General features: G+C 41.4%; 2 protein-coding genes across 2 annotated transcripts; one reads left to right on the forward strand and one right to left on the reverse strand.

Annotated features, from left to right (window-relative positions):
• Positions 1 to 1,292: 1,292 nt before the first annotated feature.
• On the forward strand, positions 1,293 to 18,603 carry nr5a1a (nuclear receptor subfamily 5, group A, member 1a). Its single transcript, XM_070833415.1, has 7 exons — positions 1,293 to 1,314; positions 2,776 to 2,894; positions 3,572 to 3,713; positions 4,458 to 5,113; positions 13,125 to 13,244; positions 15,929 to 16,076; positions 18,350 to 18,603. The coding sequence occupies exons 1-7, from the start codon at positions 1,293 to 1,295 to the stop codon at positions 18,601 to 18,603; spliced, it is 1,461 nt and encodes a 486-aa protein (XP_070689516.1).
• A 5,690-nt stretch (positions 18,604 to 24,293) lies between these two features.
• On the reverse strand, positions 24,294 to 60,806 carry adgrd2 (adhesion G protein-coupled receptor D2). Its single transcript, XM_070833478.1, has 27 exons — positions 60,760 to 60,806; positions 60,173 to 60,351; positions 50,192 to 50,277; positions 49,840 to 49,897; positions 49,438 to 49,677; positions 48,706 to 49,335; positions 45,136 to 45,261; positions 43,821 to 43,915; positions 43,406 to 43,696; positions 42,230 to 42,341; positions 40,366 to 40,494; positions 39,914 to 40,022; positions 39,447 to 39,552; positions 39,275 to 39,330; positions 38,965 to 39,091; positions 38,704 to 38,807; positions 37,970 to 38,072; positions 36,236 to 36,416; positions 34,771 to 34,904; positions 33,451 to 33,566; positions 30,951 to 31,071; positions 27,760 to 27,801; positions 27,567 to 27,620; positions 27,229 to 27,376; positions 25,072 to 25,130; positions 24,949 to 24,979; positions 24,294 to 24,346 (listed from the first exon to the last, which is right to left on the reverse strand). The coding sequence occupies exons 1-27, from the start codon at positions 60,804 to 60,806 to the stop codon at positions 24,294 to 24,296; spliced, it is 3,537 nt and encodes a 1,178-aa protein (XP_070689579.1).
• Positions 60,807 to 144,179: the final 83,373 nt, after the last annotated feature.

Raw genomic sequence — 144,179 nt, forward strand, 5'->3', positions numbered from 1 at the left:
GACCCAGAGCTTTGTTCGTGCTTCCACACGTTGACCCTCGGCAGCTTGACGGATCCTCAGTAGCCACCCACTGCTTCCTGTCTCAGCTAACAATAGACAGTTTGGCTTTCCATAGAGCTTACCAAGCAAAATGCCCTGTCACAGTCAATTAATATTAATGCCAATGTACGTGCAAGTGAAGCAATGCAGATAAGTATAGAAAGCTACAGAATGGAACAGGCAGCCAACATATCTGATTATGTACAGTATTAGTATAATACCAAAAATATAGATGACATCACCTAATTAGCATAAAGGCTACATCTATCCCAGTTAAGGCTAATAGGAATAAATATATTAATAATGGTAAATGGACAGTACTTGTGTTCTTTTTAACCACTTTAACGCTCAATTCTTACACCATTCATACAAATGGAACATTATTGTGGAGGAGACTGTTCATTCACACACATTCTCAGACTCAGTTTCTTGCCCAAGGACACTTCAACAGACGGATTGGAGGAGCCGGGGATCGAACCACGATCTTCTGATTGGTGGAACCCCCCCCCCCTCTATTTATAGTAATAATAATAATAATAATAATAATAATAATAATAATAATGGTAATAATAATAATAATACTATTGATGGCAGTAATAATAAATAATGATGATGATAATAATGATATATGGACAACAATAGTAATAATATATATAAAATAATAATAATAATAATATAGAGATAATAATAATAGAGTAGCTGCATTTCTATCCGGTTGAATTGGCAGTTTCAGAACACTTTGTATCTGGTCGGGTATATTCAGCAGTAGATCATGTCGAATTAAAAATAATTTGTTAGTTTTGTCACTTAGTGCGTAGATGTTTCTTTTTTTTTTTTTTTTTTTTTGAAATAGTCTATAACCACTTGTTCTCGTTCGGGCGGCTGCCGTGGCTTCCTGAGAGTTCACCTCCATCAGCACCGCTCCGCTCTCCTGTCCAGGCATTTCCACGGAGGAGGCAGAGAGCTCTGGTCACATGACTCCGCGTCCACCAATGGCACCGCCGCAGGCTAACTTTTGCGATAAGGGAGTCTCAGTAAAGGGCGAGCGGACTGAAGGAGCCTCACTCTGAGATCTTCAGTGGTCATCACCACACGCGCACTCTGAAAGCCAGCGTGATCCGGATTTTGTCTTTTTTTTTTTTTGTATTTTCTTCTTTCTTTGCAGCCCATGCCAGGCTGCAGCTCCACCTGCATTCAGGTTTGAATTATCAGACAATCCTCCCCCCCTGACTGGCCGCTGTCTGCTGTTAAAGATGTTGGGAGACAAGGCTCACGGTAAGTCGGTGTGCTGCTCCACAGCTGGCACGTCCGTGATAGATGATAGACTGGACTGTGTTTAGTCGGTTAGTCGTTTAAAAACCTAATTGGACGCAGGGCCTAAATGTTGAAACATTTATTCCCCAGCTGTTGGTTAATTGTTAAGATCAGTAGTTGTCTGTTCTGTTACAGTTACAGCAGTTTGTATGGCCACACACAGTTTTACACAGATTGTTGAACTGCGCTAAAATCCCAATTTAGACACTTGGCAGCGGCACACACATTATTTTATTTTTTTTAAAAAACTTGGTCAATTCTACAAAAAAAAATCATTATACCACTATCAAAACCATTATATATTATAGCACAGATTGTGAAATGGTAGTGATAGCATATGGGTAGGCTATATATATATATATATATATATATATATATATATCCAAAATAAAGAATATTTTAGGGTATCAACACGTTTTCCGTTATAATCTCCTGGAACTCTAATAATGTAAATTTTAATGGAGAATATCTCTCTCTATATATGTATATAGATATATATATATATCTATATAGATATATTTATATTTCAATTCAGTTCTGTCTTTTTTTTTTTTTAATATGGCGCGACGTCGGCCGCAAATCTCAGAGCCCGTGTGTAACAGTGCCCCCCCCACCCCCCACAGGTGATGGAGACTGTGTTTGCTAATTCGGCGGATTGAAAGAATCGAAGTGAGGCGTATTTTACAATAATTAATAGAATGGAACAAATCCGTAATTTGCACGCGCTGGTTATTTCTGTATTTGTAAGAATCTATTTCTAGGCCCGTGTGTAATATCATACAAGTGTCTGCATGTTTTCACGGTGTCTTTACAACTTGTGCTCCCGTTCACACTGCAGGCCTCAGCAGGAGACCACATCATGTTCGGTAGATTTAGGACAGGCTGATGTTTCGGGCAACGAATACAAACAGGGTATTTTTTTTATTTTATTTTTTTAAGTTGGCCTCACAATACAAAGCACACACAGTATTTATGGCGCGGCTATGTATTAGGCTTTATAAATATAATAACTAGCATTTCGATCAATTAAATCCACGGATAAATAAACGGCATCTTTTTTTTTTCCACGACGGGTCTGAAAACTTTTAGTAACAATTTATTCTTTTTTTTTTTTAATTCGACATTTTCTTGTCTTCTTGCCTTCTCAGACCAAACCTGCTTTAAATGAAACTATTCCACCTGAGTGAACTGTATTGCAACGAGGCCACATTACTTATAAATGTAAATGAAGTCCAAAGTTAACAGACGGGACGGTATTATTGTGATGTGTTTTTTTAATTTGAAATTATTATTATTATTATTATTTTTTACAAATGACCGACAGAAATGTGTGTGTGGGGTATTTGCATTATTGTACACTTAGCGTTCCTTTTTTTGCCTCTGGTGTGTGTGTGTGTGTGTGCGTGCGTGCGCGCGTACCAGGTGTGACTTTAAAGGTCATGGAATACACGTATGACGATGACCTGGAGGAGCTGTGTCCCGTGTGTGGAGACAAAGTGTCCGGGTACCACTACGGCCTGCTCACCTGCGAGAGCTGCAAGGTATCGAACCTGTGACGCCGATTACAGCGCCGACAGCCGCGGCACTTTCTCTGACCCCAAATGAGCCGCGACTGCATCCAAAACGCTTGTTTTCATTATGACCAGTGTAATAATGCTTCCTGTGATTTGGCACTTGGAGCTTATCTCATTAAATGTCTGCAGTCAGACTGTATAATGCTGCATTATGGTCTGCTGCACCAACCACAACCACGACCACCACCTGTGCACTTTATTAGTTATTATTAATTCACATCCCATTCCACCTCACCCTGCTGTTGTTGTTTTTTTTTGTCTATATAGGTTTTTCCTCTGTAGATATTATATTATGGCTATTTAATTTTCTATTTCTTTTAACTGTGCGCTTTTGTTCTGTCCCCTTTGAGCTGCTGTAACAGCAAACTTTCCCCACTGAGGGATCAATAAACGATATCTAATCTAATCTAAGTCCTTTAATTCATCTACGAAAAGAAAAAAGAACATTTGAATAACCCACGGTAGCGCAGCCACGCTCTTGGTTTTAGGCCCAACATGCCATTAGCCACAATTCACCATGTGATACAAAGACTCCTCGGCCGTGATGCTTCCTTATTCGTGTCAATATGCATCCAGAAATGTTGAACAGCTCCTTCTCTCTCTCTCCCCCTCCCTCCCTCCCTCCCACCACCACCATCCCTCAGGGCTTCTTCAAGAGGACGGTGCAGAACAACAAGAGGTACACGTGTGCGGAGAACCAGGAGTGTAAAATAGACAAAACCCAGAGGAAGAGATGTCCCTTCTGTCGCTTTCAGAAGTGCCTCAGCGTCGGGATGCGACTAGAAGGTACAGTTCACTCCAGCCAGGCCGATGCGGTTCAGCCTCACTGTGATGCCATTCAAATGTAATACACTCACTAATAATACTGATACTAACATTTGGGAGAAAGTGTGAAAAAAAAAAAAAAAATACGACCACACTTTGTGACACATTTGCTTTTGTGTATTTGATTGCATTTTAATTCCAAGAATTTCCAGTAATTTAACTGTAGGAATGAATTGTGTGTGTATTCATTTCTAAAATAATTTTCCCACCGAAAAAACATTTTATTCATCAGACTCTTTAATTCTACCAGATGATTACTTCAGCAAAATCCTTGTAAATATTTTTGGATTTGTGGGCTGGGGGCTCTCCTCGTGTTTGTTTCTTATACACATGAGATGGGATTAATTCCCAGACAGCAATGCAGGAAAGCACCTGCTTCCGTGGCAGAAAAAGGACACATTCTTGACTTGCTGATAAAAACCCGGAGACTCCCCTGTTTTAAATCAAAGCTCTATTTAGGCTACAAGAAGGAGTGGAGCTGCACAGACTCTGGGGATTCTTCTCAGTCCTAAAAAGGGAAGCAAAAATGTCCAACATGTCTGTTATTTACCCTGTGGGAACAGTTGGGGATACAGGGGGGGAGTGTGAGTTAGGATTTCACTCTCTGCTGCTGCAGTGCCGTGCTCATCAAAGGGGATCTTAATTCAGGAGAGTCAGTGTTTCATTTGTAAATCTGTTTTTCACCTCTTGTCTCTTGTGTGACAGCGGTGCGCGCAGACCGCATGCGTGGGGGGAGGAACAAATTTGGCCCGATGTACAAGAGAGACAGGGCCTTGAAGCAGCAGAAGAAGGCTTTAATACGATCCAACGGCTTCAAGCTGGAGAGCGCAGCTCCTCCACCGGCCTCTCCTCTGCAGACTGACTACAGCTTCACTGGCACCCTGCACAGTCTGCCCACTATCTCCAAAAGTTTGCTCCCCTCCACCCCGAGTTCTGTCACCCCAACAGACTACGAGACCAACCTCTATGGACCCCCACCCCTGAGTATGGCCATGCAGTCTCACGTGCCCCTTACCACTCAGTATCAGTACACCGCCTTCCCTGGCAGGGTGATTAAAGCTGAGTGTCCCGACTACACCAGCTCCCCCGAGTCTTTGACAGGATACCCGTACCCAGACATGTACACATCGGCCTCACCGCAGCCGCTCAGCCTGCCGCCGCTGGTGCTGGAGCTGCTGCGCTGCGATCCAGACGAGCTGGTGGTGCAGAATAAGATCGTCGCTCACCTGCAGCAGGAGCAGAGTGGCCGGGGCCGGCTGGACAAGCCCAGCACTTTCAGCCTCATGTGTCGCATGGCAGACCAGACTCTCTTCTCCATAGTGGAGTGGGCTCGGAGCTGCATCTTCTTCAAGGAGCTCAGGGTGAGTCCCAAGCCCCTTATTCTATCTTCATGCCCCACACAGCAACACGTGGGCCTTCACACGTTCTATATTACAAAGTTAAAACACAGCTCTGGACTGTCTCCCTTCTGCTAACCCTGGTTTATCCAGACTCTACACACACACCTCCATGCATTTTTGGATCACATCCTATAAAAAGTGACATCATTGTGACTTTTTTTGTGGCATTACAACAAAATATCATTTTTTGTCAAATAAGAACAAAATTGCTGCCGACCCACAACATAAACACGGGCATCCATCAAAAAAATCGTGTTAGTCAATTAAGCTGCATTTCACAGAGCAGATAGAGGAGGAAATGCTAAAAATGAATGATAGACGTTGCATGGAGAGATGAGTCCCTGCAGGAACTCCACGTTGATTAGAAAATTGTATTAAGATTATTTCATTACATTCATTATTTCCTCTCACTCTCTATTAATCACTATTTCTCCTGCAAGCCTTGTGATATGAATGGTCCCGATTTCAATCATAGAAATCGCACGTTTCAATAAACCAACTGATTCAGGAGGCGAAGTTATAGAGTCCTTGAACGCCACATTCTGTGTCACTCTGAGCCAGTCTGGTCAGACTGGGTGAGACCTTGGTCTGATTAGTTCTTATGTCTGTATCACAGGTGTAATTTGTAATGTGTGCAAGTCTCTGTTTGAGTTTATGAATCATTCAAAGGACCAAACCCCAGACTGTTCTGGTTCCCCAAAAAATGTAATCACATTAATAATTACAAGTTTTATCAAGGGCATGTCATCCTATTCGTCCTCCTCCCCATATTTTCTATGTTCTTTTACAACTTATAACTTAATAGCACAAAAATAACAATAGCACGGTTACAGAAAATTTGCTTTGCGTGTGAAAAAGGTTGTTTTTAACATGAGCTGGCTCATTCTATGTTTGTATTAACACAGTTCCCAGGCTTAAATGCCTTTTCAGAATGAAAAAATACACAAATGCATTGAAAGCTGATGAGGCTGATGAATTGGTAAACCAAAAATGATCCACAATCTATGCAGAATGGACTCACATTCAACTTAAGGAGTGCAAAAGTTGGCAAAAGCGTTGTTCAACTTGTAGAAACTAAACATGCTTGTGTTAATTAATGTCAGTGTTGTTCACTGTGGTCAATGACCCAACTCAAGTCTTTCCACCGGCTTCACACATTATGGCAAGGACAGGAGGCCGGAAGGGGAAAAAAAAAAAAATCTGGCCCACTTGACAATAATCATGCAGAGAACGCATGATTTGAACTACAACATAGCTAAAGCATGCGTAAGCACTAGAGTAGCCTTATTTACTTAATGAAGAGAAGCAAAATAGGAGTTAAGCCTCGTAAAATGACTGTATGAGAAGTCATTAAGTTATGTTGCATCATAACCGCTGAATGTGCTTGATATACTTTATTGGTTCTGGCCATCTTTATTAACACTTAAGGACTCATTGTGTTCAGCAATGTTTAACAGAAATGTGTAGCAGTGGAACAACAAGTCCATTCAAATCCCAGCATCCAAATGTACTTTAAGTAGTAACAGAAGTACTTATTATACAGTTAAGGACCATTTCAGAGTAACATAAACTAAATTAGTGGATTACAATTAGTGATTCTAATCACTAATGTTGCAGCTGGTAAAGGTGGAGCTAATTTCAATGCTATGTAACTTGATCCAGAATAATACTTCATCATTTTTACTTGATTGTATTCTTATTAATAATCTGCATCTGCAGAGTAACTATTAACTAGTGCTGTCAAATAAATGTAGTAGATTACAACATTTGCCTCTGGAATGTAGAGGAGCAGAAGTAGAAAGCAGTTAACTATTATGGCACTGTACTTCATTACATTCCACCACTGGAAATACTCCAAAGTCAGTGTACTGTGTGTCTTCCTTGTTTCTGTTCACGGCAACAGTTGCTTAATGTGCTCTTACTGTTCGGATGATTCAGCATTATCTTTAATGTAATGATGTGGCAGTTCAACAAATACACAAGTTACTGTAACACACACACACACACACACACACTGCACAAGACAAACACACACCTACCCACACACACAGACACAAACACACACACCTCTCAGGATATTGATTGAACATACATCATGTGGTATTGGGAACTGAAGTCTCATGTTGGAAAAATCAGTGGTGTTGTTGTTGTGGTCAACTGTGCTGCTGCTGACAATGTCGCTCGATACACTGAAGGTTCCCCACTGAAAATGGAGGATTCTAATCCTTTTCTGACAAATCAGCCGATGAACAGCGAAGAAAATGTTACATTCCTCCGTGAGCCATGATTTAATCCATCTGTACTGACATACAAACATCTGTTGATGAGCCATGGTCAAACTGATTCAACTAATTAGATAGTATAACCAGCAACAAAAAGGTTGATTCTGGCCTTGGTGAGATTTGGGGAGATTCTTTCCTGTCGTTTGATCAAACACAGTTAATTTACTCTGATACATTCAGAGCAGCTCTGCTCCTTTCCTGCTTTACACTCATTCCCTTGTTGACATTCGTTGTTGCGGTCGTCTGCTGCTTCTTGCTGCAGGTTAATAAACATATTCATGTTCATAATCTGGATTTTAGCTGGACTTTTATTACTCTGGATATCTGTGTGGATGATGTCAAACTGTTTGGATTCAGCAGATGTGTCTTTGCACAAACTGCAGCATGGACCCTTTTTTGCGCCAAATGGCTGAAAGCTACACAGAATCACACATCTTCCATGAGTATCAGTCTTAATTACTTCATACATTCCACTGAATTAGCGTGAATGACCAAAGCATCATAATGTTAACAGAGATGGTGGCTGCTGCCATTCCTGCAACAGTCTGGGCAAATTATCCAGTTAAAGAGTGAGCACAACCAAAGTACAAAAAAAAGGAGAAATGCAATGAGAAAAGAAGAAAAACCCTTGAGATTTTCTCTCACAGCTCTAGCGGTATCTACCCATGTGGTTTGCTCTGGTTATATTTGAGATATCTGCCCCCCAATAGAATGCAGGTGTGCGACAGAGCACCGGTCAAAGCTTTCCTTCTTTAGCGGGAAATCATTAAAACAGTTGACGCTGTGTTAGGTGTATTATCAAAGGTAGAAATTGTATTTTTTTGGGCATCACAGCTGCGGGCAAATGCAAGCAAACTCTGTGCATGCTCAGTGCTTACTTCTACAGGTGTGCGGGAATAAATGTTCTTTGGTTTTGTTTGATTCCACTTAATATCATTGATAATATCATTTTAAAACGACACGGTCATTGACAAGAGCCTGTTGATACAGCCGAGCAATGTGATGCAACAAATTTGCGTTAAACATCAGTGCATCCTGGCGGCATGTGTTCCTGTAAGAAAAACAATCCGTCGTGAACGAATAAATGATTTCACAGCATTTAATCTCAACCTCAGTCTCAGTGCAAATGCTGTACCAAAGCCAAGTATGAAAATGACAAAAAAAAAATGATTGGTTGAATTCTTAGTGTCTGAGAACAGCCAGGGGGGGACTTCTCTTTCTCATTGCTACTTTTGTACCTTCTTCCCCTCAGGAACAAAGAGCTCATTGTGCTGCTGATTAGATGTGTTGCATCTTCTCAGACTAACAACAAGGTATCTTTACATAATGCCTGTGTTGGAGGAATGCTGGGCTGAAATGATCCTCTGCATCATTGATACAGCAGAGAAGCGCACGGGCGGCTCATCGTGGAATTGTTATATACAAATATCTATCTTAATGACACATCCTCCCCAAAATACACAGATTTTTATGTTCCTGAAAGTTCAAGATTTTTTTCATTTGAGAAGTACTCTGATGTGGGGCCTCCAGAATCCTTGATTTTGAGTTCTTGAATCGTTGGGTCTCCTTTAATTAACCCTTTGCCCCCATTGGCATTTTTGCCACATCATTTCTCTGAGTATCTTCAAATGCTTCATATCTCTAAAATCTGCACAGCCTCAGCTTAAAGGTATATAAATCAATAAACCATAATAATTAATACGAGTATTGATATTGTGCCATATATTACAAAATAAACAAAAATCTTTTTTCATCAAATTTGACAAAATAAAGAGTGTAAAGATGATTTTATAGAACAGAAACATTGGTCATTATTGTCACCTATAGATAGACGGACACTATACACTAGCACAACAACTACCTGGTGTACTTACCAACACTATGTTTTTTTTTTCAACAGTATTCAACTGAGTATCTGGAGGTCAGAGGTCAAGGGACCCCTTTGAAAATGGCTATACTGGTTTTTCCCTCGCCAAAATTTAGTTTGTTAGTTATTTAGCCCCCTTGCCAACGAGCTAGGCTGATATGTCAGTACCAATGGATGCCCCCTGGGGTAGTGCCACTGCACTGTGCATTGTCACGGCGTTTTGTACCATTTGTAATGTAATTCAATGTATGCAGTGTATTGCAATAATGTATTGCAAAAATGTAATAAGGGTATTGCAATAATGTTTTTAATTGGCACTATATAAATGATAGGTTGATTTGTTGATGGGCGGTGGTTAGCACAGGTTCCAGGTTCAAATTTGCATGTTGTCCTTGCGTGGGTTTTCTGAAGGGTACTTCCTCCCACAGTCTTAAAACATGCAAGTTAGGTTAATTGGTGATTCTAAAACCCAGTGATTGACTGTGAGGCTGTCAGCTGAGATTGGCTCCAGCCCCCCTTACAGTCCTGTCATCATGTTGTTTGACGTGTTTGCAGTTTCATGACGGTAAACCAAAACCTCATGGTTGTTGAAGTCTGATTGTGTCATGGCCATAAGACTGGCCTTCTTTTTTGAGGCATCTTTTATTTCTGGTAACTACACTGAGAAAATATGCCTGCATTTCAACAACACTACTGCTGTTTAATGTTTGATATACATTCGCCCAAACCTGTCTCCTTGATGTCATTCTCACTGCTAATCTAGGCTTCAAGTTTAAGTAAAGGTCACAAAAGCACATCGGGCGAGGTTAGAGAGGGAACCTCTTTTCAGTCACGTGTCACTGAACACAGTCTGTCTCTCTTTTTTTGTATTAAACCAAGACCACCTTCATTCCCTCGGCATGGCTTAGTGCTGCGAGCACTGTAGGAAAACAACTGAATGTTTCCCTGTTATGCACATGTGATGGATTTCTGTTGACAGTCAGACCATTTTCATGCAGTGGACAGCCAACATAGAGAGTGAGAGTTGCCATGTTTTGCCAAGTAAAGCCTCACACAGACAGAGCTGTTTCCCCGAGCTAGATAATTACATTCCATGCAGAAGATAACGGGGAAATGCGAGCTCTCCGCTGCAGCTCCGCGCTGCACTCATCTACATTGTTACCAAACCGTGAGCCGAACGGAAGCCATTGGTTGCTGCAGTTTCTCACACGTGCCCTTTAATGACCTTCCAATCACCTACTTTCGAAGAGTTTAGATATCTACTCTGAGCAGCAATACTAGAGATGCGTTGTTTGAAATTGGAGAAACAGCTGGAATGCACAAATTGATGAAACAATGTTAACACAATTTGTTTTCTGTATCTAAACCATGTGAAATGATAAAATGCAGCAAGTGATATTTTTAAGTCTTTCTTTTTTTTGTGGGTCCTTCTTACATTGTGTTACTTAGCAGTTGATGAAGATGAGCTGTTCAATAGAAACTGTTCAATAGTGTTGGCAAGCTTCTGATTATGCAACACTGTCGTGTGACCTCCTGTTTTGTATTCTGTCGCTCAGCCTGAACAGGCTGATGAGGTTTGATGAGGTACAGCAAAGGTTAAGGTTATCTTTTGGGTCTGCCTGTGTGTGTTGAGTAGTGGCTAGAGCTTGTCCTTAGGCTTGCAGAGTCTGCTGTGTGTTTATATAGTAGACTATTTAAAGCACTTCACCGTGGCTGTACGCCGATTTTTCATCATCATCATCATCATCTCCAACCATTCTTCTATATCTGTTTCTATCTGACCAAATTCTGAACGTTGCCTCTGGTCCCTTGAGCCCAAAGACTGCTGTGCAGCACTCAGAGCCTTGCTAGAGAATGGAGATGTATAAGCATTGGTTCAACCAGCTGTGTTTGTAATGTATTTAACTTCACACTCATGTAAAATTGGGCTAAAGGTGTTTTGTTGACTGACTGAAGGTTTAAAGGTTTTGATTTCTCAAAAATCCAAAATTGTAGTAAAAAGATTACAGGAGCTTCCCTATTTGCCAAATTGTTTAAAGATACACATATATACTAATTTCTAAAATTCATTGGTCAGTGTGGTAGCAAAGGTTCACTTACAGAGGCCTGTATAATATCCTATATAATGCTATATAATAATACAAAAATAAAAATATATTATAATTAATTACAAAAATAATTAAATTATTTACTAATTTTATTATTTTACTTTATTTTATTGTTATTATGCAGCTTTATTTTTACCTACCTTTATTTTTCTTTTTAATAATGTGCCTTGTTTTTACATGCCTTAAACATGTGCCTTAAATTGCCCCCTGGGGACAAATAATTGAAATGAAATTGAATTAATACATAACTCAATTCATAGATTATGGGGTTTTAAGGGTCAACTCAGGTCTAAACTCATAACTGTTAACATGACAAGCAATTGGAAAGAGCTCAGAAAATGAACCAACAGTCTCAAATGATCCAGGACCAACACTCTTTAAAGCTTTCTTTCACTGCTTCTTTCTTTCTTTCTTTCTATATCTCTGCTTTCATTCATCTCTGCTCTGCTGCCATCATGTTTGTGAGGTCATCCGAACAACTCCGGGAAACTATTTGGCAAACATTACTCCGGCAGTGCTTACTCTACAACTGGCCTGCTGTCAGCAGCCATACATCTCATCTCTGAACCAGGATTAGGATGTTCACTTTTTATCAACTGTGACAATCCTGAAATGCGGCCCTCGTGGGTAAAAGAGGACATTTGACGGATATCTAGCCGGCTGTATTAATCTGTCCAAGTTCCAAACTTTATTGGAATATTGGGAATCCATATTCGAAACAAAATAAAGCCCTTCTCCCCACGTTCAGCACATTTGATGGGGCTTTTTCAGAGTGATTCTTTTGGCTGCTGCTGAAAACTGGACTCCTCCTGGAGAGGAAGCGCATGAGGTCGCCAAGACCTCTTGCTTCCTTAACCCCCTCTTTAATCACTGTACATGCAGACCCCCACCAGTGCACTAGTCCAGATGAGTGCATGGCCAAAAAGGCTGTACCCTCTCCTCTGCGTCTGATATATAGTTTCTTTCACATGGCCAGTAATTCTGTCAGCTCTGTGTCAGATGAATGTGTGTCTGGGCCTATTAGCAGCTGCAGCTACAGAATTACTGACTGCCGTGTCCTTCAGTTTACAGACAATATTGCGGTGAGGAGGGGCTCAATCTGAAAACACACACCCATCCCCCAGAGCAAAGCACAGCAGATGTGACTGGGAGAGGTGGTGGTGGTGTGTGTGTGTGTGTGTGTGTGTGGGGGGGGGATTAGGGAGAGGTGAGCAGGTTTAAGATACACAACATGGGACACGGAAATAGCGCAAACACCCAACACATCATCACACACACACAAATACCATCAAGCACCACCGTTTAATTTCTCTTCTCTCCTTGTCGTCACATATTTCAATGAGACTTGGCTCTATAATAATCACATGACGGGCCGGTAGATTTAGTGGTAGAATTTATTTTATTCATTTTACATCAGCACCAGTGGGTTGAGTGGGTCCGTCCACGGAAGGAATTCAGCCATGTGGAATGTTTCATATCAAACACAACACAACAACACAAAAGATTTTTATTTTTTTTTTTTACATTAACATACAAAATAATGATCAGGACTATTTGCAGGCTTCAAAGAATATTGATCAGGATTTTGAGGAGGAGAAGAGCACAGAGCAGGAAGAGACAGTGTACGCGCGTATACAGAGATACAACTGTTGACTTGCTTTAAGGTAATGTCTTCCTTTGTCTGCCTTCTGCTTCTCTCTCTGTGTTTCCTGGAGGTGGGAGATCAAATGAAGCTGCTCCACAACTGCTGGTCTGAACTTCTGGTCCTGGATCACATTTTCAGACAAGTGCAACACGGACAGGAAGACAGTATCCTGCTGGTGACCGGCCAGGAGGTAACTCCCTCACACAACTTCCCATCAGCCCGGTGCCCAGTCATTCACTTGCACTGCACCTTATTCAAAACACGGTTAACGAGGGGCTCTTTTCCAAATCTGCGTCAAATGGACCAGCTTTAAAAGCAAATGAATGAAAGGCTTTGGAATGAATTCTTTCGCCGATGCACGGTACATTTGTTATCAACCTTCGATAACAAGACTGATGTCTTTAGACTAAAACCACTGCTAGTCCATATTTTTCACCAAAACACTAAAAATCTTCAAATTGGTGGATATTTTCATGCCAAAAAGTATGACTATGTACCGTGTATAATGCTTGCTCTACAACTAAGTGTTTTATCAGTCTCTGAAACAGATGAAATTGAAATTCTTTTAAGGTTAGCTTTTCAAGGCCTGCTGACAAATCACACCTATTCAGCGGAAGGAGCTCTGGAATGCATTAAAACACTTAGAATGAAGAACTGATTTGCATTAAATAAGTGCACAGAATCAAATGTTAAGTTCTCCACACTTTTGTTTTTCACAAGGAGATTCTATTATGCCAGAGGTAGATAGACAGTGACTGACCTATCATCTGCTACAATGATAAACCACCATATCAGCATACCTCAAGTCTCAAGCTGGAGCGACCTTCCAAGAGCTGGTTAAATGGTTTGAATGAGGTTAATTCATGAAAACAATTAATATAATGTGAGTTTTAATGTAATCTTAAATAGGACAACATTATGTGTTCCTTACATGCAAAGCGCCCTTTTGGCCCCCCCTAAAGCTAACTGTGTGGTCACTGGCTGGTGTGACAAGCACATGAAACATTAACAAATCCACCACTTTAAAACTGCTGTTCGTACCTGTCCATGCAGATGGCTGACATCCGAACTCACTTATATGAATTATTCACACGCTATAAAATATTAGTAACCATCATGTAATGTGTTTCACGTCTGAAATATTGAGTGAAGAACACAATACAAAAAAAAAAAAGCAATAATTGATCAATAAAAACAAAATCTATTTGCCTCATTTACCATTGTATTTCTTCCTGCGTGTTTGGAATACAGTACAGGTCTACGCAGGCATAGGTGCCTGAGCGATGGAGCAGGCAGAGCAGCTGCACTCCCACTATCAGACTTGGGGGGGAGCGAGCGTGTGTTTTTTACGGTGGCCGGGAGGTGCAAAACAATTTTACAATACGAGAAACACTTTTACAAAGCTGGAGACAAATTTACATTTTAGAAAACATTTTTACAAATCAGAAAACAAAATTACAGTGCCATAACACATTTACAAGTCCTGAGACAAATTTACATTTGAGAAAACAAATTTACAAGACGTGAAACACTTTTACAAACGCAGAGACAAATTTACAAGTGACGAAACACTTTTACAAGCGGCCGAAACAAATTTACAAGTAACTTTTTCAACCGGAAAGGGAATGTACCAACTGTCAAGTAGAACCGGAAGTGATAAGGAGTTCATGGCGACCCACGATGGACGGCAGTCAAGCGGTCTTTTGCCCATTTTGTGGAGAACATATGAGCCGATTAACGCGGTACATTCCCAATGTAATTTTGTTTTCTGATTTGTAAAAATGTTTTCTAAAATGTAAATTTGTCTCCAGCTTTGTAAAAGTGTTTCTCGTATTGTAAAATTGTTTTGCACCTCCCGGCCACCGTAGTTTTTGCTCCACAGCGGAGCGTTCTGGCCCAGTCAGGACTGACAGCCAAACTATTGTGGCCCAGACAAATTGCTGGAGAACTATATAGATAGACACGCTTGACTAACTACGCTGCTGTGCTCTGAATATCTGTGTGGTTTGTTTTCAGTCACAGCACAGAAGAAGTTTTCCCTCAGGGCTTTCTGACAGAATGACTTCAGGAAATCATCAAATTATTACCCAAGTTTATTGCGGATTAGAAACTGAAATGCACACAAAAAAAATAAAATAACTTTATTGGTCATTGTTGAAGGCTCAATATTGTAGGAAATAGCAGTTATGTTGCAGTAAGTCAGTCACATGGTGGTGCCATGCACATCGCTTAACCCTTTAACCTTCTGCTCAACCATATGGTAGAGCACATTTTGACTCACTGTATCTTATTGAAAACATGTTTTACTTACGACATCTCAACCGTTTGGTAGAGGCCAATATTTCAAAAAATGTGGGGTCTGTTCATAAAAAAACATTGATTTTTGTAATTAGTGCCCCAAGGAAATAAAATATATAAAGAATACATTTTTTCATTGCTTTTTTCTTGGTGAGGACGTTAATTAATGTCCTTTCTTGCTCCCGTCATAATTATCACGGCCACTAGAGGTCACATACAGAAACATTAGTCATTTTAACCCTGCGGAAAAAATGGCCGCCGTTGTCGGTTTCCGTTTGAGGATGGGCCGAAAGGAGAGGGTTTCAAAGTGAAATAGTTTTAATTCAGAAAAAAAAAAGAGAAATATCCCTTTAAAATTATTAGCAGCACATCATATACGTGCCTTAAGTCATCGCACATACACACACACTTTAACACACTGCGTCCTCTACATTCCAGCTGATACTGAGTGACAGCATTAATTTTCCCTGCAGTAAGTATACTGGAAAACGTAGCAAAAGTTTGAATTTTAAAGTGCCTCTTGAGAGTCTCATGAATATGAGAGGCTTTGAAAATAACCAGTAGCTTTATTTTCAGGTTGAGCTGTCATTTATCCTGTCCCAAGCTGAGGCGACTCTGTCCAGTCTGGTCCAGAAAGGTCAGGAATTGGCGGCGAGACTTCGGGCGCTGCAGGTGGACCGCAGAGAAATCGCCTGTCTGAAATTCCTCCTCCTGTTCAACCCCAGTGAGTCCGCCTCGGGTTTGTGTTTCATCACTGCAATAAACGTATAGATAGTGTGCCAAAGATGAACTAGGAAAAAGGCCAATAAAAATAGTATAGATATTTCATATAGAGCGTAGAGTGTCCTCTTTTGAGCAATAATATTTTTAGAAAGGCGTGATTCATCAGCAACCAAATGTATGTAATGGCTGAGCTCATATGCCTTGTAGATTGTATGTTTTCAGAGGAATAACAGGTTTTGATGTAAAAATCAATCAACTTTGTGGGGCTGCAGGGCCATACTGATGCTGTCCTTTGGCGGAATTTGAATAGCGACACTGACATTTTAATGAAAAAAAATTTCACAATTGCAGATTATCTGCAGTACCTATTTATATGTAAGATTACAAGCGTTTTCCAAACTGCCCTTTTCCCTCCAATAAATTCACTTAATTAAATTTCTAGGGTTGACAAAAGCCAATATTAACAAAGACATCCTCCTCCATTGTCCACTAATGGCATTCAAAAGAAGCGTAATGGATGGGTCTATCATTCGATGGCAGGGCCGACATTCATGTAGCGGCTTGTGCAGATGGAGAGAGCATAGATGTGGCTTGCCCAGATTCCCAGAAGTGTTTGCTGTTTAGCGCTGGCAAAGCAGGGAACAAAGAGCTTTTGAATGGTGAGAGCACTTGTCATAGGCAGGGAATATTGCTGTCTTTGCCCGTGGCTTCTTTGCTCGCACTCTCCCTCATCTTCAGAGTCAGGTTTGTCCAGGGTAATTTAATTGCCCTTAAGCAGTTTGAAAAGATGAAGAGAACAGAACATTGATTCAAAACATTTAATTACTATGTGAATGGATTCTCCTAGATGGGCTCAGCTGATGCTGAATGCCTCCCACACTCTATGCACTCACCTTATTTCATACATTAAGTGTAGATAAAGCGCTTATATAAAATCTAGTAGCTAGCGTTTATACCATAAATGAATAGGTTGCCTGAATACTCACTTATGCCATATATCGTTAAAACACAGACATACTAGAACATATTGAAGGTATTTCTGAATGAAAACGGTCAAATTTTGTATTGAATAGTGGCGTTGAGGAGCTTCGAGCTTTGAGCTCAAATATATTATCTGTATTAGCCTCCAAAACACAAACAGATGTGCATTTAGAGCAAATTGTCTGAAAATCTCTTAACTTAGGGCCCACTTACTAGCCTATCTCCTTTCAGCAGCATCTCACAGCGCTCGCCACTGCATGGAGTTTGCTCAGTTGTCATGGAGATGTCTCGTTTATTAAGATGAAGTATGAAGTATAAAACTCCACTCCCTGATAATTCCTGTGAGATGCTGTTGAAAGCTCCACACACAAAAAAAACAAAACCTAGTACAGTAAATCAGTCTCGAGATGAGATCATTTTGTCAAAACTACCATTTCCAAGTCTAGAATCAACTTTCATGCTCACATTTAGGAAGTGTTGTGTGTTAAGTATTATGCAACTTTTTGGAATATGCAAATATTTCAACAATATTACCAAATATATATTATCAAAAGGCCTAACGTTTCTGTGTTTCTTTGTAAATCATACTATTCTATAAAAAGCTCCCAATTTATTGTTCATTTTGTCGGGCTGTCGTGTCAATGACAGATGCATTTACACTGGATTAAATAGTAGAGGATAAAACTAGTTTGATCAATCTTTTCTTTGCTATTATTTTCAAATCTACCTAACTCCATTGATATTTTGTGGAAATTCATAATATGCATTAAACCAGATTGATGAAAAGTACAATATAGAACAATGATAGAATGTCCTGCTCCTTTATTTTCTTTATACCATGTGTATTTTTAACCTCTTAAAATCCAGTTTTCCCCCCATTATCTCTTTCAAATTAGATTTAAGTTTGGAGGAATCATCTCATTTAGCATCTTTCCGACTGTATAATGCATCTGCATCATCTTGTTTCAGCTCTTCACTGTAACTATGTGACATTCAAACCCCAGGTTGACTGCTTCATTACATCAAATAGAAATACTCTGGTTGTGCATTACTCTAGGCACTTTTCTCCATAGTTCAGCTTGACATATTTGGTGTAAAGTTCGAAATTCTGGCATCACAATTCAAATGTGAAGAGTTTAAAGCTCTAAAGTGTGAGTCTTAATGACTGGCCCATGAGCAGGTCGACTTAATACACTAATACACATGCATCTACAGCCTGACTGTCATGTCAGCAGACCCATATTTCCCCTCGCTGAATTATGATCCGTGATCATCCTCCGTGTTTGTGTCCAGATGTGAAACTGCTGGAGGACCAGGCATTCGTGGAGGGTGTCCAGGAGCAGGTGAACGGGGCTCTGCTGGAGTACACCCTGTCCACCTACCCTCAGTTCCAGGAGAAGTTCAGCCAGCTGGTGGTGCGGCTGCCGGAGCTGCGCTCCCTCAGCACACAGGCTGAGGACTACCTGTGCTACATGCATCTGAGCGGAGAGGTGCCCTGCAACAACCTGCTCATTGAGATGCTGCACGCCAAGCGAGCGTGTGTGTGAGGGACGGATGGCGGGATGCTCCACTGTCATGTGTTGTTTCTCTAGGTGAGACTGTGTGCGTCTGGGAGGGAGAGTGTGAGTGAGATGAAAAAAATCAAATGAAAATAGACAGGTTCATATTGGGTCATCTTTGTGAAGGCTTTTGTTTGTTAGAGAGGAGAAAATGTTCTTTAGAGTTTGGAATTATAAAGCTCCATCTGTATTCAAGGTAGTTTTAAGATTTTGAATGTTAGTGCTTTCATATCCTGCAGAGCTACATTAACATGACCTTTGTAAACTGGATTTTATACCCTGTTTTCAAAATTCTAAAATTAGATCTACCTGTAGAGTTATATTATACTGTTTTTCTCTTTGACCAAATATCACATGGATCCAATATCACCAACAAAATTTTGTATATTCCACAGAGCTGCCTGGCAAACATTTAGACTCAGAGGAAGTTGAGATGTCTATCAATAGCTGTTACCTAGCATCTATTTCAAACATGCACACCTAAATATCTTTTGAGTATTAATGCAAAACAGCTTCCAATGCCATGTTGATAGGAATTTTATTGTGGGATCCAGTGCTGGGTAAACTGTTGCATCATGAGATGGGACTATTTGCATGGTAATTATCTGGTGGATGCTTGTTGGGTGAGCTAATGTGAGCACTTTTTATGGCAAATTTTGTAGCCACTTTTCAGAAATCAAAATTACACGAGTCATTTTTGATCCAAATGTCAGATGTAATTTTATGATTCCAAGATTACCAACACTGTTACTTGATTATTATCAATAGTATTTTTTTTTTAGATGAAGACAGGTTTCAGCATAACAAAAAACACTGTGGTCTCGTCAAACTGTCTCGCATCTCTCGCACTTCTTTTCGTCACCAACTTTACAAGAATCGAAATATGAAAGCTCTATGGGGTTCAATATAGTTTTGTTTTAATCTATTTAGATGTTAATATATTGATATATCAAAGTCAGACATGAAGAAAACACATCCTTGTTCAGTAATTTCTCAAACCCTTGGCAAGAAAACGGAAAACAAAGGGAGGGACGGAAGGACAGAGGGATAAGTCAGAGGAACACGGACAAAGAAAGTAGGAGATAAAAAGTGAATGAGACGGAGAGAGAAGTGATGCTTTGTGGGTGAAAAGAATCAAAGCAAGCCTTAGCAGCGAGGGGGCAAAAAGAGAAGGGAAATCAATGATCAAATGATAAAGTAGAGATGACAAAGACAGCATTTTTCTTTCGTTAAGTAACCCCCGTGAAAAGCAAAAGGAAGCATTTGTAAGTGTTTGCTCTTCATTTTTCTGCCGAGGAGCCAGACAGAGGCGACACGAAGATGCATCTGGCAACATTAGATTTCAAGTTTCTTTGTAAATTGAATCTATTCATGGATCAATGCCTCGAGAAACAATTGACCCTGAAGGAACCAAGATGTCACATACAAACTCACATTTGTCTCACTTTTCAACACTGTAGTGTGTGTGGACAGAGGACTGACTGATCTCAGTGTGGTGCTGATGCTGGTGTAAAAATCATTATATGAAAAATGATGGCCCCTCATAAAAAGAAAGCCAATAACCATAAAAGCATAGAAAGAAAGCAAATTTTCTCCCTCATCCAGTGTGTTTTGTGATTTTTTTTTTAACAACTGTGTGTCAGGTGTGTGTGCATTTGGATACAAATGCATGTTTAGTAATGGGCTACATGCACAGCCTCATCTTCCAGATCACCAAGGCGCTAAGAGCAGTAAACTTATGAAGAAATGTGTCAGTTTAACTCTCAGTAAGTGGACTCACAACAGCAACATGTACAATAACCTCAGTCTCAGCCACATCTAATCACCAGTTTTATGGACATTTTTCTGATGCTAATTTTTTTAGGGATGTAGCTAGGTAGCTAGCCAACTCTGATAACTCCATTCTTCCACAAACCCGTGGAATGAGCCATCAGTAAGCACAACACCAGACCGTTCTAAGTCACCTTAAAAATGAGAGATGGGTGCTGTGATTCAGAATTATGAAGGCAGTCTAGGAGAGACAGTATTGCTCTTAGAGATAGAGAGAGATATACACACCCTATTTTTTTTTTCCATTTGACCAATTTATGCCCCATGCCAATAAATACGTGTGTTTTTAATCCAGAATTTTGTTCTTGTAATTGATGAGTATGACTATCATGGATCACTAAAACTGTCCGCTGAAATGAATATTATACAGTAATGAATTGTATGCAACCAGTGGGCAATGCTGCAAATCTCATCAGCCACACACACAGAGTCAGAAACCTGAAAACACTGCACTGTGCATCTGTGGAGTCAGTATTTTATCTGTGCCATTTACTGTGTTGAAAATGAACACTGATGTGCGTTGTCCCAAACTGGACGTGATGACAATGTGACCGATGATCACTGTCACTGACACCAGGGCCGACTGAAAAACAAAGACACAGTCGGAGCAGTGTTTGTAATATTGTGCAGCTCAACTTTCTCACTGTGGATATTTAAAATCATTCCCTCTTTGTCCATTGACATGGCAGTGTTGCGCTATTTCAAGGTATTGTAGACAATCACTCCGCCTGCCTTAACTTAATGTCTGCCTGAAAATGCACACACACACACACACACACACACACACGCACACACACGCACACACACACACCTTGATTTTCCAGTTGAGACAGTTGTGTGTCATCACTCTGTACAGTATATTTATGTTGTGAAGTGAATATCGACTGCAAAATGAAGATACATTTCAAAACCGAAAAAGTTTTCTGCTTTATGTTGAGATCAAATCGCTGCTATTGTGGAACTGAATCTCTTGATATCGCATTTGTTTCTTGCTCTTAGTTCACTTTTTATTTTCCTGTGAGTTGACAGTCCGTCCCGTCTTAAACTAAAGTGTTTTTCTCCCAAAAGTGAAAGTGACCAAAACATTTTGTTTTCTTTAAATATACTTTATTGTAATAGCATCAAGCCAATAAAATTCAGTGAAGCGAAGCTACACTTGTGTGTCGGCTATTATTGCATTACATTCATCAGTGGTGCACAGTATGTACAAGATTCAGCACAGCAGTCACAGCGTTGCTGTTGTTTAATCCTATTTCACTTACAGTTGAACATAACACTGCAAAAAAAATCAGTTATATTCTAAAACGTTAAACATCAATTTTAGAAACATCATCATTCCTGGAAAGTCGTCATTCAGTGTCTCAAAAAATAGACATCAACCCTACTGTGACATGAAGAATAAAATGTTTGTCATATTGTGATCAAATGTCAAGGTGGAACAAAATTCTCAAGAGGGAAAATGTTCCGTAAATGTCTAATGTAGAACATACGTTTTGTTCTTATTTGAAGGTATACATTAACAGCTGCACCATGATTCCCAGCAGGCTGGGCTCTCTATGAACCCAGCAGTCAGAGAGACCACTGGTAAGAGCGATTAGAGTCATTGGCTGCAAAACAGAAGGCAACAGAGCATCTATACAGCAACATACTGCTGGTTTTTACAACTCCATATATGGTGACCTGCAATGGTCCATTTTTAGCTAATGTACAACAATATGTTGCCACACTAGGGTCACAGGCCTCTGTTCTTTCTATTAAGCTTGACTTACTGTTGAATTGTAGAGCTATTTATATGAAACACAAGGACAGAAGAGTGAGAATGACGTTTAGCATAAATATTAGTCGCACGTATGGGTAGACGAGATCATTGTACTGAATGATTGCACTTCATTGTACTCAAAGCCTTAGTGAATACAACTGATTTGGGAGAAATGACCTTTCAGGGTTTGCTCTGATGCAAAATAACGTACTAAAAAAAAAAAAGACGAGCATCCTGAAGAAGCCAGATCACTTGCTGACTACAACATGGGAGAGAAAGGATGTCTTTTAGATAAAATTGTTACTTTCTTACAGATATATTTAAGGTGTGTGTGTGTGTGTGTGTGTGTGTGTGTGTGTGTGAGAGAGATTTGCTGACAGTAGTTAAATGGTGAATCCCATGATCCAAAATTCATCAGTTTGCCTGTTTGTCATTTTGCTGCTAAAAGAAATAATGAGAAGAGAGAGCTGTTGATCGGATCTGAGAACAGAAAGTGACTGTGTGAGAGAAGGTGGAGCTCACTTCATGCTTATACTTGTGTATCTATGTGTGAAAGGGAGAGAGAGAGGGAGTGAGTGTGTGTGTGTGTGTGTGTGGTGGCTGTGCATTTCTTCAGGTGGGACCAGTGCGTTTGTATCCATTCAGCCCGCCTTTCAGTACGGCGCACGTTTATTTGGGTATCAGGATCCACTCCATTTCAGCAACCTGCGGTGAAGAAAGGTAAAAAGGCATTAGCTACGACTGCCGGCTCAATCTGACGTTCAATGTTTTCGCATCATAGGAGCGTGTTTGTGCACAAAAGAGAAAACAAGAAAGGATGGAAATGAAAGGCGGAGTGAGAAAGAGCAGGTGTTGGAGTGGTTAATGGCTCGTGGCGTGAATAAGCAGCCCTGTCCGTTCCTGATTAAGGGAATGAACTTGTCCTTTGTCCCCCCGGTCAACAATGAACACCCAGCAGCACTCAAACACCATCCATCAGGCTGCTGCTTCACAGACGGCCAAACATTTAATGAGTCTATTACAAACTTCCTTCTACCTACTGCCAATCAATTTAGAGCCATTGACGGCGACTTAAGCCTCTGGAAGTCTGGGGGACCATCTGTTGTATCCGCCTGCACATTCAATTCAACAAAAGACACTGGAGGAGTTTTCACACAGGCCTAATTCTGCACACCGTGCAGGTAAATGGAGACAATCTGGGAAAAATAAAACCCCTTTTTGCTCTTTCGCCTTTTGTTTTATATGCGAATCTTCCTTACATCTACTATATTATCAGCGGCTGGGTTCTGGCCCGTGCACTCCTTGCGCACATCTGTCCGCGAGGGTTTTGTGAAGCTCACGTCGTCTAGTCAGGACTCTATAACATGACAGAAAGATCACAGCTATTCTGTATTTTTTCCTGTTTCGTGTACAAGTGAAAAGTAATTACAAACATAAAAATGCTCAGCGTTCACATCTCACCTAACTACATTTATAGAACACTTCTAATGGTCACAATATTACCTTAAAGTGACAGAAATATCTAACTTAGAACAGGAATTATAATGAGAATTAATGCAACTACATATTTTTTTCTTTTTGTCCTCAAGGCTGTTTCAAAATACTCAGTATGTCGTGTTATGTTGAAGCCAGAGAAACCCAAAGCGTGTAGTGCTTGATGAATTCCTATCATGGCAAACCATAACGGAACACAGGCAACAGGTGGATGCTGGGATTTGAAACTTATAGGTGGCAAACAGTAACCAAACATTTCCACAAATGTACAAATGATGGCATTGACCGAACACATTCCAGAGGGTGTGAATAAATGTAATGAGTGGTCAGTAGCATCAGATGTCTACACCATAGTACAGAGAGTAAGACCCAGGCCTAGGGTTCAGGATTCAGCCATGAAATCTAGTACCTATCTTTAGGTACTTGCCTGATTTGCGCAGGTGGACTTGCATGTTTCATGGTTGATGTTCTAACCCCTAAGCGATGGGGGCTAGTTTCTAATGTAAACCGACATTAGGCAAGTTTTTGATGGGAGGGGATGGGGGTGCTTCTCAGATCGGGTCGGGACATGCATGCAGCACCCCAAATGACAGGCTCACAGGAAGGGCAGGTGGAGGTCCGGTAAACGGACAGTCTCGGCCGAACTGACTGTGAACACGTTATGGAGTTTTTCACAGTCCACAGATTGCAGTGAGCCACTGGGATTTGTTCCAGTATGCCAGATTGCAAGTACACTACTGGCTGATTTTAGAAAACTCGTAGACTCTCACAGATTTCAAAGACTCGGCCGAATCCTGAGCCAGGTCCAGTTACCGGGACTTCTCAGGCTAAATCTAGGCCACTGCTGGGCCAGGCAGGAACCAGGCTATGGGCCGATTCTGGCACATCATCCACCTTGAGCGTGGCATTTAGACAGCTGTTTGGCTTGCGCCTTGAGCCCGTAACTGCTTCCTGCACTCCTGACTCATTTCATATGCTGAAAGAGCAAGCTAGATGACAACTGCATGAAAAAAGGCAACTGTACTATTTTCCTGCCAGTATTTTTTAATGAACACCAGTATTTTTACCACTTGACCCACGATCCAGCACCACTCCCATAGTACAGTCGGACAGTTGTATTGGATTACATCTCTCATCATTTGACTTGTTACTTTGTTGTCTCAATACACTTTATAGTTACTAGACTTAAGCTGCTCTTTGTGGGATCAGTGATTCATTTCAACTCTTAAATGATCAGCATTCAGTTGTACCTGATGGCTTGAACCCAGTCAGCTGGACCACCTGTTTTGATTGAAAGGACATACACACTCAGTCACATTTAAAAAGCAGGATTTACGACAACAGTGCAGTGATAGTAGGTAAATGATACTCACTTGATTTCCTGATGCTGGTTTAAAAGAGAAACTCACAAAGCTCTCCTTCCTGAAGCTCTCTAAAAGACAAAAACACATTTATACGCAGGATTTCTATTTGAAGCTTGCATTTCTCTTTCATGTAAGATACACAATACAATACAATACAAGACATTACAATACAATACAAAGAAAGCCTTAAAAAATACACACAGAGAAACAAAAATGCAAACAATGTAAATGACAAGAACATGAGAATCCTCAGTATAAAATCTTGTAGTTGCAGATTTCCTTTATTTGCTCTTCTAATCAGGCCTAATGTCATTCAATCATAGCCTTGTGTCTACAGGACACATCATAGCTGAGAGGAGATAAACACACACACACACACACACACACACACACACATATATACATATATAAAAGTTATGTACACTACTCACAAAAAGTTAGGGATATTCGACTTTCAGGTGAAATATATGGAAAATGTAAAAAGTTAATGCTACAGTGATATTATATCATGAAAGTAGGGCATTTAAGTAGAAGCATGCAATGGTCATTTCTTCATCTTAAACTCTAGCAACAGTGGTGGATATACCACAACAAAACATTTTCAGTGTCTCAATAAATTGGGATGTGGCCAAAGGACGTCCACTCCTCTCCTTTCTGTGACTCTTCCAGTCTCTCTGTATCACTGTTACAACCTCCTGATGACACTCTGTGACCCTCTAAACTCAGTGAACACCTCCGTCTGAGGACTTCCTGTTTGAAGTCTCGCAATGGCGAGGTGCTGCTGATCAGCTGTTAGGTGTCGTCTTGGTCTCATGATGTCAGAATGTGAACAGCACGATGAGGAGGACTGTTTAAATACCAATTCTAACTGAAGCAGGAAATGTATTGGTGGATTCAGGGATCAAACCTGTTGTGAATGTTGCTGTTAAGCTTCTTGTTAGAGAACAGCAACTTGTGCAAAAAGTACTGAAACACTGAACAGTTGGACATGTGCATTCAAAAGTTTAGAGAAGGTCACATTAAGTTCACCTGGAAAGGTTAGAATGCATTTTAGGTTCATCCTGAGATTTCACCTGAAAGCCGAATATCCCTAACTTTTTGTGAGTAGTGTATATAAAATGTCAAGAGACTAGCTGTCTAGTTACATTAATGGGGGATGGGCGAGCATAGAATTTTTAGCTGCACTACTGGCTGAGTGTTGTTCACTTCACAATGACAACTAAATTACAGTTACAGTCGGTGTAAACATAAAGTGACACATAGAGTCAGAGATTGGGCTACACTGATCCCACAGATCCAATCTGACATCTGCGTGGAATATTGAATATTGAAGAAAACAGATACAGCTGCAAAAAAAAAAAAAAAAGCCAACTTGCCATATTCCCCAATCACACACCTGCTTCAAACCCTTACAACACTCCCACACTGACAGAAATGTCAGATTAACGCTTGCAGCGCTGCGTTACACGACAGTGCCACTTTGTATTTGACTGGGTGGTAATAGTCTGGGCTACATTTTATATCATTTGGGCAGATCTCAAAAAGAGTTGAGCGACATTCCAATGATTGACTCCTCCTCATCAATTGAGCATGATTTAGAGGGCTGACAATCTTGAGGATAGTGTGTAAGAGTGAACTTGAACGATAAATGAAAATGATGTGAAAGTGCGTTTTGCCTGTGAACTAGGAGAATGGTTGAAGAGAAAACATTTTTTGGAACCGAACTGTGCATTTATCCTGCGAGGGAAAATGATACTGTATGAAAAGATCAGCACTTGTGTGAGTTATGTGGTGGTAAAACTTGATGTTTTACTGTCTGCTTCAGTCATACCACGCTGTGCTGGATCTGCTGTGAGCAATTAAAAGTCAGGAAAACCAGAAAGATAATAAAAAATAGCATGTTTTTGCGTCGCTGATCTCAAACTGTGATAAAATGGGTTATTTTGCTCTCTGTACAAATGGTGTTGAACGAAAAAGTGTATCTAAACGTTTGCCTTTGTGGTGTTCAAATCCTTTTGAAATTCTTATAGATAACATTGGATTTATTGTCGAATTTTTGACAGATGTGAAAAAAAAAAAACTAAACATGAAAAATGATGTCACACAACGCACACACACACACACACACACACACACACACACACAGTCCCTAGTCATGCAGCCTACCATTCTTGATGACCAGTGATGTGGAAGTGGAACTGGGGGGCCCGGAAGTCTCGCTGGTCTCAGGGCTGGAGGGGGTCAGAGGACTGCGGCCCCAGGAGGTAACTGGGGCTCTCTGGGAGGGTAAGAAGCTGGTTGGTTGGGAACAGTTCTGAAACGACGCCATAAGCCAATCAGGAGCCCGGCAGAAGTCCTGTGTGCTAGTCAATTACACTACCACTCCACTAAAACACAGCCTGCACGAAAGCTCCGGTAAAATAATTAGTATGAATGGAATTGATTTTCTGTACTGTGATTTTCTGACGGACCTGATCATTGCTGTGTTGTTTTTACTCACTCACCGTGAAAGATAAGGCCTTCCTCTTTTCTTTGATTCTCTTTATGGCATTCCTCACCTAAACGAGAAGCAGCTTTTACACCCACTGGTTTATCAAACAAGCTGGCGGACTCACATACCATACAAAGATACATTCTGAGATTCTGCTGCAGTGGCGACAGGCATCAGCACTGACAATGGACTGAATGCCTCCTTACCTCACTGTTGTAAACAGCATACACTAAGAAGATATACAGGCCCTGTGCAGAGGGGAGAGACGCATTAGGAAGCACATGTGAAAGGTGGAGAGCGGAGAAGAATAAACTCCATTCATGCACCTTTATTGACAATATCTTCATCAAGTCCATTTACTGTAGCGTTCCACTCTGTCATCTCTGTCAAGCTCCTCTTTTCTTTTAAACAACAAAGACAGAACCATGTATTGCAAAATCCTTCTCATGCTTTTGATGCTCTCAGTGGTTTCTCTACTCCCTTTTGGCATGGGCTTCAGTTAGATTCGGCAGGGCGTGGCTGCGCTGAATCTAAATTGGGTCTCTTTTGTCTCACTAATTCAGGGAAAAATCTCCACCAAGAAATATGAGAGGAGTTTTCTCTGAAATCGCAGCTTATTGACCTCCTTAGTGTCAAGCGATGTACCGAGGAGGCGGGGGATACAATAAAAATGTGATCCTTTTCACCCAGCCATATATGCTCCACTGCAGAAGTAGCTGCCCCAGCATCTCTTAAGACTGGGCTATACTTTAGCACTCACATATACACATGTAAAGTGGCAGAAATACTTTGGTAACAAGTGAAAGAGGAGAGAGAGAGAGAGAGAGAGAGAGAGAGAGAGAGGCACCCTGCTTATTCTCTCATCGCTAGCTTGTTGCTTTCAGAAAGCTGGACTGTTGGACAACCCTCCCCTCCCTCGCTGCGGTATCACATTCATTCCTCCTTTACCTTTCTGAGACTGCGAATCACATGACCACAAGAGGTGATTGGTCAGGAAAACGCAAACATACATAAAGGCATTTCCAGTGTTTGACCAAGAATGAGGAGATTTTTCTACAGCCTCATCAAACAGACCTAAAGGAACGCACAGATTACAATGTGCACAATGAGGATATGAAAACTAAGGGGAGATGTCTGGATAGAAGAGGAGCTGATTGGTTCTTGCTGTCTTTGTCAAGAGATCACGGGAATTCAGGGCCTTCTGAGTCTGCTATTTTGGAGCAGATACATGGATGAACAGCTATGTTTATGTGGTGTGATTAAGTAGCACGAGTAAGGTGGAGCTCACGAATTCTCCGCTCTGTTGAAGCTGCAGTAGACGGATGCTTAAGTTTATGTTGTAGGGTTTGAACTGTAATTATGCTCTGCTCTGTATTATCAGAACAGAATGAAATACTCTTTTTTATCAACAACTCATGAAAAAACTAGCTCTCTAACATTCATTAACTATCATTAACATTATCATTAACTGACTCTTTTACCTTTCTTGGCTCTCAGACCCTGTCCATCAGACTTTACTTTTATAGACTGTTGAAGTAGCCAAGTAATAATAATGATGATAATAATAATAATAATGATAATAATAATAATAATAATCATAATAATGATGATAATAATAATAATAATAATAGATTTATTAGATTTGGTAAGAAGAAGATGCGCTGGCCCAACGTCATTCCCCTTCCTACATGAGGAAGAACTCCTACAGTAGCGTTATCTGCGCTCAGCTGAACACAGGCAGTAAATCTAAATTAACTAGCACCTCTCTGGGGGTCACCCAGAGGCTAGCTCATTTTGATTAATCAAAGACTGGTGAAGAGCATGGAAGGGTGGATAGGGTGAGAAAAGACAAGAGAGAGAGAGAGAGACAGAGAGATGTACAGAATGGACAGAAGGTATAAGAAAATGGGAGCAGTGTATGGAAAATGTGTGAGAGATGAGAGCGTCCGAGAGAGGAAGTAACTGCTGTTATCAGGGGAGGAGAACTGGAGGTAGACTTGGTCTGACCCGACCTTCAAAGGACTCACTGCTGTCTCCCACACACACACACACACACACACACACACACAGACACACAGAGACACACACACACACACACACACACACACGTTTGGTAGGACCTCAAACTGATTTACATTCATTTCCTGCAGACTCACATTTCTAACCCTAATCATTACCATCTAACCTTACCTAAACCAAGTCTTCATCCAAAAAACATCATGAGGACTTGCCTAAAAAGAAGCCTAAATGGTATCAAGTGTGATAGAAATGCCTTTAGTTTTACACTTTAGCTTGGAGATACCTCGATAACCCAGTGGTGCGCTGCAGTCGGCTCCTGGAGAAGGAAGGCCTAGGAGCTGGGAGGTTTGCTGCTGATTCTATGGAGTGGAGGATGAAGTTGTTGGAGGGTAAAACTACAAATGACACTTCTTGGCTCATTGCCAGGGGCTGGCAAGCTAACGGCTATCAGGACTGTGCACGGTCATCAGCCATTATTGGAGCCGAGGAGGGTTGTCATCACATCATCCAGTGTAAGAAGCAGACCTCTGACTAGAACTGGTTTTAAATATTGAGGTCCTCTCAAATGGGATGTGTATGGCATTTTTGAACCTTCATTGAGCATTCAGTGATGGTGAAGAGGCAGACAGGAAATGGATAATAGAGAGAAGAGTATAACATACAACAACATACATAATGGAGCCGTTCCCTTGAACGCTACTTATGGTCATTTTATTCAATGTGGAATTACTGTACTATGTATATGAACGTCTAGTTTTTTTCTTCATACTCTTCATGCTGTAGATATTCTCTTGTACACAAGTCTCTCTAGAAAAGCAAATCTCGATCTCAATGAAAAAGCCTTTAAAAATCAAGGATTAAATACATTACTTTACAGAGTTGGTTTGGTGTTGATGTAGCAAACGCTTATTCGCTCATCCAGCAGTTACGGATTAACATTAGAATTAATTTGGGGCGGTGTTTGTGTCGTAATCCCGACCATCTAAGCAGGCAGTATACACATTGTTTTTACATTGTCATTTGATGCATGTTGTTAATATAACAATAGCACTTATGGCCACTTTAATCTTGATACCATGACTTTCTTTGTTTGACAGTTATGACACATAATTGTAGAAGATGGCAAAAAGATTTTCATCAAAATGAGCAAATAATGGTGTGATGGTTTTAGTAAATGGGGTGACTTTCACTCATTTACTATGTTGATAACTAGTAAACAGTCATCAACATAGTTGTTGTATGATTGTATTATTGTGACTCAACTGTTAGTCGGTTTCAGAAAAACCCTAATATTATAACATTATCTAGAATGTTAAATGCATATGATTTGGATGCAAAAATGAAAGAAGTTCTGCAGATATTATGTGTCGTTTTCTACCTGAAAGGCATTCAGAGCAATGAAGACATAGGCGACTACTACAGACAGATGGACCAGCACTCCACACAGCCAGGTCAGTCCCAGTACTGGCAGCAGGATGAGAACTGGGCGGGTCACAGCCCTGCAAACATACATAAAACATACATATGCATGAATCACACACATACAGTATGCTGATGAATTTTACACACATACTGTCAAATCCAGATCAATGAGCGCGAGGTGAAACAAAACTTCACATTGTGTTGTGGTGCCATTTGATTCCTCAATACTGTATAAAGCTTCTCTTTGTAAAGCATTTTAGAAAATATGAGAGTAGACTGACAGAGGGAGCGAGCAGAGTGGAGTTTTCAAGGTATTTTGATGACATTTTCTTCTCAAATATTTCCTCCTTGAATCCTCATCAAACATCTCTGCACAGCTATAGATTTTACTGCCTACCACAAACATGCTCCTTTTCCTTTGCAATCATCATTTCAATGATCCTGGTGCTTATATGCCAATAACCATTTCTTGGGGGAAGGCGGAAAAAGGTTGTCTTTGTTCAAACCACTATTGTTGTCACACTGCTGCACCTGGGTAGAAAGATTGAGTTTTCAGACTGCACTGTGTCTGCAAGGACAAAGCTAGCACCCACTTCCCTCTCTTCCCTTTTATTTTTGAAAGTCGTTTCCCTCTAATCTCCTGAATTCATGTAACGCTCTAAGGGCTGGCACAGACATCTACTTTCAGTCTGTTTGTGTGGGAATGGAGAGAGCCAGCGAGAGGAGCAGTGGTGTTGTGGCATTTCCATCAGGCTAAGACAAATGTGTGAAAAGAAAATCTGGATGGAAAAAAAAAACTGCTGCATGTTGGGTTGAAGGACTTTTTACCTGAATATGAAAATAGATCCAAGTCTCTTCACCGTCACTGTCAACAATTCTCATTCGAGCTATTCATTTGGTTGAAAGTTGCTCTCCAAAGAAAGAGAACTAAAAAAACAACTACTACTGACAACAACACCACCTGTGGATTGTCATCGGTAATGTTTAATGATGCTTTAATATTATACTTAAATGCATCACCTGGGTATGCATATGGTTTATCAGAAATAATTCCATAGCACCATTGTCAGCACCTGTGATTATATGGCTAGAAATGTTGCTTTCATACAAAACTGTACAGCAGCAGAATTACTAGAAATGTTTGTACTACCATGCTGTAGCCATGGCAACATAAACAAACAACAAAAGGGAAATTATGCTTGCTACTCCGTCTCTGACTGGCAGTCATACAGTATGTATACAAAGATGGTTGTAATTGTAATGGAACAAAGCAAAAAATGTCTCATGTCACCACAAACTGGCTGATTCTACATTTCCTTTACTGTGAAGAAACGACAAGACCTGAGCCAAAAACACAAGTGATGCTTCACAAGCCTCATACACAACCCCCGGGAGCTCTATTGTTGCCCAAAAGCTCATCAGAGATCCGCACTGTTGCACCGGGAGACATGTTTCTTCATCAGATGAGCACACACACTGTAGTGTATTTTCAGTTAATCCCACACACACACTGTCCTGCTGCCCCAAACCTCACTACAGCATCAAATGTGGTTTCATCCACAGCTGAAAATAGTCCCCAACAAAAGCACTATTTCCCTTTGTTTTTGTAACAGGAGGCAGGCGTGATAAAAAAATACAGTCACCAGCTGTTTTAGGTTTTAAATGTTTGAGCCTTTTCTTAAAATGACACTATTTGTGGTTTTCAAGTCAAGGAAATCAGAAAATCAAACTAATATATTCTACAGTGTACCTAGTGTAAATACAGACATTATAAGGCATTGTTTGTTGGACTCTTTTGTTGATAGATACAGGAATACATAGGCAGATTTATCCATTAACTGGACAAAAGGTGCTACATTTCTGTAAAATGTGAAGAAATAGCAGAAGTAAGAATGGGTTCCGACTTGTGTTTTCAAGGCTCCATAACAAAGATGAAGGATGCACAGGTGAGGCCTCCAAACAACCCTAAGCAATTAGATTTGTGAAGTGAATAACAGAAACGTTAAAATTACCATTCTACCCCACAACTGCTCCCATATGAAAGGTTTTAGCAACTGATCATGTTGTGATCACGCTATAACATGGAATTACAAAATGGTTGAATTCATGGCAAAGTGTGGCTTTTGAGGAAAGACAGATCCCAAGATGAAGCAGACACAGACACACACACACACACACACACACACACACACACACATGCGCACGTGCACATACATACAGTTGTGTTGGACCAGGTGTTGTGCCGATAAGCCCTAACGACTCCCACAGCAGACTCCCAAGCCTAATCTCTCAAACTGTCTCTGTTGACTACGGCTGGCTTGACCAAAAAGGAAATGTGTGAGAGAGAGTGAGAGAGAGTGGGTGCACAGGGAAAAAGACTCATGAAAGAGAGTGCATAAAAAGCAGGAGGAGAGAGAGTGACAAGAGAGAGAGATGGAGAAGCCGTTGCATCTCACCAGGTCAGGTCAAAGGTTTGCATCTTTGATGCAGAGCTTGGACTGAGCATCTTGGCACGACGGCGAGCGCTGGAAACTGTCACCATGACAACCCGACACAGCACAACTGCATTGACCTGCAGGCAGAGGACAACAGCATCAACATGGCCTCCAACAAACACAAGATGTGCACATCCACTTGGCTTCACCCTCACATGTAGGGGAGGGAAGGTTTACCCTCGTCAGGTTGCAGGAAATCACATCACAACAGTACTCAGCTGATACTTATTATATCATTTTTCATTAATTCTGGCCTATCTTAAAGAGAAATATAGAATATAGAGAAAATATTGAAGGGAAATGTTGGAGCTGTATCTTCATCTAGAAGCTTGCTTACCCATGACCTTCTGTGTTGTGTGGGATTTGGGGGGATGGTTGGAATCAGTCAAGGTTTCTGTCACTCATTTTGTGTGTCTAATGCCGGTTTAATGCCAGTTCAGACTACACAATATTCTTGTCTGTTAAGATGCTCATTGTGTCAGATCAGGAAATAAAGTCATAAATTCAGTTGTGACTTGGTCGAGAGGCTGGTCCCGGACCAATCACAGCTTGTCATCTTTCACAACCTGTGTGATGTCATCTGGAAGGAGGCGCTAACAAGAATATAAGCAAGCACTGGTGGCCAAAGTGGACATGGTACTTGTGTTGGGAACAGCCTAAGAAAAGAAAAGAAAAGCTCTGTTTCACAGTGCAGCACCTCGCAGCACCAACAGCATTCCTTTTTCAGTCAGGCACAACAGTCTGTGTGCCCACTGGTCAATGTTTGGCACACAACACATTTCTGACAGGCTTGTCCTTCAGTTGGCACGTTGTGAGACGCAGCATCAGTCATCGTCCAATACGATACACTACATGGGATAAAATGACCAATGGGTGTCCATTGGCTGGCAGTCTTCTTTCTCTTTGCTTTTTGTTTGCGGATAGTGCAAAAAAAGATCCAAAACATTGCAAAATCCTCACCTAGTGCCTTTAAAGTACACTTGAATATTGTATTTAACACTGTATAGGTGTAATATTGATTATTATTCCTCCTTTAAAATTTAGAAGAGGAACTAAACTAAAATGTTTTAACATACAAAACCATTTCAAGATTGTCTACATTTAAACAGTATGGTGTTTTCAAAAGGCAAAAGGTTAACCAAACAAGGCTCACGAATAAACAAGACTGCACAACCCACAAACACAAAGACATGTAAGGAGGTACAAAAGGCAGGTGAGCAAACACACATGCACACACACACACACACACACAGACACACACATGAACCTGAGAAAACCTACCGCCAAGACAAATACAACAGGTCCCACAAAGGCCCAGATCGTGTCTGTCTTCACATTGAGCCAGCAGTGATCATCTGCCTTGTACTTGTCAAGTGATGCTGCCAATGTCACGCCAACTATTAGAACAGGTAGTCCTGGAAATCAGTTTGATAAAAGAAAATTTACGTTGGTAGTGATGTGACAACAAAAGAGACAACATGGTTAAAGACATATTTATGGAACAGTGACTGCTGCAGTGTCTACTTGAACATACTATTTAGTCTGTCCTGTTCTCTTTAGTCTATTTAGTCTATTTAGGGGAACATTCAACACGTCTGCATGGAGAACTGAGAGGAACACCTAAATATTGTGTGTTTGTGTTTCTCATTCACACACTGTTCTCAGCCCGTTATGCGACATAACACACACACTCACAGATGGATTTGTGAACATGAATAGCAGCAGCTGCAGTTGTTGATGTTTTTTTTCTAAAACTGGGTTAAGGTTGCAGCATAGCACAACATCACATCACATAACATTTGCTTAACATTTGCCATATACAATTAAACAAGTAAATGCATGGAGCGTGGAACCAGTAAGCTAAAAGCTTTCGTGAATTCATTTATAGATATTCTGTTCTGTTAGTGTTTTCAACTGCAGTTCATATTTTGAGTTTTTACCTGTTTTTCTCTCACCACAGATTTGTTTTGTTGCCTCTAAGACAAGCTGAGATGTTCTCAATATCTAAAGTGCTATTAATATGTTTTCTTTACATATTTGGTTTTCATATATACTTGGCTGCTTGGAAGACTGTGATTATCAACACTGAATGGGTTTATCTTAACTTATATCTGGCAATATTATAACCAGTAACATAGTAAATATAACACAGTAAATGGCTGCAGCATGTACAGCACAGTTTCTATGTAAAGCGTGGAGTGTGCACACATTTAGCAGGCTGCTATGAATCCCTGAAACGTAGTAAAAGGTTATCATGTGTCCAAATTATAACTGACTACAGAAGACAACTTGTGTTTTGGCATTATCATTGAAAAAAAAGAACTTTTGACATTTTTACATGTCTTGTTGTTCCTTAATTGAATGATTCCTTAATTTTTGTTCACATTTTAAACAGAAGCACTATGCAGCCACTGCAGGCACGTGAAGCTGCCTGCTTTTGCCTTCCTAATCCCATGTGTCCCCACACAAACTCTTCCTATGGCTGCAGCTACTTGTTCCATTCTTCCAGCAGCTGAACCAGGCAAAAGTCAATCCCACGCACAGTCCACAGTACAGTGAGGCCATCAGGGACGGCTTTCTAACTTGTGTAAGTTACCTAACATATTGTAATAATTACAAATATTTTGATATATGATGGGAGAAAAAAGTTAATTTGAGATTATGACATTAAATGAAAAACAGCAAACTCCACAAAATAGCAGTTCATGCAGTTTCAATCTACAGATCTGTCCGATCTACTGGTAACCAAATAAATCCAACTCCAAGGCTTTACCCCAGCCAATGATGTAATACAGCTTCATCCTGCGATCCTCACTGATGTTGACAGACACAACTTTGCTCCAGAGCAGCAGGCCCTCCACCAGCATCCAGGAGAAGGAGGCCATGAAGAAGAGGTGCAGCAGCGCAGTCACCACAAAGCACGCTGTCTGCATGGTTGAAAATACACAAAAACTCTTGGATGAAAACTCCTCATCTTATTCTGAGGATAACCAGAGAGCCACAGTCTGAAGACCTGAGGAGTCTGATGGGGGTGCAGTCAGTGAGCAGATCAGGAATATATTGGCTATATACTAGGAGAACCATGTAGAACTTTACAAAAAACAATAAGAGGGTTTTAAAGTGAAGAATGATGATCTGGTAATATTTGATATGTGATTGTCGAAAATAGGATCGGCATCTGGGATGACACCAAGGTTTCTGACCTGTTCACTGGCTTTTAGGGTGAATGAGAAAAGGTATGACACTAGTTCCTGTCACTGTTTTCAGGGGCCAATCATGAGAATTTCAGTTTTCTTCATGTTTAGCAGTAAAAAGTTTTTTGCCGTCCAATAATCTATATCTGCGCTGCATTTTATCAGATTGTCACTTGGTTTTAGGTCATTGGGAGATAAAGATATGTCATCCCCACATGAATGATAGAATATGTCATATTTCCTAATGATGCTACTCGGAGAGATCATGTATAGATTAAAAATTAGTGGGCCAAGAATTGACCCTAGTGGAACTTGAGGGAGGATTTGGAACTTTTCTGGTTTAAAATCATGAATGGATGATTAGGAAGACAACCAGTTAAAAATGGTGCCTGATAATCCGATAGTGTCATGGAGCTGATAAATTAGGATTTCGTAGTCGATGGTGTCAAAGGCAGCTGTGGGGTTCAGTAATGCAAGAACTGAGATTCTCTTAGCATCTGTGTTTACTACGTAAACTGAGCTGTTTTGGTAATATGATGCACTCGAAAACCTGATTGGTACATATCATAGACTTAAAAAAATGAAAAGCTGTTTGTAAACAGCTTTTTAATGTATTTTTCCTAAAAAATGGAAGTTTTGACACTGGTGTATACTAATTTATATGTATGTTAAAGTTGCCTGTGATAACTATGCTGTCATAATCAATTGAGATCTTGGACAATAGCACACTAAGTTCTTCTAAAAACCCTGCTTCAGCTGTGAGAAGGAGAGTTACAGGAGATATAGAATGAACTGCCAGGACAAGATATTTGAAGGAAAGATGATGACCAAAAGACAGAGGTTTACATTTTAAAGAGTCCTTATATAAAACTGCAAACCCTCCATCTTTGCCAGTGGACCTAGGGCAATGCATGGAGATGTAGTTAGGGGGGGAGACTTCAATAAGTTCCTTACACCCAGTTTAATGAAGCCACATTTCTGTCAGCAAGTCATAATCCATTGTATGACAGGTAACCATATCATTTACAATACATTTTTAACATTTAATAAGGCATTTTTTTTAAAGTGGAAGGAGGAGTCAGAGAGGTGGACAAGATGGATTAGAGCAGGTTTCAAATTTGAAAGAAGTTTTCATTTGTGGTTTTCGACAAATGATTTACACTCAGAAACTGATGCTGTCCAAGATTTCATTAAATACACAAGAATTATGCGGCTATTTGTGAAAGTTGTTATTAATTGTTACATTGCACACTTCAAATGTATGTCAATATGTTACGAAGTCTCACCTCATTGGCAGACACCAAGTCACTGCACATCAACAGCAGCTCAGCGATGCCCAGAGCAACGATCAGGTTCTTGTGGACGGTGGTGCGGTCGGATTTAGGGACACTGCACAGGTACACACACACACACACACACAAATTTACTCAAGTCACTTTTTTGGTTTTTACAAATACGTACGTTAATTTCCTGGAAACATACCCTAACCCTAACCATAACCATAACCACTACTTGCCTAACCCTAACCTCTACCATTGACCGCTTGGAGGGAGATACAGCTTTTGTCCCTGACTGCACAAGCCATTCCAAGTCAGCTGGTCTTCAGTCTGATCTGTGTTCCTGAAAATGACTTAAGTCATAATCACATACACACACACACACACTTACCCTAACATTAACTCTTCATCTTCATGATTTACGTTATGGGGCATTTTGTCCACAAACGGAGGATGAGACCCCACAATGTGACTGTGTAAACGGATTTATGTCTCAACAACATGAGTAATACATGGATGCATGCTAACACACACAGACACACGCATAAAATATCTGAGTGAAGATCCCACAGTAGTTCTCAGGATTTTTCAGAAATGTTTCACTGCGGTCCTGTTGACATATCTACAGAGCACAATGTTCTGGGCTTTTTTTCTATTTATTGATGTGAATCTGGCAGGGTTTTATGAAATGCTTTTCACCCTCTGCGCTTTACAGAGTGCACTCTGTGACGTTTGTGACTCACCCCACAGCGATGAAGAGGATGAAGGTGAAGAGGAGGCCACACAGAGACACTCCACAGCCAATGAACGTCAGCACCTGCAGAGCTTTTTCATTCTCCGGGCTCCTCTGACACAGACACAAAGACATACACACACACGCGCGCGCGCGCACACACACACACACACACACATACATACACATAGCATGAGCTGTAAATAGCAGCACACACTGTGGATGAAAACCTAGAAAAAATCCCAGTGATCATTGGAGGGCGCAACGTTACCTGGGCTTCATAAATTTGGAGCAGCAATGCAAAATTGGTGGTGTGGTTGCAGTAGCACACAGTGTATCCATATTGTTTGGACACCACCTCACAGCCTTTGGTATTCCACCACCCACCAGCCTCCGGACTACTCAGACACAAACAGCACATACTTACTTATCTACATACACGCAAGAATGCCAACAATGAAAATATTTTTATCTATCTTACAATTTTGCAGCATTTATCAGATTATTTTAATGAAACAGGTAGGATTACTGTGGTATTACAGAGATTCAGAGAACTCCAAATTGCCCACATTGGTACTTACGTGAGATCAAAATCCCAGAAAGCGCACACTGGATCATACACAACACCAGTAGGATTCTGTATGACATTTAAAACATATAATGAATATAATGAAGAATATTTAACTATGAGAAAAATGGCAGCAATGTTAATGGAGTTTTTCAAGAGGACAGTTTTAGGAGATTTTCGCTAACCTGTACTCTGTGCTGGAGCTGGAAGCGAACTGCTGTGCTAACCGGCTGGTCGTCTCCCAGCACTGTGGTGGATATGACAGAAGAGCCCAGGATGGTGCCCAAATGCCTAGTTATGTACACAAATTTGTACATTATAACTATGGCCACAAAGAACAAGGTACAAGTCTGCTTGGAAGACAGTTTTACTCTATGAAAGAATGTTTTGCTTGCAAGTAAATTAGCAGGTCATTTGATATGAACGTTTAAAAAATGTAGATGTAGGAGCAGTTTGACTCCTGTGAGTTCAGAATGTCCAGTAACATGTAGTGCCAGATTCTAGACACCAACAAAAAAAAGTGGGCACAAAAGTATCCCAGCAATCAATATTTTGGCAGATAAGACAGCTTTTTAGAAATAAATATTTATTCAGCCATTCTGTTATTAAAAAAAATCATCAATTTCCAGATCCACATGTGCTCGTCTGTTACCTCTGGCTGCCATCAGTGACGGTAGGAACCATGGTGATGTTGTCCTCAGGATTGAAAAGAGGCCGCAGAGAGCCGTACCACGTGTTGACCAACGTGAGCTTATGGAAGCCTGCACATTCAACACAACAGCAAGATGAGGCTGAGTTCAGCGTGTACCAGATAAAACAGCGCTAAGAGAATGGTACTTTATTTAGGATCACTTTTTCTTCAAAATGAATAGTTGTTGCAAAACCCAACAATGTGCCTCCATCTGCACTTCACTGCAAGACCTTGGAAGTGTAAATAGATGAATGCATGCTACACATTCACAAGTCTGTCGTTAGTGCATCGCAAGACTTAGGTTAATAAATGCGTCCTCTCTCTTTGCAAACATTCAGCGTTGTGTTTCTGAATAAGTGAATGCTTTAAGTCCAAGTGGAGGACGATGATTGGTTCTTGCAGCATTGTCCCACCGTTGTTATGGAGATCCTGTATCCTCTGATGAGGGACTGAAATACAATCTAGATTAGTGTGCTTTGCTGGGCCACAGAAGCTTGATCCTCTGGATCCGTCCTGCAGCCACTGCTGCTGCACGTCAAGTTCTAAAAAAGACAGGACAACAAAGAGCAGCTTTACAGAGTCAGTGTTACTGTTACTATTCAGATTCTCTGCATAAAGAACCTTAAGGCAGTGCATACTTCCCTGTGTTACATCATTGAGAAATCTATTTTGATGATGGAAGATTTTTTTTTAAAGCGTACAGTTTGTAGCGTATATACTTATCAATGAAAATATGTATTTGAAAGTGTGTGCAACAACACAAGCGTCTGTTTTTCCAGTCCTGGTTGGCTCATTTTTTCTGTGCTTCTCACTTGGCACTATCAAAACAACAGTAATGCTTTGAATTTCAATCAAGATTGATTAACCCGTGCTAGAATGGTGTTACCATGGCAACTTTATCTTATTTCTGCTGGGTTGTAAGAAGGCAGCACTTTATTTTATCTCAGAAATCTACTTGAGATTTTTCTTGCTACATCCTTAAGTACAATACTGAGGTAAGGAAAACTGGACGTCTTAAATTCTGCCCCCGTCCCGCCCGTATAATGGCTAGAAACTGCTTCAACATGATTATATCGCTAAAGATAGCACAAGCACAAGTAGTCAGACAGTTGGAACACTGTAAACACTTAATGTGGAGGTCAAATTAAAAGCGAACACAACCTAATATGTCGCTCATCGCACAGGAACACTGTCCATGTGCAGCTACACACCTGCAAACAGTAGGGCAAAGGTGAACCCGGCTGTTCACTGCCACGGGTGCTTACAACAGACGCTATCATCACTAATCGCATTCATTTCCTTTTCAAAATAAGTTTGACTAGCCCGCGGTTTGGTTCACAACCTGTCTGATCACCTGACTGCTCGCGTTTCTTAGACACTAATTTGTTCAGAGATTTCAGCGATAGCACAGTGTTTTCATCGCTGATAGACCTGAGGGCCACAGCCACAAAAATGAGAGCCATGCTGTAATAAAATGTCGTAAGCACTGAGATAAACTTTGATATTGATCTCTTCATCACACTCTGGGGTAAACAAGTGTGCTCCCGAGAGTTATACACTATCCCAGCAGCCTAGGGTGTCTTGATAGGTTACGACTGAAGCTTTCTTTGAGGATCTAGAGAGGGTTTTCAAAGTAATTTAATTTGCCCATTAATAATCATACAGTTGGAACATGAGAACATGGAACATAAGTTGTATCCTGAGCTCAGCTGAGATTTTATGGATAGCTATTGTCTTCAGATGAAATTGTCTGGGAGCAGATCAGATCATCTGTGACAGAACACCTGCTTTGATTTGGTGTTAAACAACCTGGTCAGCCATGATTATGATGATGAATGAAGGTGATGGAACACTTTGAAAAATAGCAGAAATGACAGCTGGATTATCATACAGAAACATTTTGAAGTCAAAAACTCCCTTCAGCCTAGTTTTATGTCATTTTGGCAGAAAAGACCATTTGCTAAACCTGGTGCGTTACATCTCTCTTTGTTTTATGTAAGGTTAATGTTTTTTCTCATGGTCCCTCTTCAAATAAACGATGGAATGAGATGAAATGACTGTGATTCTGCTGTTATTTTTTACCCTCTTAAAAGTCAGTTGTTACATCATCTAGCATTTTTTTTTAAGTGCAACCAGTTTTCTAAAGGACCATCATGATAGACCTAACTCCAATAATGTCTTTTGTGTCGACACCTTTACTCTATCTGCTTCATATGTTGTGAGACTGTGTGTGCGTGTGTGTGTGTGTGTGTGTCTGTGCAGTGTTGTAAGACTCACTGATGTTGGGGCTGTGAATGGTCAGGGGATCGGTCCCTGTCATCAAGTGAGGGCTCAGGCTGGTCATCATTCGGTCAATGCTTTTGACCACGTCCATGGGGCCATTCACCACCTAAAACACAGAGCACGGGCATCTCAGCAGCAGCGATACTCATTGTGGAAGCTAAAAAGTTACATTTCAAAATGACCATTCAAATGCCACACAATAAGAAAATGCTTTCAGCGTCTCTGACTGTTTGCCAGAATCTTCGCACAGTTTGTCTGAAGAGGGCGCACACAGTTCAATAGCTCGGCCTATAATGTAGGATACAATTGTGGATTTTGTCATTGTCTGCTCTGAAACCCCTCATTCTAAATTCAATATGCCCATCTAAGAGCTGAGCCTTGGAGACAGAGCTGGGAGCGGAGTGAAGGAGGTTTGTGGATGAGTACAGCCACAGTTTTTCAGAGTGCTGCTCATTCATTGAGTCTGGGCTGAGGTGGCCTTGGAACACTGAGAGGCCTGGGGGGGGGGGGGGAGAAGGGAGGGAAGCGCTAAGTGAAACACAACACTTGTCATAAGGCAACCTCATCAAGTTGCACATATCAATAGTGAAGATGCAGAAGTGACAAAAAACAGTAGAATTTGGAGAGAGTGCAGTTCGCCAACGGTGACCAGAGTTAGAGCATGATTTCTTATCTGACATATATGGAGGCTGCTATAGCATCTGTCAGCTCTGTTCTACTATTGTGCTGGTTACTTAGTATTATGCTGATGATGAGCTCTTATAGTAGCGTATCTATAGAAGCATAGTGCCCTCTAGTGCTTCAGAGCTGAATCTAGCCATCTCTAAAAGAGACCTGATGATGTTATCTTGGCATGACATAGAAAACAGCCTGTGTTACAAAACAAGGCCTTTGAGTTTGAAAGACACGGACAATTAACAGATAATGGGTGCATCGTGGGTAATGTGAGATCCAGTTTTTGGGGTAGTTGTTCAACTTGTTTAAAAAAAAAAACAACAACATTTGGCAGCTGCCGTGATTACTTGTATGATCTCCATAATTGGACTGTTAATGACTCCGATATTGTTCGTCTACCTACATTTGAGCGACGGTACAATGTAACACAATAACTGGGTCAAGCCTGGAAAATACATTCCTCTATATGCATGTAGAGTAGCCTGAACATGCTACCTCTTTGATGGCATGCCACTTGAGGGCATTGTCTTCGCTGATGACACTGTCGGCCACACTGATGAAGTGCTGGCTGAGCTCCCGGATGTCGCCCTGAGTGCGGTTGGTGGCGTCGGTGCGCGGTTGTGTGGGGACATCGGCGGCCAGAGACAGCAGCTGGATAAGGGACACCATGTCTGCTGGCTGCAGTCCCTCCTGCTGGGTGTCCTCCAGGGCCTGGACAGAAACATCCAGCAGGACAGATGCCTGGGCCAGGCTGCTCAGGCCTGATGGCTGCTGCCCCAGCACCGCCTTGGAGTGGAGATAGAGACAACACGTTCAACATTTCAGATAGATAGATAGATAGATAGATTAGCTCTTATCTTAGGTGTGAATGACAGGTGGTTAACAGGATGAGAAGGCACGTGTTGTCCACCTGGGTTTTATTGGAAAGCTTCATCAGATGGTTCATAAAGGCAGTGGGCTGAGAATTCTGAGCGTCACTCATCTTCTTCAGCTTCAGGTAACGCTCTGTGCCAACACAACGTAACATTAGTGTGGATGATGCCACGGATGCTCTCTTGCTCAAGGAACTCTTCACACAGCTGGAAGAGTTCAACCCCCGAGCCTGCTAAAGTGTCTAGCATTCAGACATTATGATTTAGTTACTCATTAACACATGCAAATCCTTTCTCATCAGCCACTCTAGTGCTCTATCGGTAACCACTGAAGGTCACAGGTCAACACTGTACCCCCAAAATGAAATGACCTTAAATGCTTTGCATCATTTCATTCCTCTAAACGGCTCATGACCACCCTGCTCAGCATTCTCAGAAGACCACAGTGTACTTTTTGTCATTACTGCACATCACAGTGTCCTCAGGAAAATGAAACCGTAAAGAAGCAATCGTGTCACTGAATCTGCCATGTTATAGTCAATGTTATTTCTTTTTTTTAAGGCAGAGTAAAAACAGGGCTGTAGCTAATACTGAGCATCAAGTTGCATGTGTATATATCTATATAATGATGATTAAAAACTGTCTGTTAAAAAGTACAGGTCTATGAACAAACTGTCTAATAGATATTTTTGAATTTGTCTTCACTACAAAGGGCATTGTGCTTCACTGTCTTCACTGATGTTCAGTGTCTTAATGGAAGAAGGTTGTCATGAACATGAATATAGATTGATTAAGTTTGGAGAACCTTTTCAGGTCTGAACAGTGTCTGCAAGTATTCCTCTCAGGATACGAGATGCCTTAGCGTTAGCCTATGTGCATCCTGAGAGGTGAAATCCAGGGCAAAAGAAAGGTTCCAGAGCAATTAAAAAGAATCTGAACAATAAAAGTGAGAGGCACAACGGCAGGATTCTGAAAAGTAAGGGGTGACATGCCCCCCCCCCCACAGGTGCGAATGAAGCCCTTGGGGAACAAGATGTTTTTCTGGAAACTTGTGTTTTGGAGACCTTGGAGCATACATTCTATGACTGAAACTTAAACATTGTGTGTATATTACTGACTGTAAAAATATTCAGTAATATATTGTGGACTTGATGGACTAGATGACTCAGTACTTCAGCACCAGAATGACATTTCTAGCTGTGCAGAGAAGGATCTAAAGCTCCATCCAGAGAGAGAATATAGCCAATATATCCATTCATCATTATCACAAATATCATGTCATTATCACTAACAGTGTAAACCCGGATGAAACCCAAACGCTCCCTGCTCTCGTGGACAGTGTCTTAGGCTCACCTCTGCTGCTCCTGCAGATGAACGGCAGTGGATCGGAACAGTCTGCCAGACCAAAGAGCGGCCGCTGGTCTGACCAGCTCTGCAGCACTCTGCAGCCCTGCAGCTCCATCTGCTGGCGTGCTGCTGCTCACACACGTCGTAGCATCACACATTCATACACACAGCGACACACAACATGACAAGAGTCAGCTTGAGTCCGTCTGACTCCACTGGGGAACATTTGAAACAATGAATGAGGTCAATATGAAGTTTTATTGAGAAGAGCAAACCTTGTATAAGAGCATGAAGGGGCCGTTCAGGGTCAACAGCAATTAAAAGAATCAGGAATTTCCTCTAAATATCAAAAACAACTAAACACAATCTAAGCTTAAACTGATAGCGTAACAAATGCCTGACAACATGGATCCCACAAGAGCAAAATAAAACAGTGGGGGAATTACAGTTCACCACTGCATGGAGCCCTGTTCTTCCCCGAGCTGCCCCCGCACTGCTAGAGCTGTGGGAATCCCCTCCATCCATCTCCCCCTCCCTTCCTCACTGTCACTCCCCTTCATTCTGTCTGCTCAGTCATCCTAATGTGTTTCCAGAGGTGTCTGTATGGCAACCACTGTCTGGGTTTTACAGGCCTCTTTAGGCAGAAATGATCTAACTGAAATGGAGGGAGTATCTGTCTGAATGTCTACGGGACATAGTCATTAGTAATGCATTCCCAACGCCAGAAGTACACACCGTGTCGGCTAATACCGTGAGTCGCTCGCTACAGTGCAAGAACAGGTGAAGAGAGACCGTGGATGTTACATACATACAAACATCAGTAAGGCATGAATTGAATTGAATTGAACTGAATGATCCTTATTATCAGGCTGCCCCAATAAGTCCTTAAAGACTCTCCAGCTGGTCCAGAACGCTGCTGCTCGTGTTCTGATGAGAACTAAGAGAAGAGACCATCTTTTATCCTGTACTGGCTTCTCTTCATTGGCTTCCAGTAAAATCTAGAATAGAGTTTAAAATCCTTCTCCTCACCTACAAGGTTCTTAATGGTCAGGCTTCATCATATCTTAAAGATCTCATAGTACCGTACTACCCCACTAGAGCACTGTGCTCCCAGAATACAGGCCTACTGGTGGTTCCTAAAGTCCTCTAAAGTAGTGATGGAGCCAGAGCTTTCAGCTATCAGGCTCCTCTCCTGTGGAACCTCCTTCCAGTTTGGGTTCGGGGGGCAGACACCCTCTCTACATTTAAGAGTAGACTAAAAACCTTCCTTTTTGATAAGGCATATAGTTCAGGGCTGGTTCAGGCCTTAGACCAGCCCCTAGTTATGCTGCTATAGGCTTAGACTGCCGGGGGACTCCCATGATGCACTGGGCTCCTCTCTCCTCCTCTTCCTCTCCATCCTGATGCTTCATGCCTCTTTAATATCTGCTACTAACTTGGTATCGGAGCCTTTCTGTGCTTTTCTTATCTCATTATTATTATTCAGATATTAACTATTGTCATGTTTTTCACTGTTACCATATTGCTCATTATTAGTCATACTCCTATTGTCAGTGCTATAGTCACTGTTAGTATGGTGGTTGCTGTTTGTTTTGTCTCTCTCTTTCTCTCTCTCTCTCTCTCTCTCTGTCCAACCTCCACCCAACACAGACCCCGACAGAAGCAAACACAAAGTTGGAACACAAGAAGTAAGATAGCAGGAAAACAAAAAGTAAAAAGCTGTCCTACAGTGAGTACAACTGAAGCTAACTTATATAGATATACTGTGAGCAAAATGACAGAATGAAAGGAATGAATATGATGAAAGCTAGTAAAGTTGGTATAGAATTCAGTCATGCATTATAAAATTTTCACTTTTTCTGATGAATGACAGGGTGAGCGAGGGCATTTTGTCATTCATTTTGGTATAAAGCATTTTGAAGTAACTTTCATTCAATTCATTCAAACAAAAACTCCCACCCGCTCACAAGTAGTTTGTTTTACAGACAGTTCTGATATAGTTACAGTCCTCCAAGTTAGAGATTCTGGAGGAACTTAGGTTGCTTTCTTGATATGCTAAAAAAGCGTGTTGGAAAGACACTGCGTGAGCATCATTCAAGACTGGAATGAAAGACGTATTCCAGTGATTTACTAAGCCACTTCCATTAAGTTTGGGGACTCCCAGGTTAGAGATTAAAAGAGATCATCAGAGATCTCCTGACTTTTACTCCTTATCCCGTATTGGCCGTTCATCAGGACTATTTTTTCAGACCATACAAAGCTCCCCCAGAGCCACAGAAGACATTATACAAGTATTCGCAAATCCTGAGTTGTACTCCTCTTCACATCCTCTGGCTCATTTGGATTATGTTTGATTATGTTTTATTATGCACTGCAGTTGTTCTTCAGCATAGTTTAGTTTAGTTGGGGAAAGGTGACAAAGGTCCTATGTAGCACCCAGGAACATGATTACTACAGTCCAATGAGGCAAGAAACACAAGAATGTAGGCAATCAGACAGGCTGATTATAAAATCAACAGTTTAGCCAGATTGTCCTGGAGGTAAAATCAAAAGTCAGCCATTTGAAATGTTTAAATAAAGTGTCATTGCACAGGAAAACTGTGTGCATGCACAGCTATGGTAAATACATTAGGTCAAACTTCAAGAACAAATCAAGGAGTCAGTCAGTAAACGTTTTGGATGATCCGATTTGTTGCCTCGTTGAAATAATTTTCCCTAGACCTGTTTCTTTTTCTTTTTCTCTTTCTTGCTCTTTCACACCCAGATCTTAGCATATCATTGATGCAAAAAATAAAACTACAAAAACAGGAATGAAGTTAAATCCAAATGATCCTATATGAAGGAGACCCCATGAAGAACACAACAACAAAACTACAAGCCTGTGTCATGTGAACTCACCATGACTGTACTGACGAGAATGAGACTATAGTAAGACCACTTTCACCACTTTCAAACTCAAATCAAAATAGTGTCAGAGCAACACTACAAGCATTATTATTTATACAAATTTCTCCAACAAATGTCTGACTGTCAGAGGACTTAAGACGAGCTTTTACCTGTGCCTCCTTTCCAAATGAAGCAACATTTGGACCAACCGTAGCCCTACATAAAGAAATAAACAAATAGGAAAAAAAAAACACAAATGCAATGCTTTGGCAATGCAGTGCAGTGCAGACTGACAACCTAGTTGTATCTCAGCCATGTATCTCTACTGTTCATCTGGCAAAAGTTAAACAGATTGTCATTGACATCATTTCCTGACTTCCAGTATGCTACCAGTTTATTTATAGTGATACATGCTGTAAACCCCTTTGCAGTGTTTTAATGACTGATAGGCCTTTAAACTCATGGATCTGTTGCTCAAACTCATTTAGAGGAACCCTTTAGAGGAGGTCCAGCCCCTCGCCTACAGAGACATTACTGTAGTTGTGTTAAGGCATATTTAGGCATAGGAAGATTGAATATAACATAAACATTTGGTGGACCAATTGGAAAGGTCCAAAGGGATCAGACTGATCACCCATTCTGAGATACTGACTTAAAATGGGACTCAGCATATACAAAATGTGATCTTACCTGGGCAAAACAGAAGGACGTTCACCTCTCTTACCACTGGATGGCTGCTTAGGTGATCAAGATTCCAACTGAAAAGCACTTCCTGGGTCACAGGTGAGCATGCGTTGAGGGCAAGTACGTGCCTTAATTCCAGAGACGTATTCCAAACATTCAGGTCAGTGATATTTCCAAAAAAGGGTTCTGTGAAATTCCCTCCAAATGAATCTTGGTCCTGACCCAAAATGAATATCCCCTCCCCGTAGATATCCCTGGAGGTGTCTGTGCCTGAGCCCATGTCTTTCCTGTTTCCATCCACATAGATAACCCAGTGGTCACTGCTTCGGCGCCATGTGACACAGATGTGATGCCAAGCTCCGTCATTGGGGAAGGATGCCTTATATGGCAGATGCTTTCCGTGGATGATAAGTGCCAGGAGGATGCGTGCCTGCATGTCCACTTGGCCTCTTAGCTGGAACTCATTGGTAAATACGGGTGCGGCGTAGGAGAAGATGGTGGACACTTCATTCCACTCTGGGTTCCATTGAACACGAACACACACACTGAGGGAAGACATGGCAGGAAAGGATATATTGACCCGAGCAAAGCCCTCATGGGATTCCTTTGGGAAGTGTAGACCTGAGAATTGTGAATCTAAACAAGAGCAGAAGAAGATGCCATCAGTCATATGAGATGTTTTACTTTTGTTTTTCTTTATTTGCTCTATTAGCTTGTAGCTCCCCTGATCTCACTCACATTGTTTGGAGAGGGCCACGGGCTTGGAGGCTGCTCTGCTAGGATCTCTGACCCAGATAGGTAAACTAAGTCCAGTCTGCTGAAGCAGATCTGAGGTTCCTTCAAGGTCCTCTGAATGTTCTAGGGTGGCAAGGGAGCTGAACTGGCCTCTGCACAAGCTTTCAGCCTTGGAGAAGGCCAGCGAGTCATTGACCAGCTGGAAGGCCCAGTGAGAAGTTAGATGGACCAGTCTGGATTGTCCTGAGGAGATACAGACAGAGCATTTACAAGATCGAAAAATAGCGAGTCATCAATTAAATAGATATTTCATGTTTTTTGATGGATTGTGAATATGGAAACGAGAAGAAGTGACTTTAAACTGCTGGCCACTAAATGACCACTGAAAGTGATTAGACGTCTCACCATGTGAGGCACCCACTCTGTCCGGCTCAGCATGTGTTGGCTCACCCTCACATACCACCTATAGGCGAAACAGTCAAGTTTAGTTCACTTATTTAACAGTTACTGTGGAATATTTCCATGCACATTTAACGTAAGCAACATTGAAAATATGGAGTTAATCTGCCATTTCAAAATAAAATACAGGGAATATTTCAAAGCCTGGAAGGTCAGACATTGAAATCTTCCACCATTGATGCACTGAATAGCATTTTCAAACAACAATGAAATGTTAACACAAGTTAAAATGAAACACACAAAAAAACAGTTTGCATGGCTCTTGTTATATTGTAGTATAGATTGAGAAGGTCATTACCACAAACAAGAAGAGTATGAGTCCAGTATGTAGGGCTCGAGTCATCTCTAAACCAGTGCTGTCTCCAACTGAAATAAACCACTGAGCTTACCCAGGAAATAATATTTCTGCAAGATCCAGATGAACTTCACTTGAGAAAAAGGTCTGTGTTTCTGTCGTCACAAAGTAAATACAAGAACCTATTGATTACAGGTATTTACGCTTATAATATCTCAAATGTAGGTTTGAGTATTGCATTACATAGCAATCCAGAAGCATTCCAGCGTGTCACTCTTCAAGAGGTAGTTTTCAAAAAATCTGGAGTGCATGTCCTGATTCATTGCTGTGCCCTCAGTTGTAGAATCCCCATTTTCCTCCAAAGCTGCAGAAAGTGTCATTTGGTAATCTGGGAAGAAACTCCATGTGTGATATGATCAAACCCAAATCTGGTCCCGACTCCTCACCAAGTACCTTGGCTTCAATATCTAGCATATCCAGCAGAGTTTCTGGTCTCCTGACTGGGAGAGAGCCAGCGATCCCAGTGCCTCTGTCCAAGAGTCCCAGTCTGTCTCTTGTCTCCCTTCAGACCCCCCCCATCCCTCCCTCCCTCCTTAGTACCCTGAAGCCATCTGCCTTTGTCATGCAAATGGAGTCATTTTTTAAAAGGACCCTACTAACGTAAGCAGTGTCGAGCATTTGGCAGAGAGAGTTCATCAAGAGCAGCAGGGGGGGCGGAAATTTTTACACATGGCCCTTCTTTATGCCCTCTATAGGACTCTCTAAATTTAACTAGAGCATCTGTTTTATTGCTGAACTTCATAGTCAATAAAAGATTGGTACTAGTCATGTAATCAGTGTACAGTAAACCGTAAAGTTTGTCTGTTTGGGTGGCTTTCATTTGGGGGTTTTAAGCAACATGCTTGACAAGCTTCTGTATCCACGATACACCTGCCAAATACTTTCCACTGGCATTTGCAGATGAACAGATTAATGCCTATGTAATCCACATCTTTACAGATGTAAAGATTGCATCCCCAAAATCTAGATTTGGGCAAAAAGAAAGAAGATAAGAACAAGAACAAGCCAGATGTTACAACCATGGCTGACTGAAATGAACTGCCTGTAAAGCATCATCCTTATCATCATTTCTTCTTACAAACAGTATAACTAACTTAGTAGACTTGTTCTGTTGAGATGATTTTATTTCACTTTGGATTTTATTACTCCAGTTTATGCTAATTAGGGTTGTATTATCTCTATGGGTTATGATTGCACTGTAGTCATTAAAGCAATCTAAGGCCTGACAATATGGCGACATCACTAATAAGAAGGGATGGGAAACACAAGCAGTCAGACTGTTAATTCCTGCCTGACAGGAGGTAAACAGTAAACAGATAGTAGCTAGTTAGTAGTTCGATTTAAGCGGAGATACACTTAAAGCTGGCTCACTTTGACGAACGCAATGGGCAACACATCCTCATACCGAAACGACAGAAAAGGTTGATTCCCAGTGACTCCCAAAATGACATAAACATACGAGCACTTTCAGTGCCCTCTACAATATGGAGCCGCAAGCAAGCACACAACTTAAGTTACATTACATACGTCACTTCAGTTAACATTGCAAAATGGTTGCAGTTTGGTCATGCTTAAGCACCAAAACTACTTTGTTAGGTTGAGGCACCAAACCTCCATGGTTTGGTTTAGGAAACGTTCATGGCTTGGGTTAAAATGTGTACATTAGTCGTGGAAGTGATGTTATGTTACGTATGAGACGTAATTTAAGTTTAGTTACGAAACATACATACTGTGAGTTACATTAAAGTTACATGTGAGAAACGTGTCCTCTCTTACACTACGTTACCTGACTTCTGACAGGTGGGCACCAGTGCTGGGTGAATTGTTTACAACCTGTCTGATCATTTTTCTTACTTCTTTTTAGCACACAGGAGAAGTTAGCCTTCAGGGCTCTCAGCCAGGAAGCTTTTGCGACCAAAATTCACAGGTAGGGTTAGGATTACCCTAAAGCTTACTGCCTGTTGGCAAACTTATCCCATGTGCCTCTTCTTTAGTGATATTGACTATGTAACTACCAACTAACTAACTTTTTGAGTTATCACAATTGCAAAAATCCTCTAACGTGAACATCTTGCCTAGTGTGGCTTTACACACACCTGCTTAGACACACACAAAGACGGGTGTACTTAAGAGTAAGCCTTCTGGAGTAAAGCCTCAACATCCCTAATGCCCAGAATCCAGTTATACAGACAAGGACTGATTAAAACAAAGCCAACCATTAGTATTCCACCTTGGTATCCACTTGTGAAAACTGGACAAGAGCCCACAGGAACAAAGGCTCTTCCAGACTGAGACTGCTGGACATCTCTCTCCCTCATGGCCTCCTCTCTGAACAACTTTCTCCTTCAGTCACGCAGGGGCTTAGGCGTTGCTGTGAACACCCTAGGGTTTTTCTTGTCAGTGTTTGCACTGAAGAGAAATGGGTAGGGATCGACAAAGCTTGAACGCTTTCTGCAAAGTACAAACAGGGATTTATGTTCTAGAGTTTCAGATCAAAAACAAATGCTTCTAGTTAAGGTTTCTTTGCTCAGTGTAACTCAAATAACAGGTATTTGCTTTCCTGTGTCATCTAAATATATTCTGCCGTAAAGGTCAGATCACTGAAACTGCAAATGTAGCTACTGTATGTTTTCTCTTACCTCTCATGGTAACCAGCAATGTGGACAGCTTCGGTTTTATTTTGTAAAGTTTTGAGATATTCTTGTCGTGAGTCACGAGTCTTGAGATTCCTGCCAATGACTGGAATGGGACTGGTTATTTCTACCTGTCTGTCCATTGTTGTTTCATGTTTGCTCTGATGAAGGTCTGATAGACCAAAAGCTTAGCTGTTACAATGATTTACTGCTAAGAGTGTGTGTGAGTCTGATAATAGGGTGTCTTTCCATATTTCATTTCCCTTGGTTTGCTTTGATGAATTTTATTTATTTTTATTATTATGAAGAGACCCCTACCTGTATATAATCTGCTGAGAGGACTATGAAGTAACTGATATTTATATGCATTTACCTCTGATTTATACTGAGTTTTTAATTAGCTAACTGAGTGGAGAGTTGCACTGAGTTAGTGATTGATGCTGTTAGTACTGTGAATAACTTGCTGAGTGTGGCAGTATTAACGTGTATTATTTTGTTGTATTATCGTAATGATTAATGATTTTGTGTTATTCTTGCTAACTCAGGATTGGTGTCTTGACCCCCTCCCCTGCATACACCCCATTAACAAAGGGACCACACTGGAAATAAGCCTCTGGGATTTGTTTTGTATCCTATCCTGACTTTTCCTTTTATGTAAACCCTCAGAACCGTTGCAGTACCACCTAGTGAAAGCCAGAAGACTGATGAGTGACTCCACCACTACAATGACACAGAAAGATAGAAATAAAGATGGACAATGTTGGAGTATAATCTATTCCCTTTCAGCAACTGATACATTAATGTGACCCTAGATTAAAGTTGAACTTTAATTATTGTTATTTCTCAGGATAGTAAAATCATCCAACTCAGTCTGACAGCTAACAACGGAGCATCAAACCAGATGCCCCACTGCTGCGTCACTGCAGCAAAACCTATTGAAAGGTCATGTATAAAACCTAACCATCACATTAAAAGTTGCCATCTGGTCTTTATGCTCTGACATAATATAATGTAGTTGTACAAGGTCCGTGGGTAGGATGTTAACACAGTGCACACACGATGCCTCACAGGACAGTGTGCCATATCCTCAGTGTATTGCATATTATTGCAGTAAGTGTGCATTGAATATACGCCCACATTGTACTCTTGTGTGACTCTGCTCCAAAGGAACCTCTGCACTAATACACCGGACAAATTCCCGGTGCTATGACTTAACAAATAAAGTTGATCTCAAAAGGTGGAGGGCGGTACACTGCAGCAATAGCAAAAGTGTTCATTTCACTTTGAAAAGTTGGAAAAAGACGTGTCTCGCTTAGAATAAGGTTCATATAACATTCATTTGAAGGCTCTTTTAAGGGAGCTAGTGATGTTGGGATCTAAGTCAAATGCAAATTAAACCTTTGAGTGCCTCAGACCCTCTTCTTTTGTTGAGATATTTTAGCAGTTTTTGTTTAGAAGTTCTGCTGTTGATTGAGTTTTGCCGTGGACATTTCTGGCGCCAAAGGATGCTCATTCTACCACCTAGCTAGCACAACTCATGTGCTTTCTAAATTAGTTTCTCATGAGGTATTTCACAAGAGGGGTTACTTGCCTATATTTTGAAATCAGACATGATCATTTCTTTTTAGCTTTGGTGATTCCCTGGCATCTACTGTCAACATTTCCACTTTGGTGAAATATATATAGTTTGTCTAATGTTTAGTGCTGGTTAGCAAATATTAGCAAGCTAACACAAAATCAGAATGTTAGCAATCACACAGAACGTTTTTCTACAACAATCTTTTCCAAAGTGGTGAAGCTGCAGCTCTTTCATTAGGCATACCTATCAGTGATCAGAGTGGCTTCTGAAAAGGCAGCGAGTTTGGTATTTAAATTCTGGTGTATCTTAGGCCAGGAATTTAAGAGTGCATTTAGATAAGCATGTGACTTAGACTTAGACTTAGACTTTCTTTATTTGATCCCCCATAGGGGGAAATTTTCTTGTTACAGCAGCAACTATATAAACAGGGAGAGTGAAAAAAACAAAGCAATAGAAAAGACAAAAATAGCAAAAATAAATATAAATATAAATATAAATATATGGTTGTGATGAAATGAAATAAATATTTACACCATAGGATATTTACACTTTAGACAGGAATGGAATGACATATTTACACTTTAGACAGGAATGGAATGACAACAGGAATGGAATGACAATAATTAGAGATGGTTAGAATTATGTCTTAGATCAAATACAGTTCCAAAATGTGTCCTATCCTATAAAGTTTGCCCGTGGCTTCCATCTATTTTGGTAAATTAAAATAAAAATTTCCACTTAAAGCTGCTATAACCAATATTCTTATATTATCAATTTGCAACTTGCAGTTAAACCCACATAGAAACACCAACTGTACATTTTACTGTCTTTCAGTTAATTGTTTTGGTTTTAAGGGCAACAACTTTATTGTTTTAGTTCCGTCCCGCTGCTCTCATGAATATTTCCAGTAGCAGGCAGCTGCTTTTTTTCTGCTGAAAACCTACTGCACACTACCTGCTCAGCAGAAAACAACAGACGGTCAAAGTTAGAGAGAGGCTTTTGAACATAGTGGAGCATTTAGCAGCTCAAGAGCCAGAATATTTCCCTCAGAGGTTGGTGGAGATGAAAAGCAGAGTTAAAAGAGGGGAATACTGGAATTACATTCGCTAGGTTGACTGGCAAATCTGACGACTCCAGATGAATACAAATACCAATGAATATGTCGCTCCATAACTGATATCAGCTTGAAAGGTGATGCTGATGTTATGTTTGCAACTTTTTTCAGCTGCTCCCAAGTGGCCAAGAAATCTGACAATGCAGGTTTATGTAAAGGATCTGTTCTGTCTGAATGAATCCATAAGTAATTGTCTGAATGCGAACCATCCCTTACTTTAACTGCTAGATTCAGATTTCTGAAAAGGGCTCAGGTAGGTTGTTGGGAAAGATAAGAAAACTGAATTTTCCTTTTACCTCAGCATTAGTTGTTGAGAAGAAAACTCCTTGTAAACCTGACAGCTGGTGAAAATAAGGAGGTGCTTGAGTGGGACGACTACAACTTAGTGAGCTGGATCATAAAAACAGAGGCAGTCGCAGGAAAATGCAGAGCAAGAAATGCTAAGGCATTTCCCTGTGCATCCCGGAGCAACACGATCACAGTGGTGAAAAGGCCCTGACCTACTTAAAGCTAGAATGAGTAGGATTTATCGGCTGTGGTTAGTAAACACAGCATTCAAACTTGGCCCCTCCTCCCCAACTACGCTGACCACAGTTAGGATCAAGGTACTCGTCAGTGGATGAAGTTTCACTCTGGTTTTGGAACAAACTTTGTTCACTAGGCATTTCGCCTTGTTATATTTGCATTTGTTTCAGCCCTGGGTCCATCATTTTCACAGTTTCATCATGATCTATGATCTGGTCTGCACGTTTTCGTCAGCTGGAGGCTACAGACCCACTGCTATGCCCAGAAACATCGCAAATGCTAAAAAAAAAGAGAGAAACGGCACATAGCAGGGCCTCTGCAGATATAGATAGAGGACTGCAGACTGTCAGAATCTTTACTATTCATCAGGAAAATCTTACTCATTCTACCTTAAAGTACATTCAACATTTGGAAGATTTCTGTTATACAGGGCAAAAGTCTGAATTTACCCAATGAGTCCTAGGTCTGCCTACACTGACATGCTCAGATGCATTAATACCTACTTTTTTTAACGTATGTACAGATATAACAGCAACATATCAGAAGCTTGAGAGCTATTCTTTACATTATTAAGCTTAAGCTCAGTGTGCAAGATTTTTATTGGCTCCAAGTCAACACTACATGCTACACACTTTAGATCAGCAGATGAGCAACTGAGCATTCAGGAGGTGACTGTTCGGCTCAGTACAGCCACACGGATCCAACATATTTAACCGATGTATTTAACAGAAGAATTGCAGTTAAAGAGGCTCCTGTGTAATAAATAGTGGTCTGGTTTTTCCTTGTTATAGGAGTAATCTGTCATGTGTTTTGGCTGAAGTCAACAAAAGTCTTTGGCCAGAGCTCTCTTAATCAACAGACTTGGCCACAGTGAGCAGAAGCTCACAAAAGAGGCCGGGCTAATTGACCCCCTCCTTTTTGCTCGTTCTTCCCTCCACTGTAACTTTGCAGCCACTGCCACCCATTGTATTTCCATGACAACCTGGGGATTGTAAGAGCGGTATGGAAACGTCAAACACTCAGTGGGCTCGCATCGTTGCACACAAAAGGCCAGTGACCTACATGTGGAGCGAGGATGAAGGCTTTTCCCAGAACAACAGGCCCAGCAGGGCATTAGAGGACAGAAAGACAGTGACAAACCCCTTTTTTTGTCTCACCCAGCTGCTCGGTTGCAGAACGGACCTGAAATGAAGTTGACTCCTCTATCATGTAAACCTGTTTCATGGGAAACATCCTGCATCTTGATCGCACAGAGTAGTAATATTATATGAGGGGAAAAAAAACACATTTTTATAAATACTACGGGTTCCTCACGTACATCATGAAGCAGGAATGGTTTAAATATAGTTGGTAAATTCTCAACAAGCTTGAATCCCAAGTTGCACCGCTGTGTGCAGTGAGTGGGTGACACATCGTCTAACTCCGACAGTGTGACTTCAGATATGTAACCCATGAACGAGCTCAAAGGAAACAAGTCTGTAAATCTGCAGGCAGAAAATGGCAGAGTGCTCCCTTGTAAACAAACATTCCTGGCTGGTCAGTATTCAGGGGAAATGTTTGTCTGGCCTAATCTGGCAACAGCAGATAGTCTTTATGGCTGCCTCTCAGCCATCAATCAGGCCCGCCACTGAGGACCTGTTCAACGACAGCAACGGGAGGGTGGGGGGGTCACACCATCACCACGGAAACTGTTTTTGAAAGCAGCCACATAAACAATATAGGGTGTTGGTATGAAACAAAGAGGAAGAAAAGAACAGGGGAGAGGGGGGATGGGCTTTCCAGTGTTAGTCATGTCATCTTTGGACAGAACTGGGCTCAACCTCGAGTTACAGAATACCGAGCGGAGTCAACCTGTCTCTCTGCAGAAAGAGTTCATCCAGTAAGACGCAACAAGGTCCTCACACATATCACTCAGTTATTGTTCTCCTCTGATGAATTTATGGGATCAACAGTAAAGCAATACTTAGTAACACATAGATATGACTGTTATTAAGTCCAATATTGCTCTGGTACTTTGACTTTTTGTTTGTCTTTGTCTTGGGGTTGTCTTGTTTGCTGCCCAGGACTGGTGGTGTTGGCAGGTGCAGCTTGTACAAAAAGAGGAAAAATACACTTTGTAGTAATACCACAGCTTATTTACATGGTGTGTCTTCTCATCTTGCTCTCCCCTTCTAAGCTTGCACTAGAGAATCACCTGAGTTTTTTTTATAAGAGTTGGAATCCACAGATTTACTGAAGATGGGAATTCTGGAGATGCATGCACCTAAGCTAGCTGTAAATGGTCAATACATACCTCTAAACTTTGGGCTGGCTGCTCCCTAGACCACAATCTCTACTGTTTCTCCAAAATATCACTCAAAATATGACATGTGGGGGTGGCAGACTATCTTTGATGGAGCTTTGCAGAGTATGGCAAGTAATGTAATGAATACAGTAACAGTATCCACTATTTGTGGATCAATTTAAAATCAGGTTTCTTTAATAAATAAGGTAGGTTTTCACTGCTCAGTTTCTGACAAAGTCCAACATGTTGGACCTATGAAGATATCTGTAAGTGTGACATGACATCAGGATGACATGATACAATATAGTGGCATACTAAATTACAGACGATCCACTTGGTGTCATGGTGCACTTAGGTGGCATACGACTGGGCAAGGAGACTTGTTACATTTCTACATCATAATTTTCAACATGTCAAATGCAATAAACGGGCAATCAGAATCATTCATACATTTGTAATCCTCGTTCATTGATAAAACGCCAGTGGACATTGGAGTAGGGCTATGTGTGCTTCAGTTGTTCCCTCAGCAGAGATGGCCCCCTAGCAATAGACCAAGTGGTGCCAGAGTAACTAATATTGTCTTTTATGGGTATAGGAGTGGCAAAATGGTGCGCTAATGAGGGAAACATGGCAAAGCTTTGTATGTTGGTCGCGTGAAGGCTCCCTCAATGTAGGCGGCTGATCAAGGTTGCTCATTTTCGTTAAACTTCTGTTGACAGGTATCAACTGATTAAAGCTAACACTTAATGCGACATTAAGTCAATCTGGCAATTAGTCTTCAAGACATATCGTCATGGATCAAGGTATTGGACAGACACACTCGACAGTCTAACAGGAGCAAAAGATCCTTGGATCTTAGATAAACACACTTTTGTTTCTTTCGAGTTTATGCTCTATCAGCTTATTTATACTAATATCTAAGTTCTACTGAGTAGACTGAGGCTCTAAGAGAATTATTCGTTATCTACAGTAAATGGGATTCCATCCACTTCCTCCTCATTAACACTGGGGGTAAAAAAATAAAGATTTCACTTAGTCTTTGGTGTTTATGGGTAAAATGTGGGACAAGAGAAAAACACATGACAGATGACCTCACTGTGAGAAAAATGACTGAGTTTCACTCAGCTGCCTCTGTTTTGTGACCTTCCTGTTTATAGGGAATGAGCTGTATGTCTGTATGTATTATATGAGCTAACGTAAAGCTCTTTTATGGTGAATCCTCAAAGGTAACGGCTGGCAAGAGAAAATCCCATGAAGAGAGAAACCTGGAAATGAAAAAAAAGCAGCTGCAAAGGAAATATGGGAGACCATGAAACTATTGGCCCCGTGAGACAACAGTGAATTAATGTGATGAGGATTTTGCACTCAAAATGATTTAAAATGATGTGTATTGACAAAATTTACAAACTTTCCGCTGTGTTCAATGAACAACTCAGTTTAAATAGCTCAACATAACAGGTGGTTTCTCCAAATTAAACAGAAGCTGCCACTTTTAGTGACTGCTGCAGTCTCAAAATTATTCAACCCGTTCATGACTCTGCGCCCGTCTCTCTCGCCCAACAGTACTGCTATTCTGGTCCACACCCTTGTTACATCCCGCCTTGATTACTGTAACTCTCGTCTTTTTGGTTTACCTGACAAGTCCATCCATAAACTGCAACTGGTTCAAAACTCCGCCAGCTGAAAGTATTTCCAGAACCCCTTCCTTCAGTCATATAACTCCCATCCTACAGCAACTCCACTGGCTTCCTATCAAATTCCATATCACTTATAAAATCCTGCTTCTCACCTTCAAGGCCATCAATAACCTTGCCCCTCTGTACATCACTGAGCTCCTTCACACGAACATACCCAGCCGTGCTCTCAGGTCCTTCTCCTCCATCCATCTCCTCCCTCCCACCTGCTCGCTTGTCCACCATGGGGTCGAGAGCCTCCAGCCGCTCGGCCCCCCGCCACCTCTGGAACTCTCTGCCACACAACATAAAACATTCAGAGGCTCTCATCTCCTTCAAATCCCGCCTTAAAACACACCTTTTCAGACAGGCAAATTCCCTTTAATCTTGGGACTGGAATGACCTCGCTGCTGCGCTTTACTGCTGTTTTTATTATGCTTTGTACTATTTGTTTGTCTAATCTGAGCCCATTCTTCATGGGCAACAGCCTCCAGCTCTTTAATGTTCTTGGGTTTGTGTGCTGCAACCGCCTCCTTCAAATCCAGAGATCCAGAGATCTTCTGTGGAATTCAAGTGAGGCGACTGTGACGGCCACTCTGGTATCTTCCAGGACTTTTTCTGAAGCCAGCCTTGGTGGACTGTGAGGTGTGTTTGGGATCACTGTCCTGTTGGTCCAATAACGGCCAAGCTTCAGCTTCCTCACAGACGGCCTGATGTCTCCAGGATTTCCAGATACTTGATTGAATCCATCTCGCCCTCCAAACGCTGCAGGTTTCCAGTGCCAGAAGAAGCAAAGCAGCTCCAGAGCATCACCGAGCCACCGCCATGCTTCACTGTAGGTAGGCTGTTCTTTTTAGCGTCTGCCTCATCCTTCCTCCTCCAGACACACCTCTGATCCACAGACCTGAAAAGTTCCAGTTTTGTTTCAACGCTCCACAGAACAGAATCCTGAAACCTCTGTGGCTTATTTATATGGTTTCTAGCATATTGAAGCCGACTTGTCTTGTCTTGTGCTTTAGGGTCAGTAGAGGTGTACGTCTTAGTGTTCTGGCATGGAGGCCTTCAGCGGTTAGTACGTGTCTTACTGTAGGAACTGAAACCTCAGTGCCTGCTGCCACCAAGTCTTGCTGCAGATCTTTTGCAGTCACTTGAGGGATTTGGCCCTCCAGAAATCTGGAGGCAGCTGTTGATAGCTTCCTCTTCCTACCACGTCCAGGTTGTGTAGCCAGTGTTCCTTTAGCTTTGAACTGGTGAACTACGTCTCCAACAGCATCTCTAGGAACATTCAGTGCCTTTGCTATCTTTTTGTATCCTTTTCCTTGTTTGTGCAAGGCAACGATCTCCTCTCTTAACTTTTTGGACAATTCTCTTGACTTACTCACATTTCTAACATGCAGCCAAACGTCACTGTGAACAAACCCCCAGCAAGTCCAGGTATTTGATGTGTTCTGTGTCAAGCACACCTGATGCAACTAATGAGGTCCCTTGATTAGTTACATCAGATGTGCTTGAAACACCTGATTTGCAAATGAGTGCTCTTATGAGGGATTCTATTCAGGGGGTTGAATCATTTTGAGACTGCAGTAGTTGTGAGCAGCATTTTGTGTTGAACTTGAAGAAATCCACATAATATTATTGTGTTGAACTATTTAAATTGCTCTTATGTGAGTAAACACAATTTTGCCAATACACCTAATTTGCAATGGGGGTTGAACTGAGTGTAACTGTGTATGATGGATATACATGTTTTACTTCTCTTTACTTGTTTACTTTACTTCTCTATTGAATATTTCCATTTTATGCTCTACTTTCTCCATATATTAATTAAGATGTAAAGCATCACATAAAATATTATAGATTTTTTTTTATTCTATGCGCCAAATTGTATATAACATAGAATAAATTGCACCACTTAGAACAACTAATTAGTGCATCAGTAATAATCATCGAATGATTGTATAATTCAAAAGTGTGTTCCTGCATGATGACGATGAGTTATCTTGATACTTGATCAGCCATTGCTAATGATACTTCTCCTTTTACTAAAACTTAAATACCAGACTAAGTCTATTCCCTTTTTTGAAATTTGTATTATATTTTTATTTGATATTTTCTGATTTATTTATTTATCTTTATTATTATTCTACTTTATGCAATTCAACATAGTTCCAATACAAAGCTCGGCACTGATGGGATGCACAGAGAGTTTATAGCTATTGTTAATGCTCAACTCTTGTCCCTTGTTTCGGCTTTTACATATAAAGTTAAGTCAAATATACAGATGTCGGTAAATATCCTAAAAACAGATTACACTACAAATATAGAAAATTTGTTCCACCACTGAATGTGTGATCTTATGTTTTACTCAAAAGACCCTAAAACCAAATCTGCTAATTATTTTAATGACTGCTCGTGTTGTGGCAGCAACATTTGAAGCAATCACAACCGTCGCTGCATATTTACACCGCCTAGTGTAAGTGTGGTCAGATTCTCTTAGCACCATGGTGGCCTTTTGCTAAGTCCTTGTGTATTCTCTTTTCCATCTTTTCCTGACCTAATGACATTTTCCATCAAGTACAAGGAAAAAGGTTGAGGAAAAGAAAGGACGGAATATATGGCTATAGCACTGCAGCCTCAGTACGGTGTAAAGAGGATCCACAGGCTCAGTCCTCCGGTGATTGTCACTGTAGTAACCCTTCACTTTTGCACACTGACACCATGTGGCTAAAAGCTGCACAGCTTTGCCATATATCTTCCACAGGTCACCTTATATCACAACTCTGCTTCATTCTACTCTTTGCTCTCTCTGCGCTCCGTAAAAGAACACCTCACATTTCAAGACACCCACACCAAAAACTTTATTTAACTTTGTTAACTTTATCAACCTTTATTTTCCCCACTATTTATGCAGTGTGAGATCACTTGAATCAGTGTATACAGTTCCAGTCAAAAGTGTTGGACACACCTTCTCATTCAGTACCTCATGAAGCTAACAGGGAGCAATGCCAAGAGTGTGCAAAGCTGTCATCAAAGCAAAAGGTGTCTACTCTGAAGAATTTAAAATATAAAACATATTCTAGTTCGTTTAACACTTTTTTTGTTTTCTACATAATTCCATTTGTGTTCCTTCGTAGTTTTGATGTCTTAAATATTAATCTACCATGTAGAAAATAATAAAAATAAAGAAAAACAATTGAATTGGAAGGTGTGTCCAAACTTTTGAGTGTATGTCTTTTTGAATGGGATGAGACATACTTTTTCTACCATTCATTTATTTAATTCATTTTTAATTAATTGATTTTAACCTCAAATTCATCAGGGTTCAGCTTTAGTAGGTAAAATTGTATGAACTCTAATCATAGAGTTGGCTCTAATATACTTAAAACTAAACTATAAAAGGTAAGTAATTGTAATATTACAAAAGAATAAAGTAAAAGAAAGAAAAAAAGTGGGTCTTAAATACAGTGAAGCTAACTGCTCACTAAATCAGGAAAGACTGACAGAAATATGTGTGCTTATTTGTACATTCTAATACACATGTCTGTATGAACATGCATATACCTAAACACACATTCATTAATCTACATGTACGTGCACACATTAATGCCCCCCATTGGCTCCATTATTTTACTTTAAATAGCTATTTAGCTCATCTTGTTTCAAAACACACAGCATTACAGATTTTATTATCCATGCTTCTAGTTATGACGTCAAATCTTTCCACTGGTATTAAATTCCAGTTTTGTTACTTTTCTACAACCTCACACATTATATTGTGTGGGGTTGTAGAAAAGCCCATTGTCTGTGTGTGTACACGTGTTTCTGTGCCATGATTGCCTTTATCCTCCTCATACACACATGCGTTAAACTGAGATTTAAGGGGAGTGCAGATAAACTTTCTAGCGTCAAACCCTGTACAGTAAAGGAACAAAGCAAAATGAAAGAGGCTTTAACAAGATTAATTAGACATTTATATGCCAGGGTATATTCTTTTTCTTATTTATATATTTCTATTTATGTCTTGTGGTATGTTATATGGGAGAGGTCAGACGAAATCTCATTGTACTTTGCTGTATGATAACAATAAATCTGATTCTGATTCTGATTCTGTTGTAACCTTTGATCTCATAAACATCTGCCTATGGAGAGCACCTGAAAGCAGACGTATACAACATAGCAACCCATGTGTCCTCAATGGACCACTGATTTGAACTGCATTCAAGTGATTCAGCACGCCAAGCAGATGATTGGAATTCCGAGAGTGCGGAACCACCAGTAGTGTTATTGCCTGGTTGTCCTAAAGGTGTTTATCAAGGTGTGTGAGTGAAGCAACACAGTTAATATCTAGGTAGTATGTATATCACCTCAACCTGTATACACCTGTATTATATGTACATTCCATTCTCAGTCTAATCCGTATATTATATTTATATTTATACCTGTAGTTATTAGCACACATGTTCATAGCACTAATCTGTATATAGCATCTGTAAACACCCTTCTGTATATTCTGTATATTCTGTACATACCATTATTTCTGCACTTGCTACAAATTGCACTTCTGGTTAGATGCCAAACTGCATTTCATTGCCTTGTATTGTACAGGTGTAATGACAATAAAGTTGAATCTAATCTAATATCTGTGTGTGTGTGTGTGTGTGTGTCACAGAGAGAGATCCCACCTTTGTAAAAAGTCTTCTCCTCTCATTTAATCGGTAAAACTTTCCCCTGCAGGTCTCTCCTCCACCACTGGGTGGTACTCTGGTGTAAGACTTGACAGCGTACCCTGAATGTGTGGACGCTGTCATGTGCATGTGTGTGTACGTGTGTGTGCGCGCGCCCAGGAGAAGCTGTCAAAACATCCGTCCCACTTGTCCCTGCATATCTCCGCTGATCAGAGAGCACACAGGTTTCCCGGTCCCGTTTTACCTGCAGTCACCTGCAGCTGGCCCTGGCCTCTGTAGAGATGACTGAGGAGGAGGCAATTACAGGAGCAAGCAACGGGAAACAGATGTGCAATTATGGGAACAGAGGTTTGCACTTAGCCCGCTCATTGCCCCAGCGCCGTCGCTGCAATCCACAATGCAATCCACGGCAACCAAATCCACAAACAGCTAATTAAGTCTTCATCACTCCTAGAAAGCTACAAGCACTGATCATCACAAACACAAGGCAGAGTCAAATCCTCTGCTCGTCACGACGCGATTTAGCAGAGCAAACATCACTTTCATTACACTGATGAATTTTCAGGGACCCATAAACTGAATCCAAAATACGCTTTTACTGGGCTGCCATGTTAGAGATCCAAAGCTGCGGACTGGAGGCCTGTAATGAGATGTTGCACCTTTAGACTTCGGCCGCCAGCAACTAATATTTCTACTGATCAGTAGTACTGGTCGTTTTGTTAAAAAGGCCTCCTAAGTTGAAGTTGCATGATCATGCCACGTTAATACTCTCAACTGTAATGTATTCATCCATCCATAAATCTGGCTTAAAGTATGAAAGGACTATTCCAGCAGACGCTGGACAAAAGGCAGTCCAGTCTGACTGAGCATGTTGCCAGACAGAACACTGATATTCTCACTTGCTTAGTTTTAAATGTTCAGTACCAATGTTTGTAAATGGTAAATGGTCTGTATTTCTATAGCGCCTCTCAAAAAGAAACCATCAAAAGACTAAGATGTTGAACTCAGACTGTAACAACACATCTGGCAATCTCTTCCACATAAGGCAACATTTTAAGACTTCACAACCACCGTATGACCGCCGGTCGTCCCGGCTATTTATACGCTGACACACCTGCACTTTCCCCTCTCCTTTTGACTTATGCATGCCCCCGCTGACTGATAAAAACATGGAGGCCATGTAGAATGAGGTGAGCCTCTGCTGATGAGGGAGAGATTGAAGGACCCACATGCGTTTCCTGTGTCTCTCCGGGCTTCTGAGGAGATCTGCTGCTTACTCAGGAGTGAAAGCCTCAAATTAAAGTGTTTGTGCTGACAAAGGACAAATGGGATTTTTTCCTTCGTGCAAACGATGCAGGATTGTGTTGGCTTGCTCAAAGTGTCAGAGAAAAAAAAAAAAAAACGTCTCTTGGTTGACACCTCTAATGAAACATGTGCATGAAATTAAGACCTGCACATTGCTGCCGATGTTTAGGTTGTACATGTGTAAAGAGGCAGGCAGAGGAAGAGGAGGGAAAAGAGAGAGATAAGGCAAGGTACGAGAAGAGAGTGAACAGAGAAAGTGAGATGCTGCTTCTCTCTCCTGTGTATAGATATGTCTTTTGTACCCTTGAAGTAGGAGGAAATTGAATATTCATGAGTGAGCGTGAATAAGTGCTCTGTCAGCCAGTAGTGTCACTGATAGATGAGGGGTGGACCTGCATGGAGCTCCAATGGCCAGCTACGGTCCTCCATAGAGAGCCATACAGACAGGGGGCATCGGATACAGAGAAGCCTTGCCCTGCAAATAGACAGAATAGAGGGGTTAACTCAATCCATGCATATATTGAACTCTACCTTTAGGAGGCCACAAGGAGGTAAAGCCAAGGTTTACTTGACAGTTTCCAGCTTTACCGACTGACTGAACTGGGAAGAAAGAGCCAAAAAAAAGCTGAAGGAGGAGATTCTTTTCCTTTTACACATGGCTGGACCGATGTCTGGGGGTCTCTCCTCTGATTCCTGTTTTCCAGCCAGTGAGTCCATAGTCCAGACACCTCCTCTAATTTCCTCTGACAAGTTCTCACAGTTGCTTCTCAATCCCCAGTGTCTACCTCCTCCTCTTCCCCCTCCGCAAGAGAAGGAGGCTGACATACCCACAGAGAAGCATATAATTTCACTGCTGATATTTTGAGATGATAATTTTATTCATGATGCCACTCCTCGGCCGCTGTGTAGCTCGCGTGTACAAGTGTAAATGAGGAGTGTTCCAAATGTAAAATGTTCTGCTGAGGGGGATCAGCGAGGATCTGTGGCCAAAACAAGGCAATATACAAAGTGAGTTGTGTTCCAGTACGCAGACTAGCCTGGCCTGCACCAACTCCAGTCAGCATGCCTGGCTCCAGCAACATACACCAGATGGCCTCATCCTCAGGCAGGACAGAGTGAGCGAGAGAGAGAGAAAGAGAGAGAGAGAGTTACAAAGAGCGAGTGACAGAGAGAAAGCACTGGTGCTTGACGTGTCCCAGAGGTGTTTGGCTCAGTCAAAGTTGCACTGGCCTTGGATGCTACGGGCCTCATCTAATGTTACCTTATTTCATTTCTCCCCTCTTCCTTCCATCTAATTACATATGAGGATTTCAACTCATGAAATCAACTAAATAAAACTAACCCTCAAAATGACTTTTGGTGAATTTCACCACTCATCCTTATATACACTGCTCAAAAAATGAAGGGAACACTTTCATCTTTCCTGACTGATTCTTCTCTAGTTTTGTGTTTTGCTAGTGTCCTTGTCACTACTGGTAGCATGAGGCGGTACCTGCAGCCCATTCAGGCTGCACAGGTGGTCCAGCTCCTCCAGGATGACACATCCATACGTGTCGTCACAAGAAGGTTTGCTGTGTCTCCTGGCACAGTCTCAAGAGCATGGAGGAGACAGCAGGAGACGGGCCGTTACACCAGGAGAGCTGGACAGGGCCGTAGAAGGGCATCAACCCAGCAGCAGGACCAGTGTCTGCTCCTTTGTGTGAGGAGGAGCAGGAGGAGCACTGCCAGAGCCCTACAGAATGACCTCCAGCAGGCTACTGGTGTGCATGTTTCTGACCAAACTGTCAGACACAGACTCCACAAGGGTGGCATGAGGGCCCGACTCCCTCTAGTGGGACCTGCACTCACACCGTGCAGCTGGACTGGCATTCACCAGAGAACACCAGGATTGGCAGGTCCACCATTGACACCCAGTTCTCTTCACAGATGAGAGCAGGTTCACACTGAGCACATGTGATGGACGCGAAAGTCTGGAGATGCTGTGGTGAACGTTATGCTGCCTGCAACATCCTCCAGCATGACCGGTTTGGCGGTGGATCAGTAATGTTCCTGGGGGGCATATCCTTGGAGGGTTGCACAGACCTCCATGTGCTAATCAACGGTACCCTGACTGCTGAAGAAATCCTCAGAGCCATTGTCAGACCTTAGGCTGGTGCAGTGGGCTCAGGGTTCTTCCTGGTGTAGGACAATGCCCGTCCTCATGAGGCCAGAGTGTGGAGGCAGCTCCTGGATGACGAAGGCGTTGACGCCGTTGACCAGCCCTCATGTTCCCCAGACCTGGATCCAATTGAAAACCTCTGGGACGTTATGTATTGGTGCATCCGACGTTAACAAGAGGTGCCTCAGACTGTCCAGGAGCTCACTGATGCCCTGATCCAGGTCTGGGAGGAGATCCCCCAGGACACCATCCGCCGTCTCATCAGGAGCCCAGACGGTGTCTGGAGTGCATACAGGCAGGTGGGGGCCATACACACTACTGAGTCACATTATGAGTTGACGGGATGACATTCACGTTGGATCAGCCTGTGATTTCAGTTTTTTACTTTGATTTTCAGTGTGACTTTGAATCCAGCTCTCAGTCGGTTGGTGATTTTGGTTTCCACTGACCGTTGGTACGTCATTTTGTTGTCAACAAATTGCACAATGTACAGAAAAGATTTTGAAATTGAATATTTAGTTCATCCAGATCTGATGTATGATTTAAGTGTTTCCTTAATTTTTTTGAGCAGTGTAGTTTGATTGTGATAATGTAGATAGGTTGAAAGGTTAAGTCTACAAATCTAAAGGGGCGCTCCAAAGATCTGGTATTGCACTTCCTCACTGTTGGGGGACTTCGAAATCAAAGCAGCTGAGATGCCCCTGACCTTTGTATGGCTCAAATGCTGAACCCTAAATTTCCCATAATGCAACTCGACAGTCTTTCATTAGACCCTCCCTCCCGACACCCAAATCTTTCAGACTTCACAAAAAAACAAAAAAAAAACAAAACAAGATGAAATAACTTTTGATGACATCACAGAGGATTATCATATCAGAACTTATTGCACATCTGTTTTCATTGGCTTTGTAATACTCCCCAGGGCAAGTAAATTGTCTTTGACATTTAAAATTGATGGAGTGCCCCTTTAAACACCAATAAATAACACAGGGACTTTAAAACATTTGTATAAGTACCATAAAAATGCTGAACTGTTCCACAGACTGCAAGCTTCTTAAATGCAGGAGTGATAATCTTCTTCAATAAAATCAGCAGCACAAGGGAAGAGGGGGGTGGAGCGGGGTGAGAAGCACCAGGGTTTATGGGAGATGTGATCTTCAATCAAAGAAACACTAGCACTAGTAATACCACAAGAGACTTCCGACCATCTCAACTATTCTTCGTTAAATGTTCACCATAAGACATTCGGAACATTATTACAGCATTAAACATCTATTTTGTAATGGCACAGTGGAGTAACGGCAACCTGAGCAGAGAATGAAGTCACACTGTCTGTGTGTGTGTGTGTTGCAATGGGGGTGTCAATAGTTATAGGGGTGTGAAGATTCACTGGTACAAACCAGAAATCGATTTTAACTTCAAAGATAGTTTTACATCGATTGGTAGACTTCGGAATTGATCAACACGTATCATGAATATCAGTTGCTGGTTCTAAAGCAGGGGTCTCAAACTCAAACTGGCTCTGGGCCACTGACAGCACTGTTATCTTACAGGCCACTACAAAATTCAAGTTCAATATATAATTCGTCATGTAAACTGCAGTTTAGAAACATTTTCCAAACAGTTGTTTTCAACTTCTAGTACAGGTCTTTTGTTCTTGCTTTTTAAAAAAAATAAATAAATAAACTTCATTAAAATAATCTAACAAAGCTTCACTCTCCAGCAACAAAGAGAACACAGCCACAGCCAGTGTTTGCTGAAAGAGGAAGACACTGGACACAAGATATCGGCAACTTGCAGCATGCAATCCTTCAGTAACTGTCCTTCAGTGGAGGGGTTCCCTGCTATCTGCAGAGTCCTCTCTGCAGAGACAGAGTCCTCTCTGCAGCTGTGTCCTCTCCTCCTCCTGTTACTCCTCATGTTGATCTCCGTGTGTAGTCCAGTGATGCAGCTTGAGCTTTTATTCCTTTAAAACTGAGACTGTTTCCTTGCATGTCCACTGATCTCCACACATAAACACTGAAATGTCCATCTTTCTTAAAACTGTCTCTGTTCTTCAGCCACTTTTCTTTTTGCCTTGGAAAGCGACACTTTTACGGCTCACAGCCAAACGACATGAGCGCCACCTTTGCCCTTTGACCTTTGCTACCTCGTCAAAACACGTTATTGTAGAATGATTTATTTTTTAAATGTGATATGAACGGGTAGTGTGCAATGGTTCAAGCACCATTAAAAAAAATTATCAAATTAAAGAATATTTCGCGGGCCAGGCTGCATTGTGTTTTTGACATCTGGGGCGGGCCAGAGGGTGGGGGCCAACGGGCCGCAAGTGGCCCGCGGGCCGCCAGTTTGAGACCTTTGTTCTAAAGTGACAAATCAATTGACTGGATTTTTGGCTAAATATGGCAGTCTGATCTCGCGAGACTTCCACTGTGGCGTTAAACGAGACTAATGTTAACGTGACGTCATTTCAGAGGTGGCAAAAACAACATAAACAAAGTTTACAGTCTAAAATCTAAAGTTTGGAAGACATTTAGAGTTTTGAAGAAGGATGGAAAAGTGTGTAGAACAGCGCTGAACTACAGCAGCAGCAGATTAGTCTGAACACTCACCTGTGAGATGACACAGTGAGGTCGGCAAGTCTGTGGATGCTCGTGCTGGCACAAGAAAAAAAGACACACAGGAAAAAAGACGCGGTTCTTAAAAACATATTCCAGCCACAACTAAGACACAAAGGTCCAAGGTGTAGTTGAAAGCGATGGCTTTTGCAACATGATGAATACACTAGAGCTGAGGTATAAGATATCAAATGCGTGCCTGAGTTTTATACCAAAGTAAAGAACAGAGCTAAACAAGAACTTTCCAGTGCAGCGAGTAGCAGTAATGATTGACACCTGGACTTCTTGCGACGCAGATTCTCATGTTACTATCAGAGCGCACCACATCTCTCCCGGCTACAATGGACATGGAGATCATGAGGCACAGAGAGCAGATTCCTTTACCCCTGAACAACAACCCACTTCAATGGTGGAAGGCACAGGTGGACTTACCCCTGCTGTCGTCACCTGCAAAAAGTACCTCTGTATAGAAAGCCACCAGTGTGGCATCAGATGGACTGTTCAGCACTGCAGGAGATGTTGTCTCCGGACAACGTTCACCGCATTGTGCGGAGACAATATCAATACCACCCGGTTTTGAACTGTTTGATATATAAATAAACACAACAACATGTTATTTTGACATTGTTTTCCCATTTTGGCCATAAGAAATAGATTCAGAATTAAATTGTATCGTATCATTTGTATTAAAAGGTTTTGTCCCTGAATCGTGCCGTACCTCATGTATCTAGATTCGTACCAGATCTAAGGGAGAGATGCACACCCCTAGTTGGTCATTTTTAGACTTTTATAGTTATACTTGTTTGAGCCATGTTTTTGGCCAATACGTTTACATTTTGGCAAATCAATGCCATTAAAAGTATGGCTATATCCGTTGCCACATTGAAAAGTACTAATGGGTGACTGTGACACTGAAGAACACTTAAAAATGTGGTGATTCTTCTTTTCCTCTGATTTCTAGCTGTACAGTTAAGTCATGTTGTTTTAAGAGCATGAAAATATGAAAACAGAAGAAACTCAACACAGAAACCCCACAGCCAACTAGCATTTTCACAGTGTAATTACGGAGCTACAAGTATACAAGTATAACTGCTCACAGAGGCATAGGGCTCTTTTACATAGGCTAAAGGGTAGGCTCCGCATAGAATCAGTGCAGATGTATACATCTGGCTGTAGGTGCACACTTGTCTTGGTCTGAGATGCTGAGATATTGTATAGAGAACCTTTAGTACCAACTACATCAAAGTGAACTCAGAGGAATAGCTGTAACCCAGAGTATCCGGGTTAAGCTTAAGACAATATACTAATACTAAATTCAATTTTGAACAAAACTAGACCTGTAAAGCAAGTATACTACTTCCAAACACCTGCTGCAAGTCTGAGCCGAAGGCAACTAGTTGGCTAATACCAAGGTGAAGAACAGGCCTTTAACGCAAACTTGTTAGACACATTTCAAATTAAAACGTTACACACATACATTGCACATGTATCACTTTTGTTTGTGTGGATGTGGTCTTCACATAGGTAAACTACATGTTTGTGTGTGTGTGTGTGTGGGGGGGGGTGATTATGTTACATAACTTCACTATGGTTGCAACTGTCATATCATAAAGGCATCATAATTTGATCACAGCATGAAGTCCCAGAATCATCCATTGAGCATCTGAGAGAAATGGACATTTGCAGGATATTCTTCAAAGTGTACAAAAGTGCCAAAAAGAATATGAGAGTACTTGAAGATGTGAAAAGCAGGTGTCAGTTTCCATTTCCAAATGTCTGTCCAAAGCCATAATACAGATGGTCTAGTGGCCCCTCCCTGCCTCCCACTGCTCTGTTTTCATTCCTCTCTTTTGGTGATAATGTATTGTCTACAGGGTGTGTAATGATCCTCAAGAGCAGCCGTATACCACTAACAGGCACTTCTGTCAAACACATCACCATTGCTGCACTCATTGATTTGTGTTGCCTTTAAAATGGGCTGTTATCCCCTGTGCTGGGTGCAGCCGTAATTGCACCGTGCTTAAATGATTCAAATAAGGCGGTCTGTCGTTCTTACCTCCGCCTCCCCTCCCTCCGCTGTCGCTGTCACCCTCACTTATTTCATTACGGATTCAGCAGACTTGATAAAACAGCAGGGATGCCCCATTCCACAGTGCTTAGCCAGCCTGGCTGAAACAAAGAAGTGGTCAAGCGGGGCAACAAATCACACCAAATGGAGCGTTTGCTCTTTGTGCAGCCTAGTTATGGAAAACTGATAGCAGCATCCAGAATACTGAATAGGTGTAATAAATGCTGAAGAAGGGGGATTCTTCTCCTAATTGGGTAAGGGTGGGGGGCAATGAAGCACCGGCATTCCCCTTTTTGTATCTGAAAATGAGTTCTGTGAAATAGTCTAATAGCCTGTACACAGTTAAAAGGGACAGTGCGATCCCCTCCTCCCCCTCCCTTTTTCTCCTCAAAGCCTTCCCATCCTGTCTTTGGGCTGACAGATAAACATGTTCTCTGCTGGCTAATTGCACTACCTGTTTCTACCCAGTCTAAAGTGACAGTCCAGCTGTGTCTACGTGACGCCTCAGATCTCCCAGACCCTGCGATGGCGGAGTAAAACACTCAAATATACAACAGCCAAAGTGAGGCTGAGGGAGAAAGTGGAGGATTATGTACCTTTGGGCGCGCTGTGCAACTTTCCAAATGAGCGCTAAAGTTTGCAGCTAAAGACACAGCTGTCGGACAGGCATTGATGGATCATCTGACGTGACATGTGCAGCAGGAAATATGACAGCATCTGTCTAATGCTATCAATGTCAACAAGGGGGGAAAAAAGCAAAATAGACCATTTAAAACATAACCAAAGAAATTCATATCGTAGCATAGCAATTCCCCTCCTTTTCACAATGAAATAAAGATGTTCAAAATCAATATGCAGCCATAGACATCAATATACATGTGCTGTGGGTCTCGAAAGTATTCCATGGAAGTACCTTTGTCTGAATGGACTGCAAGTGGTCATAAAAGATGCAGGCCCTCAGCTGGACACTGACTCCCTCCAGTCAGATGAATAATAGTACAAAGGGCTGCTAAATCATTGAGACAGCTGCTCTACTCTGTCCAGACTGCACCGGTCCAGCACAACACTACTAACAGATCAGTGCAGAGTGAATAAGAGGCACCAAGGCCCACGATCCTCCAGACGAAGGCTCGCCTGCTTTCTGAGGGAGCAGTCAGAACTCAAGAGGACTTTCAACCCCAAGTGTCGCTGGGAAAAAAAAGGCTGATTAGTCAGAAGCATCAAAACCGACTCTGCATAAAAAAAAAACAGCAAGACACTGTTTCAATCAATGTGAGACTGGAATTCTTCGAAGTCAGAGGCGTAGGGGCTGATCTGTCCTTTTAGAGATGAGAGGGTGCACGAGTGGACAAACTGTCCTCTTCTCTCAGACCCATGACAATCATCTTGAAAGGGGAATGGGGAGAGGGGGGGGGGTCTTTTCTCGCACTGGTGAGGAACTGACCCACATATAGGGCAAGGTCACTGAAAGTGGATTACATTTGGATGTTAGCAAAGAGAGCGGGCTGTGGCTTGGAGAGAGAGGGAGAGAAAGCATGTTGTTTAAGTAAAACCCTCAAGAACATTATGATTTATTTAAGTGAGGAGAAAATATGAATAATGTATTGGCTATACGGAGCATGAATCTCTTTTGTACTAATTGTCAGGAAGGCTTGCATCCAGCATGTGAGGGGTGGAGGGGCTGGAGGACCCAGAGATCACAGGGGCGCTGCGGCTCAAAGCCGCCGGTCCTACAGCCACAGCTATTGAATTGCAAATGAGCTCAAGGAGGCTAATTAATGGGGGGGCTAATGAAAGTGGTTGGGCTCGAGTGAAGAAATTATCCGGGACCCCCATTTTCACTTTCCCCCTCTTCTTAGGACTTTCTCTCTCTCTCTCTCTCTTCCATCCCCTGGCTTTATCGTTCTCTCTTCCCACAAGATGGCTTGTGCCATTGAAGTTGATTGCGGAACGCATCAATATGTGAACAAAGTTGTTGGTGGTGGGGTGCAGTGGTGGTGCTGATGGGGGGTGTTAGTAGAATTAGCATTCATTTGATGCAAGCCCCCCCCCCCTCCAGCTCTGTTATTTATTCTGTAGCTTTTGGCACATTTTCTGGTTCCCCAATCCCAGGAGGAGAGATGGAGGGAGATGGAGCAGGGTGTTTAAGATGTGTGACGGGTTATAATGGTAACTTTTGCACTTGGTCTATCTTGTTTGCACTGAGGAGAGTTGGGCAGCGGTGAACAGAGAAGTCCCCCTGTCCTCTTTGTTGTGGTAGTGGGAGGGTGGAGGTGCATACTTGGATCCGATACTGTGCCCTGCAGTTGTCTTTCCTTTGTTTGAAGCAGCGTGACTCCTCTCAGTGGCAGTGGAACGTCCTGTGACTATTAACACTACTACTACTGCTGTGGCTACTTCACACAAACATTAACCCTTCCAAACTGAGTGTAATAGCCATATGCTAAAATATAGCTGCAATGACTCAGTGATGGTAACTGAACAAGAGCAGCATTTCTCCACTGGCTTTCTGTAATAAATTCAGTCATTTGAAACTTTCATCGTTGACATTCCAGACACTGCAAAGTCAGTCTATCAGCGATGCTTCTGATTGCCTGTGTACCTCTGATGAGACCCTGATCCAATATGTCTTTTGATTTCAGAGCCTCAAAAGTCTGAAAGGAAAGAGGTATAGACTGATATGGCAGCCACCACTGGTGATTGTGATACACCAATGCTAGTAAATGGAAGAACGTAAAAATGATTTCTTCAGATATCAATGGTTGATTATCTTGTTTTGAACTATAAAAGTTCGAGGAACACCTACAGCAAAACTTCCACATACCACATACCTTGCTGCACAAGTATAATACCAGCCTTAATCAGCATTGTCTCATGAGCATTCTGACTCATTGTTAAACCTTTGGGAGAGTAAATCTAAAGATAAATACAAGTTTAAAGACCCATACAAGCTTTCTGAGCTTTCAGGACAGGGACATAAGTAGAAATAAGATGAAAGTTGGTCACTTTGGCTTTTTGCCTTGGAATGACTTGATCTGCCCAAAGTTATGGAAAAAAAAATCTGCAAGAAAAAGTAAACAATTTCTGTAAAATCATTTTACTGTTACCCAATTAAAATATTTTGAAGGAGATTGAATTTTACGATGGCTGCATCCTATATAATAATAATATGAACAGAAGATTCAACTGAGGAAGGATGATGATAAACTTAAATACACTTTGGTCAGGTTTAAGGACAGGGACTTTTTCACTCTGGTTTCCATTTGAATGAGGAGCTAGGAGCTGACTTAGGACTTAATAACCAAGACTTGAGACTTAAGCTTGACTTGAGAACACCTCTACCTTAAAGCTAGAGGGGGGGGCTTTCACCTTAGATTATTTTGTCATATATACAGTCAGGTCCATAAATATTTTGACATTGACACAATTTTCAGCATTTCGGCTCTGTACATCACCACAATGGATTTGAAATGAAACAATCAAGATGTGCTTTAAGTGCACACTTTCAGCTTTAATTAGAGGGTATTTACATCCAAATCAGGTGAACGGTGTAGGAATTACAACACATTTCATATGTGCCCTCCACCTTTTTAAGGGACCAAAAGTAATTGGCTGCTCAGCTGTTCCATGGCCAGGTGTGTGTTATTCCCTCATTATGTCATTCACAAGAAGCAGATAAAAAGGTAGAGTTCATTTCGTTCGGAATCTGGTGAGGTCAACTCTCAATATGAAGTCTAAAGAGCTGCCACCATCAGTGAAGCCAGCCATCATTAGGCTGAAAAATCAAAACAGACCCATCAGAGAGATAGCAAAAACATTAGGTGTGGCCAAATCAACTGTTTGGTACATTCTTAAAAACAAAGAACGCACCGGTGAGCTCAGCAACGGCAAAAGACCCGGAAGACCACAGAAAACAAGTGTGGTGGATGACAGAAGAATCCTTTCGCTGGTCAAGAAAACCCCCTTTACAACAGTTGGCCAGATCAAGAACACTCTGCAGGAGGTCGGCAGGTCTGTGTCAAAGTCAGCAATTAAGAGAAGACTTCACCAGAGTGAATCCAGAGGGTTCACCACAAGGTGTAAACCATTGGTGAGCCTCAAAAACAGGAAGGCCAGATTAGAGTTTGCCAAAACAAAAACACCCAACAGAGCCTGTGCAGTTCTGGAACAACATCCTATGGACAGATGAGACAAAGACAAAGACTTGTACCAGAATGATGGGAAGAGAAGAGTGTGGAGAAGGGAAGGAACTGCTCAAGATCCAAAGCACACCACCTCATCAGTGAAGCATGGTGGTGGTGGTGTAATGGCGTGGGCATGTATGGCTGCCAGTGGAACTGGTTCTCTTATATTTATTGATGATGTGACTGCTGACAAAAGCAGCAGCATGAATTCTGAAGTGTTTCGGGCAATATCATCTGCTCATATTCAGCCAAATGCTTCAGAACTCATTGGACGGCGCTTCACGGTGCAGATGGACAATGACCCGAAGCATACCGCGAAGAGTTCTTTAAGGCAAAGTAGTGGAATGTTCTGCAATGGCCAAGTCAGTCACCTGATCTGAATCCAATTGAGCATGCATTTCACTTGCTGAAGACAAAACTGGAGGGAAAATGCCCCAAGAACAAGCAGGAACTGAAGAAAGCTGCAGGAGAGGCCTGGCAGAGCATCACCAGGGACGGAACCCAGCGTCTGGTGATGTCTGTGGGTTCGAGACTTCAGGCTGTCACTGACTGCAAAGGCTTTGCAACTAAATATTAAAAATGACAATTTGATTTATGATTGTGTTGGTTTGTCAGATTACTTTTGGTCCCTTAAAAAGATGGAGGTCACATATAAAATGTGTTGTAATTCCTACACCGTTCACCTGATTTGGTGAAATCAAATCAAATTAAAACTGAAAGTGTGCACTTCAAGCATATCTTGATTGTTTCATTTCAAATCTATTGTGGTGGTGTACAGAGCCGAAATGCTGAAAATTGTGTCAATGTCCAAATATTTATGGACCTGCGTGCCCCATATTCAGCGTGAAGTCTTTACCTGCAAAGTAACCAGTAAAGCAGCTGTTACTTTTCACAACTGATTAGTGCGACATCACTTCCACTGTTAGAAATACTTACATAAGATACATAGATAGTGTTTGTGCACTCCTACTATTGATAGCAAAGCCTAATGCAGCTCTTTCTCCAACTTCCACTACTACAGCTATTACCACTTCTTTTACTTTTATCACCATCACTTTTAATACAACTTTTATTATCAGTCCTCTGATAATTTCACTATTACTGCTATCATTACTATTTCTGGTACTACCACAGTAATTCTTCAAGTTCTTCAATCTCTACAATCTCACACTGTCACAATCTCAGCTAAAACTATTCCAACTAACACTATCACTACTACATTTTCCAATACCACTGCTGCTTCGAAGATTTAAAATTATTAATTCTGTGTGAATACTTTTAAAGAAAGTGTATCATTTTTAGTTTGTACTGTAGCTTTTAGAAGATTTTCTGGTTCTCCATTCCCAGGAGGGGAGATGGAGGGAGATAGAGCAGGGTGTTTAAGCTGCATGACGGGCTGTAATGGTAGCTTCGTCAGTTCTTCTCTCTTGTTTGCACTGGAGAGAGAGTTAGGCAGCGTCGAATAGAGAAGTCACCCCCCACCCCCTCCACCCCCCCCACCCCCTCTCCTCCTTGTTGGTGGAGACGCGTGCTTGTATCAGATGCTTTGCCCTGCAGTTGAGTCTTGTTTCTTTGAAGCAGTGTGACTCCTCTCAGCCACCCTGGCAGCCCCCGGCACTGCCACTGTCTGCAGGGTCCTGCTGCACAGAACCATGCCGCTGTTTGAAGATGTGGAGCGAAAGCCTTCTCAGCTCGACCCCTGCTCCTGCCACAGGCACACACACATACATAGATACATACACATTAATGCCCCCCCCCAACTTACAACACACACACACAGGCACACACACAGACAGACACACACACTAACTTCCACTCAAACAATCAAACTCAGTTTCAGCTTTTTCTTGTTACCCTTTGATATGCACTATATGCTCTGACTCCCACCCCGTCAGACCTCAGTAACAAGCAACATCAGTGGCTACACAATAGTAACACTTAACATTTCAGCTACTTATGCTAGCTAAGTTGTAATGCTGCTCATATTGCTACTGGTAATAGACCTTAAAATGTTTAAAATATCCATCCATCCATCCATCCATCCATCTTCTTCCACTTATCAAGCGTTGGTATTCCAGATGTCCTTCTCCCCAGCAAGACTTTTCAGCTTCTTCTGGAAGCTGGAGGCCAAATGAGCCAAATGAGATATAAAGGGATAAATGGTAAATGGTATGTACTTGTATAGCACCTTTCTAGTCTTTTGGACCACTCAGAGTGCTTTAACACTACATTTTCTGCGACCCTTTATTCATAAACTGATGAGAGGTTGTCAACCCTGACATCAGGAGACTTTGAACTGCCAATCTTCCAATTGGTGGACGATCTGCTCTACCTCTGAGCCATAGCTGCCCCTACATGTGTGTGTATATATATACATATATATATATATATATATATATATATGTATATATATAGCCAATTCTGGGTTTGCTTCAGGGTCTCCTCCCAGTTCAACGTACCCAGAATACCTCCTAGACACTGTTACAGTGTCAGTGTCAGTGTTACAGTTGTAACCTAAGCTGGTGTTACTACCTTTCAAAAACCAACAGAATACTGCATAAATAGTTTCATGGTGGGCTTAAGCATACATTTTCATATAAAATATCCCTGTATTTAGAACAAACTGTACAACTTTCCTTGAAAGGAAGGGTTCCTTGAGTGTGACAAATTCAGTTCCTCCTTTAGATTTCCTCAGTTGTTTGTCTAAGTCGGGTTGTTCAGGTTTGAGTCAATTGAGTAAAATTATGATCCATTCTTAGCTTTGAGATGAGTTATTGTTCTAGGTCAGTTTGACACAGTCATGCCACAATAGAGTCATCAAATTGAGGGAATGGAGGAAGGGTTTGTCAGCCAGGCTAAGCAGCAAGCAGTGTTACCTCCATAGGCACAAGGAAGAAAGTCGGGATAAGTTGGGGTTAACTGTTTTGGGGTAAATTGTTTTGTAGGAATCGGACATGGTGGCAAGTGTTTAGAAGTAAAAAACAGAAACGGCCATCATAGACAGTTCCTGCTGGTGTTGCTACATGTTTGCTTATGTAGATCACAAAGATGCATCAGTATTAAAATGAGGCTCTTTAATGAGCAGTAAAAACTCCTCATTGTAGGTTTAACATAATAATTATTGGAACAGTTATTAACCCGTACAGAATCTTTTTATATAACATGATTTTGAATTATGATTAACCATGATGGTTCACCATGATTTATGGCTTTGAAAACATTCACTTGTATTTTTATCTTTCCTTAATATTACTCTCTGTATCTATGGTTATAGATATGTTCAACTGATTTTGTAAAAACTGGACAAAGAGATTAGTTAATTTTTTCTTCTTAAAGAAAGTTGACTGTAATGTTTTGCATCCATGATACCTATGGTGATATATCGCTCAAATTACAGAATAATTGTTGTATATATGGCAGCCATAAACAGCCTTAACCACCACTCTGTTGAAGGCAAGATAGGCAAAAACATTTATTGAATGGCGTGGAGTACTGGAGAAGTTTTAATTATGATTTATCTTGTACGCATCATAATTGCAATGAAAAGAAGTGAGCTACAATTTACATTTCACTTTTTGATTCAATGTAAATAATGCAGAAATGTTTCTTTAGCTTTAACACCATTTCATATCTCACGGCAGTGGCAGTAAAATTTACAGACGTTAGCCTGAAAAAGTACACACTTAATTAAGTTACTGCTTGATTTACAGCTGATTGTATAGCGTTAAATCAAGCTTACCGCGGATTGTGATTAAGTAGAATTATCATTGAAGCTATTCTCTAGACTGCACAAGGCCTGTTTCAGTCTGGTAAAGTACGGTAGCTGCTCCTGACACTGACTCTTGGTGTGGCCTCTCTGGTGGTTCCTCTCTTCACAGCATCTCCTGGCCCCAAGGTTACTGGATCATTGGGCTGATAGAGACCCCTGCCCTGCCCTGCCTCCCTGCAACTCCTCCTCCCACTCCCCAGGTGTGTGAACTCCTTCTACCCTCTGCCTCCCAACCTCTCTTGCCCCGTCCTCCCCATCGGGGAATGGGGGCTGAGATGGATTGCAAGGCAGAGTATAGCCCCCCAGATGGGTTGATTTATGGCGCTTCCTCTCAATCTAGGCAGAGCGGAGGCCCCTCGGGTCCTCGTCTGGAGCACGCAGGGGACAGCCGCCATCTCAGACCTAACGGCCCCGTCTCCCAGTCCACTGTGATGCCAAGTACCAAACGGCCACTCTAGAATGGCCGCCATCCGTCATATGGGCAGCCGGGGATCTGCCTTAAAGAGCAGATACACAGAGAGCAGGAACAATGAGGCTCGCTCTCTTCCTCCCTTGCCTCTTCCCACAGACATTGATCTCCACTGCAACAATTTATTATATCACCTTTGCTATAGCTATTGTTAGGGGTGGTGGGAGACACCTCCATGCTTTTGTTTAACGGTCGGTGCAATCACTATTAACATCATGTGTAACATCAGATGCAATAGACAACAACATTTTCTGTACTATAGTGATAGCAAATGGATAATTTCTACTTCACTTAAAAAGACATGTGAGCCTGTGTAGCATTGACACAGCCTGCTGGTCTGACTACATAGGCTACATACAATTATAAGATTTAGAGGACAATTTAATTCCTATATTTGAGTTAAAACATTGAAATATATATATCTAGTGTTTACTAAGTTACTTCTTTACATATCAATGTCCAGAGTTATAACTTACTTTTATGTTTTAATATCTACTCAAGCAAAGTGTTCAAATATTGTCCTGGATCTACTTCTGTAATTTTCCTCTTGTTTACCTGAGTCTAAGTTGTTTTGGCCTCTGATTGGTTAGTTCAGCATGCACACTAGCTCCAACCGACAGGGAAACTTCCATTAGCTGCTGTTGAGGGGCAAACATCAGCTACGGAATGATAGCCCACAGTTAAAGCCTGATGACCATGACTCACAACCTGATGGCTTTGTTTCTTCTATCATCTTGGCAACTGTCGAAGGCATTGAAGTGTGCGCTTTAATGGTCCCTGGCTCTTTTTCTCCATCGTGAGCGAAGATTTTCAAAACTCTCATCCAGCTTTAAAGAAACGCTCCAATGACAACCTCCTCTGTGCCAGCTGGTTCGGTCAATGGACTGGAATCAGATTTTGAAAACGGTATGGCAGCAGGAATTTGAAGTTCTCAAAAGTGCTTACAGGCTAATCAGAATAGGCTGGGATTTTCTGGAAAAACACTATGCCCTCCTTGATCTCAAAAACACAATGCAGCAACTATAGGACATGAAAATTCCTCTATTGCCCTAAGGACATGAAGTGACCGCTTATTGTAATGTGTCTGTACTAGCACCAACTAAAATTCCAGCTATGAGTGAAACCTTCATGACAGCCTTTGTGTCAGTAACTACACCTACTGCTCTCATACCAACTGACTACGGTGGTTTTCTCATGCCCAACCCAGCCTGTGACATCATTGTTGCACACTATCTTAGTGACGTTCAAAATGGCACAACTGCTGTTCAAGTCTTAAATCTCTTTAGAAACAATATTGAGTCGCATTCTGGTCAACACTTGAGAGTTTCATTCAGTTGATGTCATACCTTTCAAAGAAAAATGCTACAGTATATATGCCCAGTTAGAGTTTGTTACCAGTCCAAGGGAAGAAGAAGGTCCTTCAGTGTGCTGCTTCTTAGCCTGTTGATGGTCCAGGCTGGAGGAATCTGGTCGCTCCTTTGTTCCAGCTCGGTTAGCAGCTCGGTGCTATCTTGCTGGTGTGCTCTTGTTGCTCTGAAGATCAGCTGGCAGGGCTTCGTGTTGCTGCCATGAAAAAGGTGGCCTGCTCTGGTACAGGCCACACTGGGGCTGGGCTGGAGGAGGACTCTCCTCAGTCCAGATGAGAGATCAGAGAGACCCTCATGGGTCCAGAGCCGGGATCAGAGATTTTGAGAGAGAGCACTGAGCTTAGCTCAGTTGGCCCGCAGAGGTCCAGAGCCGGGGTCAGAGAGAGGTGATCTCTCCTCCGTCCAGGAGAGAGATCAGTGTCTCCTCCGTCCAGGAGAGAGATCAGTGGGAAAGATCTGGTTTTGTGGCCTGAGGTTGTAGGGTAATGTGTCCCACATTGGCCAATGGTGGCTGTAAAGCTGGGTCCAGGGGTAATTTAGCACCTATGTGTGAAAACTTAAGGACTCTGGGAAACTGAGTTCAGAGAGGGAGCCCTTTGTTCAAAAGACAGAAACATGTAGTCCTCACCATTTTCTGGTGAAAGCCAACACGGTCGATGAGACTCATTGGTACAGAAGCCGCTTCTGCGATGAAAGCCGAACAACAAAACTTGATTGTTTATAGAATCGAGGAAGAAATAATTGAAAGTGGTGTCCTTAACTATAGTCTGCCATATTGTTGAGCTGTCAAGGACACTGTTGTATTTTTATGTTGAGAATTGTTCAATAGGAAAGCGGCGATGTGAGGAAAATCTGAGCATTTTCTTCTAGAAATGGTAGAGCAGCTATTATCAAACACATGTTTTTGATCGGCAGTGGACCCTCCAACCACTGTGAACTGATGAGATAAAATAAAGAGAGGAAAACAAGGATAAAATGTTGTGGTTAAATGTTGGTTAATGTTCCAGTTATAGTTAAAAAAAAGAATATAAAATGAGAAATAACCGCACAGCTTCTGTCCTCCCTGTTCCTACAGAAGTCCTACTTACATAAATAAGCAGACACAATGTATGCAGACACAAAAAGATAGAAATACATTAGTTTGAAATTCGAAATTCATGTCCACTGACACAAATTAATAGATTAAATTTCAATGTCATGGATGCCAAATGACAGCCAGCCATGGGTGCTGGAACTTGGGCACAGGGCTGACGTGTCTCTGGAGTCGATGGTTGAAATGCGACTTGATTGATTCCTGTGAGATCCCCCAGTTAAATCTGTCGTTATTTCTATCTGTGGTCCCCCACCCTTGTAAAATCAGTTAAGACTTCATTCGTGTGATTGAGACATAACTACATTCATAATAGCCTGATGTAAGATGGCTGAGAGCGTACATTTGAACATATAAAGACATTGAATAACATTGTTCATTTGTGATAATCCCACAGCGACAGTACCTATAGTTAGCAAGCTAACAGGCAAAAACTTTCCTCTTCCACGTGTGCAGGAAATTTTATGGGCTTGCAGGCAGTGTAAGTGTGTTTTCCTGTTTTCATATTGAAGTGGACAATCCAATGAAATAGATAACAATAGATAACAGTTTTTCAGATTTGTGGATTTCTGGCTCCAATTTCATGAACTGTTTTTTTCATTCAAACTTAACAAACACAACACCTCCGTGTATTTGTACTTCATTTGCACATACAATATATTACATACAATTGTCAAAACTGTTAAATTGATGTTCAAAACTTTACACAGCTAAAACATTTTGTGATTGTATGGGAGGATGTGACAATTGTCACGATTTGGACATGGTGTTAAGGTTACAAGCCAAGGTATGCGGGTGGCATCACTAGGCAAAAATGCAAATTACACTGTGAAGGGATTATATAATCCAATATAATTTTCCCTTTCCAGATTATTTACCCTTTTTAAATGAGGAAGAATATGATGAGAGATTAACAAAAGCTCTTGAAAAACAACAGAACATTGAAAAAATTCAATATCAAAACATGATATGAATTCTCTACAGAGCAGTCAGACAATGTTTCATCTGCACAGTTAAGATGTTTCTCTCTTTATCAGCGCTTTTGGATTCCCCTCACTATTGTAAATTTTCCCTGAATCTCAGCGGACCATTAGTGAGCATTGACAATGGGCAAAAGACAATACGGGAAGGATCAGTGGTGCTGTTCTCTGTGTTATCAGTGCTTTTTTTGAAAGTGTTATTTCAATTAAAAAGTGGATAAACTGCTGATTAATTCAGCACACCTCCCAATTACAGATCAAACAGGCCTCCTGGGGGCTGCAAAGCCCCAAAGATGGCAGATGCCGTGCACACATTCAGGCATATTTCATATGGCTATGAAATATTGAGCTGGTGTGTGGCGTCATGGTACCGCTGGGTGTCTGTGTTATTGGGGCTGTATGTAAATCCTGCTATGACACCCCTGTCTGCAGCAGGAGACTGATATCTGGGACATGTTTGGAGATACTACAGGGAAAATGATGCAATCTGAAGCTAAGACGTTCCAGACAAGTTGCATCTCACATTATGCTCAATACAGCGGAGCAATGCTTGTGCAACTTTAGAGGAAAATGAATGTGAACGCAGGTATTGTGATGAGTTATGCATGGGTGTAGTTAAAAGTCATTTAAAATGTAAAGCAAAATTGTAATTCATCTGTGATTTTACAAAAGTACACCAGATAGGCATATTGAGTTTTCTTGAATCTTATAGGAAAGCCTTCATCTGGGTTACATAGCAAGCAGACAGGGTATCTTAAATATTCTAACACTCAGAAAATAGTTCGATTTTCTTAAATACTTATCATGGACATATGTCAAGGTAGGTGGCAAACATGGAAGCAAAGCCTTTAATTTTGGTACCTAATATATCACAAAGCAAGTGAAAGAGCACTTTAAATCAAATCATGTCCATCAAGAGATCACGCTTTTTTAAATATGGTACCCTGTGTGTTACGGATCAAGAGTGAACAATGAACTGATCTTACAACAAGTACTGTGCATGTATCACAGAGCCATGCCGTTGTGCTGGGTGACACGTTCCTTCATCACCATGACCACACACACTGCATTTTATTTTGAGTCAGTCCCACACACATCGCACTGCTGCCCGAATACTCACCAACAACACCAACTGCTAATTAATCTGCCCCTGAAAATAGTCCACAAACAATGTACTATTTCATCCTGTTTGCATAACATTTGCTAAAAACTACAGTGAACAGCAGGAAATTACTGAAGCTAAAAAAGATAAAAATATATTCATGACCTGTTTAGGTCTTTATTAGGAACCAACCAGACAGAGTAGGGAAGTCAGACTAATATGTTTTCTCTGATCTTTCCTTGTGATTTGTTGTAATTAGCAAAACATAGAATAACACCTGCCTTACACTTCACAGTGACCATCAAGTCTACTTTCTTTTTATTAGTGCATTGCATCAGAGGTATGTCATACATTTTTTTTTGGTAATACGAATGAAACTCCACTTGAAATAGTGAAGCGGTATGGTGTAGATTGTATGTCTGCACAGTCAATATAAATATAATATAAATGCAAGAACAAGTCAAATATTAGTGACCCAACAGTGAAAAAAACCCCCGAAGCATTAGAATATGAAATATGACCCTTTTATCTGCATGCTTCCTGATAAACCAGCGCAGACCGTTTTAGAATGTCCTCACAAATAAATGTTGATATTGTCTTTCCTGTCCCTGTGCGGCGCTTACAAGTTTCAGATGCTGCTACAGAGTTGCCTGATTTTTCTCTTTTCCTAAGATGTGCATTAAGTGGGGGCTTTAACTTCCAGTAGTGTCAACCTATCCTGATGATAGTTTCTTACACTGCAAGATTCATGGTGAGCGTTGCCAGCCATCCCTCCCTTAGTGTGTCTATAACTCATTTGAGTGTAAGAGCAAACAAACTGCTGTAACAGCTCTCTGGACAGGAGTTTGCCTGGTCCAGTTATATGATGCTGCTCTTCTCTCACTGTGCCGCCTCCCAAACGAGCCTGCGGCACTTTGTAACCACCACTTTGTGTCCCAAAAGACTCCAGACCAATAGCTGCTGAAATCCGATGTGACCATAACACATAAATCATCTTTTAAGCACTGAGAGGAGCAGGTGCGGGCATAAACAGTGTCGACGCTGCTTTCTCAATGATGTAAATAATTTATCAAACCTACACACAGACACAGACACAGACACACACACACACACACTAACACAGCACTGTTTATTTCATCCCAGTCAGTGTGTAATCCTTAGACGCCATTTTAGTGGAAGGCCTGTCAAGACATGTGCGCACAAACACACACACACACACGCACGGTCAGTGTTTTAGAGGCGGCCCTGTCTGTCGCTGTAATGAATCCCACTGTGATCACTCTGGCAGTTGTGGTCATCACTCTCTGACCAACACACACACACACACCCACACACACACACAAACGTGCACACACACACACCCACACACACACACAGAGGTCCTGCTGGCTGTCTGCTCATTCATCATGCGACCCCCTCATGGAGTTGCTTGTTGGAGTCTGGGGATGCGATGGAGATGGAAGGACTAAGGAGGAAGAGGAGGAGGTGTGTTGGTGGTGGAGGTGTGTGTGTGTGTGTGGGGGGTGGCAGTGGGGGTGTGGTATGGGTGTTGGAGAACGGGGTGAGTGGGGGTCTGAGAGCCTGGGCGAAAGAGGGGAGGGATGTGAGTAGACAGACAGAGAGGGAGGTGTACAGGCAAGAGATACTGTCTTATAGGAGAGGAAGAATCCTCATAGCTTTGTGCCTGGGGACTGACTTACAGGCAGAATGGGGTGGTAAGAGGGGGGGGGGGGCACCCGTGGGATTTCTCCCTTTCACTGAGAAGAGACTAACCTGGCCACCACCAAATAGGTTTTAATCACGCTTGATTTTGGTCATTCAGAAAAACATCATCCCTTTCTTATCTCCTCTCTCTCCACCCTCCAGCAGCTAGACGTTAGCTTCCCCAGGAGCGTTAAGTGCAAATCTAAATAGTTGATGAGTACTAAGGTGTTGGGGGGGGGGGAAGTGTCGCCGGCGGCGCCTCATTGAACGCCGCCTAAGAGACGCCCAGTGGGACTGCTTTAAACAACCTGACGTCCCGCTGCTCAGCACCCTGGGAAAGGAGATGGTTCCGAGCCCAGCACGTTCTTCACCTCCCCAATCTTATAAGATAATTATCAGAAGACACATCTGTGTTTTATTCCATTCAAATGATGAAGGTGGATTGCAGATGAATGGGATGTATGCAGGGAGATTCTGAGAGGAGCTTTAAAGGAAAAATCTCCCACTGAGTCTGTTACATTGTTATAGATCATAAATGTGTTATACTACATTGTGATGTTTTAATTTGGTTCTTGTGTGATCACACAAATTCTTCACTCTGGCTGCTTCAGTTAGTGACTTTCTACATCTACCAGAATGCCTTTTGGGAGCCATCAGAAAAGGAGTTGAGAGGATTCTGCTGTCAAGGCACAAGCTCATCTTCCATATGCCCCCTGAGAGAAATTGTAATTTGTGATTTTGGGCTCTATAAATGAAATTTGACTTGACTAGACACTTTGCCATAAAAGTATCTTTTTTTTTTGCCAAATCGGAATATAGAAATGGAAAATTACAACATTGTTAAGAAGACTTCACAACAGCATCTGATGTTCGAACACTTGTGATGAGCAATGTCTCGTAGCCATGAGACAACTGTTCTCTATGAAGCAAAGATGGTTTGATGCTGTTTTAGTACACTGTTGCCCATAAAGTTGGAATAATTGTTCAATACCTCCAATTTTACACAGTTTGCAAAGGTTAATTGTGGTTTAAGTTTCACTGTGATATGTTTGGAAGAGTTTGATCAATAAAGTTGAGAAGATATACACTTTATTTATCAAGAATAAATCACATTGTCACAATCATCAGAAGTAAAAAAACATTTTATTCCAACTTTATGGGCAACAGTACTTTGCAAAACCACTCCGGGAATAGGTTGGGTTAATATTTAGGCTTATAAGCAAACTTAGTTGCCTCGCCCCTTTCCTCCCCACTGGAACTTTGCCTTTCAGGAGACTAACGAGTGTATGATGAAACTGCTGCTATCTTACCCAGGGTCCAGGCCACAGGTCCATACATTTTTCCATATATAATCAGTGCAAAATGACAGCTTTAGGGGAAAAAAAAAGGCTTTGCGCTTTGATTCTTTGATTTTCAAGTTTTCTGTTGAGTTTTTATTTATACTTTTTTCCATCATATAAAATATATGCTAGAAATATCACAATGTTATACCAATCCTTTCCATTTGGCCAGTCACTACATCACATTAAAGATCAGGTTAGCAAGTTTTGCAAGTCACTTTATTACCATGTGGTAATGCAGTTCATATCTATAACCGTTTAATAAAGTCCTCCATGTTGGTGCTTTCAGGAGCATTTAGGAGACTTCTTCATCTGAAATGAAAAAGTCTGCTGCCAAAAAGGCGCTGCATTAAGGAACTATTTTGTTGTGTGTTATTCAAAGTAGTACGGCAACTAACAATTCTAATCATTGCTATTTAATCTGTTGATTTTTTTTTTTTTTCAATGAATCGATTGCTATGGTCAAAGATATTGTTTATTATCACACAAAAGCAATGAAATGTAGACAGTTTTGTTTGGCATTTTTTGCTTGGAAAATGTTGCAGATGAACTGATCATTTCAGTCCCAAGGAAGAAACACACAAAAAGCATAAACTTCCTGGAAAGGGCTGAGTGAATTTTATTATTTCTGTATTAAAAAAGCTGCAATTGATTGATTAAAGAGTAGGCGTTGGTGCTTCATAAATACATGAATGCACCATCAAAACTGTCAAAAAGTTACCGCTTGCAAGTTGCTGTATGTCACGCAGTGATGACATAACTGGTAAAATGATGACAACAAATATTAAAGCGGATCAGTTCATTGTGCTGAATTATGCAAGTCAACTAAGTTGATTTTCAGGCCACGCTGAAATGAATGGGGGCCTGAACATGCTTTGCAAAAATAATGAGACATTGAGTTCATTGCTGATAGTTATATGAAGCATCCTCTGTCACTGTGATGTAGTGACACTCCAAGTCTACACTTTCCAGCTGCTGTTACTGGTGTGTGTGTGTGTGTGTGTGTGTGTGTGTCCATAACAGCATGTGTATCAGGGTGTATGTTGCAGTCTGTGCTTCATTCTTCTCCAGAGAGCTGGGAGTTGATGCCCACACTGTGGCAGTGCAGAGATGGAGGAGCTGGCTTGTCCAGAATTGATGTCTCTTGAAGGCGTTTTGTTGTTGCTCACCCCTGCACCCTAGGGACCATTAAGCTGAAAATAATTGGCTCTGAATCTCCTCCCTTCATCGATCCTTTAGAGTCAGTGAACTCTCCGAGACACAAGCGCCAGAGACAGAGAGAGAAATGTACACACACACACTCTCACACACATACACACAAACAGAAAACCAGAGAGGGAAGAATGTGTAAGAGAAAAGGAAAAGAAAAAGAAAGGCAGGCACAGGAGGGTTTAAACACCAGCAGTCAGCAGCTCAATATGAGGAAGCACATGGCCTTAGAATAGCAGTCACTGGTTCTCAGCGGAGGTTAAATCAAGTGAATTTCGTCATTTCTGAAGATGTGTTTTTTTTTTTTTTTTCTTTTTTGGAGCGGAGCAGGAACAGTGGCCCTAACACTTCAGGACCCCCATTTATCTCCTGTGACAGTCACACTAGCATCTCCTCTGTCAGCGGTAGCGCAAGGGCCAGCCAGCAGCCAACAGAGGGAGCCCATGCTATTCCACAGACATGATGGCGTGATGAGGGATGCCGCATACCCATCTGACCATGTCATTTAATGCTACATAGAGTCTTAAAATGTTCTTCATATTGAGCACCTGCTAGAGGACTGATTAATTTATGTGCTGTTAATTCTCTTATTTCCAGTGCAACTTTGCATTTACATGATTTTCTTTGAGCAACTGTAAATGTAATGAAAGATGGCAACACTTATAATGCCAGTTAGGGCAGCATTAATTGATTTTTGACCCCTCTGGGTCAGTGGAACAACCTTAAAACCCATGCATTGATAAATTATAAAGCTGTTTTTTTTTGCTGAAGACAGCTGCCTGCTGCTGCAAATAATGCCTTTTGTTCAATGAAATTTGAAAATAAAAAGTACTGACTAATGCAGTTTAAAAAAGAAAACATGCTGGCAAAAACAGTGTCTACAAAAGTCGCTCCTTGTCTTGCTAGAATAAGATTATCATGATATCATTATTAGTAAGTTTGCTGATTGAGCTGGAACAGTGCAATTATCACTTAATTGAAATTTGCAAAATTGATGACAGGGAAACAAACTGAATACACAAGATTATTAGTTTAAATAGGTGTTAAATCCATAATTCACTCTCTTCATCCTCTCTGTTTGGTCTCCACCAACACCTGAGAAAAATATCTGGCAAACCACATCTGTTGTTTGGTTCTGGGCAGGTAATAGTTTATCCGAGCTACTTTTTGCTGAAAAAAATGGCCTGCTGTGACTAGAAATGACGCTAAAATATATAGTTTAGATTAAAAGAAAAGATAGATTGATGTATTGATCACATGCAGGGGAGTGTTTGCAGGCCAGAAAATCAAAAGAATTTCTTTTTCCATGGTTGTTAAAACTGCTTACACACAGTGTTAACCACATCTCCCTTGTCGTTAGTATGTCATGAATATTAGTCAGTGCATTGATTTGAAGAAGAACCCTGTGCAATTATCACTTAATTTAAGGATGAAATCCATTACATGTATTGCAGCTCCTCTTTCATTTGCTACAAAGGATGTCTGGGAAATTGTTGGAACAAGGATTCAAACAAGAGGTTGGATTAGTAGCCATAACACATTCATCTTCAATTACCTCCCTCAATCTTCATATAGTCAGGTCCGGATTTAATTAAATCTATATCCATCTGTCTTCATCATTTGTGTGGTTGCTTGAAGAATCCACAGGGCCGGCACTCCCATCATCAATATAAGCAGATGAAGGCCGCTCTAGGTGAAGAATTGATGGTCACTGAGAACACAACAGGGGGTGTTCATCTTCAGTATCACTCACTCCCTCTCTGGCCTTTACTATGCAGAGTGGTTCATCACCATGAATATGAGATATTTTTACATACCCTGTCCATCCATAATGTGACACCAAGGTAATTAGTTCTCCTCATATTCATACTTCAGAGATGACATGAATAATAATCCTGTCCCCACCATTGGAAATAGGTCAGGGATAATTGAATTTGTTTATCGTATTTTCTCCCATTAAGAGTAATCAGATAAGTAGTGGGGTACGGCCCCGTGACAGAGTCCTCCACCACTGATGAACCATCACATTAATTGAAGTTAATGGGCAGAGCGGAGAGCGACAGGGTGAGGGAGAGCGAAGGAGGGAGGCTGCATGGATGAATGCGTCAAATGAGTGGCAAAGGGAGGGCTTACTTCGTCCTCCTTGTTCTTGCGGGCCAGGATGAGAGGGCTGTGTAGGCACAGGAGCAGGCTGGGTAATCAAACACAAAAAGCCCTGCATTAAATATTTACTCAGATTAACTCTTCACAAGCTCCCTCCAAAGTATCAAGCCTGTCCAGTGTGCTGTGGGAATATTGCATTCAGTCTGAGATCTAATGATAAGCCCAAAACACTTCACAGAGGCATGATGTTACAATCTACTTAACTGCCACAAAATATCTTGGAGAAAAAGCGGTGGATTGCCATGTACACTACTTTTTGTTCTACTGTGGAAACATTTTAAGAGTACTATATAGTGCATACATGTGAAAATTTGAAATGTATAAATTGAACAACACACACCAAGCACAAACACATTCAAATGAGGATTTTGAGAGCTGAAAAGGGTGATGGACCTGAAACTTGGACAAACCCTGGCTCGAGAGATCATTGCAGTTGATGGATTCTTGGCTTTTGCGGGGATCTTTGGATTAGCTTGATATTACAGACTTTAAAAGCTTAATAATTTCCTTTGCAATATTAAAGACTCAAACTGCATTTTTGGCTTAACACTGGCACAGTCGAATGAGTTAAGCTTGCTTCTATGATAAAAATCATGATTACTCCAAAGCTATATTTCTGTGAATATAAGCAAAGGGCCCTGCATTTCAAACAAGCTGATTGATTGACAAATGGCTAGGCAATATGGCAAACTAATTTGTTATGATAATTGTATTTACATTTTAGATATAACATGATATCTGATCAGCTCTCTGATCTCTCATATCAAGGATTGCATGACCAGCAAACAGGCAATCTATTTAAAGGACAGGTACAATATTTTTCCAGTTTTTGAGGTTTGATATCATTGTTGAACATCAGTGTTCCTTACATATTGAAATCCAAAAATGTAATTCTGGTCTACATTTGTATGTTTTGGCATCAAAATACCATTTACCCAAGCTCTTCTAAAACTCTTTCTGCATGATGATATTGCAAGATATAAACCCCTCAGGTTGCTGCCTTTTCTCTTCGTGACTGAGCCAAGTAAGAGTGTTATTGATCTTCCAAAGTGCTTACTTAGCCATTAGACATTGTGTTATTGTGCTACCTGTCCATCTCCCTACTAGCTACTCATTTTTCCCCCTCCTGTAACTTCAGAAGAGGGAAGATTAGTGTTGTTTGTAAGGATTCCATCTGGGACACTTGGGGGCCAGAAGAAGAGTGAAGTGTTGTGATTGATCCTCTTCACACATACAGGGTTCTCTTGGGCAGGCAGCACAGCGGTGCGGTAGTTAGGACTGTTGCCTCACAGCCTCACCTCAAGAAGTTCAAACCATGTGCTTGGGTGGGTTCGCACTGAGTACTCCAGCTTTCTCCCACAGTGATTGATTGGGGACTCTAAATTGCCTGTGGGTGAATGGTTGTTTGTATCTATGTGTCAGCCATGTGATTGACTGGTGACCAGTCTAGGGTGTACAGGGCCTTGCACACTTGCCAGCTGGGATGGACTCCAGCCCCCTTAAGCATAAGTAGTATGGATAATGGATGGATGGGTATCTTGGGCAGGGGTGGTGGGTAATGTGGGCTAGAGAAGTCTTCCCTAAATTTACTTCTGGCTGTTGTGCACATAAATAAAGCAATGATATTACTATATGATGATATCACCGGAAAGTGTAGGATTGAGCTGTCCAGCTGGGAGAGCATGTGTCTATGCCACAGGAGTTGCCATGGTTTCACCAACAGCAGCTGTTCCTCGTTGGAAACCATGATGTGCTCATGCGCTCTAAAGCCACCAGAATAACTGATAAACCCTGAATGCACCCTGAAAGGCGAGGAATCAGGGGAAGCGTGGGAAAAGACACACTTAGTGAGGAAGGGCCTCCACACTCAGTGGAGTCACTCACGGAGAGCCAGAGTAAGCACTGTACATTTTCTGTGTTAAATGTTGAATGTTGCCACAGTCACTTTTGTCAACCCACTGTCTGATGTAAGTATGCATGTAAACATGTTATGAACATAACAAACCCATTTCAGACTCACACTTCTCAGTCGTGTAGTCGTCACGGCACGTGTAGTCAGTCAGTAGTGAAAAGTCAGGCTACTATACACGTAAGAAGCTTTGTGACGCTCTGGCCTCCTGTGCGTCCACAGCGTGTTCCTACTGCCAGCGAACGGCATGTGTGGTGAAAACCCAGAAAGATACACTAACCCATTGTCATGTATTGATTTTCACCCCCTCTGGTGTCTGATACGTGAACAGACATCCTTTAACCCTCCAGAGTCTTGGGGTAAAATGGCCGTTTTTCATTTTACCTTTGTGTTTCCCATTAAAACTGTTTAGCTTGCTTTCTTTGTGTTTGTGTCTTTGACGCCGGACGGGCGGTCCGAGACTCTGAAGAGTTAAGGCACCCTTTAACATCTGTATGAGATGCCCTCTCTGCTTCTGTATAAGACGCTTAAGGACAATCTAGTGTTTTACAGCAATAAAAGTCAGCATATGGAGGTGGAAGGGTGGTTGGATGGCCGAAAACCAGACTTTGACCCAGGAGCCTGGAGTTTGTATGTGAAACCGAAACTTAGTAACTCTCTTTAGAAACTCTTGTTATAACAAGTAGTGACAGTAAACTGTGACAGATTCAGAAGGTTAACCACATATTTTTCACTGTTACCGTGACAATAAATATCCAATACACCTGTGGCAAGATCAGATGGCCAGAGGCGTCAGTATTTGATTAACTGCAAATGTGAACAGAATGGAGGGCCAGAACAGTTGCTCCGAGTCCCTAATATTGATGCACAAGGGTGCTTTGTGTATTGATGACAAAGCATTTGTATTCGACACAGTGGGAATAAGAACCAGGTGGGAATGCAGGTGAAGTCCTCCATGAAATCAAAAATCTTCAATCATGTTTGTATAAATTGATATATTGGGTCAGTTATATCCGTCAGATGAAAACTGTGTGTATCTTTTGCCATTAATTAAACAATAGCATGTGTAATGTGACAATAAATAACAACCCAGTCTCATTGAAGTTCGTGAAATAGTCATGACATTCAAATCTATGAATTCGTGTCCCTGAGCACAATTTTCAAACCAATGTTATCCAATTACCTTTTCATGTTCGCTACGTTACTCAACATTTAACCACAAGATGTTATCCGTGTTTTCGTCCACATCAGTTCGCGACAGTCCAGAAGGTCTGCTGCCGATCAAAAACACGTTTGATAAGTCAATAATATGAACATTTTATGCTATGACCATCCATTTTAATTTCCAATTAATTTCTTCTTCTATCCTGATGTCATCTTTTTTTGTCACTGTCGCCGCTTCCTGTTAAACATTTCTCAACACAAAAACACAGTGTTCATAGCTCAACAATATGGCAGACTATAGTTAAGGCCATCAGTTTGAATTATTTCCTCTTCGATTTGAAAAAACAATCAAGCTTTTCATCCGATTTTCATAGCAAAAGCAACATCATTATCCACAACCTCATCGACCGTTGCCATGGAGAGAAACACATCTGCTTTGCATTATGTCATTACGTATTACATAATCACTGAATTAAATCATAGATCATCTAAAACCCTACTTGTAAGAACTGCCATCCCAAATCCTCATTTTCTAGAATAGTAGCTTAAATATCTGACATAAACCAACAAATATAATTTTTTGTAACATATAGATGCAGTTCGGGTACACTAGATATGTAATATATTCAGTATACTGTATATACTATATCTTTTTATGACCCCATTTGCAACCTTAAACTGAGAGCTCTCTATAACAGTTGGTCCCATGTGTGTAACCCCTATGATGCTGAATTATAAGCCCTCAAACATGCACTGAGGTCAAGGTTCAAAGGTTAGTATTGCACAGCTGGAGCCATGACTCTTCATACTGATCTATGTTACTCTCCCGGTCGACACTTTTCTAACGATGTATTTAGTTTATCACAAAGTTTTTTCATTTTATTTCATGGACACAAGGCAACCCAGGTCTCGTTTCAAAGAGCATTTTTGAGGCCCACTTTATACTATATAAAATGAACAATTATTGATATGAAATTATTAATCATTAGATATGTTAATCATTAAAATATTAATTAATATAAGAATTATTTATATTAGAAATTAAATTGAAAACTTTGCAGAGTGGAATAGTAGGCTAATAGTTATGAAATGAAATGAAAAACTTGAAATGAAATATTGTCCGTACAAAGGAAATATGAATTGTACTATGGATAAACACATGAGGTGTAGTTCTATGAAATATATGAAGGTGACAAAAGCAAAAATTAAAGGTGACATATAAAGGTGGATAAATAATTAAATTGTGAACAAGAAGATAGTTAAACTCCCCCACTTGGGGCAGCAACTCGCTCCCAACCCAGAGGGGGCAATCCACTTTTTTCCGGCAGAGAGCCATGGCCTCAGACTTAGAAGTGCTGACCCTCCCGGACAGGGGCCTCCCCCAGACGTTCCCAGCAAACCCTCACTACACGTTTGGGCCTACCGGGTCTGTCCGGCAGCCTCTCCCGCCATCTGATCCAACTCACCACCAGGTGGTGATCAGTTGACTGCTCTGCACCTCTCTTCACCCGAGTGTCCAAGACATACGGGCGCAGATCTGATGACACGACCACAAAGTCGATCATAGATCTTTGGCCTAAAGTGGTCTGGTACCATGTACACTTACACTACTCACAAAAAGTTAGGGATGTTCGGCTTTCAGGTGAAATTTCAGGATGAACCTAAAATGCATTCTAACCTTTCCAGGTGAACTTAATGTGACCTTCTCTAAACTTGTCCAACTGTTCAGTGTTTCAGTACTTTTTGCACAAGTTGCTGTTCTCTAACAAGAAGCTTAACAACAACATTCACAACAGGTTTGATCCATGAATCCACCAATACATTTCCTGCTTCAGTTAGAATTGGTATTTAAACAGTCCTCCTCATCCTGCTGTTCACATTCTGACATCATGAGACCAAGACACCACCTAACAACTGATCAGCAGCACCTCAACACTGGAGGCTTCAAACAGGAAGTCCTCAGACGGAGGTGTTCACTGAGCTTAGAGGGTCACAGAGTGTCATCAGGAGGTTGTAACAGTGATACAGAGAGACTGGAAGAGTCACAGAAAGGAGAGGAGTGGACGTCCTTTGGCCACATCCCAATTTATTGAGACACTGAAAATGTTTTGTTGTGGTATACCCACCACTGTTGTTAGCTTTTCTTTCAATAAATTGTTTAAGATGAATAAAATGACCAGTGCATGCTTCTACTTAAATGCCCTACTTTCATGATATAATATCACTGCAGCATTCACTTTTTTACATTTCCCATATATTTCACCTGAAAGTCGAATATCCCTAACTTTTTGTGAGTAGTGTATGAACCACCCTATGCTTGAACATGGTGTTTGTTATGGCCAAACCATGCCTAGCACAGACGCCCAATAACAAAGCATCACTCTGGATATACCAAGTTAGTAGCAGACATTAAAGAGACGAAGCATCAGGATGGAGAGGAAGAGGAGGAGAGAGGAGCCCAGTGCATATCACACACAAACACTGGTATTTATAAAAAAAAAAAAAGAATGTGCACACCTCACGTAGACTAATTGTAATCTTGTTCAGGCTGTTCATTTCACTGATCTTTTCATTTCATCCTCAATTACAAAGAGCTTTTGTCAGTTTCAGTGTGAGCTTGACGAATGAATCATAGATTGTCCTTCTGAAGATTAATGATGTTTGAGACATCACCATGAAACTGGTTTAGAGGTACATGTGACTAATGAATGGTACAGGTATTGTAAACATACACAGCTGTGAGATTGGGTGTGTGTATTGACATCTGTTGCTGTTTGTCATTTCATTGACTAACAAGTGGTGGAGCAGACAGAAGTATTGATTTGCAAATGTGTGATTCAGGGCTTTCATACTTGCATTTAAGTCTAACTGTGGGCAGGTAAGTGGGGCTCATGCACATGTGCCCAGCTCCATAATGACTGCAATCTATTTAAGAGAACTAGGCAAACTTTATAAAGACGCATACTCCTGTCTTTGTATGTACACAGAGTTTAGTGGTGAATCTACGTAGTCTTGCATGTGGCCCATGGTTGTCACGTGTACAAATGACTGTACAACTTTACGATCAGAGATTCTTTCCGTCTTTAGTAGGACCAAACATAATTTTGAGGCTGCAAAATCCAGTGTGCAGTTCCTCGAACTTTAATGGAAAAGGTTACAAATCATATACTTAAGAAATGCTTAACTTATGCATGACTAATGATGATTTAATGCATGTAGTCACTATGACTTTATGTGATTAGTTCACACTTTATCAGCTAAGGAATCTTCATTTACAGTTAGTTCATACACTACTTGATATGTGACCACATCAGCTGAATTCCTCTTTCACAAAATGTTGTCATTCAATGTTGTTGAATGATTGGGTATTGGGTATCAGCTTGGTAGAGAAAGATGCACCAAAACCAAAAGTTAATTTGGTTATCGAATGTTGGTACCTCCTGTATGATTGTGGTCTGGTGCATCTTTCACCACCATGCAACACTTCAGTTCTTTCAACCACAACACAACACACATACAGTACCTAATCTTGTAGAAGTGTGAGGTGCGAGTGTGAGCAAATGTATGGTCCTGAAATAAACTTTTGTGTAAGATATATCAGTCACATATACTGTTGCCCATAAAGTTGGAATAATTGTTCAATACCCCAAATTTTGTTAAAGCATGAATACACAGTTTGCAAAGGTTCATTGTGGTCTAAGTTTCACTGGGATATGTTTGGAAGAGTTTGATCAATAAAGTTGAGAAGATATACACTTTATTTATCAAGAATAAATCACATTGTCACAATCATTTCATGAGAAGAGATAAAAAACATTTTATTCCAACTTTATGGGCAACAGTGTATATCAATTCATGTATGAAGAAAGTTTGAATTAACATTGCTTAATTGATGATCTATTAAGTTTGAGCTCATCACATACGGTCATAATGACTTGATCATTTGTCAGTGGAGACCAACAGTAATTCATGACACACCCTGCATTAATGCATGCATTAAGTCATCATGACTCCAGCATTAGTTGAGCTTAACTTAAGCATATAATATGCACCATTATTATTAAGTGTGAAAGAGCTAAAGTAACTGCATGGGGTGAGTAGACACCATAATGACCATGACCATCAGAAACGCAAACTTTGTTGGGCAAAAATTAGAAAGAAAAAAGTTTCAGAATTAACTGTCAAGTGATCTCTTTACAAATGTATTCCTGTTCCAAAGCAATGATCATTAAGAATGAAGGATGGAATCAACAGGAAAGAAAGAAAAAAGAGAAATGAGCCCAAATGTGTCTGATGAAGGAGCTGTTACAATCTCAGACTGCACCACTTTAGTTACCTGCCAAAGCCAGGCAGAGGAACGCCGCTGCCATAACAAAGCTTGACAGGGATCTCAAGAAGCAGCAACACACACAACAATCAATAGGCCAGCCTCGGAGGAAGAGCATAGGAGGGAGCCAGACTTCACAACCAATCTCCTCTGAATGCATTACAGCGCCTCGCTTCCACCCTCACTCTAACATAGCTTCATCTAAGTGAGAGAGGCGCTAAAGAGGAAGAGTGTGGTGACAAGTCGTATGAAGAGAGGTAAACCACTGACAGAGAGAGCCCTTTGTGGAGATGATCTGTGGATAGAGCTGGAGTTCTACTCCTCTACTCACAGCAGGATCTGCCTCCTTCTTGGTGGCTCTGTCACTTCCCCTCAGGCTTTGTCTGTGTGTGTGTGTGTGTGTGTGTGTGTGTGTGTATTCTTAAGCTTCTATCTTTATGAGAACCACTCTTAGACTTTTGCAGGAGGACATTATGGCCCGTCCTCAATTTTTCAGGATTTTAAACACTAGTTTGACAATAACAGTGAATATGGATGGGTCAGACTGGCTTACATTAGTGATCTGTACACCTGGCACTATGATTAGAATAGCCATCACAGGCAGTATAGTGTAAAAACAGCCCATGAAAAAAAAACAAAAAAGATAATCCAGTAGGTTATAGTTTTTCAAACAAGTTGGTCACCAAGTCAAAGGCTTCCTCCCACTCCCTGGACCCCATGCATACAGCCATGGTCAAAGCATGTCTGCCCATCCTCTGCCCCATCATCAACTCCACATCAGTATACTAAGCCTTTGACACAAACCTCCATACCATCCCTCTCAACCGCCTATCTTACCACCTAGGCATCACCGGCACAGCTCTGTCCTGGTCCAAGTCCTATCTCTGTAGGAAACACCAACTCACACTCCCCCCCAGCCTCGGTCAACCAAGGCATGCTTCAAGGCTCTGTGCTTGGACCCCTCCTCTTCATCATCTACATGATCCCCCTTGGTCAGATTATTTGCAAACATGGTCTGTCTCCAGTCCCATGCCAATGACACACAGCTCTACGAGCACAAAATGGATGGCAGCACACATAACAGTAGATGCTATACATAGTAGGAGTAAGTGATAGAGGTACCAGCAGGCTTTTTGATAGTAATATGACAATATTATATGTAATATTGATATTTTACCCCTTTTCTTTCTATGAAATTAAATAAACTGAGTGATCAAAACAAAATCCATACAATGAATTGCATTGCATGTTTGAAAAAATTAGCTGTGTAGATTTAGATAAACAAGGCCAGGCAAGCCTAGTTTAGCTGGACTGTCAAATAAAGGGGGAGTCAGTCCAAGTGAAAGTGGTAGTAAAAGCCTTCCTGAAATCATTCTTTATAATACTTAAGGGTTTCCTGTTGTTTAATTAATTATGTATTATTTTCTACTTCACTCATTTAAAACGTCACGTCTCTGTCCACAATGTCATCTTCATGTTTTATGAAAATAAACAAATTATTTTCACAAGTTAGCAAAATCTTTTTTGTGATTTCATTATACACTAATAACGGCCAAATTGTAGTGTTTGAAAGTTTCACCAGATATCTTTGTTAGATTTTATTTAGAAAGGAAAATGCAACTATCATATATTTTACAAGGAAACAAATATTTCGGGATAATTTCATTATTGAGTTTTCCCATGAACTAAAATATACAGTGGTGTGAAAAAGTATTTGCCCCCATACAGATTTCTTCTGTTTTTGCTTTATTGTCACACTTACATGTTTCAGATCATCAAACCAATTTTAATATCAGACATAGATGACCTGAGTAAACACAAAAAGCAGTTTTTAAATGATGATTTCATTTATTAAGGGAAAAAAGCTATCCAAACCAACCTGGCCCTATGTGAAAAAGTAATTGCCCCCTCCTTGTTAAATCATGAATTAACTGTGATTAACTACATTTTTGAAAGCTGAGTTCAATTTCACTAACCACACCCAGGCCTGATTACTGCCAGAGCTGTAGAATGAACAAATCACTTAAATAGACAACATGAAGTAGGCTAAAAGATCTCAAAATGCAACATATCATGCCCCGATCTAAAGCAATTCAAGAACAGACAAGAAACAAAGTCATTGACATCTATCAGTCTGGAAAGGGTTACAAAGCCATTTCTAAGGCTTTGGGACTGCAGCGAACAACAGTGAGAGCCATTATCCCCAAATGGAGAAAACATGGAGCAGTGGTGAACCTTCCCAGGACTACTAAATTACTCCAAGAGTGCATCAACGTCTCATCCAGGAGGTCACAAAAGAACCCCAAACAACATCTAAAGCACTGCAGGCCTCACTTGCCTCAGTTAAGGTCAGTATCCATGATTCAACAATAAGAAAGAGACTGGCAAAAATGGCCTCCATGGGAGAGTTCCAAGGAGAAAACCACTGCTGACCAAAAAGAACACAAAGGCACATCTCACACTTGCTAAAAAACATCTTGATGATCCCCCCCACACACACTTGAAAATATTCTGTGGACTGACGAGACAAAAGTGGAACTTTTTGGAAGGTGTGCGTCCCGTTACATCTGGCGTAAAACTAACACAGCATTTGGGAAAAAGAACATCATACCGACAGTCAAACAAATAAAGGTTTTGGAGTGACCTAGTCCAAGTCCGGACTTAAATCCAATTGAGATGCTGTGGCATGACCTTAAACAGGCCATTCATGCTCGAAAACCTTCCAATTTGGCTGAATTAAGACAATTCTGCAAAGAAGAGTGGGCCGAAATTCCCCCACAGCGATGTGAAAGACTCATCGCCAGTTATTGCAAATGCTTGATTGCAGTTGTTGCCGCCAATGGTGGTACAATCAGTTATTAGGTTTAGGGGGCAATTACTTTTTCACATAGGGCCAGGTTGGTTTGGATAGCTTTTTTCCCTTAATAAATGAAATCATCATTTAAAAACTACTTTTTGTGTTTACTCAGGTTATCTTTGTGTGATATTAAAATTGGTTTGATGATCTGAAACATGTAAGTGTGACAAAAAAGCAAAAACAGTATATATGTATACTTTAATTAAAATCACAATGCAATTAAAGTGTATTTACTTTAAATGGTCTGTATTTGTATAGCATCTTTCTAGTCATTTCGACAACTCAAAGCACTTTTACATTATATCCTCATTCACCCATGAATGAATGAATGAATTGAATGTTCACATGCACTGCACAACGTATGACCAGGAACTGATCACTGGCAAAAATGAATGCAGTTTGACACTCACTGTGATTGTGGATAACATAAAATAAACAAATGAAATGAACAGAAAACAATGGATGTTTAATAAATACATTTGAAAATCTGAATCTGCACAGCATACATTCATAGTATTCATGACTTTAGTTAAGGAGATAAAACTCAAAGAATCACACTGAATGTGTGTGTGTGTGTGTGTGTGTGTGTGTGTGTGTGTGTGTGTGTGAGTTTGTGCTTTTGTGTGTCTAACATCGGATTTACATGTGATGTACACCTATGTATGCATCTGTGCTTACTGTTGTGTAGTATAGTGTACTTACAGCAACCTCTCTGTAGTGGGGTAGTGCAGAGTTCAGTAGGTTGCTGTCAGTGACATGGTAGGCCGGCAGGTCTCCAGCAGTGTTGTCTTAACCCCCTGTCACCCCAGGGTGACCTCTCCTAAGTAATTACCCCTGTCACTCTGTCACCCGCTCTGTCCCCACCCAAACAACATCATCACTGTGGCGATGGATAGGTTGATGCTACTAATCACTGGCTGCCCTCTGGACAACATGCCTCCCCAGTTCTCCTTCATATCACCTCCCTGCTTTTACAAGCCTCTGTGCTCTGCATCCTCACAGCAGCTCCACTGGTTTATATTTGCATAATTTTTACCCGCTAATTGTAGCGGAGGATGACTGTGTGTTGGACGGTCACAGCTGTTGGAGGTGATTTTAATGGGGGAGACACCAGATAATGGCGGTGCCCTCTCACCCCAGTTTGTGCCCTAGCCTCATTAAGGTGATCAGGGAGTGCCAGTCAGAGAGGGCTGTGGCTGGGGTGAGAGGGCACAACACAGTGCACTTATTTATCTAAGAATGAATGTCATGGAAATATTTCATTATGGTCTGCTGGCCTTCCAGTTTTTTTTTCAATACTATACCAGTAATGATGTTAAGGAATTGTTGCACAGGGATTTTAATTTTATTTGCACAAACTGAAAAATGGACATTTGGCGATTCAGTACATGTTCTGCTTTTGTCTGCTTATTAACAAGGGTTATTTTAAAATGATTATATACACCTGTAGACTGGATGGGCAAACTCCCATGACCCCTCCAACAGCCCACAAGGGTAAAGAGCTGGTCCACTGTTCCACGACCAGGATGGAATCCGCATTGTTCCTCTTGGATCTGAGGTTCGACAATCGGGTGGAGCCTCCTTTCCAGCTCCTTGGAGCATACTTTCCTGGGGAGGCTGAGTGGTGTGATACCCCGATAATTGGAGCACACCTTCTGGTCCCCTTTTTTAAAAATGGGGACCACCATCCCGGTCTGCCAATCCACAGGTACTGTCCCCGACCTCCATGCGACACTGAAGAGGTGTGTCGACCACGACAGCCCAACAATGTCCAGAGCCTTCAGCATCTCAGGGTGAATCTCATCCACCCCTGGTGCCTTGCCACCGCGGAGCTTCTTAACTACCTCGGAGACCTTTACCAGGGATATCGAGGCTTTCCCGGAGTCCTCAGACTCTGCCTCCTCCACAGAGGACGTGCTGATCAGGTCCCTGTATAACCAAAGTGAGAGCTGAAAACACATTAGAGATAGGGTGAGGAGCTCAGACATCCAGGAGGGGCTCAGAGTAGAGCCGTTGCTCCTTCACATCGAAAGGGGTCAGTTGAGGTGGTCAGGCATCTGGTCAGGATGCCTCCTGGGTGCCTCCCTTTGGAGGTTTTCTGGGCATGTCCCACCGGGAGGAGACAGACCAAGAACCTCGCTGGAAGAGGTTGGAGGAATGGATGGTAGGATGGATGGATATATACATCTGTGTCTCTTATTCACTTTCACTTGTATCAAGTGAGGTATTAACCAGTAACCAACAGAAACGTGGTTTTTCTTTAGACCTGACTGAACAAGAGTACCACTCACTTTTTGGCTTTATGGGACATCTACGATGAGGGGTATTGAGGAATCAATATTCTTCAACAGAAGGGTTTGCCAGATTGTCCAACAATGTCCTCCCACACCTTTCCAATTTGGTATTGTAAGGGGCTGGGTATGGTGACTTTTGTAACTTTATGAAACCAACAACCCACTTTGCACAGCGACTGGCCAGGTTTGTGGACATGAGAAAGAAAGACAGTTTGAACTACATCTTTTTTCTTTTAATTCTCCATATTTAATTACTACCACTACAGGTGGTAGCTTGGTGCAACATCAGCCATGCCTTTGGGGAGAGACTGAGTGAAAATGTATGCCTGATGATGGCACAGTGAGTGTGGACGACATGTACAAAGTAGTGCCTGACAAGCATAACACAAGGGTAAAGGGTTGGTCAATAACCATGTCAGAAGCCTCATTAAACAGAATACAAGGATCCACAATAAGCTAGCTTCAAGCTCCTGGGTAAATGCAGACATCACTACATTAGCAAGATCCTCACAGAGTCACTTTCACTATACACACTGCAGTATACACTACATGCATACTTAACACACAGTGAAAACCAGCTACTATTCAGTGTTTTTGACAAGACGACAAGCAGGGAAGGTGATGCTGCGAGATCAGAAAAAGACCACTTCACTGTCAAAGATCTGGAAGATGCTTGCAAACTCGTTTTGATCTGAAGGTGGACAGAGGTGGAATAGTTAATGTACATATGCGTTTTTATTCTGCTTGGACTGAGCCTCTCACTAGCTCAGAGAAGCCTCAGTGATTTGCTAATTCGAACAATAATCAGGCTCATACAGTGAGGTTTTACAGGCCTTGAAATGAAGTGAGGAGTGTTGGAAAGCATGTTAAGCTGTGTGTGGGCCAGTGAGAGATTCACAGTTGGTGTAAAGCTTGGAGACATATTGTAAAGATGATATGATATACAGTAGCATCACTGTGCAGAAATGCTGTTAACAAATCTGTTAAAAAAAAAACATGGCACTCAAATGGATAATTTTTACAGGCAAACAAGTTTAGTTTGTTCAGTTCAGTTTTATCAAAACTTCCCCTAGATATACATGATGATTGTAAATGCATAAATGAAGCTGTGTGTGAGTGTGAAAAGGTAGGAAAACTCCTTTTAACATGTGTTTACCCTCAGTTACATCCTTGTGTTTGACATAGAGGGAAATGAAAGTATACCGCGCACACACACACACAGAAACGCATGCACTAAACTGATTTATTAAAAGCAGGGGGTGAGGGTTGTGAGGTGGGGGTGGGAGTGGGGTGAAATCGATGGCTGTTCCCCCAGCCTCAGTCAGTGGAGAGTTAAAGCGTTGTTAAACTCCAGCCGAGCGGACGCTCTCCCTAACCAACCAGCCTCACTCTCATTGATTTTTTATTTAGCTTCCAGCAGTGATATGTCTTCCAGTGCACACAGAACACAGAGAGCCTCCACAGCCTGTCAGCACATAAATCAGGCCCCTTTGAGCCCGGCTTGCCCAGTGTGCAGAGAGCAGTCTGTTAACAGAATTAAACTCTTATTTAGTCCTGCTTCCAGAGAGGCAAGTGCAGAGCTGCGAAACGAAGCTCTGACAGCAAATCCAACGCTCCGCATTGCCAGGATGAGGCTATGCCTTGAAATGAGTTTACATTTGTTTATCTATTTGTATAGATCTATCTACTGTTACAATAATACAGTGGCCGAAAGCATACTAACATTAATTCTCTCTCAACATTTTTTCTCAACAAATTTTGACTTTCTCCTTCTGTAGAGAAAGTACAACACAGTAAAAGAAAGTTCCAGTTCCAGAGTACATAAAATACACTATGTGCTTATGTTGACAAGTGTACAAAATTCAAATGAATCCACTTTACCATTGAGTACTGACAGAAATTGACACAGAACAGCTCTGACAGACTTTTAACAGTCAATGAGCCTCTTATGTTGACAGCAGGAACTGCCTGCAGGTCAGTGCAAGCAAAACCAAGGACCAAGTTGCCAGTAGATTTGCAAAGGGAAAACCTCCCCCGACTACACCAGTGGGCATCCAGGCAGACATGGAGGACGAGGAGATTGTCAATCAGACACTGTCAATCAAAGTCCCTTCTGTCATGCAGAGACAGAGCGTAGCACTGCATTTTGCAAGGAGGGTTATTTTTTTGTTATTTTGAAAGTATGAAAAGTGAGAACTTGAGATAGAAGTTCAAACCCTTGTTGCTTTCTCACCGTCACACACCTAACCAAACACTGCATGAAGTGAGTGTGATTGTTGGGTTGTTGGACACTGGCTTTCTGCTACTCACTGTATTGTAGGATAGTACAATAGTGTCCATCAACACCATACATTTAAAAACTGAGGAATTTGACCAAAAGTGGGTAAAAGCACCCATTGTCCACCCAAGAGACCAATTTACTGTTCAGTCCCCGCAGCGGCCCCTCTGGCTTGGCAAGACGCTCCATCCATCATAATGAACAGTGTTTGTGAGTGGGAAGACAGTGAGGGATCATCTTCTTGTGGCCGCGCAAGTGATTCCTATTGGTTGGCTAGGGTGCCTGTAGAAAGGGAGGTTGGAAACCTTCATATGCATTACACCCTCCCAGTGATGCTCTTTACTGGCAGAGAAAAAGGAAGCAGCTGGCGGGCAAGAATAACCTCAAAGTATTTGATCATGGAAGTTCTTGAGCTTCGGGACAACTATGTGCAAAAAAAATGAAGATTAATGCTTGAGATGCAGAAGAAAAGTTTGAAAGCTAGCAACTGGGGTATTGAGCTCATCAGTCTACTCAAGTACATTTTTCAAGAAATGTGTTAAATTCACTCATATATGATTAGTTAATTTCCTTTTTATTTCATCTCCAGAACACAATTTACTTTTCATAAACTGCTTTGCCACTGTGGAGTCTCATGACTCAATTTAACTAGCTCTTGTTATTATTTTGTACACCTCATATATATAGACAAAATATTAGAAACACCTCTCAGCATCCAAATTTTATGTCCCCAATGACATTAAAATAGAATACAAACTTTCAGTTCAGAAGTTTCAATAAAATGGTGCATTAGAACCTTCATGAAGACAGAATTTTTTGCAGACTGAGTGTTAAATTGCTAACAATATTATTGGGAAGAATAGTTTGACATTTTGGGCACTCGTTTGACATTTTTACACTCATTTGCTTTCTTGAGAGATGAGGGGATCAATACAGATGGTATTGTCAATCTATCCTGCTTACACACATATTGCCTTACAGTGTATACCTGAGCTTAATCAGCGCTTACTGTATGTCTATGGATTGTCTAGCTCATTTGGTTGGTCTGAACATGAAGAAAGTGAATTATTAGAAACCAATTAAGAGCTATATTCCGACAGAAACAGCAGGAGGAGAAGAAAAGGGAAAAATAGGACAGTTACAAAAACTTAACCTTGGACTATCTACAGAATTTTTAGGGCCTTCTTTATTTCATCTTGTCTTTTTTCTTATTTTAAGCTCCCATGATGTCAATTAAAATATATGTATTTTTATTTTACCGTCTCCTTGTTTTCTTCCTTGGTTGTTTTTTCTGCGCTGTAACTCGTAACTATGCATGAAATGTAAATTATTTGTTCATATAACGGTTAAACATATAAAAGATTGCTGAAATAAAGGTTTTAAAAAACAACAGTAAATACAAGAATCTGTATTAGTGCATATGATTAGTATTTGTTCACCAATTAAAAAGGGATTTTTGTTTTCTTGGTTTTACTGTCTTACTGAAGATAAAAGAGGGGGAAAGGCAGATCAGATACAGTTAATTGTAACTCTCCTATTCATGTGGCCTTGGATTCATGCGCAACACACCAATCCCTACTATAATAATCCTCTCACACAAAGCTAATCATGCCCAGTATCAACATATGAAAATGAAGCTCATAAATCTCATAAGGTGTCCGGTGCAATGCAAAGGTACAAAATCAGAACTACTACAAATGATGTCAGGTCTCACAGTCAGTCTCACATAAGATGATGCTTTTGTGAATCAAGGTGCAGGAAACAAAGCAGATTCAGCTGCACGTGCAGGGCACATTACATTGTTCATATGACAAATTAGGCCAATATCAGAACAAATGTTTGACAAAAACGCATGCTCGTATTTACTGCAACACAAGACTGACTGCTACAGTAGTATATGAGTTTGTTTTAACATTAATAAACATCTAAATAAAATAGAAGGAGTCTGTTTGATTAAGTTCTCACTTGGCAGGTGTGCTGCAGAGGAACCAAGGAAGCATAGTTTCGAGTGTGAGTTCTCAAGGTGTATGGTACATATTTGTTATTAGTGTGTTAGTGTGCTACTACCACCACAAGTGCACCCTTTGTAGTTTGTTGAGAGGGGATCCCTGTTAACTGTTACTGCTAACTTCTGTCTGACCAGGGGGCGACGCTGAGCACTTGTGTTATGTTTAGGTAAAGAGCTGATCAACCCCACGTGTGTTTTTTTTTTACGACCATGTAGATATTTCAAAAATGATCTGTGATGTCTGCATATGGTAAAATAAAGATCATGCTCATTTCTTATAAAAACAAAGTTAATTGCATGTCTGTGATGTGATGCAAACTTTTTTTCTACTACTTTCCTCCTTGCAAATCAATGAAAACACAGCTTCCTGCATTGACTCCGAACATTGCCAAATAGTGAGGAGGAGAATTATCTAATATGAACCAATGAGATTATAGACAAATCTTATGTGATTAGAGCACTGGTGGTTGTGCCACATTCGTGACTGAACCCTGCACAGCACAGATATTGTTTTATGCTTGAGTTATACACGGGCATGTGGTACTTTTGACAAAATGTCTCCAAATTCTCCAATTCAGCACCTTTGTGTATGTTGCTTCAGCTGCCAACCCTCTGATGAGGAGTGTTGTGTGAGGGTTGTATGGGGCAGGTACAGCGAAATCAGGTTTCTCAGTCTGAATGATTGAAGTCATTTAGCTCTTGAGAAAGGAGGTAACGCACCTTTAAATCGGTCATCAATCAACAGAAGACAGATGGTAACATCGAGAGGAAGTACAGGCAAAAGTAGCCAGAAAATACAGGATGAGAAGTGTCTAATCATCGGGAGCATACTGTAGCTCACAACACTTTCTCTCCTAATGATTCACTTTCCTGATATTCAGGATGTTCTGCAGGGTAGAGGGTCACACGTTGGTATAGTCGAAGCCAGAGTGTGAGCTCCTGTCACCCCAGCAATCACTAATAGAAGTCCCAGCAACTCCTCCTCTGCCTCCCCCGCCCTTCAGAGCAAGGGCACTGTTAGCACACATGTCAAGTCCAGGATGGAACAAGAAGGACGTTCTGGCAGAAGAAAAGAAGGGGGAAAAGGACCGGTGGGCCATTTGCATACGACTGTGATCCTAATATATACAGGTTGCCAACCTCCGAGGTCGTAGTTCACCCTGGTTGCCGGGGCAACTGGGCTGTTCTCCCCATCACTAGCTCGTTAAAGAGCTGCGGGAATAGGAATAGGTCCGCCAACTGTCCTCATCGTGCTGTGGCCATGTCTGTATGTGACCCCGCCAAGTAATGAGGACCTCTGCCATGACGCCTGTGCACATGCACACACAGGCGCGCACACACACACACACACACACACATATACAAAAAGAAACATGAAAATCAGGATTACGCACAAACTTTTACACACAACATGCAAATCAATGAGAATACTCCATGTGCGTACACACACACACACAAACACACTTTACACAGACATGCACACACCCTCCCCACACCCCCACACACTGAAACTGTAATAGCCCAGCAGTATCTGGCGACTAACTGAAAAAGTATTTTTCAACAACTCATCTTTAAACCTTTAACCCTCCCAAAAAACAAGCTTACACAGTGAGTGTTGCACCTCTCCATGGCTTTCTCAGCATCAATTAGCATGTTTTTTGTGCAGCTGAGCGTTTCCTCTGGTGGGCCGAGGTAAATAAGGAGATGGAAATGAGGTCCAGTGCTCTAATCCAGCCAGGGTGCAGGTCTCTCAGTAATCCCCCCAAGAGCTGCTTGGCCTGGGGCATGCAGAGGGGTAATCCAGCCCCCTGGGACCTCATCCACCAGCTTGCTTGCAGACACACACACACACACACACACACACACACACACACACACACACATATATAAGTGGAGAGAATGAAATGAGAAAGGGAGAGAGAAAATGAGAGAGGGGGAGAATAGAAAACAGCACAAAGGACCAACTGGCTGAAATGCAAAACTTGGGTCACACATCCAGATAACAATGTGTATAATTTCATTAGCAAGTGTTCCAATTTTCAAGTCGTGTCAACTTAGATGAGCTGAACACTTGACAGATTTTCCACAATATAGAAAAAAAAAAGAATTCAAGGAGAAGTGTATTACAATATGTAAAGCCAAGCCACAAATATTTTAACCCCTCAAAACATACAGCTGTTGTAAGAAAGTATACACACACACACACACACACACACACACACACACACCTGCCTCCCCTGACCACTGTTTGATCCATTAATAAGAAGTGTTCTGATAAACAAAGCACACTTGATCATATAATCACTTGACAATAACTTTGTCTATAGGCAGTAAATAATTACCTCCCCAAAGCCTTGTACAGAATTCAAAGAGCTGTGACAGCTCTGTGAGCTGAGACAGGTGGTTTGACAAAATAGGAGGCACAGAAAGGTTGGATAACTTTAAAATGTGCCATTGCTTTATTGCTATGACCATGCGTAGCAGTGTATGATGTCATCGTTAATGATTTATGGTTTAATAGAAATCATTTTGTTGCATCTTACTATTGAAAAAATGTACTAGGCATGTATAAATTGTATTTTCAATGTTGATGTATGTAAATGAGGTCAGACAAAATATCAGAAACACATTGAAGTGTGACATCACCAATAACTACAGCCTAAAATGGGCTTAATGTTACACAACAAAAAGTGAACCATCATTAAGATATTATGCTGCATCGGAATGTGAAATTGAAGTTACAACACTGATAAAAGTGCAACTGTAGTCAGAGTCTGTCTAAACACCAAGCCAGAGGGGACACCATGGTGCCTGAGAGGCCCTCTGGACATACCTTCTTGGGAACATCTTATCTCATCTCCATTATAGTTTTTCCAGACCTAAACCTGGTGTGCATAAACTAATTAAAAAAAAAAAAGGCCTGATCCAAAATGGAACACACAATAGACATATATAACTACACCCAATCCTGAATAGATGTGAACACAGCAAAAACACTGCCAGCAGCATGATGTTCCACCAATTAAGGAGCGGCAATGATTAGCAATGGATGTTTTTCTTCCTGCACCTTGTAGTTCATTCTCTCTTTCTTATGTCAAAATACATCGTTTTCTCCTATTATGATGATGATGCACCATGATATCGGAACTGACAGGGATCCATTCAACTGTTAGACATTGACACACAGACCTGAGACCTGTGGCAACACAGCTGGACCCTACCTGACCAATTAGACTGAATATATTTTGGCCCCGGGCCAACTACCCGGAGTATTTTACTAAAAGAGTGCACATATGAGAACCTCTGGCTGTGAGTGCCTGTAGTCCCATCAAGGTAAGTAATCACCTGAATTATTATCTTTAAAATACTTTTAATGTTCTGGTCTAATACTGTAGTTCTGAAGTAAACACTCACTACTTCATAATTTGGAAGGAAAAAAAAGTTTAGTTTTCATATAATTAACTCAAAATATCAAAAACTAAAGTAGAAATGTATAAATCTTGACCTTCAATCACCCTAATTTTAACTTTCAATATTACTTCATGCTCAAACAATATTTGTGTGACTGCCTGATGAAAACATCAGAAAAACACACACTCACCTGTGAGCACAGATAAGCCTTTATGCATTAAACACACAGCAGCGCTGCATTAACTGATGTCCTTGTAACCGCTGCCTGTTGACTGTACAGGAGTTTCTGCTTCATATTCATTGATCCATTCTCATCTTAGAGCTGCTGACAGTCGAACCTGTCCATTGTGTGCAAGGTTGGAGGCACAGCGGGCAGGCCTGCGGGTCAAACCCAAAGTAGGAGGTGGATGATGTGGCCGAGGGAAGGCCGGCTGTACCTATGTGCATTAGCTGGCCGGAGAGCAGGCATGTGCTTCAAGGCAGTGTAAACAAACAGAAACAAAAATTTACATTTGGCTCTCATAGGGCCAGTGTTCTGCCTGTCTGCACAAACACCCCCTACAACGGCAGCAGCCTAACAACAGTGTGTGACAAACACATGCACAAATATTTATAGCGCTTTTCCTCATGTGGGTATACCTATCTGTGCATCCTCTCGCGCACATCAGTGACGCACACATGAAGGCACCTTTTATTGACTTTTGCACACCAGCCAGAATGCTACTCGACATCAAAAGAATTATTCATTTTTGCAGGGAATTTAACCTGCTCCCTTCCACCTTTAGAGGCCAATTAGTACCTGTGGTGTAATGAGGCTCGACAGCATGTGAATGTTCCACATAATTAACACAAATGGCATTAACCAACTGCACGACATCCGACTGCATGTGGCGTAGCTTCTCGGTGAAAAACTGATCATAAGTCCGTCAGGCTGACGCGTGCCTGTGTTGTATTGCATTAGTGTAACCAATCCACAACCAGTGGAATCGAGACACGGAACGGATCACATTGACTTTTGCCTGACAGGTTGCGGGTGAGTGATTGCATGTACAGATTTGTCAGGCTACTGAGCGATGTGTGTGAGTATGTACATTGTGTGACTGTGTGACTGTGTGTGTGTGTGTGTGTGTGTTTGAGGTCCATGGAGAGGTGGTGTGACTGCGCTGACATGTGTCCGACAGTGTGGCTCGCTCCTGGGCCTCTCTCTCACACTCCACTGGCCTGGCTCCCCTGAGTTCCATGCATAATGCAGCGGGCCAGAGACACCGCCCCGCATGATAATGTGTGCGTACATGCTTGCTGTGTGTGTGTGTGTTTTGTGTGTGTGTGTTGTTGTGTGTGTGACAGCAGGAGAGAGCTAGCTGGCATGGCTGCTCAGCATAACAGTGTGTGTGTGTGTGTGTGTGTGTGTGTGTGTGTGTGTACAGTCAGCATGTAATCCACAATAGCACGCGCATCCTTACAATGTTACGATGAATTTTTATTCAAAACACAGCAGGGGTGTAATAATGAACTGAAACATATCAGAATGTGATTCATGAGTCAGAGCTACATATGGCTACAAGGGTACACAACCACAGGTCTGAACCAAAATCGATACAGCTGTCAAAAGCCAGTCTTTCCAAGTGACTTTGTCTCTCTTTGCTCTGGTGCATCTGATGTTAGTGTGTGCTTGTGTGTGTGTGTGTGTGTGTGTGTGTGTGTGTGTGTTTGTGTGTCCAAACATACTCCAAATAGATACCTAGAAATCCACCTCCTGAAATGAAATCGTGACATACCAGCATAGTCTAAAAGACAAACAATAATATATGGATACATTGAATATTTCAAGAGATATACACTTAAAATAGTAAGTAAATAGTACCTTGTTGGCAGCATTTCGGTGAAAATCAATGCTTCCCCGGGATAAGCTAAAAATGATCCATGGGCTAATGTGGCAGGAGACGTCATTTCATCATTTTGCATTTCTGAGTCAGTACTTAGAATAAAAATGGAGGAAATATGAATTATTACTTTTTGATTTCATAGCTAAATACTAACACACTTTCATGAACAATTAAAACTATCAAACCCTGTCAAAAATGAACTAAAACCATTCAATTGCAGTTGATTATCAATGCTGATCTTGATCTGCTTCATATGATATCATTACAGAGTGATGAAAAACAGTGCCTTCTCTAAGGAACAATTATCCCCACAATAAAGGCTACAGCCAAGCTGAGAAAACACCAACGGGGCTGGAATACTGGTTTCCCCAATCCACATCCAGCAATAGTGACTGTGGTCATTATGACTATATATATATATACATGTAGTTGTGCTACTTGTGGCCTTCATTAGGCCTCTCATTTTGTGGTAGTAAAGGGCAGTGTGGAGGAGCCCCACTGCCCTTTTAGTCTGTGGCAGCATGGAGCTGTATGCAGGAGGACCCAGACTCTCCTAATAAAGGCCTTCCTTTGGGCTGGAGAAAAGATGAGCTGCCAAACCTTATTCACACCATAATTGTTATGGCATCATTATGGAATGTCCTTTATGGATAGCTTGAGATAATCTAATTCTTGGTAGAGGGGTCAGATATACATAAGCCAAAAGAGTTGAAGGGTACTCTACCCCGTTCAAATCTATGTTTTAAGTCCGGCTGACATGTCCCCGGTGGAAGATTTGACATCCGAGGCACTAAGTAGGCTGGCAGAGTGCCCCTGGCATCAGGGCACCCAGATGGACGTGGCTTGACCATGATCAAAGCTCAGGCACTGTCCTCCATCACCCTGAAGGACACAACCGCAGGCGCCTGGTCTCCCCATACCCTGCACCTGCTTTCTTGTCTGCCTCGGCACAGAGCAGAAAAACAGGCAAAGAAATACACTTGAAGTTTCTTGAAATTTAAGCCAAAGCAACATCAAAAATCTGATATAAAAGCAAAAGCGGGAAAGCAGACTAGACTGTACATTTCAGAGATATCAATAGTCTGGTATTGTCTCAGACATGAGGATAGGGGAGGGAGGGGGGAGTGGATCAGAGAGCCATGCCCAGTGAGGGCTCAGTCTGCTGGGGGCAATGCTTCTGGCAAACCCCCTTACCCCTGCTCTGACCTGGAGGATGCCCCGGCTGCTGCACGCTCCGAACACAGTGGGGCAGAGAAGCCATGCTGAATACCAACCAGCTGCTGGCTTCTCGGGAAGCTATGCACAACAGCGGTGGAAAACAATATAGGAGTGAACTGCGGTAAACGTGGGATTCAACTCTATCTAAGAATGTATGGATGAGATGATTTCACTGCAAGATAGACACTGAGGTACCTGAAGAACTGGCTGGTAGGGGAGACGGAGACAAGCTTATCCCGAACAACAGTGTAAATAGTGGCAGCTCCCCTCTCTGCCCATGGTGTGAATGATGGGATACAAGCTGCTTCCTTGTATTGACATGCTGAGCAGCTCCTTATAACATGTCATGTCAGTCATTCGGGTTGAGGCAGGGGGAACGGCAGTGACAGCCCTGTACCCAGGTGTCTGAGCCTGACTAGTCCCATTATTAACATGGTCCAGGGTCTTTTAACAAGACCCAGCGTACTCAGTTCTCAGCTCTACCGTGACGTAGTTCCATCTACACCCCCATCCCAGGGGCCCCCTGGAGCTGTCAGGAGACCCCTGACCTGTAGGCTCGGCACTTCCTGAAATGCCACACCGCTCCAGAGACCTTTCGACCATGCTGACTTGTATAAGGAATCAATCACGCGCTCGCTGTCTGGTCCGCTGGGTCAACTCACCGCCAGCTATTGACAAGCTGGCTTACAGTAAGGCAGCTGTAGGGAGGGAAAGCTTTGGCTTTAAACACAACATCAAGCGGCAACGCGTCTGCTGTCAAATGAGCAGCGAGAAACAACAGTCTTGTTTTCGCTTCATGCCGCTTATTTAATGTGCCGTTAATGTTTCATCGGCCAACAACAAGTTTTTATCAACTAGACTTTGAAGTGTCAGCAGCAGTGTATAGATGAGCGTGTATTTGGATAAAAATTGACTGATGCAGTTCTTTTTTAACAGCAGTGCGGCTTTACAGATTGTATTTACCCAACCACAATGCATGGAATCTTTAGCATAATTACGTAGCGAAAGATCAAAAACTGTACAAAATAGCAGATATAAACAAGTTATATTAATATATATTATATATTCTTCTTTGTTTTTCTGATATAATCTTATGCTACATTTTGCCTCTGCTCTGTGCTCTGGATGGATGGATGGATGGATTAGGGACTAAAAACCTTTGGAGTATAAAAAGTGATTTCAAACTATGTAGTGATTTAAGGTTCAATTAAAAAAAAATAATAATAATTCTCCCACTTACACCGGTGTTTAGAAATAAATATACTACTGTGACCAAAAACATGCGCTGACATGTCATTTTCCTACAATGGTCATGTGAAAATAAAAAAGACAAGACCTTGAGGAGTTATACTAATCAAGGTAATTTGATACTTTGACACACACGGTCCTTTTTGTGTGTCCTCAGTCAAATCCTTTGGTCAGTCGATGCATGCTGCATGTCGAAGTGTCCTTAGGCAAGATACTGAACCCCAACTTGCTTCAGTGTGTGAATAAAGCGTATAAAGAACAGTCTCCTCCCCAACTTAGATTCCTCCTGTATGAAAGATGTGTGGATGAGGATGTGATGTAAAAGCGCTTTGAGAGGTTGAAATGACTAGAATGGTGCTATACAAATACAGACCATTCAGTACTAATCTCCCCAAATTTAGCTTAGGCCATCATCAGCCACTGTATGTGTAGAAGTGAGAGTTAAATGCTTTGGTGCCCGGTTTGGTTTATGCTGCAGTCTGCATGTAAATGAGTGCAGCCGGCAGACATGGCGGGGTCACTGCTCTGCTCACCTGCTCCTTATGTGTCAGTCCTGGACTTGGACCGACCCGCCTGCTCCTGCTTCTTTTGTTTTTGATATGTGCAGCTGATATCAAGTCAGAGCCAGCCGAGTCAGTGTGGTCCTCTTCTCACAGACGATCTGGTAGATCTGAGACGGCGTGGCCGACAACATTCATCACAGACCGACTCAGTAGGACGTTCGAACGCAAGCTAAGTTTACATTTCAAAAGCTTTAAAAGCTCCCACCTGTCAAATCGAAATAACTTAAGGTTCAAGACAAGATAAGATTTCAAGTGAGAGGTGAGGGTAAGAGATAGTTAGTTTTTTTAGTTTTTCACTATTTACCACGAGCTTTAACCCTTTCATGCATGGAGGTCGCTACAGTGTGCAGCTCATCAAAAGCTGTTTTCTTGTATATGCATGAGTTTTGATGGCATAGTTGCACATCAGCCACTACAGTGAAGCTGCTGCATCATCTCATACACTGACTGCTACCCACTGGGGAGCCAAGATGGCCGCCAGACAGCCAGAAACACCAAGTTGCTCATTTTCTTCTGTTCAAACCTTCTATAAAAAGAGACCCTTGCAGGTAAGAAAAATATGGGGACATCAAGTAACATCTACGGAGTCATGGAATTGCTACATTTTCCAAGTATTGATTTTATATTGGGAGGAAACACCATGCATCACAAGCTATATTTCAACAACTGGACATGTAAATATATCTTTAGAAAATATGGGCTGAAAAAAAAATCTTGTTTTTCACACCTAAAGATGAATAAAAACACTTTTCCTGACTGAGGTCATCATAATTCATGCATGAAAGGGTTAATCCAAAACTACCCATTGGTACAGGCCTGCATGTTACTCAAACTCTCTGTAGCACTTCTGCATTACCACATCAACTAGCTTCACCCCTCTGTTTCCCCTCCTTCGACCTCAACTCCCCCGCATGGCCCAGCTCAGGAGGACAGCAACCCACTCTTGTAGACTTCAGTGAACTCCTCCGCCCCACCTCCTTTCCTCCACACCTCCCTCCCTCCCTCCCTCCTCCTCCCTCTCTCCCGATTCCACTTCTGCCTAGCCAGCCGGCCGCATCGATTTCATGTTTGGGCTGCCCACATTGATTTTCATGCAGGTCCATGGATCATACTGCTGCTTCCTCCATCTCAGTAGTACAGTGGGAGGCAAGGAAAATCGTCTTTGACAGTTGCTGCACAGAGATGCAGCGAAACGCCCATGCAGCCCCGCTTTCACCCCAGCGTGCTCCTCTAGTAACTTCTGTACTGCTTCCCCTTCCCACCTAAACCTGTTTCCTCTCCCTCTTCCATGTGCCCTTGAAGACCAGCACCAATGCAAAATGTCATCCATAACTTGGGCAAATATGATATTGTTGCAAAAGCATTGGTAGTAATGGCTGTTTGGACGATGATTCATTCAACTATACAAATAAATGCAAAAAACTTGATGGTATGCTTTAATGTCAGGCTCATGCCACTTGTAGAAAAACAGCAGACTATTATGATCGAATATTTTTGAATGGAATTTCTACATGCAACTCCTTAAGCCTCTGTTATTTAGGTGTAAAATAACATTCAAAACCTATTTGTTTTGAACTGTGCATCCCTCTTTGCAGTTCCCCGGCGTCTCCCTCAGGAGGCGTACATGCCAGCAGATGGGAATGACTTCTCCCAATCCTTGTTGTTGGCTTTACAAGCCTTTAAGTGTAGGAGTGTGCAGGGGTGACCTGAGAGAGTGGCAGAAATGTCACACACTTCATTTGTGCGGCAGTAAAAAGCCCGGCTGTCTGGGGAGCCATCGATCTGACAAGTTATTACAGAGGAACCGAGGCAGGAGGAGGCCGTCAGTAGCACGACACTGACAACAGCTGGGGAGCCCTCTCTCTCTTCCTCTCCCACTCCTTCACTGTCTCCCTCTTTCTCCCTACATATGATATTGCCCACTTCTTTCTCTCACCACCACTTTCTTCTGCTTTCTAACTTTTGTCTCTCTATCTCTGCCTCCAAGCTTTGACACCTGCCTTTGCTCCATCTCTTGCTCTTCTCCTTCCACCTCTCTCACTCTGTCTCCTTCTCTACCACCTATTCTCCTCTCTCCTCACTTGCACAGTTTTCACTGCTTTCTCATCTTTTATCTCTTCCCACATTTTCTTCACTACCTCTCTCTCTACCTCCCTAACCTCTATTACTCTACTCTTCTCTCCGTTCTCACCTTTAGTCTCATTGCTTTCAGTTTTACGTTTTACAGCTAGTTCTTCTGACCCCACCCCTTTCAAAGGTTGGAGTGTGTCTTATTTCAAGAGATCATGGTTCTTGGTAAATAAGGTCGTCTTAGAGAGAAGTCTACCTTAGCAACAAAAAAGGGGGAGAAAAAACTCAAGCTACTGAATAGTTTTTCTTCAAGTAAGTTTAATTAAAAAGAAAAACATAAGAGACATTGCCAGTGAGTAATTTTATTCAATGTTAATATAAAAATATTGACCGATGCGAGGATAATGATAATCTTTTCTCCTTGCAAAAATGTCAATGTGTTCCTAAACAACAAAAACAGGTAGTTAATTAGTGCATTCCAAAACCTGTGGTCATGGTGGGGAGAAAAATTGGTAAATTTAGGCATTTAGGATTAAAGTCATTGTGTGTTGAATGTGATTAATACATCTTTCAAATCCCCCTGATTAAAGATGAAAAAAAATGATACAACCAGTATCAACAAGTTTACCTGTGGGGGTTAGGGGTGTTCTAGTAATGTGCATAGTTGTCTGCCACAGTGTTAGTCTTTATACTCCTGGATGATGCGAGGAATGAAAGTTTGGCATCCTAAAGGCATTAAAGTCCAACTGGAATCAATTTTTGTAAAATGCAATGTTAGTTTTTCAAAATGTGTTCTTAATGTTTGTTTTTTTTTATTATCATTAAATAGAGAAATATCAGAAATACTCCTTTTCCTCTCAGCCAGCTGAAGATGTGTTTCTGTCTCTGGTTAAACTTAAAGCAGCTGGCAGGCAGGAGAAAGTAAACAAACTTGTGCTGTAGCTAATGAGCTGTGCAAGTCCTACTATTTTTATTATTATCTATACCGCTTATCCATCAGGGGCGACTAATCCCTGCTGACTTTGGGCGAGAGGTGAGGTACACCCTGGACTGGTCGCCACAGCAGTGCTTCTCAATTATTTTCTGTTACGCCCCCCCAAGGAAGAAGAAAAAATTTCGCACCCCCCCCATTCTCCACCGCGACTATAAATAGTATCATTTGTCTATAAAATTGTTATAAGTACACCTCTGCATAACATTGTATCCTTATTAACATTAAAGAAAACAAAAAGAAAAAAGAAAGAAATATAGATCAACTTACAACAAAGAACAGCTTTATTAACATTGTTTTTTAGTCTGTAACAGAAAAGATTTAAAGTGCATCAATTTGCCTGAAATTAAAAAAAAATTAAATCCTTATTTAAACTATAAACATTTTTGACCGACTAATTTAACCATTTGATACTGAAAAATAAAATAAAATTAAATCAATAAATAATAATAAATTCAAATTGATCAGCAACATTAACTCAGGAGCACAATATTTAAAACATTTTAACCTACAAAACAAAAATGAATAAAACAATTTGTGCTGATTTTTTTTTTTATCAAAATGAGGAAGTCAGGATTAATGGCTACAATGAGCACGTTTAGCAGTGCACAGCTTTTCGAAGCGGGGTTTGAAGCATGATACTGCAACTCTCAGCTCCTGCTCAATGTTTAGCTGTAGCATTCACTACGCGGGATGATTGTTGACAATATTCGGCACGTTTTTGCTGAAAAAAACTCAAGCGGCTTATCAGCGTGATCGGGGTGTAATGTCTTTAAGTGACGCCTTAATTTATTTGGCTTCATGCTGTCCGCTGCCAACAGTAAACACACCGGTCTTTCCTCGTCTCCCACCGTTACATATACTTCGTCATATTTCTTCGTCTTAGCTTTCGGGAAGCTAATACACTGCCACCTACTGTAGGGGATGTGCAATTGCACTTTATTCTAGTACAGCAAAAAAAAAAAAAAAACTATTCCCCGGGGTCACACGCGCCCCCCCTGGCATCCCACTATTTGAGAAGGACTGACTTAGAGACAGACAACGCTCACACTCACACTCACACTCACACTCACTCAGCAATTAACCTAACCTGCATGTCTTTGGACTGCGGGAGGAAACCGGAGTACCCAGCGAAAACCCACCCGTGCAAACTCCACACAGAATCCAACCCGGATTCGAACCTGGAACCTTCTTGCTATGAGGCATCAGTGCTAACCACCATGCATAGAGCATTATTAGAGCATTATTAGAGCATCATAGAGCGTTCTATCAAAATATGGTTTAAAATGTGGAATGTTGATGGGCTGTATGGAAACAACTTGTCCATCTACACAGAAAAAAGTGCTTTTCGGATTTCTTCACAACCGAGACAAACAAAAGTTATGTTCAGTGTTACTCACCAAAACACATTGCGTGATTCCTTAAGCTCTAACATACGTGTCAGGTGCATTTGCTCCCCCATAATACATTTACAAAGCTGATATTTAAAATATTTCAAATTCTTCTTCCCCGAATTTGTTGGTACCTTACATAATCTTACATTCCAAGAGGTCTCAGGCTCCAAAGGGAAGCTCTGAGGTGAAGGAAATATCATTATCATGTTTACAGAAAACCACCGCTGACCGCTTCGCCTATGCTGTTTATTTGCTTTATGAAGTCAACTTACAACTTTTTTGCTGCAAAACAACCGTAATAGAACAACTGCAGTTTTGCCTGACAGTTTTCATAATAACAGTAAATGAAATGACAATGTGAAAACAATGTAAAAGGGGTTGCTTATAAAGATCTACAGAGAATTATCACCTTTATCTGCAGTTCCCCTCAACTTCACAGAGCTTTCTGGTGAGTTTCAGCTCATTGTTGACCCGTCCATCCCACAACTTTATCGTCTCTCACTGCTCATATAGCTGTGTGCGATCACTTGGCCAAAAAAAATGATTGCATGTTGCAAGGCTCCTAATCCTGATAGTGACTGAACAATTTCCCAATATGACAGTCGGCAATATTTCACTTTGTAAAATGACAGCTTACATCAGTCAGAGCGTGCAGGTACAAAAGATGTTTACCGGGACTTGTTTTGTTTGATAGCAGCACCTGCAGGAAAACATCTCTAGTTGTAACATCTTTCACATTACAATTCAGACTGTCAACCCGACTAGCAAGAGCACAACTCTATCACAAAAGGTGTTCTATTTTCTAACAGTGACCTTGCCTGCAGGTGAACAGCACCATGCATTAATTCTCTGGCAAAGGAATGAAGGCTTAACCCATCAGTGAGTGCAGACATTCATTCAAACATGCTGGAATCAGACACCATGGAGTGGAATGGGTGAAAATACGGTGGAATGTGACCAGTACTACGGAGAAAATAAGACATCATCTCATCTCATCAGTATCCCTCCGATGCTGTGGATACTTAAGGAGGAAGTAAAAAATGAAAACTTAATTTGTCGTCATAATTGAACACATTTTTTTTTTTTTTTAAATCAGTTTTACTTGCTACTTACTTTGTTGCTTTCTAAGTGCAAAGTGAATATTATGGAGCAGAAGCAACAGCAGAAATTCTACACCTGCTGATAAAAACTAATTTAGCCATCACCCCCTTAAAACGCTAAATTTTTTTAATCACAATATTTTTCAGTTGTATCAACACACCGTGTATTTATGACAGTAATCTGGTACTCATTTAGTATTTAAATGGTAAATGGTCTGTATTTGTACAGCTCCTTTCTAGTTATTTCAACTACTCAAAGCGCTTTTACATCACATCCTCAATCACCCATTCACACATCATTCATACAGGAGACTTTGGAGGAGACTATTCTTTCATACTCATTCACACACTGAAGCTGCTTCAGGAGCAAGTTGGGGTTCAGTGTCTTGCCCAAGGACATGTTGACCCATAGGAGCTGGGGATCGAACCCCCAACCTTCTGATTGAGGGACGACCCACTCTACCGCTGAGCCACAGTGGTAGAGTATTCATTTAGCTGTAGTTTTATTGCTGAGTGTTTGGTTTCAGTAGGATATCTGCTCCATCTCTGCTTCCTATTTTTTCAAATGCCAGACTTTCTTCTTATTAATACTCATTCATGAGAAGTTGTTCATGTTTTAAAATGTGTATAACTCATTATGGAGAGAGACTCTTCATTCATCTCAGCTGCATTGTGTTTGGCAGCTCCTCAGCTCCGGCTGGCCTGCACATCCAGCTGTCAGACAAACAGGTAGGAGGAACAGATGAGGTGTGGGGGTTACGGCCCCAGACAGATGAATAACCCTCCTGATTGACGCTGGCCTTTGTGCGCAACTTGACGCTGCTGCTGTTCTGACACGAGTCTGTTGCACAGTAATGTGTGATCAGGAGAAAAGGGCACCGGCTGCTCTGATCATCATTCTGCCCCGCTACCTCGTCACTGCCTCCGTAGCCTCACTCCAACATCAATTGGACAGAATCAGACTTGAACCAGACACATATTCAACTTAGTCAGCTGAGCGTGGGAAGAGAGGAGAGTAAACTGTAGGGAGGACGAAAGAGAAGGTGCAGGTGACTTTGAGTCTGTGAGGGGTATGAGTGAAAGATAGAACAAGGTAGTTCACTTGTTAACTCACTGTCAAATTTGAGTATCTGACCTTTTCTGCTAGAATACATGCTAAATGGGGATTGACTGGTATCCTAGTGCCACCCAGAGCCAGCCAAAACTTTTATAGACCTTATTCACATGGCGGCCATTTTTCTCTAATGTCACGCTAAGTGTGGGAAGCTCAAATGAGCCTTTAATGCAAAGTGAAATTAATTTGACGTCAATTTTGGCGTGATATTTTCGCCATTATGCTAACATGGCATGCTTGGTATCAACTGATTCATTGAAGCCTGAAGATTCATATCTTTGCACCACTCAGAAAACTGAATCTGCTACACCACACCAATAAAATTGTGTCTAGAGAAAAGGGGAGTGTCTTATCTCATAATCAAAACATATAAATGAGTATATCAATAGATAATAAAGAAAGTTAAATAATAATTAAATTAGAGAGTACACTTTAGACTCAAATCATTTTCTATTTATTTTTCATTATCTCATCCATTTTTCACCTCTCCATATTTTAAACAATTCTTAAACAGTGTCAGCAAGTAATGAATCCATGCAGTACAGTGAATCTGTTGATAAAAAAAACACGTCATGCTAGCTTACTAGGAAGGGGAATAAATATTGGTGCAAACTAGCATACTGTCTTCACCACGAGTCTCAAAAACTGGAAAAAACTGGATGGTGGATTGCAGTTTCTAAAGTGACAAACCAGTTGACTGGGTTTTTTGCTGCTAAATATGGCCACTCCAATCTCACAGTGATGTTTACGAGACTAAAGTCAGCGTAACGCCATTTCACAACAACTTAAACAAAGTTTACAGTGCACAATCAAATCTAAAATCTTAGGTTTGGAAGACATTTAGATGGAGAATTGTCTGGCCATTTGTAAAGTGTGTAGAACAGCTATTAAATACAGTGGGAGCGTACAGTCTGTGAACAGCACAGTGATACCTATTCGGTCGGCAAGCAATCTGTGGATGCAAGTGCACGCAAGGCAAAGATGCGGTTCTTCCAGCCACATCCAAGCCACAATACGCCTAGGTCCAAGGTAATCACAGCATAGATAGATAGATAGATAGATTAGCCTTTATTTATCCCACAGTAGGGAAATTATAGATTTATTGTTAAGGACTTAAGACCTATTAAATGATTAGTTAAATGTTTACTAGTGCTTATAAATGTTTTATTGGGTAAAAACATACACACACACACAAAGTTTGAGAGAGAAAGAGAGGATGTTAGATCGCCTACTGCACGTCTTTCTTGTCATTAATGTTTTCAGTAATAGCTGTATGACAGTAGAAACAGCAAAGCAATTGAGATGTAGGCTGCAAAATATGTGGAAATTTGAAGGAAAAAAAATGGATATGAGTGGAGACATGCTTTCATGCAAGACACAAGGGCTCCCCTGGATGGTCTGATGAATATGTATGTGAATCACACACTATGTCCTTTACAGTCCCCAGATCTCTACCCAACTGAAGACCTATGACAGATTTTGGAGTGACCCGTCAGACAGCACTCTTCACCGCTATCATTCATCAACACCAGATGTATGAACATATTTCAGAGGGATGCTATTCATTCACACCATCACACCTCCTCCTGAGGCTGGTAACTCTAATGAACTTATCCTCTCAACAACTGCAACAGGAACTGAAGGAATATATGAAGCAATCACTTGCAATCCACAAGTCTATCTATCTAGTCTGCAGAAGAAAAGAGTCCCAGAAAGTGACCCAGAGCCAGAGAATCTGCTGGTGCCAAGGAAACAGGTGTACAAGGTTGTCGGGAGAAAGTGGAACAAGCCACAGCAAGAGGGTTCCTACAAGGTGGTTCAAGCAACGCCCTCAGCCGTTCAGGTGAAAGCGAGCTCCGCGTGGCATCATCTGAACCACTGCAATAAGGAAGTCAGCCGCAAGGGAGACCATCAGCCGGACACCAAATCTGCCACCACAACATGAGGCTTCACAACAGGATACTGATGAGTATGATGCCACCACACTGCTGCTACTGTCGGTCTGACCACTAAAAATACAACTCCACCCAAAACTGAACCAAATGAGGAAGGGCAGTGTGGCCTACAGTATTTGATGGTGACTATAGATATGACCTATATGATTATAGTGACCTAAGATATGACATGTTGGACCACTTTGACATTTAGAGGCCAATCCAGAGGAGTTTTGATACTTTTGAAGACACTGATTGGGAAAAAGCTAATCATAACAAGTGGCATTGATGGGCCATATATACAGCCAAAGCAATCGTACCTAAAGAATATGCAGTGTGTGCTGAATCCCCAATAACACTGCCAACAGTAGTTTCAGAGAAGTATGATCATGAAGAATGTACCAAGTGGCAACAGCAACAGCAACAGCAACAGCAACATCAACAGCGTTGTGATAACAACTTTGGTCCACCACAGTCTAGTATTTCTTTAATGAAACTTCCAAGCTATCTGTACACCTTACCAACATGTAGAATACTTTGTTCACTGCCCTTCTGTGCCATACAATGTAAAGTACTCTATTGATCTAGATTAGGACATACACTACTCCAGCCAGGGAGAGTGATTGCTGAATCATGCAAAGAATTTGAGATTGCCACATCACAAAGACAATCGGCAACAGATTATGAAATAGATGGAGACGTAGACTAAAAATGCTTTGCGCATGGCGCATACTTCCATAGAAATTCTACAAATTTGGGAATAGTGTATGAAATACACGTATGAAACTGTATACTGTAAAAGAACGTGGGTGCTGTGCTGGTTCCTACATTCCAATATGGCACCTATGTTTTTTTAAGTATCCGGTGTGGTTGGTTTAAGAATCCAGTAACACTTGATCCCACATGTAATGATACATATTTGACCTTGCCATCCATAGCATCATTAAACGATCAGACTCAAGGAGTAGCTGATAATTGGATATGTGGAGGTGGCAGACTTTTAAACACCTTACTGAAACGCTGGAGTGCAGTGAGTGCAATGGTGAGATTGAAGATGCCAGTAAATGCAATGTATAATGGAGCTGTAACAGGCCCCGCTGCACTGGGCGTGTAAACAGATAATGATCCTGCAAAACACAACAAATATAACGAAGCAGAGCAAACTTGCCGGTCTTGCCAGAATGTATGAAATGCACAATATTTAAGTAATGTGCTTTGAATTCTCCATCCTTAATTTCATTAACACATTCACCAAAGTTGAACAAATTCCATAAAAGATAATATAATTAGTTCTGTACCAGTGACTGCCAGCCTCAAGAATTCTGGGTAATCTGAAAAGTCGTATTCTAGACTATTTGCAGAGGTTTTGCCATGCATGTTAGCAGCTCTGCCAGAAGGGTGTTACAGTGGTCAAGGGGAAAGTTTACAGTCCCTGTACAAGTAGTTTAGTGGCATACTCAGATAGACGAAGGTCTATCTGAGTATGACCTTTAAGCTCCAGCTTAAATTTCAATTTCAATTCTCTGAGGCGGGCATCATGTCTCAACTTCTGGAACTCCAAAACGAGCTGTTGCTCATGCTGCAGCTGAAGCAAAAGGATTTCTTTTTTCCTGCTCAAACGACAACCCAGCCCCAAAACCAGCCAAATCAGGAGCTGCAGTGGACACCTTCTCTGGCAAACTCACTCTGGGGGAGGCTATATCAGAAAAACTGACAGGGACCTTTGCACTCGCTACAGGGATTGGCAAAATATGTTTTTTCCACTAAACTGGTCCTTTAGTGTGGCCAGTAAGTCATCTTTACCCAACTTTCTGGAAATTTCAACACCAAAATGGTCAGCTACTTTCAACAGCTGCTCTTTTTTGTAAATCTTAAGCAAGATTTTGCTGGAGAACTGAACAAAATCCTCAATAGAGGCCATGCCACCTTTTACTAAGGATTACTTACCAGACTTTGTTCCTTTACTTTTCACCAATGACTCAGTGTAACACACTAGAGAGACCAGCACAACAACAAACAAAGTTTTCAACCACCTCACCTCGGTGGCTAATGACCAATAGAGTCTAATGATTACTGAAAAACAACAAAGCTAAAAGCAAACAATCAGTCTGTGTACCCAACAACCAGGCTCAGGGGTAATAACAAGAATGGAGGCAACAAACAGCTAAGGCTATCACAGAATAAGATTTAACACAAATTGGATTTGTGCGACAAACCAAACAAAGAAGAGAAGGCTATGCTGGTTGATGCAGGCCTCGCTGAGAGAGAGTGAACTCCCAGAAAAACAGCGACAGCGACATTCCCAGCTCCATCCTCTAGCAGCTCCGAGAGACACGAGCAAAAGGAGCGGGAGTCACCACATCTGGGAACCACACTGTTTTGGATCGAGACTTGTGTAAGTGAGTTATGTTGGGAATAACGCCGTTTGTTTGCTCACACAATTGTTGTCAAATGTTGATGCAATGTCCTCAACATGGTAAAAGGCAGCTTTATTACCAAATTCTGGATTTAATACTGCTTCAAGTGTTGTTTTCAGCGGTATGTCTGACTTGCCAAGAGTAAATGTCTGGGGTAAATTATCACTAACACATTAAATATTGGCACCGTTAATTAGGTATGAGTTGCCTCAGTATAAAATATTGGCATCAGTTATCAATCGCACCCTAAACTGCCCATGTAATCGGATTTAATCTATAGCATAATTCAGTATTGTGCTTAGTGAGTTGGGTTTGAGATAAAAAATAAAAAAAAAACACAGGATGGGAGATTTCTAAGATGTCTAAAACTGCAGTGGAAACCTGGCAGGGACAAACTTTATTTGGGTATAAAGGGGTTTCTCCATACAATGCAGAGGAGCACTGAGTGACACAACCCTCCCAGCTCAAGTGTCCACTGGCACTTCAGTCACAAGAAGAGGCTCTGAGGAGGGACAGCTCGTTCTCACATTTTTTTCATTCCCCAAAAGACAGCACAATGACAGATTGGTGTTGTAGGTTCGATCCATGCAGCGTCCATATGTGCTGTGTCAAAATATCCTAGATCTGTTCTCTGAACTCCTGCCTGCATGTCTTTTAAGCCAGACTAAGCAAAGAATTATCAACCAATTATGCAGTTCCCCTCGTATCGACAAGGGGTTTAGCTTCTTTCACCTTATTGTTTCGGTGTTATGGCCCACAACTTTACTATTTTGTTTCAGTTTCATTGACCTTATCTACTTTATCCCTAGGAGCAGAGCAGCTGTTTCTACTAAACGCAACAGCAGATAGACAATTTAGCAACTAGCTGGTAAACATACAGTAGCAGGTTATTTGGCAGCTAAACAGACCGACATGTGTCTCAGACGTTGGTTAAGTACAGAAGAGGCAGACAGAGCAGAATGCGATCAAACAATCGATCAAAGAAGATCGTTCCTTAACCTTTTTCTTGTCTTGCCGTAAATTTAACCACAGGTTTTTTCATCTCATTTGCAATAACAACCCATATCAGCCCTCTATGTGTTCTAATCTTAGTTGGCTGACATTTGCCTGTATTGACAACAGATGTTGTCACATGGTTAGTACAGGGCTCTAATGAGAATGAAATAAAATGACAGGATTTCTTGACTGCAGATAGATAGAAATGACAAACAAGGTATGCAGAAACAAACAGAATTGTCCATCATAGTATTGAACAAAGACATGTAATAATGGGGATAATGTTTGATATACCTTTGGAATACTATAAAGAGTTGAACTGCAAGGCGTAGTGTACTCTATTTAGTCTATTCACTAAATACAGTGCAAGGATTATAAGGTTTGTGGATAATCTAAAGCAGGGGTCTCAAACTCAAACTGGCTCTGGGCCACTGACAGCACTGTTATCTTACAGGAGGGCCACTACAAAATTAAAGTTCAATATATAATTTTCCAAACAGTTGTTTTCAACTTCTAGTACAGGTCTTTTGTTCTTGCTTTTTTTTTTTTTTTAACTAAAATAATAAAATAATAATATATAATAATAATAATAATAATAATAAATAATCATTAAAATAATCTAACAAAGCTTCACTCTCCAGCAACAAAGAGAACACAGCCACAGCCAGTGTTTGCTGAAAGAGGAAGACACTGGACACAAGATATCGGCAACTTGCAGCATGCAATCCTTCAGTAACTGTCCTTCAGTGGAGGGGTTCCCTGCTTTTTGGAAATTAATTCACTCACCATGTCACTGAACTTCCAAGGCAGCGTCTGCATCCTGTTCGGCTGCGCAGAGACAGAGTCCTCTCTGCACAGACAGCAGTCCTCTCTGCAGACAGCAGTCCTCTCTGCAGAGACAGGAGTCCTCTCTGCAGAGACAGAGTCCTCTCTGCAGCTGTGGCCTCTCCTCCTCCTGCTACTCCTCATGTTGATCTCCGTGTGTAGTCCAGTGATGCAGCTTGAGCTTTTATTCCTTTAAAACTGAGACTGTTTCCTTGCGTGTCCACTGATCTCCACACATAAACACTGAAATGTCCATCTTTCTTAAAACTGTCTCTGTTCTTCAGCCACTTTTCTTTTTGCCCTGGAAAGCGACACTTTTACGGCTCACAGCCAAACAGTGACGCATCGGCGCCACCTGCTCTCCGTCATGACGACCCTGTGACGACATGAGCGCCACCTTTGCCCTTTGACCTTTGCTACCTCGTCAAAACACGTTATTGTAAAATGATTTCTTTTTTTAAATGTGATATGAACGGGTAGTGTGCAATGGTTCAAGCATCATTAAAAAAAATTATTAAATTAAAGAATATTTCGCGGGCCGGATTGCATTGTGTTTTTGACATCTGGGGCGGGCCGGAGGGTGGGGGCAGTATGAACCAGAAAACTTTTTTATCTGATGCATAGGTACTACTAGTTGTATGTGGCAAAATGTGTTTTTAATGCAATTTGGGTAAATCAACCCTTTAAACTATCATTGTGACAGCATGTGTGTATAGCTGCACCGCATGCTCTGTCTGTAGTCCACTGACACCAATGGGAAGTTTGATATTGACACCACTAGTGATTGCACTAATCCCCTCCCCCCTTTCAGAAGACAGGCCATTGTGGCTTGTGTTTATCACTCCTGTCCACTCGCCATGTTGGAGCTAATGTTGGGTGACACACAGACACCCTGGCTGATGTGTTTTGGCACTGCGAAGGTCCCAGCTGTGCATTTACATATGCAATGACCCAGATTAGCATCCCTCCTCACACTCCATCAACACTGATTAGAGCAGCCCAGTTAAAGGAATTTTTGTCCAGCGTGTCCCTGTGACCACATCAACCTCTGCGTGTGATTATACGCAACTCTCAAGTTGATTGCTCACTGGCCTGACAATGACGGCAAAGTAGGTGAAGTTTCAATGAGCATTAATTAAAGAGTTATTTTTATTTAATTTGCAGTCAGTGTTAGACAAAGACAGTAAAGGGTTACCTCGCTGAAAATTACAAATAATTTATATTTTTCTCACCTACCTCTGGTGGTATGCAGCCACACAGATAGTTTTAGTTTAACATGTCCACATTTTGGAATTGGGATTTTTACTGCTACTTTCAATCAACAGTGCGAGCACCACAAAGGGAAATCCTTTGACCTATATTGTATCAGGGCGGAGGCAGGAAACTCAATATTATCAAGCTACCTTGAAATTTGGACAAATTAAACCTAAAATATCTGCATTCATACTTTTCACTGGAGGTGAAATGTCATGGCGATTTAAATGACATTCAGGTGCAGGTGAGGAGGGGTCACATTACACTACCTTAACCAAAGACCAAGGTTGTGGAAAGAGTAATATGAAAAAAACATGTCTTACTGCAATAATATTTTACAACTGAAAGAATCTAGTAAAATAGGGTTACTCTTGAAGATGTGCCTGCAAAATAAATGAGCAAAATAAGTACGACTGTTTAAAGGTTTGACTCAGTTGTTCAGTTTCATTTCTGTAACTTTATTGTGTTGGAATTGGGAGTACTGATGTTATGGCACCTGTTCTGTGTTACTGTAATTGTAGCCTAACTACTATAGGCGTAAACATTTGAGGATTATAAATATATTTTGAGATGGATCCAGGGTTGAATCATTGTTGACAAGGTAACAACTAAAGGGGAGCCATATAAACACTAAATATATGTATACTCAAATAGAATAGCAATTTCGTTCGGGGACAAATGCATAGCCAATAAAGAAATACATTGCGAGCAGCTCCTACTCTGTATAGAAACAAAACCAAATAAAAAAGTATTGAATACTAAAAAAGTGGATTGAGACTACAGATACTCATAAATAAATAGAGAAGAGAGGGAGGATGCAATAAATAATTCAATGATTCTAATTGATAATAGTAATTCGATACTTACTATAGGTGTAACTTTTTTACTGGGACAAATTTAAGATTTTGCTTAATAACTTTCATTTTTAGTATAACTGATCACCCACTGATTGATTGATATTCACACATCATACACCAGAAGGATCTCTGCACTACTATAAAAAAGCTTCTGAGCCTGCTGAACAGCACAAAAGCATACAAGCACATCCGTAGCTCAGAGTGTGAGTGTCACCAGTGCAAAGGAGGGGGTACATGCAAAGGAGATGCAGCTAGATTACTGCTTGTCATTAGCAGCATGTGCTCCCATTCATTAACTAATTGCACTTTATTATGATGTAATTACAATGTCCACAGTGTGTGATGACAAAAACTAAGCTGTGGCTCTCCAGCCAGAGCCACCCCTGCTCTCCATGTAGTAATTGCCCTCTCGGCTTTGATGAATAAGGAGATGATTAACCTTAATTCCCAAACAGCATCAGGGCATTAGCAGTGAATGAATTACAGGCAAATGGATGTGACTAAGCGACTTAATATGGTAAATTGGTTGAGCATCTGAAGTGGCTCCAGTGATGCTCTATTAGCTCAAGGCCTTTTCTCCCGCTGCTACTGATTCCAGGTCTCAGCCTCTTCAATCTGACTCTGGCTGTGAGTCGAGATGCCGACCTGTCCCTGTGCAGCACAAAACTAATCATCCACTTCATGCAGGTAAAGATTCAGCCACTACCTCGCATAGGGGGAGCCCATTATGTAATCTAGATAAATTCATCCCAAGCACATGGCATAATGGGGGATTTCTGATCCAATATTCAGCTTGTCAAAAAAAACAAACATTCAAAATGAGTACTGAATTGATGTCACAGTCCTATCCCCCACATTCCACACCATGTACACTCCTAATAGGCAAGGGATTTCACCTCCCATTCTTTTAATGTACCCGCTGCCCAGGAGAAGAGGCTGTTTTTTTGGCTGCCTAAGCAAAATGTAGATTGCGTGAACAAAAACTCCACTCGCATGGCAGTAAATATGATGACATTGCAAGCTTGTCTTTTGCCGACAAAGTTGTGATCCTTGTTTTTTTGATGAAGTAGTGAAAACAAGCCTCCACGAGAGCATCGCCAGCTGTGTGGTTGAGGATGCAGTCGCTCCAGCCGCCTTTGCCCCACGTCCCCTCTGCACCTCTCTCGGTACTGGAGGAACAACGGGGCTGAGGTGGAGGTGGAGATGGAGAGGGAATGACAACCTGTGCGTGAGTCACAGCGCAAATGAGTTCAGCAAAGGTGCTAATTGTGAGCTAAGAAAAAAAAAGCTCAGAATGAGTGTGTGTGAAAACAACATGTGCTGTATGTGTGTGTGTGTGTGTGTGTGTGTGTACATCTTTTTGCCTAAAGATGTAAGGAGCTAATTTTGCTTACCAGAGCCATTTTTGCTTATCAACAGAAAATGAGGAAAATATGGATCTCAGCTCATTATGGTGTTGTTTATGTTTACCCAAGTAACCCATTAAACCTGGGAGAGAGCCTCCTTTAACTGTGAGCATGTTGGTAATGTGGTCTCAGTCATTGGAGGAGGCTACTCATTACTCTTTAATGTGCTGAATAAACACTTCACAGGCTCACTGTTCCCCACTATTGTTCATATTGTTGTGAATACAGCATTTTCTTATTGTTAGATCACACCAACAGATATGCTGTGCCTTGCACGCAAGCTATAAAACCACAGGGTGGGTAGAGGCGGGGCGGGGGTTAATGTATTCTGTAAAAGAGGCCTACTTAAACACTGACTTTACGGTTCAAGAGTGCTGAGTGACATGATGTTGGTGATATTTGATCAGAGAATGGCTTTATTTGTGAATACATGACTACTTCAATTACAGGAGTAACACGGAAATGTTTTGAGAAATACATATAGAGTCTATAATCTTTCTGTGCGTGAGATGAGAAGATTCTGTGAATTAGGTACAAAGCTGGGGTCAGGACGTGGTTCGCCTGAGTCAGCATTAAAAGTTGAAGGGGGACAGAACAACTAGCTTGGTTCTGTGCAAAATACGCCTTCAAAACCCCTGACGTTCACTAATTAAGATGTTTTTTTTTTTTTAAATGTGTACACCATCCAAAATGTCAAAATGTCATCCACCTTGATGATTCGTACGAGGGCTGTCAACACACTGGATAGAATTCACGATAAATATATAATAATAACAATAATGATGATAATAGTCAAACTCATCTTGATTTTGTTAATTTTGCATTTTGTCTCTTTTTGGGCAAAATCCGACTGTGGGGGGGGAGTTGGACAGAGAGTCTGTAACCAGAGCTGCGCAAAAAAGAGCAAACACACTTGATGGATAGTAAAAAAGGCAACCAGATAAAGTGACTGCTTTCCTTTCTTTCTTTCTTTCTGCACTGACCCAAACGGCATTAGATGAACTGGAGACTTGGCACTGTCTCGCTTCTTTGACGCTGCCTAACAAATAATCGGGACACAAAAAATATGACAAATACAGATACAACGGAATGATAACTTAGCTTTAACAGCACAACTAAGACCTTCATGTTATGATTCCCATTTCAGGGCTAATATACTAACTACAGTCTTTAGGGTGATGGAAGCGCAGGAGAATGAACAGGTTACTTTTTTATGAAATCCAAAAAAACTCCCTTTTTCAGGTCAGTATCCCGCTCTTGTCTGTTATCTCCTCCGACATAACTTTTGTGCGGCATTCATGTTAGTAGGTACTAGCAAGCTAGATAGTCACTGCGTCTTGGCATCAGGTAAACTGTGTGTGTGTGTGCTCTTGTATTACACACTAAATCGGGCCAGAAAACTGGGAGAACACCCACAGTAGGGGCCCTAAGTGTTTTGTGGGGCCATTTGGCTGGACCCCACGGGGAACAATGTTTTTCTGAACTATGTTACTGACAAAAGAAAAAGTGTGAAAGTGTGCGTGCATGTGCGTGTGATGGGGTAGGGAGACAAGGCGAAAACCAAATGAGACAGATTATTTACGATATAATCACATGTGTGTTGAAACGATATTGATATTAGTATCATGATTATCATCAGTACTGGTATATTGAAACGCCCCCAATTTGTAGTACATGAGTACACATGTAAAAACACAGTTTGAAGCTGCATCTACATGTCAGACAGCATGCACAAGAACACTAGTCTTACTTTTGTCATGGTAGAACAGCACTCAGGACTTTCTGAGCCATGCACTAATTCAATTCTGTAGCATAGCAGACCATGGAAATACACACCTCTTACACACTGATATGTTATAAAGATTTACGTCTGCAATCATTAAACTGTGTTCTACAAGTTAGGAGTTGCAAATTGTGAAAGTCCTAGTTTTTTCTTTCAATTCAAATTGCTAGAATGCTACGACATTTACTGAGTTTTCAATTCGAATGACCTTGTACACTTCCCTCGAGCATCAACCTCAGAACATATATATGTAAATTTTTTTTGATTGATTGACTTTGATCTTTCCTTGTACCCCATGGAGCACAGGTATCACTGTTCAGAAGCTATTGCTATGGAATATTGGAGGTTTGTTTTGGTTAAATGTAGTAAATATTGGCATACTATCAGTTTGTCTGCATAGCAAAGTCACAGTTTATCACAATGATGGGCTTTTCGTAGTTTGGTCCGTTCACTCACTAAAGCAGTTTGCTGAGTCCTGGGAAGAAGACAACATTGCTAAAGTGAAGTCAAACAAGCAGACAGGTTGCAAACAAGGCGACAGTTCATCCAGATTATCTAAACCACTTTATCTGGAGTTATAACTGAGAGGAAATGCATGCAAAATGTTGGTAATGAATAAATTGCATGTGAAAGCTGTACATATAGGTTTCACATGCAATTTATTTATCTATCTCTATCTTTATATGTGTATATATATATATATATATATATATATTTATCTTATGTTTCTACTCTTTCACTCTGCGTGTTATTTTATATTTATTTTATTTTATTGTTTCAGTCTGGAACAGGCACTCAAAGCATTTCACTGCACATTATACTGTGTATGTCTTGAATCTTGAATCATATAGCTACGATATGTTTGGTTGGTCAGAGATGAACAGAGAGTCTGGTTTGGGTCGTTATTTGACGGCTCACCTTTGTTTTATTTCCAACCTGTCTAGTGTTCTTTGCCCCATCAGACTTCTTTTTAGTGATGTTGCTGCATTGCCAGAACCATCACAGATAAAATGAACGGCCGAAACAACGAACATAAGACCAAATTGCATGAAACAGAAATTTTACACAATATTAGTTTCAGCCTTCAGAACCACATACTGGTTAAACTCTACTGGAGAGCTATGTACTATACAGGTTACAGAGGGCATTTGGAAAACGCCAGCGCAATTCAGATCAGGGGACTGAGCATCAAATATGCATAGATGGCAGGGAGCAGTGAGAAGTGAGGGACATTGAGTCATTGGTATTCTAACGACTGGTGCAGTCAAAGGTGGAGGGTTGAGGGGGGACTCAGAATCAGCCCAACAGACCCAGGGCAGCTTATTGGGATAGAGAGGGAGCCCAGTCGCTGGGCTTAGACAGGCTCAATGCAGGGCTCAACTTATCACACGCCTGTCAGACAGACACCTGCCGCAGTGAGAGCAGTCACATACACACACACACACACACACAGACACACGCACACAGACAAACTCAGACACACACCTGCCTACATACACGGACTCTTTAACCCATTCTTACATCCAGTGGTTCTTCTCATATAAGTTTCTTGATGCTTTGATTCAGAAGGAAACAGCATTTCCATGTTGTTGTATTTCAGCAATTCAAAGGAATTCTGATTCTGTGTGTAAGGCATGTCATTCATGTTCCTTCCTGTTTTTTAGTTTAGTTTGCTTCCACTCTGTTTCACTGCTTGGATATTTTGTCTTTATGTACAATGATTTTCAACGCACAACAAATATCTGTAAAAACACAAAAAAAAAAAAACAGAGCAGATGGCACCATTCCAAAAATATAAGAAACATAATGAGACATTTTTAGACTTAAAGCTGAAAAAAATATGCTCACAATGTACATTCAGAAAGCTCATTCTGGTGGCTCATGTCAACCCTATTGGTTTTTTTGTCTATATTTATGAATATATTTTGAGATTTGCTGTCAGGGTTCCCATCATGCTTTGGGTGAGAAAGTGAATCATTTTTACCAACTTTACTTAATGACCCGAAGCACATTTTAACACTTCAAGTCAGTCTTGATACATTTTATGTAGGCAAATTCAGTAATGTTTACTGATCTCGGACCACTACCGAAGAGAAGAAGTGACTTGCACACAATATTGTGCCTCAGTGCATTCTGGGACACCAACAGATTTCTAATCAGATTCCCCAGCAATGTACATGAAACACCACTATGACTGGAAAGAAACGGTCATGCTTTTTCCACTATTGGTGTGAGTATTCTGACTGACCGTTATGACTTTGAAAAGAAGAGGCATGGTTTTTACTTTACTTGTATGCACTCCATTTATGCCACAAATCTCTATAGACTGTAGACTAAGGTGAATGTTTGGCAGCAACAGCCAAAAAAATCTTGTTGACTGTGTAAAATTGCACCTGTGATTTTCACAAAGGTTGCAGATGTGTGTATTGAACCAAGTTGCCTTGATGCCACTGCCATTGTTTGAAACTTTGAGGAGCTCCCCTTCTCCGTGAAATTTCTGGCGAAGATAATACACAAGTAAAAAGTAACGCAATTTTGATCTAAACAAAAATGCATATATGCTATATATAGTATACATACTATATACCATACCATATACATAGTTTTTGTGACTAAATTGCAATTTTGCACTATACCAGTTCTAAATGGCAATCTTTAAAACCATTTTGAACTTCATTACTCAGAAATCATATCAGGTCACATAGTGCGCTCACGTTAGCAATCTTCTGGATTTCAGCCAATTTTGGATTCATCACGTCTTGCTCAGATGAGACCAATTTGGGAAAATATAATGAACTTGCGAGGATTTGATGCTTCTCTTCACTGCTGCCGTTTCACTTCTCGTCTCAGGTTGATGGGACAGGTGTGTTTTGACATAAAAAACCTTGCTTAGTGCCACTTTAATGTCGTCTTCGCCAGTTTAGTTGCACATCCATGTTGTTGGTGTGTGCAGATTGCGGCAGATCGCTGTCAGAGCTGCGTTCTTACTGCAAGAGGCGCTGCCACAGCCAAGTGCACACAGCTTGCTTGTGTCACATTCAATTATGGCTCCTCCTCTCTCCATGAGACAGTAATTGAGCCAGGGGCACTAACTCTATTTAAAACCACAGGAGCTCTGCAGTTCCCATTGTGTCCCCTGAAAGCTCAATCTCCACTGATTTCCACCAGCAGAAGCCTCCCTGTGGGACCTGGTGGGGGTATAACAGAGATGGGCTAAGCCGGGGTTGGGCCGGGGCGCTCCAGGCACTGTTGGGGCAGTCTCACAACTCCCCACCAGCACACACAGACACAACCCACCCAATAGCCAGACACCCACCACCCTCACCAATTAGACACAAGATTAATCAGTCCATCGCCCATCATCCTGAAAGGTAGGATGCACAGTTGAGGTTGCAATCTAGGTAGGATGGAGCAAAACATTCTCTGCCCTACTTTTGTGGTGTCTTGAACTCATTTTGGCTGAAGTTTGCACAGCTTTGTTGATCTCACTTATTTTCGGTTATCTTCATAATACAAACTGACAAAACGTTACTGATGCTACGCTTCTTTAGTACATTTTGAGGATTACCAGGGGCACCATGCAAGGGCTCTTTAGGATGACTCATTTTCACTATGAAAAGACTAGAGTTTAAAATTTCAATACAATACATGTACAACAAGTGCAGCTTCGGGGGTGACCAGAATGAAACAGTAAATATGAGATAAACTTCTTCCAAATCAGTTGCTAGGTGGGTGTTGTTTGTAAAGGCTGGCTCGGTGGATGGCTATGAAGGCATATAACTTTTCATCACATTCACAGACCTGCAACTAAAGTTTTTTTTAACCGTAACCAGAATCTTTCTCTGACCTTAAAAGTGCAATTTGTAACATTTGGTCACCTGCTGGCCCTGTTGTGGGCTGGGGACCAGTCCAGTGTGTACCCTGCCTCTCGCCCAAAGTCAGCTGGGATTGGCTCGAGCTCCCTGATGGATAAGCAGTGTAAATAATGGAAGGATGGATGGATGGATGGTTGGATGGGTGGATGGATGGATGGATGGATGATTGGTTGGATGGATGGATGGATATTCAAAATAAAAAGAGGGTAGCGTTTCACCTTCTCCTCCCTCCCTGGCCCTGCAACAAACCTGGCAGTGTCCATAAGGGTCGCCCAATGAAATGAAAGATTCATGTTTCACCTAGAACATACTGTGTATACAGATGGATAAATCTAAACTAGAACAGGATCAAATACGAAATAAAAACAATTCATGCAGTTATTTATATACATATAGAGATTTATACACAGAGACACAGTCATACTTTGAATTTGCGTCTCACTGAATGTGCACAGCAGCAACAGGATCGTGATGAAAAAATGACCAAGCATACATTAAAAGTTAAGAATCAATAGCCAGACACCCACCACCCTCATCAATTAGACACAAGATTAATCAGTCCATCGCCCATCATCCAGAAAGGCAAGATCCATAGTTGAGGTTGCAGTCTAGGTAGGATGGAGCAAAAACTCCTCTGCCCTACTTTTCTGGTGTCTCATCTTTGTAATACAAACTGACAAAATGTTACTGATGAAAAGTTCAACATCAAATTCAACAAATTTGTTTGCATCAGTGATGTAAAACAGAGTCTGCCAATATCTGCCTTCCCTAATCCTCATCCTATTTAGCCAGCTGGAGCGCCAATTCATCCACTCCACCTTCATGTGGGTCTGGGTCTCGTTTTTATTCGGGGTCTGTCCCTCTCCTCTGAGGCGGTCAGCATTTGGTCTGGCTGGATGCCATTTGTAGATATAATTTCAAGGAACGCTGCTCTGCGTCCAAACTGAAAAAAGGTAATGTTTGAAGGGGCTATGGCTGTTGCATCTGGAATATTTTTGGTACGGTTTGTGTTGTCATTAGTTGCACTAAAGATCCAACCTTAGCTGTTAGCCGCTTCCTCCTCTCATGTTGGACTAAGGGCAGACTGGACACTACAAAGACTCACTATCGTACCAGAAGCAAGGCAGGTTTGCATGCTAACTTTAGTATATATCTATGCAACACAGTCCTTGACATAACATCAATATAGCTATTTCAGTTCATATTGTTAATTCATTTTTATTGCTCTTAAAAATTCTTGCTAGATTGTAAATATTGTACCTTTAACCTGAGAAGTGTGTCAGTGATCATTAAGAGATCCCCCCATAAAGCATTTCCAATGCAAATGATAGGGTACAAAATCCACAATCTGTGCCAATGCTGGCAGTTTAAAAATGGCATGCTAAGACCTGCAATATTATTATACATTTTAGTAGTAATAAGTGGATAATTTAATATACTTTTTCTTAAATTAGGAAAGCAATGCCTTTATTTGAGGAAGTACAGTGAATTTGCTCAGTATAATTACCACTCCTTTAACTACCCACTGTAATCGCCAGAATGTGCTGTGGATATTCTGGTCAGCTCCGTGGGCATTAAAAGAAGTGTGCAGTTGTAACTGGGCGACTCCTAGTATGACTGTGTGTAACAAAGGCAGGCTGAAAACAACCATGCATATTCAGCAAATGTCTTCCTCTCATAGTAAGTAAAGACTAATAAAATAGCTGCAGCTTTGACCCGTCCTTCTCTCACAACTGGTGCTCTGAACTTTGTAACTGAGACCCCCTGCTGACCTACAGCATGTAATCAACAGAGTTACTGCAGGAAACAAAAAAACATTCTTTCTAATGCCGTGCATCTGAATGCTGGGGCCCTCCATAGCAGAAACCAGGGGAGGAGGTTTGTCTGAAATAGCAAGGGCCTCTTCACCCAATCCCAATAATGACTCCCTCTATCCCACTCTGACACTTAGGAAGATGAAAAGCAGAGATCCAAATCATATTAACACGAGCTGACTTATTCATATTTAGGCTGATTTCAGTCCATAATCTCTCAGCTTCGATGTTCACTGGGCTTATTAATACATGAAAGAAAAGGCCTAAGTCTATAAATCTGACATGAAATTTTAAATACTCCTGCATATCTTGTCTTTCATCTGTTTTAAAGGAACTACCCTTGGTTGGTAGATTAAAACATGGCTGCCACTGAGCGCAAGTTAAACGACTAGCACCGGGTAAGGACCACCCTCTATGTTGGTGAAACTCATAGCCACGCTGTACATGCTGCTCTTTATAGTTACAAATCCACAGGCACTCTGATAATTGAAATGATTTGCTTGACATTCTTCCCTTTTAGGAGAAAGGATGTGGAGACATGATAAGTATAAGTATACTTTCCATGACCGCTAATAGGACAATCAGTCTGCAAGATCTCCTTATGGCTCCTGCAGCACTAAAGAATGAGCAACTGCATTTGAACAAGTCGGGAACAAGTAGTTTTATTTAATTTTAACTGCAATTAATAGCAACAGGACTTAGTTTGAATTGTAATTAACATAAAAGTGCCGGGTCGGGATAAGGATAGTGGTTGTTTGTCCAGTCAATCCAGTACTTTGATGGAGAGCAAGATAGATAGTTAATTAAAAGATAGTTCAATTTCTAACTGCCATACAGCCTTGTTAGAGGGGTGTGTGATGATACATCAACAGCCGTCCTCCCTGATGAAGAAGGATGATGAATGTGAGTTGTAGAATGTGAATGAACTAGAGGGAGAGGACTATCTCAATGAATGTTTGTCTTATTTCCCCTCTACAGCCTTGCTTTGGTGCTTTCAACCTCATCTTACAGTTGAAGAAGGCAGGCTCTTTTGGTCATTTGATAACAGGTGTTGTATATGGTCGCCATGTGATTTTATACCGTAAGGAGATGAAGACTGAAGTGGAGCCGACGGCCCTATGAATTATGAATTCCTCAGTTCCTCATGCTGCAACATCTCTGATTGTAAAGGCCCATTCAGCACACACAATCTTCCTTTATCAGTCCTTGTAGACCAGAGCACTCGACTAGAGAAGCTGCTGTATTTTAACTTGGTTTTAAAAAGAAGAAGAAAAATAGCAAACAAAAGAGCAACTTCTGAATTTAAAAATTTCACTTTGGTTGTGTACCAAATGTGACCACACCACAGAAAAGTAGAAAACTTAAAACCTAGAAATAACTGTGATCATTGCAGGGCAGAACTTGCCTCCTGGACATACGTGGCTTAGCACATGTTTTGTAATCGATCGTGACAGACGTTGTGAAATGTGAGCGAGAACAACATGCTCTTTGAGATCTTTAACAGCCTGGTATCCAAAGTTAAAAGCTATGTGTCCAAGGTTAAAAGTTGGCCAAGCTCTCTTCGTCTAAAACCAGCACTCTGCCAAAATTTTGTCTTAGGTCAGGTCTCCCATCTAGAGTGTGGGCTGCATTAGTGCACCGAGTCAAGGTTTTACTCAGTGAGTCTGCTAGTCAGGGCCTCGGGCTTTGGCACTCCTGATGGCTGCTGGCCGCAAGTAACCCGTCCTCCTCCTCCTCTTCCTCCTCCTGTTCTTCTTCAAGTGCATGGTGAGGATCTGGCAGAGTAGAAGGACCCCAGCCTTGCAGACTTTGCTCCTTTCTCTTAGTGCTCACCACATTCCTACCCACCCCACCACCTCCTCCTCTGCTCTTGCAACATACCTCCTATCTCCTCTGTTAAAGCAATGCTAATGCAGAGGTCAGCAAACCAGCACTTGGTTTTCGGAGGCCAACAGCTCCCGAGGAGGTGCTTTTGATTTTCAACTCCATTGAGCTGCACTTATTCAATATTTACTCTCCAAGACCTCTGCATTAATTTTACACTATACTTCTAAGAGGGCCCATCTTAAAAAAAAAACCCTGCAAAGGGCCTTATGCAGCACTCCTAACAATCCCCCCCACACACACACCCTTAAACCACCCTCTCTGAGTGCTCCACCGAAGGCTTCATTCTCCGCTCGGCTCTGACTCCTTCCTATCCACCAGTGGGAAGGCCAATCCTGGGCTAGTTATTGTTGGTGTGCCATTCTATCATTACCACTAACCTTGACTCCTGGCTGCTTGCTGTAATCACGTGGAGCCACCAGGGAGGAAGTCTGGCCTGGGGTGAATTATTAATTAGCAAGGCTGGTCCTCCCCCTCAGTGCTCCCTGGGAGAGGAGGAGGGCTGTGTGTGCGCTCCTCACAGGCGGTAGGGGTTACCCACCATGCAGATGGTATTAACACACCTATCAAGGTAAGAGGGATCAACACTCTGGGCTACTTGTGGAATTGTTAAGCAACATGGAATCAATAACCAACAGTGCATTGCTTCCTGCCATGCATGATGTGTGCCTCCTTCTTGCCAGCTCTGTGAAAGACTGTACAGCATGATGGGGGTAGGGGGTTGGCGGGTGGGTGTTCATTAAGATGAACTTCACAGGCTTCCTCACCAGGGACATGCTGGAGGTTGATGAATTCCAGTTTTCAACTAATGATCAACTTCTGTATTAAGTCAGAAACAAAGCAAAGCTTCCTAATACTTGTTATCCTTTACTGACCTTTCTACACCTTGCCCCAAGCACGCATACACACAGACACACAGATAGACAGACACACACACACACACACAGACAAACATATACACAGACACACACACACACACACACAATGAGTCCACAGACACACTATATCATATGAACAAGTTCCACACAACACACC

This window comes from Pempheris klunzingeri, chromosome 7 (genome assembly GCF_042242105.1).
Source record: "Pempheris klunzingeri isolate RE-2024b chromosome 7, fPemKlu1.hap1, whole genome shotgun sequence".
Taxonomy (NCBI): Eukaryota; Metazoa; Chordata; class Actinopteri; order Acropomatiformes; family Pempheridae; genus Pempheris; species Pempheris klunzingeri.

Excerpts from the sequence above, each read along its gene's own strand:
- adgrd2 (XM_070833478.1), bottom strand. The coding sequence starts at position 60,806 with ATGGATTCAATCAAGTATCTGGAAATCCTGGAGACATCAGGCCGTCT. Across the intron at positions 50,278-60,172 it reads GGTTATTGATGGCCTTGAAG|CTCAGTGGTTTATTTCAGTT; the intron begins GTGAGAAGCAGG and ends TTCCTGGGTAAG. Across the intron at positions 43,697-43,820 it reads AGCTTTCCAATAAAACCCAG|GCGGTGCTGGGGCAGCAGCC; the intron begins GTGGACAACACG and ends CTCCACTCCAAG.
- nr5a1a (XM_070833415.1), top strand. The coding sequence starts at position 1,293 with ATGTTGGGAGACAAGGCTCACG. Across the intron at positions 2,895-3,571 it reads TCACCTGCGAGAGCTGCAAG|GGCTTCTTCAAGAGGACGGT; the intron begins GTATCGAACCTG and ends ACCATCCCTCAG. Across the intron at positions 16,077-18,349 it reads CCTCCTCCTGTTCAACCCCA|ATGTGAAACTGCTGGAGGAC; the intron begins GTGAGTCCGCCT and ends GTTTGTGTCCAG.